A 144,179-nucleotide genomic window follows, 5' to 3' on the forward strand; every position below is an offset into this window, starting at 1 on the left:
ATAATGAGCGATACGCGGATCGCGTATACGTGGTTTTAGAAATGTCTCTTGCACTAAGAATAGGTCTAATTGATGTTCGTGAGCGAACTCCTTCACCAAGTCTAGTTGAGGCTTAAGGCCTTGGGTGTTAAAATACGCTATACGGAGCGTATGTGGTTTAACCCGTCCATTTACGTAATTAGGCATCGCGAATGTTTTTATACTTTCGCCCTATATCGGTGAGGGCACGGAATATTTTGCCGTTGTCTGCCATAACTTCCAGGAGCGACGGCGGGTCGTCCCGGACAGCCTCGAGCCTGCTGGCCAGGGCTATGATTTCATCTTTGTCGAACAGCTCTGACAGTTCGAACATGAAGGCAAAGGCGCTGCCGCCTTGGTTACCTGTTGCCGAAGACGCGGGCGCCGGTGGCCTCGGTCACGGGACCGACGCCGCCAGGCGGGACGCTAGCGGTGGCCGGAGGGGCGCGGGGGCCGCGAGAGTGGCCTCTGTGGCAGCGTTGGCAGCCGGAGGAGACCTCGCTCAGGCGTTTACCTTCGGAGGCGGTGCAGGTTTGAAGGTCGGAGTGAACTCCACCTTCTCTGCTCTGCCTTGCGGCTGGCGGCACCCTGGGTGACGCTTGTGTTTGGGTGCCTTGGGACACTCGCGATAGCTCGCGGGGTGCCCCTTCTCCCCGCACAAGACGCAGGCCGGGGGCTCCGCGCATTGCGCTGGTCGAGGGCACTCCGGCGTGCCGTGTTTTCCGAGGCATTTCACACACCTCGGGGTGTGTTCGCAGTTGCGTGCCGAGTGCCCGTATAACTGGCATCTGTGACACTGACCAGGCCCCCCGCGGTTGCGAGGAGCTTCGGCCCTGATGCCCTGAAGGGCGCAAACCGATTTAATATTGAAAATTTCCTTTCCCTCTTGCGTGAGGTCGAGGACGACGAGAACCATGTTAAATGGTTGTTTGTTGGTGGTTCCGCACATACGGTGCACCTCGTGTGCAGGGTAACCCTGCTCTTTGAGGTCCGACAGAATGTCGGTCTCGTCTAACTCTCTGGGGACGTTCCTAATAACGACCCTCAGACGCTTCTCCTCAGGCAGGGCGTACGTGTGGAAACCCACACTCAGCTCTCTAAGAAGAGATGTCAAGGCGCGGTGGTCCGCTACCTCTCTGGTCTCTAATTTGATGAGAGATTGGTACGCCCTCGCCTGGAAGGAGAGCGTCTTCGGGATCCTATTTTTGATAACCAGCCAGCGGCCTTGGTCTCCTATAAAAATAGGAGGCGGGCGCTTGGTCGGAGGCGGTACGCGGGCTTTAGCGGGCGCGGGCGCGGACGCGGGAGTGGAGCCAGTCGTGGCCGCGCCTTTCTTGGCGGGTGTGCCATCAAGAGAAGGCGATTCGCGACCGCGCTTCTTCTTGCGACTGACGGTGATGAAGCCGTCAGCATCCGACGCGACACTCTCCGCTCTCGACGGTAGAACGGTTTCTGGCTGGGCCGGTGAAGCACTGGAAGACTGAGGGGCTTCCGTGCGGTCAGGACTGACTGCGGGGACCTTAGGGGTCGCCTGCGCGTCAAAGTACGCCTGAAGGACAGGCGGACGGGCTGATCGGGTGATCACTTTCCTTGGTTTGACCGAAGCTACGGAGCTTGCGTCGGAGTCATTACCTAGTTCCATTTCGGATTCCCCGTCGGAACCCGAAACGTCAGACGATGAGTTATATTGGTTGGATTTCGCTTTAATAGCGGCATCCACTGTCTCGTTGATTGTTTCTTTCATTAGCGGAGCAATCTTCTCCGTGAATAACCTATCTAGTAGGGCGCTTAGAAGGCCCTCGTCGGCAACCATTGGTGAAGCCATGGTTGTAATATTTGGCTAAGTTGAGCGGGCAACAACCCCCGCTGCCCGAGTCAGGCAGAGGGGGAATATAATAATTAAGTAGACAACTATAGTTAAGTTGTACACTTGCACATTAATAAATAATATTAATAATAATAAAGTATGCAAAATTAAAAGAAATTAATAATAATAATTAAGCCTAAGACTTAGCTTTGCTGGATGTAGACTGGCTGGGCCCGAACCCCGATGCACGCTGTGCAGGCCCCCGCGGAGAAGACACACACGGCACGAACTGCAACTCAAAAACACACTCGATTAGCGTGCAGAATCGCGAAACACAGCACAGGTGCTTACTAACACGATCGTAAAACCGGGTAATTAACACAGATAATAACTAAGCTACGTTCCGCGAAGGAACGTAACAGGTGCGAGACTCAAAGAGTCCCGAACAATAGCGCGCGATAACAATAGCTAGCCCAGGTGGCCTGAGCAGATAGTGCGATAACGCAGGTAATAAAAATATTCGAAGGAGGACAGATAACGCGGCACGTGTGCTCGCGTTGCCTGCCTGAATCGAACTGTGTTTTGGTAATATGTGGTACACGATGGTTTTTTCAAAAGGGTCGAAATTTGATATCTGACGGCCATATCTTGTTGACTTCTAACACACGCCACTTCTGAATCTACTGACAATGTATCAAGGGTGTTTTGGTTAAGACCCGGTCTGATATTGTATTTAAGGCCTTTTTGTAGTAATGAAATTTCAGGGGGAGAAAGTTGTGTTGTTGATAGATTTTTGACGAGCGTATAGAATTGGTGGACCGTGTTTTGTGTATCATCGTGATAGGAGTTATTGTTTTGACTATCCCGTAATAGCTGTGTCAATTTTCTAGACTGTATTCGATATTTTTCTTGTACTAGTCTATTGGCTAATTCCCGCGCTTTATAGTCTAAAATGTCAAACTCGATATAATGTAATTTGAATGTCAATTCGGAATATAACACTCTCAAGTGAAGCTTGAGATTGTCTCTAACTGAAAACCAATATCGGCACTCTTCCTTTAACCATATTTGTTTACATTTATTTACGGCTATAGTACTTGCGCGTGAATGTGTTTTAGATCGGATGTTGATGTAATTAGGGATGACTTTTAGATGTTTACACTGTTGATTGAACCAAACGTTTTGGGCTGCCAGACGCTGAAGCTTGTTCAACTTGATGTATAATTTCGCCTATTCAGCTATACCTGCCGATTTAAGAAAATTTATTGAATTAGGCGTTACTTTGCGGAAATCCATAATTATACAAATTATTTAAGTTTTCTTTAATGTTAATTCCGCCAATATTTGTTTTTAAAACTATTCGACACGTGTTTCGCCTCTACACGAGGCATCGTCAGGACGTGTTGTCTCTCCAAAATCTGGCACGAGACTGAATCAAATGAGCCGGAAGCCGCACTTTTATACCCTCGTCCCATGAAATGAAGTGATTGGTCGGCTGTTGTGACGTATTACCCCCGGAAGAGACACGTAACAAAGGTGATGGGACTAAATTTGTTTGTTCATTCAACAATGTAAACATGTTATTTTTGTGTTTTATTATTTCTAATTGCTCTAACACATTTAAGCGAAATCCTTTTTCACATGTATGTAAAATATTAAAATTATTATTGTTTCCGAGTGAGTGACCTGTATCAATTAAATGTTTCGCGAAGTGTGATTTTTCGGGATGATTATTCGTAAATGCGGCAATATGTTCCTTTAATCTAATTTCGAAATTTCGACCTGTTTGACCTATATGTACCCCGTTACAAGTGTCACAACTTAGTTTATAAATCTATATATATTATATAATGATTTTTATTGATGAAACTCTTCAGTGGTTTAACTGAATTTGGAGTATGTGAAAAAAATAAAAAGTATAGTTTTTGTTTCCCTGGGAACACGTGGATCTACAATTTTTTAATTAAAACTTTTAGGTTAGTTTTAACTTACTGTAAGTAAAACAAAAAAATTTTAATTTTCAATCAAATATAAATCAAATATTAACTTACTATAATTGTATTAGAAGTGTGGAAACAACTTTATTCACTAGTAAATCAGTATATACCTTTACTTATGTTTAATTGTTTAAAAATCATAATAATAGTTCCACAATTCTTTGAACAACGATAATTAACATCTACGACAAGATAGTTGAATTATAAAATTAATCATTATTTATTACTTTTTTTCAGTGGGAATCAATAGATTGGAAACGATTCAGATTTTTTTTAAATAATAACGATGTTTCGATCGTTAGCTACAATGTCATACATTAATCGACTAATTAATAATAAACTACGTATAATTCTTACAATCAATCATTATTGGTGGTCCATCTTTCAAAGTTAACCTCTTGGAAACTTTTGTTTGTGTTGAATCGAACAAAAAATTAAATCGAATTTGAATTCATAAAAATCATTTTATTTAACAAGAAAATCAATGTTTCTTGTAATTTCCCGCTAAGAAAATTGAAAAATACACTCAAAATATTGTTGACTGATAATAATTTATCCAAGAATTTTATATACAAGATTTGTATTAGTTAAAATTCATAATAATTATTTTAGCCTATAAATCACAATTGTTTATAACGATATACTTGTAAAAATATATCCTATAACTTCAATTTAATGACTGTGCTTGTCATTATAATTTTCAAAAAGACCGCGCTAAAAGTCTAAACGTAAAGTTGACGCATGCGCAGTCGAAGTATTTAGAATACAAATATTCAAGTAATTAAAAATAATTAATTAATTAAAAGATAAACAATGTCTAATGGGAACAAACGTTTGTTATACATGAACAATCATAAACAGAGGTTTATTGACCCGTATTGCTAAAAAATTTTAAAAAATGGGATAGGAGGGGCTAACTTAAGGGCACATATTTAATATTTTTTTTTAAATAAATAAATCGAGAACAAACAAATGTTTATAGAGAACAATCAAGAACAAATGGCGAGCTAACGATGTAATAAAAAATAAATAAAAAAAAATTAAAATCTGGGGGGCTAACTTTCGTGAGCAACCTACTCGTTAGCAACTCGCTAGTGTAAAAGTGTTCTGTCATCTGTGCACTACGTTCAGTTGCAGTTCCCTATTTATTATTATTTATTATATATACTCTTTGGTTGCAGTTATTGTAATTTGTAACTTACACGGCCACGCACAGAGTACCATAAATTATAACACGTCACCTGAAATTTCAAAATAAGATCATTATTATTTTTATTTACCATGCTCACGCTATTTATAAATTTTTTTGAAGCAAAGAAAGAATTACTTGTATGTTTTACATTATCGCTGCTTTATGTTACCTATTATCTCGTGGAAGTCGTCAAGGTTATAAAAAATTAAATAATATTTAAAATAATATCCGTAATATAATAAAATGCAAAAAGTTTATAAACTTTATTACTATAATTCATGTCAGTTTGTACCTAAAAAAAATCTAATATAATCAAGATTGATGTTTATTTTATTTTAAAATGGAACTTGTTATGTATTGAACATTCATACGCAAACTATTATTTCAGAAACCATTGTTAGTTTGTGCAAAAGGTGAATTCCGACTATTGTTAGAAGATAAAGTACCTATATTGAGTGAGTCCTATTGGCCTACCCCCTGGTGCTTCGAGTCCAGATTACATACAGTGGTTGCTTCAGTGCTGCGTTCACAATTGTTACCAGTAGTAGAGTATGAAAGGTAGGTTTCAAATAATATCTATTTAAAAATTAGTTAACATAAGTTGTTGTATTTATCAGATACACTTTTGAATGTTAATATTTTTACATAGCTTTTAAAGAAACAATAATTAGCCATATACAATTAGTATTATATGAATTCTTATGGCACTGTTACTTTTTTACTTTTGTATATCTAACTCTCCACTAAATGACTCCACTTAATACCTGAACTAACTCTACTTTCACACCTGTGGCTAAACATTTCTGAACTGCCTCCAAACATGAAGTGTCATGTATAAACTCATCACCAGTTTGGTATTAGCTCAGAATATAGAGTACTAGTACAGAAACTTCACTTACCTCTGCCCACACTCTGTTCACAGCTGTGATGGAAGTGTAACACACTGATTAATTAGAAAACATACACTACCATCTACTCATACATACTTCTTGGGTACCTATTAGGGGTGATGGCACCCGATGATAATATTGACGGCTTTACCAGCACTCATAGTAATCCAGTCCTTTCTTCTGTGTAACCTAACCCGCTAAAGGGATTTGTGGCATCTTCTGTATCATGTAAGCACTTTCACTAGCAGATTGAATTTTGAGTGCTATATCAAAATCTTCACCATTTACTCCATTATTTCTCAGTATTTCATTTCAAGTAGTATTAGCAACTAGATTTTATAACTATTGAATCACACACTTGTTGGGTAAAATTTTCTTTGCCTAAAATTGCATTTTAAAAATATTTAAACATTAAAGAGAAATTAGAAATAAGTAGCTGTTTCGGGTACATGAAATTGCCTCTACCTTCTGACCATCTGTCTTAATATGCATAATTCAGTGAATTTTCCCAGTAATTTCCAGTTTAATTTATAACAAGTCACACTATACATTAGCCCATCTAAACACGTAATAAAAAGTTAGTTATCAATTTTCCATTAATTTTAATTAATAAAATTACCTGTTTCGGGTGTTACAGATGCTTCGTTTCGGGTGTTACGAGTACAGAATGAATATTCATATAAGGAATTTATGGGCTTTATTAATGAAATATTATGCTTTCTTTTAAAATGATAACAAAAATTAATGAATAGTAATTGTAGAATTATTATAAAACACTAATAAAGATTAACATTTAATAATGAAAACATCAATTTTTCATAGACATCAATTTCTACTGGGAATTTGTAGTTCATACGATCACTTTTAGTTTATAAATAGGAGTAGGCAACACGCGTATTATATTCTCGTATCGCAAATCATAGATATCTTCATCACGTCTGAATGTGGTTGCTTTATCTCCAACTACTTTCAAAAACGTGAAATTTTCTGGCTGAAATCTGACAAGAGAAAATGTGCCAGGTTTAATTTTCTGCAGTGATCCCGGTTCATCCTCTTCTGAATTAGTGTAAACATCACTGTACTTAAGCTGTTTTTAACTGTTTGAACAGCCTGCAGTTTACCTGAGGAACTAGGTACAGGTCCCAAGTCAGGATTGAAGTCACTTCTAACTTCTGCTTTTTAAAATGTATGTAAACACATCAAGATCCTACGGGGATATACGGGAAGTGAATGCAAAATATAACCCGTATTACGTTGACGTCTGGCAATCCACAACCTCGCGTTTTTCAAGAAACTTCATGCCTCCCACAGCCACTTTGTGGAATCAATTGCCGGCTGCTGTTTTCCGGAACCGAAACAACTTACGGTACTTTAGCTACCTTCGAGATAAGAGCATACTGCCTAAAGGGCCGGCAACGTATCATATGGGATACTAACAAAAAACTTAATTTTTTTCTTTGCCCTATGCGCTGCGCTCTAACTTTGTGCACCCTTAAACGTTGTTCCAATTTAAGATCTTATGGACATTATTCCATCTTCTTTTTCCTTCTAATAACGCCCCTTTCCGTCTCTTTGCGCAAATGTTCAGCATACTTCTCAGGACCTTTCTTCCTGTTTTCTCTCAGCTTAGCTATTCGTTCTTTGTTTGTTGATGGCATGATAATATACCGAAAGGAAATACCAACACCAATTTAACACACCATACATTAATAATTAGATGCTGCGGCGAAGAGCAAGTACGTAAAAGCAGTATAAAATTCTCTTTGAAATTGTGCAACACCCGAATCGTTTCGGGTGTTACACAATTTCAAACGGTGAAAAAACGATTAAAACACATGCTTGCGTATTCATTGTTAGATATTCGGTTAGATTAACGACATATTTAGGCGAGAAATTAAACAAAAAATTATCTCTTTTTCGTTTCGGGTGTTACACTGCTACCACAGTTTAGAAAACTCTTCTTAAAACAGTAAATACAATATTTTTATTATTTTTTAGCGCGAATCAAATAACGCTTAAAGTAACGCTCACTTATAACGGAAACCAAGATACGGTTGACAGCTTCATTCTTTTTTTTAATGTTTCCAAATATTGACATATAAATAAAATGTATGACCCGACCTCTCTAACATTATTTTACAAGTAGGTAAAATATGATAAATATTGTGAATTTTGTAAAAAAAAATCTAGACATGAAGGTTTGGAATATTTTCTATGAAAAAAGGTTAGGTTAGGTTAGTTACTTAAAGCTGACTTCTTACGCCGATTTTTTTTTTCTGAGGACTAGGAAACGTTTATTATGGAATGCCATTAGTGTCTGTTTTGATGTTCAGTTCCTTTTCTAATATTTTCTTAACGTGCGTCTTATTCTGATGGCCGAATCGTTTATGGTAAAGTTGAATTAGGGTTCAGTGTAATAATCGCACCTTTTGTTATATTTTCGCGTCTCTACCTTCTTCTCTGCTGTTAGCTTTGATTTCCTTCCTTCCTGTTTTTCATACACAATGCGTCAGCATTGCTGTCATCGTTTTCTTCTACTTTCACAAGAACCTTATCATTATAACACAACTGGACAGTCAGGTTGTCAACTGTGCGTTCTTCCGTCGTCATCAACAGCCAGCTTCATTCAAACATTATGGTATTCCGGCGGTAACGTATTAAGAATTTTGTAGATTAACAGAATATCTGGCAGATCTTTTTTTTTATGGAATAGGAGGACAAACGAGCGTAAGGATCACCGCCGCCCACAATCTCTTGAAACACCAGAGGAATCACAGGAGCGTTGCCGGCCTTTAAGAAAGATGTACGCGCTTTTTTTGAAGGTACCCATGTCGTATCGTCCCAGAAACACCGCACAAGGAAGTTCATTCCACAGCTTTGTAGTACGTGGAAGAAAGCTCCTTGAAAACCGCACTGTGGAGGACCGCCACACATCCAGATGGTGGGGATGATATCCTTACTTGTAGCGTGTCGTGCGAAGGTGGAATCGGCGGCAGGAATCAGGTTAAACAGCTCTTCGGAACACTCCCCGTGATAAATGCGGTAGAAGACACACAATGAAGCGACATCTCTACGCAACGCCAAGTGATCCAGCCGTTCTCAGAGCACTGGGTCCCCGATAATTCGAGCTGCTCTACGTTGCACGCGGTCAAATGGATCGATCTGATACTGGGGTGCGCCAGACCAGAGATGGCAGCAATACTCCATGTGTGCGCTTTGTAGAGCGCTAGAATGTGGGCTGGCTTGAAGTATTGCCGTGCTCTATTAATGACGCCCAGTTTCTTCGAAGCCAATTTGACTTTGCCCTCCAGATGCCCACGAAATTGGCAATCGCTCGAGATTTCGAGACCCAGTATTCCGATACTAGGCGAGGCTTTAAGGGAAGTGCTGTCGAAGAGCGGTGATACGACAAATGGTTTTTTTTAGTGGTAAACGCGCAAACTTGAGTCTTCTCAAGAGAAGACTCGATAGAAGACACAAGTTTCTCCCGGCACTGCTCGACGATTTCCCGAGAGAGACCTGCATGGCCCGTGTATACGGCATCACCAGTGCTGTCGTCTGCATAGCAATGTATGTTGGAGGTGTCCAACATATCACTGATGTGCAGAAGAAATTGCGTGGGAGATAGCAGACAGCCTTGGGGCACTCCAGCATTCACGGGCTTCGGGTTCGAGCAATATCCGTCGACAACGACCTGTATGCTGCGCCCAGTGAGGAAGCTGGAAGTCCACTTGCACAAGTTCTTGGGAAGCCCAAATGATGGAAGTTTTGAGAGGAGCGCCTTGTGTCATACTCGATCAGAGGCCTTCGTTATATCCAGGTTAACTGCCAGGCCTTCCCCCTTTCATTCAATAGCCGCCGCCCATCTATGTGTTAGGTGTACCAGAAGATCACTTGCCGACCGACCATTGCCAAAGCAGTACTGTCGGTCGTTGATCAACTGGTGACCCTCTAGATATACCAAGAGCTGGCGGCGGATTATGCTCTCCATGATTTTGGAGAGCAGGGAGGTAATAGCAATAGGCCTGTAGTTTGCCGGATCCGAACTGTCTCCTTTTTTTTTGGATCGGATGGACAAGGGCTGACTTCCATGAGTCAGGGACTACGCCTTTTGAATAAGAGTGCCGGAATAAACGCGTTAGCACCGGCGTCAACTTAGGGGCACACGTTCTAAGCACGATTGGAGAAATGACATCCGGCCCTCTCGACTTCCTGACGTCCAACGAAAACAGAGCTCGCCTAACAGTTTTCTGTCTGAACTGTACTTCAGACATAGAGCTCTGACACCGCGGGATGGTCGGCGGTGTTTTTCCGTTGTCGTCAAGAGTCGAGTTGGAGGCGAAAAGAGCGCACAGGAGATCGGCTTTCTCTTTTGCCGTATGGGCCAGGGTGTCATTCCTCATGTGCAACGGCGGCATGGATGGCTGGTTGAAGTTACCAAGAGCAGCTTTCGACAACGACCAGAACTTGCGTGTTCCGGTCGGGTAACTGGAAAGCTGCTCGCCGTTTTTGACGACGTGCTTTGTATTCGCACGGGCGATTTGTCGCTTAAAAAATCTGGAGGCACGGTTATATTTCCTCTTAAGAACTTTGCAGTCCGGATCCTTTGTGCCCAGCGCCGCAACCCACCCGCAAGTTTTTTGCAGTCAGATGCTGCTTTAACTGACGCATCGAACCAGGGCTGTGATCTGCCACCGATCGGTACTACAGAGCTTGGTATAAAAATATCCATGCCCTGCAGTAACCACATTGGCTACTGCAACGGCGCAGGCACTAGGATCATCCGAAGTGAAACAAACCCTGCCCCAAGGGTAGGATGCGAAAAAGGAACGCATCCTATCCCAATCTGCTGACTTGTAGTGCCAAACGCGGCGGGTCGCTGGCGGTCTGCAACGTTGGCGTCGGATGGGCACTACACTCGGGTCGTCGGGTCAGCGGCAATGGTCGGACGTTCCGAGAGGGGCGTCCACAGAGACCTGGTAACTATCGGGATGTGTAGTCAGCAGAAGATCTAATAAGGACGGCATGTGGCCATCCACATCCGGGAGCCGCGTAGGCGACTCAACCAATTCGGACAGACCATACGCCAATGCAAAATTATGCACAGATCGCCCTGCGTAGTCTGTGGTACGTGATCCAAGCCATTCGGCATTGTGCCCGTTGAAATCACCCAAGACTACGATTTCAGCGGAGGGGATCTGTGCAAGCACGTCGTCAATTGCCGCTTGAACGCAGCCCATGAGATGATCGGTTTCAGCGTTACCACTATGGGACCTGTAAACACAAGCATAGATGCGGACGCGGTCCTCTAAATCTACGCGGAGCCAGAGAGTAGACAGGTCCCTACCCTCAAAATTGCCGAGACGGCGACAGCAGATATCCTCCCTAACGTATACACAAATTTTTTGCCTCCTACCTTTTCGCAAAAAATTGTGCTAAATTTTGTACCCGGGGTACGTTAAATATGACGTATCGCTAGGTCGGGATATCCGCGTCTCCGTAAGGAAACACAAGGCCGGCTGCGCAAGGTGGTCAAGGTGGTCTCAAGGTGGTGGTGGACGGCGTTTAAATTGGAGTGAATTCACCTGATATTGCAAAAGTCCTCGTTGAGCGTGGAGCGGGGTGCCGTGGTGTTACTTCCTCATTTCTCCTTGGTCATGCGCTGTTTTGTGCTCTCACTTGAATACGAAGGGCAGCCTGAGCGAGAGTGCTCGGGGAGGGATTCTCCAGCTCTGGTAGAGCCGGTACCCTCCTGGGGTAATTTCTTTTTTAGGACCGCTCTCATATTTTGTTGGGGGGGGGGGGGGGGGGGGTGGGGGAAGGGGTGGCCTCCGGTCCTCGACACTAACCTATGCGAAACATAGCGGCACTAGGCCGCTTCTTCACGCCGGTATTCTATGGTTCTTTCTTTCCTTCCAACACATCTCTTGCCCCTGGTAGCCCCTTTAGTACCATGAAAACCCTAAACTTCCACGTATTGAATTTCATTTCTTGACATCTAATTCCCCAAATCGAACCTCTGCCATAGATTTAATTATTAGAACTATGCCAATCTACAAAGGCTCTGCTACCATTTTACTGAATAAGGATCTGAATGTGGAAGTAGTTACGAGTATAACTATAATATACAACAAATACAGGATCGAAACATAATATACGAAGACAGTTCAGACAGGTGTCACACATATTGTGTAATAGACAATTACATCGTTCGTTCACCAAGAAGGTGCGTAGGCTAAAGGTTTACGTCCTTCTTGACAATATCAATATCTAGTCTCTTGGAGCTGTAGTTGTAGTGGGGTGGACCGATAGCACAAATAGTTGGATCGTGGCAGGCAGGTGCTGCGGCTGTCGGACGGCGGGCAGGTGGCGCTGGACTGGGCGGTGGAGGCAGGCGGTGCGGGGGTCGAGGGGCGCGGCCGGCCCGTGCTGCTCGTGGTGCCGGGGCTGACGGGCGACTCGCAGGCGGACTACGTGCGCTGCCTGGTGGCGGCCGCGCGGGCCATCGGCGCGCGGGCCGTGGTCTTCAACAACCGCGGCATCGGCGGCTTGCCTCTCACGGTCACACTTTTCATTTTTTCGATTAAACAACACTTCACGCGCCATATAGTTAATAAAACCATAAAATTTTGCATATTTTATGTTACTACTATCATTAGATTATAGATTTAGTTTGCTACGCCGCTAGGGCGTCTTACAGTGGAACTTTAGTAATCTTAGCGACCACTCTATTATTTTTGCCAATCGAGCGCAGGATGAGTTCATTCCTGAGCACATAATACAAATTACAAAACTGGTAATTTATTACATACTGATTTTCTATTTTTTAAATTTTCTAAAACTACGTCATTATATTGATACTGTTATTTTGCATCTTTTATTATTCGGTTACATAGATTTTTATATTTTAAATAATTAGCTTTAGTGATAGGATCGTTAGAATATTTCTTAAATAGTCTGTAAAGTTTTTTTCTTTTTTGTATACACTTAAGGAGCCCGTCCGTAATCCAAGGTTTTTGAGTGAGGTATGCTTTTAACTGAAGTATTATTTCTAACATGTTTACCAATAATGTCATGAAATAATTGAAAGGCTTTTGATAATTCTTTTTTTATTTGAAAGCTGGTGCTTCCCGAGTGGTCCCATTGTAATTTGGTCCAGATCTGACAGTGAAATCCATGAGAAAACCATAAAAGTCTTAAATTTTGCTATACATACGTATAGCAAAGTGGATGATAAATTTACGAATAACTCAATATCGCGCCAACCGATTTCGATGATTCTTTTTTTATTGGAAAGGATATACTTCAAAGATAGTTTGCTGAGAGTTTGGTTAGGTTCGGATTACGGAATCCAAAGTAACGGATACACTGTAATCAAATTGCAAAGTACTTACGTTCCTTGCTGCATTGAAAAATTTAGTATATTTACACATATTTAGACAAATTGTTAGTTAGTGTACTTCAAATTCACTAAAAATCATAAAATAAAAAAAATCCTAACAAAACACAACCGCCTTCAAAAACACTATTCCAAAACAATAGATATAATGTGCACTAAAAAGTATAAAAATAATTGCGTATTTTTATACAATCAATTTAATTGATCTTATTCTAGTTCCGATTATTGTAATTTTTGGAGTCGGTGTCATCCAATATAGGTTTGTTACTACATACATAGTTATAGGTGAGATGTGCTTGAGTCGTGAGGAGGCGAGAGCGGGTTGCAGCGGAAGGACACCGATACCACAAATAACAATACTCGTAACTAGAATTAGAACACAACAACTTATGCACATTATTTAATAAAATTTAGCATGTTTGATACCTTATGTTGCAGGTCAACACTTTAAATACTTTTCATCCCAGAAAATTAAATAGTTCCCGTGGGATAACTAATTAGTAAAGTAACTAATATTGCTTAGTAAACAATAAGTTATGCACATAAATTAATAAAATTTAGTATTTTGATAATTATTGCCGGTCAACATCTTGGATACATTTCATCCTGGAAAACTAACGAGTGGGAAAAATAAGATATTAGTTTCTTATATTGCTTAGTACCACAACTTATGCAACTAATTTAGTAAAATTTGTCAAGTTGAAACTTTATATTGCCGGTAAAGAAATGTGTAAGTATTATAAAACTTAAAAATCCCATAAAAGTGACGGGTTCCCGCGAGAAAGTAAAAGATTACAAAAATATAACCCAGCATAGCGTCATTCATATTAAATCAATTGTGTGTGACGGACATTAGTTATGGAGCGGAGACCTGGATACTGAAAAAGGCCGACAGAGACCGAATAGACGCCTTTGAAATGTGGTGCTGGAGAAAAATTCTGCAGATTCCATGGACCGCCTTTCGCACCAACGTGTCTATTCTAATAGCACTTAACGTCAAAACTAGACTCTCCACAATATGCCTTCGTAGGATGCTGGAAGTCTTCGGTCATATTGCTCGTAAAGAGGGTCATAATCAGGAACAGCTGATGGTTGACAGGCAAGGTAGATGGCAGACGTCCCAGAGGACGCAGTCCCATGAGATGGTCGGACCAATACGATCTGCTCTGAACACCAACTTCCATGATGCCCTTCATAAGGCTAAGGATCGCAGCAGATGGAGGGGAATCGTACGGGAGAAACTGATGCAGCGGGGGAGTCACGACCCTGACGGCGATTTCCAAAGAAGTATCTACTCATATAATACGAAAATTGGATGAATGTATGGATGTCTGGATGTATGGACCTGTTAAAATCTCAGCCCTACCTTCTGGCTTTCTAAAGAAGTATCTACTAATATTATAAATACGAAAGCTTGTAACAATGTATGACGTCTGGATGTATGTTTGTTCTCTTTCACATGAAATCTACTGAATGGATTTTATTGAAACTTTAAAAAACTTAAACTTTGAAAATAATATAGCTTACATATCAGAATCATAATTACATAACAGATATGTGAAGTAGATAATCTCTGTCTATACTATATTATTTGAACAAATATTTGAATAGTTATGATGACGATAAGTAGCCGAGTGCGCGATATTGTGGTGCGGTCCGGTGGCAGGTGGTGGGACGGGCTTGCGGGCGACCGGATGGCTGCGGTTGGAGGGGTTATTAATTTTAAACGCCTGCAGTTCCTATTAATTTGCATTTTCAATGACTATCAACAAATCCTATGGTCAAACCCTAAAAGAAGCAGGCATACATTTGGGCATGCCATGTTTTTCCTAAGGCCAACTCTACGTGACTTGCTCAGGCGTTTTTAAATCGTAAAATCTGCATGTTTATGCTGACTGCAATTGATCATTTAGCATAATTTAGGAGGATATAGGAATATATTGCAGTAACTACCTTTAACTTTTGCATTACTATCAATCATCATATTATACATACATCCGACCGATTTATCCTTGTAAATTAAAGCGTTTATAATACCTATTGGTGAAAATCATCATAAAAAATCTTAGTACAAATTAACATACATTACACACTATAGTTGTTCGAACACTTATATCTGGAGAACGGCTAGACTGATTTTCATGAGTTTTAATTGTTGGATATGCCTCCCTTCCGAATCGCAGAATAATATAAAATCATTGAAAAATTTACGAAAAAAGAAAATACTTTCTTTTATTTAAAATCATTATCATAATTTTTTAGAGGATAATAATAAAATATAAATTAAGAATTTAATAAAAACATCACGTATTTAATTAGTGTTGCAACAATTTTGTAAGTGTAAGTAAATAAGTTCTTTAGAATCGTTGTTTTTTTAAACTCGATGAAACGAAAAAGCGAGACGATAGAGGCGCCGTTCCCGGCTATATCTGAGGTTTTCTAGGGTGCAGAGATCGAATTTGGGAAAATTTTTATAATCCAAGGTGGCCGCCGTGCAAAATTATGATTTCCACAATATAGATATCGTATCCGAGGTTCTCGAGGGTGCAGAGAATGAATTTGGGATCATTTTTGAAATCCAAGATGGGTGTCGTGCAAAATCCAAGTTTGAAATCTAAGATGGAATTGGCGCAATACTTCGTTTCTTCTCAGATTACGTTTCGAGATAACAACAATCGGATGCACTTATTCAGGCATTGATTTTCCAGTTCTGCAGAAGGTTTGATATTCAGAAAGGTCAAAGTTCATTCCTATTACATTACATTTTTTTTCTATAATTGATGAAAAATTTTCATTTTTCGTTTCTGGAACTCCTTCTATTTTAAATTCCATTCAATTTAACATAATATAAGATATTCACAGCACTAATGTTGCAGAATACGTCAGCCGTATGGCTACAGGTATACCGCCATGAGCATTTCGGTGACGCGAACTCACGAGATTTCAACCATCTAAAAAGTGTCTAACTATGTATATATATATGTTTATGTTTATTTTTTAATTATTATCCTCTACATAAAAGTGCCCGACGGGGCTAAAGCAGTTTTCACATATATTTTTAATAATTACTTATTTTTTTAATTTACTTTATATATATTATATTATTAATAATTACTTATTAATAATTACTTTTTAGGAGGAATATTATATTTATATTATTAATAATTACTTTTTTAGGAGTGGTATTGCCATGTTGGGTCCTCACGGACACAACCGAATTGGGCCGGCACGCCCGGGAAATACCACTCCCCCACTCGAAACCGGCGTGAAATAGCGGCTATGCCGCTGTGTTTCGTCCGGTGAGTGGGGTATCCGGAGGCCTACACCCCCCCTCCCAAATACAAATGGCAGCACAGACTAAAAAGAGACTATTCCAGGACGGTACCAGGCTATGCAGCCCTGGAAAATCCGTCCCTGGGCGTCCACAATCAGGGCCTGTACCTAACAGTGGTTGCCCAGGCTGCCCCGCGTATTCTGGAGGGGGCAAATCGGAGCTGACTCGGGGCAAACAGAGCAGGAGGCTCAAACCACCCTCCTCCACACACGCTGTGGACTTTTGCAACATCAGGGGGCTTCGCTCAAATTTAAATGCCGTCCACTTTCACCTGGAAACGGCGAAGCCGGCCCTGCTCTTTTTAACCGAGACACAGATATCCTCCCTGGCTGATTCATCTTACCTTTCCTACCCGGGGTATAATTTGGAATACTCCTTTATACCACGGGCTGGCGAGTGCGTTAACGTCAGGGAGGATGTCTGTTCTCGACGCCTGAGTTTTCTTGAAGGACAGGACCTATCCATCATCTGGCTGCGTGTAAACTGCGATGACCATCCGCGAATCTACGCGTGCCTGTATAGGTCCCATAGCGGTAACGCAGAGACTGACCGGCTCCTCGAACACATCCAAATGGCTACAGATTCCGTGTTGGAGCAGATCCCCACTGCAGAGATCGTGTTTCTTGGCGATTTTATCGCCCACCACGCCGAATGGCTAGGCTCACGTACCACTGATCATGCAGGGAGATCTGTTCACGACTTCGCCTTAGCATATGGTCTGACGCAACTGGTTATTGCGCCAACGCGCATCCCAGATGTGCAAGATCATACACCTTCACTGTTGGACCTTCTGTTGACCTCATATCCGGACGGCTACCTAGTTTCCGTTGACCCTCCTCTGGGATCGTCGGACCACTGCCTGATCCGGAGCACCGTGCCGATCACGCGCCTAACACGGCCCCGCTTCTTAGGCTGTCGCCGCGTGTGGCACTATAGGTCAGCAGAGTGGGAGGAGATGCGGTGCTTTTTTGCATCCTACCCGTGGAGGCAGATCTGTTTTTCGCTGGGAGATCCAGATGCCGCTGCTGACGCTGTTGCTGATGTGGTACTGCAAGGTATGGAACTCTTCATTCCATCCTCGTCTGTGCCTATCGGTGGCAGGTCCCAACCATGGTTTGACCGCTCCTGCAAAATGGCCTCTCGCCGAAAGCAGGAGTGCTATCAGGCTTGGGTCAATGCGGTGGTATCTAAGGATGTGAATTCCAGCGAACTTAAAAAACACTTCAATCATGCCTCCAGGTCCTTCAAAAGAGTTATTGCTGACGCGAAGTCGAAGCACATTGGCAGAATTGGCGAGAGACTTGCACGCCTTCCCTCGGGAACTCGTGCGTTCTGGTCGCTCGCCAAGGCTGTCCAAGGAAACTTCTGCCAGCCAGCCATTCCGCCACTGCACAGGGATGATGACTCGCTGGCCCATGACGCGAAAGAGAAAGCTGATCTCCTGGGCTCCCTCTTCGCGTCCAACTCGACTGTGGATGACCAAGGTGCACCACCACCGCATATTCCGCGGTGCGATTCATATATGCCGGAGGTAAAAATCCGGCATGGTGCCGTGCTTAAGGCGCTTCTCACCTTGGACATTCACAAATCGAGCGGGCCCGATGGCATTCCCCCGATAGTGCTGCGGACATGTGCTCCGGAACTGGCGCCGGTCCTTACCCGTCTTTTCCGGCTCTCCTACTCATCAGGCGTAGTCCCGAAATTATCGAAGGCGGCTTTAGTGCACCCGATCCCTAAGAAAGGTGTACGCTCAGATCCGTCCAACTAACGCCCCATTGCCATTACGTCCATTTTCTCCAAAGTAATGGAGTCTATCATCAACCGCCAGCTCTTGGGATACCTAGAGGGGCACCAGCTGATCAGCGACTGCCAGTACGGTTTCCGTCAGGGTCGCTCAGCTGGTGATCTTCTTGCGTACCTCACCCATAAATGGGCGCAAGCGGTTGAGTCGAAGGGAGAGGCGTTGGCGGTGAGTTTGGACATAGCGAAGGCCTTTGATCGGGTGTGGCATAAAGCGCTTATAGCGAAACTGCCATTCTATGGGCTTCCCAAGAAGTTGTGCAAATGGGCCACTAGCTTTTTGGCTGATCGGAGCATCAAGGTTGTTATCAACGGTGCATGCTCCGACTTAAAACCCATATACTCTGGTGTCCCGCAAGGCTGTGTGCTATCCCCTACGCTGTTTCTTCTGCATATCAATGATATGCTGCAAATCAGCAATATTCATTGCTATGCAGACGACAGCACGGGGTATGCTTCCTACACCGGCCGTGCCAACATGTCCCGGGATAGCGTCGACGAGAATCGGAACAAACTTGTGCGTTCACCACTAAAAAGTCTCCCTTTGTCGTATCCCCTCAATTCGAGATCACTCCTCTAACTGCCACAGCCTGTATTGGCATACTTGGCGTCGATATATCGAGCGACGTTCAGTTCCGTGGTCACTTGGAAGAGAAGGCCAAACTGGTTTCTAAAAAGTTTGGTGTACTCAGTAAGGCGAGACAGTACTTAACTAAAAGCCACCGCCTGCAACTTTATAAGGCGCAAATTCGGCCTCACATGGAGTACTGTTCTCACCTCTGGGCGGGTGCTCCCCAGTACCAGCTTCTTCCATTTGACCGCACACAACGAAGAGCGGCTCGAATCATCGACGATCAAGTCATCTCCGATCGGTTTGATTCTCTAGCATTGCGTAGAGATGTGGGTTCTCTCTGCATCTTCTACCGCATTTATCACGGGAAGTGCTCAGAGGAGCTGTTCCGGATGATTCCAGCGGCCGAATTCCACCATCGGACGTTACGTGCAAAGTACCAGCATCACGTAGACGTCTGGCATTCCACAACCGCGCGTTTTTTTCGAAATTTCTTGCCTCGCACAGCCACTTTGTGGAATCAACTACCGGCAGCGGTTTTCCCGAACAGATACGACTTAGGGACCTTCAAGAAAAAAGCATACTCCCTCCTTAAAGGCCGGCAACGCATTTCTTGACACACCTGTTGTTGCGGATATCCATGGGCGGTTGCCTCACCTCTCCCCATCCAGTGAGTGTCTTGCCCGTTTGACCCCCTCTCAAAAAAAAAATTGTTCAATTTCGAAAATTAAATAATCACCACACACAGGTACCGCACAACAATTCGGGTGGTCTCGGCGAGACAGTGATAAATAATGTAATCGTGTCACGCAACACTCAACAGACGCCGCGGCTGTACAGCGCCGTGAGCCACGAGGACGTGGCGGAGGCGGTGGCGGCGGCGGGCGCGCGCGGCGGGCCCGTGCTGCTGGCGGGCGTGTCGCTGGGCGGCCTGCAGGTGGCGCGGCTGCTGGCCGAGCGCGGCGCGGCGGCCGGCGTGCGCGGCGCGCTGGCCGTGTCGCCGCCGCTGGACGTGGAGCGCGGCGCGGCGTGCATCGCGCGCGCGGCCAACGCGCCGCTGTCGTGGCTGATGGCGCGGCGCCTGCGGGCCGTGGCCGCGCGGCTGCCCGCGCCGCCCGCCGCTGCCGCGCGCTGCCGCTCCGTGCGCGCCTTCGACGACGCCTTCACCGCGCCGCACTTCGGCTTCGCGTCCGCCGACCACTACTACCGCGCCGCCTCGCTGCGGGACCGCCTGGCGGCCGTGCGCGTGCCGCTGCTGTGCCTGTGCGCCGCCGACGACCCGTTCCAGCCGCTGGCGGCGCTGCCGCTGGCGCAGGCGGCGAGCAGCGCGCGCGTGGCGCTGGCGGTGGCGGCGCGCGGCGGCCACATCGGGTTCCTGGAGGGCTGGTGGCCGCGCCGCGACCCGGCCGCGCAGTACATCGCCCGCCTGGCCGCGCAGTACTTCTCCGCGCTGCTGGCCGAGCCCTCGCCGCTCGAACCCGTCGACCGCTAGCGCGGCCGGTGCTCGACCGCCCTCCGACTCCGATCCGAGTGCCTTATTTAATACTGAGTATCCGGCCGATCCGACCGATATAATCGTAAAGGTTGTGATGTATCGGTCGTTTAAATAAAATATTTTTTAAAGTAACAAAACGCATATATGTAGTTGTAACTGAATTTTTCAATAGAGACCACAGTCCCTCCGGAAACGTGATCCTTTCCGGAGGGACTGTGGTTAATAAATAATAATAAAAAAAAAAATATTTTTACGCTAAAACCGATGTTCAAAATATAGCAACATTGAATCGCGTTTAAATAATTTAAAAAGTATTTTATTTAAATTAACATGTAGCACGCTTTAATCATCAAAATACTTCGTATCCCCGTTCGGTCCGACCTTCCTCGGTAATTAGTGCGGGGTTACTGAGCCGACAATCAAAGACATTTAAAGAGATAGACCGACAACAGCTCGGCCTCTGAACCTTCAGCGGCCAAGTGTTCTTATGATGTGTTCTAATAAAATGAACTACAAACAGAACGTGCAGCGAGAGACGAGAAGCGACAAAAATGGCGAATTGTTCCGTTTTGTCGTGTAACAATGTAACAGTAAGTAGTTAACCCTTCGTGCTCCGGGCGCTCTAAACGCTGAATATCCCTTGAATACCGAATGATATTGGCGGGCGAATTATTGCGTGCAAAAGTGTATCTATGCGTATTATTTTACGTGTAGCCAAAGAATACTTACATTTAGGATGATTTCAATGAATTTATTTGAAAGCTATTGAAACGATCTATTAATAAGTTTAATTTTTATGCATAGATGTTTAGTATTTAGACTTTATATTTATATACTGAACGATAGAAATTTAAAGTAGTTCCTATTAAATAATAGATATTTTATAAAAACAAATACCATAACATAACCAAGTAGGAAATTCACGACATAAATCCGATGATTTTTAATTTATTTATTTATTCAAAGTCAAAAAAATCTTTATTCACTGTAAAACTTTATAAGTTATTTAGTGCAAGTCAGGATGAAGTACAAAAGTTACAATAGCATTCAAATGAGTATAACAATATTCATTAACAAAATTTAGAACATTAATTCCAAGTTAAAGATACTTGGAATTCATTCAAAAAATCTTTCACATTATAATAGGCCATCACTATTCTTTTTACATTGGCTAATATTTTTATGAGCGTATAGGAGGTTCTCGTATATGTACTGGCAGTGTACTGTCATAATATTTATTTCACTAAACTTTTCTCTCAGTGAATCCCTTGAACGCATTTTATAGACTGCTCGAATTGCTATTTTCTGCAGCACAAATATGTTGTCAATATCTGCAGCCGTACCCCACAATTTAATTCCTTAAGACATGACACTATGAAAGTAGCTGAAATATACTGCCTAATTTTTTTTATCGCAAATACTGCAGAGCTAAGTCGATTACATAAGTTTTTTATATGAGCACCCCATTGTAGCTTAAAGTCTAATGTAATGCCTAGGAATGTTGTCGTTTCTACTACATCAAGTTTGTCATTATTAATTTTTATAGGATTTTGGTTGGTGCTTTATATTTGGAAGTGTAAACCTTACACATTTTGTTTTCGTTTCGTTTAAAAGTAAGTTATTAACATTAAACCAATTGACTACTTCAGCAATGTCGTCGTCAACCTGACAGAATTTTTTTGGCTGGCCTTTTATTTTAAATAACAAAGATGTATCGTCAGCAAACATATTAAACAATAGATATGGTAAATCATTGACGTAAACCAGGAACAAAAAAGGACCCAAGATTGAGCCCTGCGGTACACCCATTGATATGATAGAGCCAGTTGATTTTTTTCGATAAACGTCTACTCTTTGAATCCTATTACACGGGTACGATTTTATTAAATCTAGAGAAACATCTCTAACCCATAGTGGTGAAGAATAGAAGTTTAAGTAAGGTTTCATGATGGACGCAGTCGAATGCCTTGGATAAATTACAAAACTCCTAACGCATCACATGAATTCTCCCAAGCATCCAAAATATTAGATAATCTATGTCTTCTGTTCAAAATACTTCTTTCGAAATGGCAATGCAATCAGCTTCTCAGTAATAATATTGAAAACTACTTGCGCCGACAGAAACCCTTGGCCTTGTTCTTCCTTCCAGTGCGTGATCGCGTGTGTTCGATATAAAATGTAACTATACTATATTGGGACTTAATAAATGATACATATTGTCCTATAATTTTTCAAGTAAATACACATATTTTAACATATTCCAAACTAAATAAACGATAAAAACAGAAAAATTAAGCGACACTTCAAAGTCTTTATTCGATTTGAATGGACCCTTTTTCAAGTCTAATTATTATCAACAAACACTATATATCATCTATTATAATTATAGAATATGTTTCATGTTCTAAAATTGTGTTATAACTATAGAAATTAGTTCGAATCTGTCTGTTCAATGCTATACCTACATTATACGCCTTCATTCTATTATTTATTTATTTATTCAAGGTCCACCAACACAGAATACACAAGACAATTCATAAGATTGTAACATAAACTTCAAAAATCGTGTTCCTGCAATTACAGGTGAACACATCATGCACATAAACATACAATTTAGTTGTTAATTATATAAAAGTAAATTGAAGTCCTATAACACTAACATGTTAAAACAATATAAAAAGATAAATTAATTCCACAAATCATTACAAGCTACAATACAGTCACTTCAATATAATCACTAAAATACAATATAGGTACAATATATTTTGTCAAAGCGTTTTTATTATAAATTAGGTCATTACATTTCTCTAATCAGAGTGTCAGGTTTCTCTTAAATTGTGCTACTGTATCTCCAAAAACAACTATAGATCGCTTGTTTGAAATTTTAGTGTTGTATTGACGCAACAGCCTATTCAGTGGGGAGTTAAATCCGAGATTAGAGTTTGCTCGATCAGGTATAAACGGTTTACATTTTGCCAGTTGAGGTGCTCTAGTTGGCATGTGAATATTTATCTTGGTCAATAGCTGCCAATAATAAGTTCAAAGGGAGATAGCTTTTTCAATAACAAAATAAGACCAGATATCGTGTGGTAACGTCATTAAGACAACCGACTGAACGGCATTTTGTGCGTGTTAATTACGGTACGCAAAGAATTAAACCAAAGATCATTGTAACATTACATATCACCGATGAGTACAATTGACTTAGTATTTAGACGTATGTTATTGTGTATAATGCTACCAAATCACGAGAGTTACTGCTTCTACAATACATAGGTACTTACTTATCGTTTAGTAATTCTAATTTATGCTCCATTACGTTCAGTGCAGAAGGTTTTGACAAACGCTTCCTAGTTTTAAATTATTCTTTGTAATAATTACGACGTATATGAAATACTCTTCGTTGGCTTGTTGTGGTCTCTATATCTTCTAGATTTTCAATGTGTGTTTTGGATATATTTTGATACAGTTATGAATTAGTACATTGAAACTTCATAGAATATATTTACTTGGTTTATTTATTAGCAAAACATCTAATTACGTAATGCTGCAACTGTTGTAGTCACAGTATATGTCAAAATAAGAATTAACGGACGGTTACACGATGCTCTTGACCTCAGTTAAAATGATCGGTTGTTTAAGGGCTGTCAGCACTGGTTTACGTGTGCTGAACATGATTTAACCAGTTGTCTAAATGATAAATAGTTGTTTTAAAGGTTGGTGCACTGCGCCCTTAATCGTATAACATACAACGCAGCGACACTCCGCTTTTGGTGGGAAGCGATGTTATTGGTTAGTTTTGATCGCGTCATGGACGCCACGCCCATATACCCCGCAAAATTGGTTGACGCGGATTTCATAATAACAGTTTGTATTGTCGGTCTAATAATTAATCCCTTTAAATGTCTTTATCGGCATTTTACTCTTTTTTTTTAAATTGATGCTGACTCGGCGTTGGTAATTTTTTAATCCCCGATTTTGGGGTACTATGAACAGTATTAGGAGAAATTATTATAAATAAGTTTTCATTGTTACAAAATCGATCGAAATATCTATTTATCCAATTGACTCGGCAGCTGCTTAGCGGTTCATACACGTGACCGCCCGCGCCGCTGTGTTCCATACATTACTCAGCTCTTTGAATCTATATGTATAATGTATCTTTGCCTTCAATGATGTATAAGTGATTAAAACAGGGTAAAGACGGAATGTCAATCCAGGTTGTTAAAATATTATATTATTATTATTCCTTTTTGGAATATGAGATGGAAACGTAATAATTTATCTTGTTTATTAGGTATATTATTATTAAGATAACATAAACTGTTTTTGCCTATAATGAAGTATATTCAGCTATTACGTTATTAAGTTCAGTTGTTACTGTCAGTTATTGTGTCTATTCTAAGGCTGGATTGCATCATATTAGTTGTAATAGTTAATGTTTAAGTCAAAATTAACGTTAACGTTAACTTTAACATAAACTGCTGAATGTTTTGCACCATCGTATTCATTGGCATAGCTGTTAAAGTTAAGATGTGAAATATCAAGTCAATATCGAATATTTATTTGAAACATTTGACATATCGCTATTTAACATTAGCAAAAGCTTTAATCGGAGATTGGACGGTTACGGTTAACAGTTAAAGTTATGACGTCATCTAAAGATTGTCAAATGGTACAACATATTTTTTGCTTAACCGGTACTTTAACATGTTTGCTTATTGCTAAAGTTAGTTGGTGCAACCCAGCCTAAAAAAGTTTCTGTTATCTGTTCGTGAACTTAAAATATTATATTGTAAGCAGAACATATTGTTGTATTATATCTACACATCATATTTTATTGTGTCCAAGCTTGATGATGTTTTATATACTTAGTTTTAATGTTAGAATTGCGTCCAAAGAGATAATAAGCAAAATATATCAATCTGTGATAAGAGGGCGGCCGCGTATACGCACATATCTTTATATTGTTGCTCTGATAAATAAAATATTGAATTGAAACAAATCTTTTTATTGGTGTGTGGGAGGCTCGGCCAGGGCGGCTCGCAGCAACAGCTCGGCTCGTCGCCGCCGCTCGTGGTCGGCGGGCGGCGGCGCGGCGCGCTGCGAGCGCACGGCCTGCGCCAGCGAGCTCAGCGCGTCCTGCCACGGGCCCCACGAGCCCCCCGAGCCCGCGCCCTCCGACTCCGACCCGTCTGCGAACACTGCCGGACATGCTCTTATAATTGGATCGTCTCATACGCTCTATCGGCAGTCGACGAGGTGCTTGCACCGCAGACTACGCAGACCATTCTTTGCATTGGCATATTATCTGTCCCAATGGTTGAGCCTTCCGTGGCTAGAGTAAGTACTGCTGACTACAACAATGTCGATCCTCGCAGCTCATCCCAACATTCAGACGCCGAACACCACTACAAGGCAGCAGATATAACCCGATACAACTTCTACTATATTTCGGTGTTTTGTGGTGCAAACGATCAAAATAAAAATAAATGAGCCAGCCCTAGAAAGAAAATGTTATTTTTTGGTACTAAAAAGATAATGATACTCGCCTTAGAGGCGCTCAAGTTTCAAATTTTTTTTATACAAATTTAACTTTACTTATTCATAACTTTTAGATGGCTACACTATTAATAAATACAAAACAAAGGAGAACAACCACTTCACTAGCTAGCGGGGTTCATCAAATGTCGTGGTTTTTATATCTCATGAAAGCTGCTTTACGTAACTTGCAGTACTTGTTGTTATAGCAAATAATTACAAAATAAGCAGTGTTTTGTAATTGTTTTTTTTAGATTAAGACCAACTAAATATCTAAAGCAAGAAAACCACAACAATCTTTAAAATAAGCAACCTCAGTTTTTTCCACCGAAGGGTGACCACGAGAGGAAATAGAAGGGTTGGCTGCTGTAATAATTTCATCGGATGGTAAAGGTTTTCCTAAATAATTTCAACAAAACTTTAAAAAAAAAAAAAAGGTTTTCAGTTCGTTAGAATCTTTTATCGAAAGAAATCACAAAAATAATTAAAAGACAACAAACAATCAACATATTTTCAATGCTGAGAAGCTAGCGTCTGCTTTAGAAAAGGCCGGGGGTGTAAAAAAGTAATTTTTACCTTAGAGTAGTTAGTTAAGTCTGCTCCACAAGCACCTAGTAAAAAACCTACTCGCTACCCCTCGCAGGGGCCAGCCAAATTTGACGTACCCTCGCAGGGTGCCCCACAAACAGGTAGAGTACCATACCACAATCAGCCCTCGCAGGGCTGTTCACACAACCGACCGACCCAGGTCTATAACCATAATCGTCCCCCGCAGGGAATGGCTAATAATTATAATAATAGCGCACGTGGGTCCATTCACCATGCGCGTGGGCTTTTTCGTTCACGAGGTGCTAACCAACGAGAAAACAGAGCTGAGCCGTTAAGAACTACCCGAAGACGCCCAGCAGCCAACGATTACCGTGCAGGTGGTAGAAAGGGAAGATTCTGACTGCTTCAAAGCCGGCCAACTGGCAAATTATGACAAACGTTGGATGAAACTTGGGGCGCCAACTGTGCTTTTTCATATAATAAAGGGGTATCGCATACCGTTTCACAAAAAACCCCTTGTTATGCCAATTGTACAAAATCAATACCAAACAAAGGAATCCAAGGTCATGTCAAGTGTCATTTCACAAATGATAACGCAGGGTGTTTTAGAGGTTGCTCCACACTCTCCAAGTTTTCTATCAACAATGTTTTTAGTACCCAAAGGCGACGGCAGCAGTAGGCTTATCTTCAACTTCAAAAACCTAAACGAGTTTGTTCTCACAAGAACCATTCAAACTTATAAACATTTTTCGGGTCCCAGACTTTCTCCAACCAGGAGATTGGCTTCAGAAATTTGAATTGAAAGGCCGACATCTGCTGATTTTCCAGGCACACAGACGGTTGTTAAGACTAATCTACCAGGGGAGGCTGCTACAAATGACCTGCCTCCCGTTTGGCCTCAGCACAGCGCCAAAGGTATTCGCGACTTTGACCAACTGGGTTGCACAAACACTCAGAGGGGAAGGCATTCGAATACTAGTCTATCTGGACGACTTTTTGATCGCTCACCAAAATTATCAGACTCTTCAAGCCCATACCCAAAAAGTACTAGACCGTCTACACTATTTAGGATTACTTATAAATCGCAAAAAATCGATTACCTTACCGTGCAAAAGCTTAGTATTTTTGGGAATTCTATGGAACACGTTCCGCTTCCACCCGAAAAACGTCTCAATTTAAAAGTGAAAACACTAGGATTTTTACGAGAGGGCTTGACAATTTTAAGAGATTTACAAAGTCGCGTGGGGATTTTGAATTTTGCGAGCTTTCTAAACAATATTCTAAGAGAAGACTCTTCCAAAGCCTATGTTCTACCGATACATGTAACGGAGGACTTAAATTGGTGGCTCCTGAACTATCATCGGACTTCCCCGATTCACTTTCCAGGCCCCTCGCATTTTCTGACGACAGACGCATCAGACTTAGCGAGGGGAGCTCATCTCGACAGTTCCACATTGTCGGGACTATGGACAAAACAAGAAAAGGGCCTACACAACCAAAAACGATACTGAAAGTTCTAGAAAAGATAGGTGCTACCCTGATCAAGTCGACAGTTCTCATACAGTGCGACAACAAAACAGTGGTAGCTTACCTTCGGAACGAGGGAGGCACCAAGTCAGGCCCTTTAATGTAGTAAAGGCCCTCGTCGGGGGCCCCCTTGATCCGGGGGACCTGTATAATAGATACGGCGATAGCTACGCCCCTGGGCTCAGTCACTTCTTCATAGCTTATTCCCCACCAAGCAATCACTGAAGTCTGATAGTGCCCACGTTGCACTCTTCGACTAATTGAGAAGCTTCCTTAGAGCTTTCAGCATAAAATCGGTAATTTTGTTTGTTAAAATGTTGGTCAATTGTAAAAAAATTCTCATCCGTAAACAAAAATTTTCTATGACCTCCCTTTACGTACTGGTTCAGTAGTTGTTTCGATTTTACCACCCTATTCTTTTTAAAATTATAAGTTAAGAAATGACCAATACGTCTCTTATAGACAGCAAGTCCTAAGTCATCTTTTAAAATACGCGACATGCTCTAACAATTTAGTCAAAGAATTCGTTATTCAACAACTGCCTGGCCGATGCTACGCTTGTGCAGAATAGGTCTAAGCCTACTCGCTTATCCATTTTATAAAAAAATACTGCTCACTTTTGTGCCCCACAAATTTGCCTGTATTTGGATTTAACTGGTGTATGTATAAGAGAGAGATAATATATGAAATTGTTTGCAAAGATAGAATTTAAATCAATATATAAAACAATAACAGTTTAGAATCATATAAAACTACTAGATCACGCACGACAATATTTTTTGTATTTGACTTTTTAATTTATAAGCTGATGATATAATTTTACATTTACGTGTGAAAGTAACCACATAACGCTAGGCAGAAAGTTTTCAAGTTGAGCTAGGTTAGCTTGAAGGTTCTCAACATCATTAAGAGTCTCAATGGTATTAAATATCTTCATATCATCAGCAAAACAGAGCAAGCGAGTGTTAAGAAACCAGGTGTAAATATCATTTATAAACATGTTGAATAATAAAGGACCGAGGAATGATCCCTGTGGAACCCCATTGGTAATGGTTATCCAGCTCGAGATATAATTACTGATCACCACAGTTTGTGACTTTCGGTCAATATAAGATGCAAACCACCGATGCGAATCCCTAACAATGCCAAAAAGTTGAATTTTCGAAAAAATAGTCTCATGTTCTACCTGGCTGCGATTTACCGAGCATGATTAGGAAAATTTATTGAAGTAGGCGTTACTTTGCGGAAATCCATAATTATATAATCCAATACATATTGGCGGAATTAACACTAAAGAAAACTCAAAACATTTGGAGCAAGATTAGGCTGGGTACAGTAGATTGCTCAGTTGGTTACGTCATCTTAGCAGAAAGACGTATTATACATATCGTTTGGACAAAAAAGATTACAAAAGTAGTTAAAAGTGAATATTTTGTGCTAAAAATCGACACAGTTAAAGTTTAGTGCCTAATACCTGCACTAGTGTTAGCAAAACAATCGGTTCGTTCACTCCAGAAGTACGAGAGCTAAACTTCCAGACCATTTTACAGAAGTGTTGTAATAAAAACAGAAAAAATCTTTGTCACATCCTCTAGCAGTCGTCGAGTTCTTTCTTCTGACGCAAAAATGATCGAAATCGGACTGTGGATGCCGAAGATAACAGAAGATAAAGTATTACTCGCACGAAATTAAAGAACACGAGGTGGAAAACCTGTCAGCTGTCACCAATATTACACCGGACAGCATCTTGGATTTAGTTGACATAAAATTACCATAGAGTATTCAACCAAGTAAGACGACTGACCTTTTTCTAATTCATTATACTATTTATCTATAATATTATATTTAAAGTGCCATAAAGTTTTAGTGGCTTAAAAAAGCACTCATTAACGCTTAAGAGTTTATTATTGCTTGTGCTCAACAGCAACATGCCATATATCTGTGTTGCTTGCAATTCTACCCTTGAGTCTAGGGAATTAATAAAAGGCTCGCTTTGCAACGTAAACGAAGAACTGCGTACTGACGTGAGGAATCTTAAAGGCAGGCTGTACCTTTTCAAAAGAGAGTCTAGAGCGTGTAATCTGGAGATACACTGCGTACCTGAACATAGGAGTGAAAACTTGTTAAATATGGTCGAGCAGATCGGCAAAACAGCGGGGAACCCAATCAAAGAAGGTCACATTTTGAAATGTACGCGGATAGCAAAGCTCAATAAAGATTCCCCTCGTCCTAGAACTATTTTGGTGAAATTTTTCAGTCCAATCATTAGAGACCAGTTTTACGCTAGCATAACAAAGTTTAACAAAAATAAAACTAAGGATGATAGACCTAATACATCGCACCTTGGACTCGCAGGCGAAAAGCAGGGAGTTTTTATCATGGAACATCTAAGCCCTGAGGCAAAAGCTTTGCATGCTCAGGCCAGAAAGTCTAAAAAGGAAAACAGTGGCAATTTGTATGGTCGCGGAATGGAAATATCTTCATGAGGAAAAATATATCAAGTGATGTTGTATATATAAAAAACTCAGACATTTTTCGTAAATTAGTATAGTTTAGTCATATTCGGTGATATTATATATATTTTTTTATTGCTTGTTTACTGGTATTTAACTTTTAAAATGTCGTCGTTACGAATTTATTACCAAAATGTACGAGGTATAAAGACAAAATATGATGATGTTCATTTTTCAATCTTAAACTCAGATTATGATGTAATAGCTTTTACAGAGACCTGGTTAAATTCTAATATATACGATAATGAAATTATTGACGAAAGGTATCATCTATTCCGCCGGGATCGAGAAACGACTGAGTCCAACTATAAACATGACGGAGGTGGTGTTATGATTGCTGTGCGGAAAAAATATAAATGTTATAGAATGTTTGAGTGGGAAGGTACTTCTGAATGTCTTTGGATTAATATAGTATATAAATCTGGATCTGTAACTCAAACCCTATCAGTATGTACCATGTATTTGCCGTCTCCAATCAGATTTGATGTACTAGAGAGTTTCAATGATCAAGCATCTGCTGCAATGCTAGAACAAGAGCATACTTTAACTCTTGGCGACAGGTATATTACCTGCGCTAAACTGGCAACCATCCCAGGGCAATTTATTGCCTGAGAACTATAACTCTCCTATAGGTACATGTCTCATAGATTTCATGTCCGAGAGCAACTTGTTGCAACACAACGGTGTTCGTAACTCCTTTAATAAAACCTTAGACCTAGTTCTTAGCAATGTCGGTAATACGCAAGTTATCAATTGTTCGGTTGTTTAAGTAAGTTGGACAGATACCATCCCCCATTAGAAATCTCCGTAGACTTGGGTGTCGAGGAGTTGGTCACCTCAAAGAGGTGCAAGAGATGGTGTCATGTTTCTATTCTGTAATTAAGGATATTATTAAAACACGTACACCATTAAAACCTATCAATATCTATAATCAATATCCACATTGGTACACTAGAAAGGTAATCAAACGAGTCAAGGAAAAAGAGAAATACAGAATTCGATTTAAAAAATTTGGTAATCCGCTTGATGAAATCGAGTTCAAGTTGCTGAGATTTAGGTGTGAAATACTTATAAATTCTTGCTATAAAAGTTATACCGACAGAGTAGAAGCTAGTATAAAGTCAAACACTAAATATTTCTGGACCTACCTGAAGCAACGACGTAATAATAAGTGTGAATTTCCTGCATCTATGGTTTACAATAATCAAACTTTTACGGATGGTGTTAGTATATGCGATCAATTTGTGACTCATTTCTCCAGTGTATATGACATGTCTATTTCAGATGTTTCATCCTCTTCTGACCAGATATCAGACAGCATGCATAATTTTAACAACGTTGCTGTTGTGGATAATTTAACTTTCTCTGTTGAAGATGTTAAAAAAAACCTCTTAAATATTGACATAAATAAAGGTGCCGGAGCAGATCAAGTTCCACCAATTTTTATCAAAAACTGTGCTAAGAGTCTAGCGTTTCCCCTTACTATCATATTTAATAGATCGCTATTTGAGGGGGTTTTCCCTACGATATGGAAAATTGGTCTTATCGTACCTGTTTTTAAAGATGGTGATAGAAGGGATGTCACAAAATATCGACCAATTTCTAAGCTATACTGGCTAAAATATTCGAGTCACTTGTTTGCCCTCATATTAACTGGCATATGAAGTCTATTTTAACCATGAGGCAGCATGGCTTCTATAAAAAAAGATCCACTTCGTCGAATCTAGTCACTTATGTTGAAAATTTATAATCTCAAGTTGATAGAAATATACAAGTAGATGGGCTGTATACGGATTTCTCTAAAGCGTTCGACCTAGTCGACCATAACATTCTTATTGACAAGCTAAAGTATTACGGTTTCGTCGGAAATATTGTTAACTGGTTTGCCTCTTACCTAAGAGACAGACATATGACAGTAGTTTTGGGTGGTTTCGAATCTTCTATTTCTTACACGGCGCGCTCTGGAGTGCCCCAGGGATCCATTCTTGGTCCGGTGCTTTTTGACATATTTATCAATGACATTTGTAAACTGCTTTGTCAACTCAGAAATTTTGCTTTACGCCGATGACTTGAAAGCGTTTAGTGCGATAAACTCTGTAGAGGACTCCTGCTTGTTGCAGGATGATCTTAATTGTTTAAGTCGCTGGTGTATTGCTAATAAAATGGTAATGAATCATAATAAATGCTATCGTATTTCGTTTCATAGAAAAGTTCATCCGATTCAAATCGTATATAGTATAAATGGCCATGATGTTCAAAATGTAAATTAAATTAGAGACTTAGGTATCGTTATGGATCATAAACTATGCTTTATTGCTCATATCGATAACATATGCAAGAAACCATCAAAGATCACTGGGTTCATTAAGCGTAGCTCCAAAGGCTTTCGGAATTCAAACACTAAATTATTGATGTTTAACGCTCTTACCAGGAGTATTCTTGAGTATGCTTCAGTTGCCTGGAATCCTCACTATAATACACATTCTATAAGAATTGAACGAATCCAAAAGCGCTTTCTGCACTATGTAAGTTTTGGCGATAAGTTATGTAATATAAATTCTAGGTACTATTCCAGACTCCGACACTATAACTTATTGACTCTCTCAGACCGTAGAAAACTATTAGACCTATGTTTTTTACATAGACTTCTCAATCAAGGCTTAGATGCGTCTGACTTACTTTATAAAATATCTGTAAGGATTCCACGACCGTATAGTCATGTTATAAACTATATGCCTTTCAAAGCTGGCGTCTCAAAAACTAACCTAGGGCTCTCAGCACCTATCAATAGGATGTTAACTTTATATAATAGCATAAATAAAGTTCTCGACATTGATATAGTAGGTGATAGTTTTCCTAAATTTAAAAAAAAGATAACGGACCACTTTCATTCACAATATAGTGACGAAATGGTTTAGTATAATATTTTATTAGTATAGTGATTTTATTTTTAAGTTAGCCTTTTTTTTTTATTGGCCAATACAGAACAAATACATATATTTTTATAAAATAAGTACCACGAAAACCTCACCGGTTTATCTGGGTACCTAGCCATTCAATTCTTTTTTTCCAAATTCTATTCTTTTTTCAGGAAGTATCTTTTAAAGCGAGTTTTGATTTTCGTGGTATTTATGTACATTTCTTGCAGCTCTTTGGGCAGTTCGTTAATGTATTCTGGTATTACGTAATTGACCGTTCTCTTACCATATTTATTCTTAATTTTTGGTAAAATGTATTTGTGGTTTATATCAAGTTGTCGTAAACCAAAGGGTCTATTTTTTTCGATTAACAGGGTGGGATTATTAATTTCGGTTAAAATAGAAAATTTAGCTTTATCATAAACATTCATGACACAACAATGTCCAAACAGCTGATCATAATTATCCTTATTTTTATTTAGTACTTGTTTTGGTACAGTTTATAAATATCTTTCAGATTTGTTTTGCAGGACCTGCCATAACTACTAATACCATAAGCGATGACAGAGTCAGCTAGGGCCATGTACAGGAGTCGTAATGTCTCATATGGTAATTTGAATTTGAGTATGCTTAGTTTGCTCAAGATTGATCTTAGTTTTGAGCAAACATGCGCTATATGTGGACCCCAAGTAAATCTGTCATCGATTATTAGGCCTACGTACATTTGAGATTGCACTTGTTCAATTTTGTCACATATTCAATTTGAACTGCAGGAGGAGTGTAAGCAAGAGTGGTTGTGGGCCACGATAGTTGGTGTGATGTCTGCCTTGTTGTGCGACGAGTGGATGTGTATAAACTTGGTTTTTTGAGTGTTTATTGTCAAACCTAAATCGTCTGCCCATTTACATAGTTGATTAAAATTATGTTCAATTGTTCAAAAGCTCTAATTGTGTATTATCTGTTCATTGTACTAGATTTTGAAAATTGTATTATTAGATTTTTTTGATTTTATTTTTATCTTAGCTCTAATTTGTGTTATTTGTTCATTGTACTAGAACCAGCTAGTTGACTGTTACAGCTTGTTGGATCTTATAATATCTTGTACCTCTTCTTTTTCGTTTCTTCTGCTTCTAACTAGTATCTCTTTCGCAAGCTGTGGCAATCTCTAAGTGGGTCTACAATTTAACAATTAATATGTAAGTACCTCATTTTGTTTAGGTTAATTATGATTAATTGTAACCCGTTGATTGTCCTTAATAAATAAATAAATAAATAAAAAAAAAATTGCCTTGAGTCGTAAACCTGGGTATGTGTTATCTTTTCATAAAATTTGGCTATTAAGCATAGCTTAGATATGGGTCTGTAGTTTAATACATCAGTTTTTTGTGTACTGGTCCAATTCTGATTTCCAAATTTGAGGAAATGTATATTCAGTAAGAGATTTTCTATAGAGAAGTGCGATGGGAATTGCAATCGTTATAGCACAATTTAAAATAAATCTGGGTATAATATGGTCAATCCGGCTGTTTTACCGGTGCAAGTTTTGATAGTAATTTAGCAACTAAATTTTTGTCTATGTGGGTATAAGAAACAACACCTGAGTGAGAGGTATAAATTAACGTCTTAATTAATTAAATTAAGTCTTTTACGAGATGATGAGTCAATGTCACTAGGGGTGAGGAATGTTGAGTGAAAATAATTGGAAAATACACTTGCAAATATAGTCACCTGTGTCAACAACACTTCCAAGATAATGCGCTCAGCTGGGAATGCTGTGAGATTTGGTTCGCGATTTTATGTAAGACCAAAAATACTTAGAATCTGTTTCGATAGACCTTTCGACACTTGCTATATAATTCTCAAAACAACGTTTATTGGGTAGTTAGGTTAATTGATCAGATTTATTATTGTACGTTTTGTATTTTTGATATTTATGTATTTCTTTTAGCGATTTAATCACTGCAAGAGAATCACGGCAAGAGAATCACTGACGGACGGAAAGCCATAAAACAACAAATGACCGAATACAAACAAACGATAAATTTTATCAGTAAGCAATATGATGACCTTAAGTCTATATTTGATGAAAAATCCGATCTTATTACCAAGTTGAACGGTGACAACGAGACATTACAACTCACATTAAAGGATTTGTCTGAGAAAATAATATCGAAATTGATGGTATACCAGAACACAGATCGGAAAATTTTGTGACAACGTTGGTTCAGGTCTCTAATGCCGTGAACAACCAAATTAATGAAGAAGATATTCTTCACGTTACACGAGTGGCTAAACTCTCAAATGATAGTTCAAGACCCCGCGCACTTCGGAATTGGTGCTAAGAAAGCTCCTGTGTCTTAGTTGCCGAGCATCTTACACCTGCATAAGAAGCTTCATGCTGCTACTCGAAAAAATGTAAGGAAACAAAATATAAATTTGTCTGGGGACGAAACGGTCGCATTTTCGTACGCAAAGATGAATCAACTCCAGCAATTATAATAAGAGACATTGGAAGTCTTAAAATGTTAGCATAAGGACATCTTACTTCATTACCACGAATGTTTTAGAACTATATATATCTATTAAATTCGATTGTCTTAAAATATATTACCAAAATATAAGAGGCATACGAACCAATACGAATAACATTCCTGCATATTTTAGTACTCTTTAGGCTAAAAAACCTGCAACACCAACCGGGTGCAGCGGAAGACCTGCGGCGAATTGTTAAGGTTAAGTAAACTGCGAAATAAATTATTTGTGTTTCTTTGTTAGTTTGTCGACGCCCCTCTCGGAACGTCCGACCATTGCCTGGTCAGTAGTGTAGCGCCTATCCGACGCCAACGTCGCAGACCACCAGCCACCCGCCGCGTATGGCACTACAAGTCAGCAGATTGGGATAGGATGCGTTCCTTTTTTGCATCCTACCCTTGGGGCAGAGTTTGTTTCCCTTCGGATGATCCTAGTGCCTGCGCCGTTGCAGTAGCCGATGTGATACTACAGGGTATGGATATTTTTATACCTAACTCTGTAGTACCCATCGGTGGCAGATCACAGACCTGGTTCGATGCGTCAGTTAAAGCAGCATCTGACTGCAAAAATCAGGCGTATCGAGCTTGGGTTGCGGTGCTGGGCACAAAGGATCCGAACTGCATAGTTCTAAAGAGGAAATACAACCGTGCTTCCAGATTTTTTAAGCGGCAAATCGCCCGTGCAGAGTCAAAACACGTCGTCAAAATCGGCGAGCAGCTTTCCAGTTACCCGACCGGAACACGCAAGTTCTGGTCTTTGTGGAAAGCTGCTCTTGGTAACTTCAGCCAGCCGTCCATGCCGCCGTTGCACATGAGGAATGACACCCTGGCCCATGCGACAAAAGAGAAAGCCGATCTCTTGTGCACTCTTTTCGCCTCCAACTCGACTCTTGACGACAACGGAAAAACACCGCCGACCATCCCGCGGTGTCAGAGCTCTATGCCTGAAGTACAGTTCAGACAGAAAACTGTTAGGCGAGCTCTGTTTTTGTTGGACGTCAGGAAGTCGAGAGGGCCGGATGGCATTTCTCCAATCGTGCTTAGAACGTGTGCCCCTGAGTTGACGCTGGTGCTAACGCGTTTATTCCGGCACTCTTATTCTAAAGGCGTAGTCCCTGACTCATGGAAGTCAGCCTTTGTCCATCCGATCCAAAAAAAAGGAGACAGTTCGGATCCGGCAAAATAAGCCCATTGCTATTACCTCCCTGCTCTCCAAAATCATGAAGAGCATAATTAGCCGTCAGCTCTTGGTATACCTAGAGGGTCACCAGTTGATCAACGACCGACAATACGGGTTTCGCCATGGTCAGTCGGCAGGTGATCTTCTGGTATACCTAACACATAGATGGGCTGCGGCTATTGAAAGCAAGGGGGAAGGCCTGGCAGTTAGCCTGGATATAGCGAAGGCCTTTGATCGTGTATGGCACAAGGCGCTCCTCTCCAAACTTCCACCATTTGGGCTTCCCGAGAGCTTGTGCAAGTGGACCTCCAGTTTCCTCACTGGGCGCAGCATACAGGTCGTTGTCGACGGATATTGCTCGAACCCGAAGCCCGTGAATGCTGGAGTGCCCCAAGGCTGTGTGCTGTCTCCCACGCTGTCTCTTCTGCATATCAATGATATGTTGGACACCTCCAACATTCATTGCTATGCGGATGAAAGCACTGGTGTTGCCGTATACACGGGCCATGCAGGTCTCTCTCAGGAAATCGTCGACCAGTGCCGGGAGAAACTTGTGTCTTCTATCGAGTCCTCTCTTGAGAAGGTCGCGAAATGGGGTAAATTGAACCTTGTCCAATTTAACCCCCAAAAGACTCAAGTTTGTCATCTCTGGTCTGGCGCACCCCAGTATCAGCTCGATCCATTGGACCGCGTGCAACGCAGAGCAGCTCGAATTGTCGGGGTCCCAGTGCTCTGTGAACGGCTGGATCACTTGGCGTTGCGTAGAGACGTCGCTTCATTGTGTGTCTTCTATGCGCATTTATCACGGGGAGTGTTCCGAAGAGCTGTTTAACCTGATTCCTGCCGCTGAATTCCACCTTCGCACGACACGCCACAAGTTACGATATCATCCCCACCATCTGGATGTGTGGCGGTCCTCCACAGTGCGGTTTTCAAGGAGCTTTCTTCCTCGGACTACGAAGCTGTGGAATGAGCTTCCTTGTGCGGTGTTTCCGGGACGATACGACATGGGTACCTTCAAGAAAAGCGCGTACACCTTCCTTAAAGGCCGGGAATGCTCCTGTGATTCCTCTGGTGTTGCAAGAGATTGTGGGCGGCGGTGATCACTTAACAACAGGTGACCCGTACGCTCGTTTGTCCTCCTATTCCATACAAAAAAAAATAGTACCTGCAAGCGGCGCGGAGCACGCGGAGGGCTCGTCCCGGCGCACAAGGCCGCGCCACGTGTGCGCGTGAAGAGCGTCCCGCACTCGCGGCAGGCCGCGCGGCTCGTCGTCGTCGTCGGCGGCGGGCGTGCCCAGCGCCACGGGCTCGTAGCGGCGCCGCGCGGCCCACTCCACCACGCCGCCGCCCGCCGCCTCCGTCACCACGAGCCGCACGGCCGCGCCCGCGACCGCCGCCCGGCGACGCTCCGCTTCTTCTTCATTCTGTTCGAACATGGCCATTGTTTTATAGTACCTAAATAGTAATGGATCTTAACATTAGGTGCTGGCTCGGGGAGATGAACACAATCTGCAATTTACTAGTGAATGGTCTTATATTCACGGCAATGTTTAATTTACAAAGTGACAAATATTAGCTCGCCACATGCGACGTGTAATCCAGTAAAATGCTATTTACCTAAAAACCACTAGACATGGGCGCGGCGCCGGAACTTAAGAGTTTTTTTTTAAGAAAACCTGATTTATTTATTTATATATTTAGAAACAAACAGTCACATACATATTCAAGTTTACAAATAGATGTAAGTACTAAATTAGGCCTACTTATTATTATTATTAGGCCTAATTTATGACAATTAAGACTAAAGTACAGCAGAGAAAAATAAATTATACAAAATAAAAATAAAAAGAGGTACTAGTAAAAAAAATGTTAATAATTAACTAAGATTTACTAAATAACTTATTTACTAAATAATAAAAATGTTAATGTTAAGTAGTTATAATCGTTCAAATCTCACTTTTTCTTAGCACAGTCAGAACATTCTTTTTAAAAATGGACAAGGTTTCTTTAAAAATATATAAATCAGCAAGTTTTCCATTAATAAGTCGACATGTCCGCCTTATATAACTATTTCCAGCATAGCATGTCCTACTTTTATTGACTACGAACAAGGGTTGACTTCGACAAGAACGTATGTTTCTTTTGGGGGCTTGAAAACTAAGTGCATGTAGTAATAAAGGAGCATCAATGTTGTTATTAACGATTTTATTAAAGTAGCATTGCATCAACATTACATGATTCAGCGTAGCTGGAGTACCTAGAATTACTATTATATTATTCTAGTGACTTTACAAATTTATTTTGGAGTCTTTGGAAGCATACTCGATGTGACTCCGAACGAAATTATTATATAAGATTTTATACGTGGAAGGCCTTTTAAATGGTTTTCCAACTCGTAAAATAAAACTGTTCGTATGCTTTGCTTAAAATTTTATCTATGTGAGGCAAAAAATTTCGCTTTGAATCCATGATAAATCCTAAGTCACGCATTTGAGTAATTCACTAGAATTAACTTAATTAAAAAAATGACTGCAAATTTTTTATTACAAAATTTGTAATTGAATATTACTGGTAATCGCTTTCTACTAAAAGTGATGACCAAACACTTATCGGAGTTCAAAAAAAGATGGTTGCTATAACAAAAAGATTCAAAGCTACTCAAATCAACTTGAATAGAATTACAGTCTTCTCCATTTCTAATAACTGTAAAAAAAATTGTGTCGTCAGCATATAAAAGTAAGTTAGAATTTTTTATATAGTGACTAATCGTTAATATATAATATAAATAATAATGGTCCCAAATGGGACCCTTGTGGAACTCCAGAAGGAATAGTTTTGTAACGCGATGTATAACCACCTAAGACAACAGCTGTAGAACGATTCTCTTTGTAGGATTATTATTAATGAATAATTTCATGAATAAAATGGTGATTGGTAAGTTTGTAGCATAGTTTCTTATCAATACTGGATGAATACCATGCGGGCCAGCACCCTTGGTTACATTTACAGATTTAAGATATTTGAAGACAATTTCGTTGGATATATGAATAGAACTTATATTAAAAATTGTATAGTTAGCCAAAGGAATTTCAGACAAGTTAAATGAATTTATGTTTTCGAAGACCGAATGAAATTGTTCGTTAAAGAAGTCGCTTATTTGTTCACCATTTGAACTTAATCTGCCGTTATAGTACATAAGGGGGGTAAAGCAGTTTTTGATATTGTTGATTTAATATAGGACCAAAAGGACTTAGGTTGTTTGTGAATTTTGTCTTCAATATTATTAATGTAAGAATCATAACACTTTTTTCTAGTTGTATTGCTCTTTTACATATTGACTTACTACTTTATTGACTTAAAGCATTCAAAATCTAATGGATTTTATACGTTTTCCACAGTTTATGATACTTTTGCTTAGTATTTAGCAATCGTCTGAGAGGTTGAGTATAAATTCAAATTCAAATATTTTTATTCAAAATAGGATTTATAATCACTTATTGAACGTCAAAATCTACCACCCATTCAAAAGAGATTGCCTCAGACCTGAGAAGAATGGGCGCAAGAAACTCAGCGGGCTTTTTTTTTATATAAAATATGGATGACAATGTAATATCGTACAATAAACATTAATAATTAAAGAGCCTGAGGGTGTTCGCTTTAATCCCAGTCCGTGGTGTCATTAAGAAAATCGTTTATGCTATAATAACCTTTCTCCACAAACGTTTTTTAACAATTCTTTTAAATTTCGTAACACATTTGTTTTGTACATTTTCTGGGATCATTGTAATTTAACATTGTGATATTGTAGAAGCATATACATCGCCCAACAAAAGACTTACTAACTCGACCCAACCGAGTAGTAGGCATAACAAGTTTATGTTTGTTCCTCGTGTTAACATTATGAATGTCACAGTTTCTAGAAAATTCCTCAATGTGCTTATGAACATACAAAACATTATCAAAAATGTATTGAGAAGCAACAGTCAAAATTTTATTTCTTTAAATTTTTCTCTTAATGATTCTTTAGGACCTAGGTTATAAATCGCGCGAATAGCCCTCTTCTGCAGCACAAAGATAGTATTAATATCGGCCGCACTGCCCCATAACAATATACCATAGGACATAATACTATGAAAATAACTAAAGTATACTATTCTCGCCGTATCTATGTCAGTTAACCGTCTGATTTTCTTAACCGCATATGCTGCAGAACTAAGCCTATTCGCCAATCCTTCAATATGGGGGCCCCACTGCAATTTGGAATCAAGAGTAATGCCAAGAAATATAGCAGATTCCACTGGTTTTATCACCTCTCCGTTTAATAAAATATTAGCATCTACATTTTTGACATTTGGTGCGGTGAATTTAATATATTTGGTTTTATGATTATTTAACAATAAGTTATTGGCGCTAAACCAGTACACGATGTCAGATAGAGCATTGTTTACTTCGTCATATAAAACTTGGCTTCGTTTCACTTTGAATATAAGTGAAGTGTCATCCGCAAACAATACCACCTTGTGTTTTTTTTCTACAAGGTTAGGTAGATCATTTATATAAATTAGGAAGAGGAAGGGTCCAAGAATAGACCCTTGTGGTACCCCCATACCGAGAGGAGTCCCAGGAGATCTCCTGTCATTCACCTCAACCCTCTGAATCCTATTATTTAAATATGAGATCAGAAGATCGAGTGCAGATCCTCTTATACCACAGTGGCATAGTTTCCTGACCAGCGTTGAATGTTGAACACAATCAAAAGCCTTAGATAAATCACAGAAGATACCAAGTGCATTCTGTGATTCCTCCCAGGCCTCAAAAATATTCCTGATGAGTTCAACACCTGCATCCGTAGTCGAGTGTCCCCTAGTAAAGCGAAATTGTTTTATATGAAGTAACTTATAAGTGTTAAAGTGAGTAAGCATTTGGCTTAAAATAATTTTTTCAAAAATTTTACTAAGGGTCGGCAACACCGAAACAGGGCGATAGTTATTCGGGTCAGAAGTGAGTCCCGACTTAAATATTGGTGTAATTTTACTATACTTCAGAAGGTCAGGAAACACGCCATGTTCAATACAGCTATTAAAAACTAGTGCTAGATATGGTGCTATGACGTCAATAACAGAACTTATTATTTTTACAGATATGCCCCATATATCAGCAGTTTTTTTCATTACTAAGGATCTAAAAGTTTTAATTATTTCTGCTGGGCTAACAACACTGAATTTGAAATTTTGTTTACATTCCTTAACATTTTCCAAAAGAAGTGACTCGGCAACACTGGTGGAGGAGACAAGGGTGCTTGAGATGGAAACTGGAATGTCAGAAAAAAAATTCTCAAAAGCAGAAGCTACTTCCTGCTCAGAGTGGATTTTTGTATTGTTTATTATTAGATTATATTCAAACTTGCAGTCTTTCGCTCTTCCAGATTCCCAGTTAATAACTTTCCAAGTCATTTTTATTTTATTTGAAGCATTTTTAATTATTTCTCTAATATGCATTGACTTAGCAATAGTACATACTTTCTTAAATAATTTTGAATAATTTTTCACATATACAAGGAAAGATGCATCATGATTACATGATGATCTCTCACTATATAGTAGTTCATATATAGTGAGAGATCAACATGTAATCATGATGCATATACCACGGAGGCTTATGGTGCGATGAACGTAGTGGACGTTGTGGAACAAATTTATTTATTAAATTATTTAAAATTTTATAAAATTCCAGAATACACTCTTCTAAACTCAGAGGAGTAAAAATGACACCAATCTATGGCACAAAGCTCATTATTTATTTCCTGGAAGTTTGCATTATAAAAACAGTATACCTTACAAGGGGCTGGTTTCAGAGTGTGCATGTATGTCAGCCGTAACTCGAATTGAAGAGCTTTGTGGTGAGGGTCTTCACTTGTTAAGGGAAAATCACTGGATGATACTATATGCAACATTCACTGCATAGGATAAAAACTAGTATACGTTTATTAGCATTAAAAATATTGTTACACTGATACATACAGGAGAAAGACCTGAATTCGCGCAATATTTGAACTAAATAGCTGTTGTTAGCATAAGTTGGTGGGATCATATTATGACAGTAAGATTCAGGCCACTGCGCTTCTGAAATATTAAAATCTCAATCTCTCTTTAATCTACATTAAGTACCTAAAATGTTCAATACAGCAACAGGTCAATGTATATGAATAATCATAGTTTTATTGAATTATCTTATAATTACTATGAACGAATATTATTCTATTCACACTAACTGGGTTAAGGCGAGATGTTTTCGCTGTAATAGTTAAGCCGTAACGGAGAGCACTCTTTCAATATGTGTACTAATGGCCAGCACACAAAGTAATGCAGAGATTATTCCGGTTTAAATTATAAGAAGTACAAATATGTTTCCCTGCTGGTACCCTGGATGCATAATAAAAGTTATTTATGAAAAATTAAAGTATCATAGGAAATGGAAAATTTATAACAGAATTTCTGATGATGACACGTTTAGTCTGTTGCGTGATCGTGAGAAAAGGTTACAAACAAAATAAAAAATTGTAGCAAATTCTTTTAGTCATTTGTTGGATCGCAAAACTCTTCCTTTAATATCCCTGAGATAATAAATCTAAGCGAAATAACGGCTTGTGACGGAAATTATATTTGTTCTCTTTTTAGTAAATATTTTAAATCCGTTTATGAGTCACGTTTCTTAAGCAACAATAATAATTATTTAATTGCTTCGAGTAAGAATAGCTCTGTTAGCATAGGATCGGTTTCACTTTCTCCAATTATTATTGTAAATAAATACCTCAGTAAACTTGGTATAAATAAGGGATATGGGCCAGATGGCTTGCCTCCTATTTTTTTGAAGATGTGTCGTACCTCTCTATCTCTTCCTATTTATTTATTATTCCACAAATCTATTTGTAGTCGCGTTATGCCTCAACTGTGGAAACAAAGTTATGTGGTAGCAGTTTTTAAATCAGGTGATAAGCACAATGTAAAAAATTACAGACCTATACCCAAATTATTATGGACTAGAGAAATTACACGTTGGAAGGGGCCAACATCAGGAAAACGAAATGTAGGAAGACCAATAAAACGGTGGGCTGATGACATAGCACAATCAGCAGGAAAAGATTGGATGCAGAAAGCACTTGACAGAAAGTTGTGGATGAAGTTGGAGGAGGCCTTTACCCAATCTGGGATCCATATCTAAAAATTTAACTAAATAACAATTATACAAAAAAACCTAGATTAAGCAAATAATACTAACAAAAAAAAAACTAACAATATTGTATATGTACACTTTTTTTTAGAGATATGGAATAAATGGCTTTATTATTTATTATTATTATTATTACCCAAATTATGTACTATTGCTAAACTTTTTGAAAAAAATATATTCGACTGTGTTTTTCCTATTTTACGACCTATTATTATTCCTCAACAGCATAGTTTCATTAGCAATAAATCTGTAGAGTCAAACTTATGTGAGTTTGTTTATCAGGTAACTACCGAAATGGATCAAGGCTTCAAGGATGTTGTGTATACCCACTAATCAAAAGCTTTTGATAAAATCTGTCATCTAATCTTAAGTCGTAAAATTGAAGAATCAGTATACATGGCGACCTCTTCCGTTTTCTTCTCTTCATACCTTAGGGATCGAAGCCAGGCTTTAACAATTAAAGGTTACTCTTCTACGTTCGTACCTGTTACTTCTGGTGTTCCTCAAGGATCTCATCTTGGACCCCTCCTATTTAATCTATTAATTATCATTAATGGCATTATTGCAATATTTAAACATTCTTCAATTCTTCTCTTTGCTGATTATATGAAGATATATAAAATAGGTTATTTCACCAAAATGGCGGCGATGTGGTTCGCCACCCATCACGTCTCGTTTCTCGCGGGGGCGAAAAGCGGCCCATGGAGAGCCGCTTTGCTACGTTGAATGTAAGAGGAGGAGTGGATGATAAGGTAGATGAAGTATGTCAGATGATGGATGAACGATCCATAGATATTCTGTGCGTGAATGAAACGAAGAGGAAAGGATGTGATACCACGGTTCATGGTCCCTACACGGCATACTGGTCCGGAGTCCCCCAAACCAGTCGAGGCTGTCAGGGAGTTGGTGTGATTCTTTCCGCTCGAATAGTAGAAGGTGTGATAGAGCATGAATGTGTTAGCCCAAGACTCCTCTGGATTAGGTTAAAAGTCGGACTCACTCGCTTGTTTATCCTTGGGGTCTATGCACCGACGGATCTGTGCGGAGGTGGGTCATTAAAAGCCAAAAAAGAGAGAGAGGAATTTTGGGACAGTATGAGAGAGGTCTTGAATAAATGCGGAGAAAATGAACGGATCGTTATGTTAGGGGATTTTAATGGGTGGGTTGGAGTAAAGCGTGATGGGTATGAAGGAGTTCTGGGTACGTTTGGGGACGAGAGAGTGAATGAAAATGGGAAAAGCCTGCTTGAAGTATGCTTGGAATGGAATATTTGCGTGGCCAACACAATGTTTAACCACAAAAAGATCCATTTGTATACAAGAGATGAGGGTGAGTCTAGAAGTATGATTGATTTTGTAATTGTAGATGAAAGACTGAGAAAGAAAGTACTAGATGCTCGGGCATACCGCGGTGTAGGCCTCGACACAGACCACTTCCTGGTCATAGCCCGAATGCGCGGCTTTTTTAAACGTTGGCGACACCGACGAGCTGAGCCTACGAGTGTTTTGGACAGAGTAAAAGTGGAAAATCTACAAGAAAAAGAAAGGAAAGACGAGTATGTAGAGAAACTGAAAGAAAGTTTTAAAGGCATAGAATAGATAGGTGTGATTGAAGATTTGTGGGAGACATTTAAGAAAGGGGTCGTGAATGTTGGTGTTGAGGTATGCGGGGTAGCTAAAAGAAGGAAAGGAAGAAAGAACTATAATTTGTGGATGGATAAAGAGGTACAAATGGCGGTGCAAGAAAAGAAGAAAGCTTGGTTGGATTGGTTAGCAACAAAAGCTAACCAAAAAGTACAAAAGGCAACGGATGACGAGATAAAGGAAGCAAGAACGAAGTATAAAAGATTGAAATCAGCAGCGAAAGCAGTTGTGTCTAGAAAGAAAGAAGAACGAAAGGATGATTTTGATAGGAGGCTCACTGAAGATTTCCAGTCAAACATTAAGTTCTTCTGGAAATCCATCAAAACAGCCAGAGGAAAAACGTCTACCTCGGAGCTCAGTATAATCAGGAGTCAAGATGGGAACATTATAAGAGGAGAAGAATGTGTGCTAAAGAGATGGAAAGAGTATTTTGAAAGTTTGTTTGAAAGAGAGGAAGTGCATGAACAACATCCGGCAGCTTCTATTGAAACTAATATAAATGTTGATGAAAGTGAGATAAGCATGGATGAAATAGTGAAAGCATTGAAAAGTATGAGATTAGGTAAAGCTGCAGGGTATCACAGGATTACCGTCGAGATGCTGAGGGCTGGTCAGGGCATAGTGGCTAGCCAGCTGTACCGCCTCTTCAATTTGTGCTGGCGAAATGGGCAAGTACCAGGAGACTGGTGCAAAGCTGTAATCGTGCCATTGTATAAGGGAAATGGGTCACGACAAGACTGCAGAAATTACCGCGGTATAAGCCTTCTCAGCGTCGTCGGTAAATTGTATGCAAAAGTGTTGATTGAAAGAGTTGTGAATGAAACAGACGAAAAAGTATGGGATGCACAAGCGGGATTTAGAAAGGGAATGGGATGTACGCATCAGGTCTTTTCCTTGCGGTGCATAGCCGAAAAGTTTTTGGCTAAAAACAAAAAGGTCTATTGCGCGTTCGTGGATCTAGAAAAGGCCTATGATAGAGTGGCGAGGAATGAATTGTGGTCAGCATTGTCCACGAGCGGTGTGAGCAGTGTCCTCATACGAGCATTGCAATCTCTTTATAGAGATTCTAGTGCTTGTGTAAAGATAAACGGGGCATACACTGAATGGTTTAATATCGAAAAAGGTGTTAGACAGGGATGTGTAGCGTCACCGTGGCTGTTTAATCTGTTCGTTAACAATTGCTTGACAGGTTTAAAAGAGAATGACAGTGGTTTGAGAATGAATGAGTTACTCGTCAAATGTTTTCTCTATGCTGATGACCAAGTATTACTTGCATCTTCAGCCGAGGAGTTGCAAGAGATGGTAACTGCTATGAATGGAGCTTTTGGTAGAAAGGGAATGAAGATGAATGTAAAGAAGACGAAAGTGATGGTGCTTGAAAGAGATAAGGTAGTGACAGACTGCAATATCGTGATTGGAGATGAAAAAATTGAACAGGTGAATGAGTTTGTGTATCTGGGTTCTAAATTTACAAGAGATGGAAAGTATGAGAGTGATATTGAAAGAAGAGTGAATGCAGGAAACATGGTGAATGGAGCTTTGCACTCCTGTATGAACAGTCAGAAGGTGTCTAATAAGGCTCGCTTGGCTGTGCATGAGGGGGTGTTGGTTCCAACACTCATGTACGGAAGTGAAAGTTGGGTATGGCAGAAGAAACATGAAAGCAGAATAAATGCAGTTTAGATGAGAGCGTTGAGAAGTATGATAGGAGTTACACTGAGTGACAGGATAAGAAATAGTGAGATAAGAAAACGTTGTGGTCTGAAAGAAGATGCTGTGACAAAAATTGAGAAAGGTATGCTGAGATGGTTTGGACATGTCGAGAGAATGAATGAAGAACGATTGACGAAGAAAGTGTATAAGGCCAGTGTGAATGAAAGTGTTGGAAGGGGTAGACCTAGGCGGACGTTTCAAGATCAAATCAGGGACGTCTTGAAAAAAGGCCAGGTCAAGAGTACCCTAAACCGGAGAGCATGTATGAAAGGAATAATGAAAGTGGACGAAGCGAAAGAAGTATGTAAGGATCGTAGCAAGTGGAAAGAAGTGGTCTCTGCCTACCCCTACGGGAAAGAGGCGTGATTTTATGTATGTATGTATGTATATAAAACAATAAGTAAACTTTCTGATTGTAGCTTATTAGGATTTGAATGAATTGTAATTGCAAAGATAATCTCTTACAACTTAATATTAAAAAATGTAACGTAATATCTTTTTCTCGAAAAAAAAATACTATTAAATTCGAGTACACTTTAAAAGAGAATCTCATTGAACGGGTTTTATGGTTGAGAGATTTGGGCGTTCACCTTGACTCCTCGCTAACCTTTACTCATCATTATAGATATGTGACTGCAAAAGTCTATCGCATCGGTTTTTTGCGGTTTTTTTGTAAATATCTCATTTCCTATGGGTTTTTGCTATTTGTATTTACTGTCAATATTGTAGAATACAAATTTCTCTACAAATATTGTTTGAAAAAATTTTTTATACGGTGAACCGTTTTCGAGACAAGAGGGCGGAGAGCGCGCATCACTTCAGGTCAACCGGTGCCTCCGGTCGCGCCATATGATGTTGATGATCTATTGATAAATCAATGATTATAAATATTTGTCAATTTTTATTAACTACTAGCTGACCCGACAGACCTTGTACTGTATATAATAAATAAAATAATGTGTTTATATGAATTTGTCAATAATATATCATAACATCAAAAATTACTTCGTAAAATATGCACCCTGTTGTCGAAATGAAATTGTTTCACAGCAGAACTGTCAAACCGTGCGTCAATAAATTCTCTCATAGAAATTATGTATGGACACATCAAAGGAAAAATAAATTTGTTGTTTTTATTTAATTTAGCAGCATTTTCCTATTTATTCACCTTCTAAACATTCCCTGGACTTCGACAAATAATTCAAGACCAAAATTAGCCAACCGGTCCAGTCGTTCTGGAGTTTTAGCGAGACTAACGAACAGCAATTCATTTTTATATATATGGATTATATTATATATATTCATTTTCTTTATGCATTAAATCTATATCTATTCAATAATACTGATAGCCGTCAAAAATAACATCAACATTTCAAACGTGTATATTATCAAGTTCAAACTTGGTTAGGGCATGACTTGGAACTCCAGGTATGGGGTTGGGCAATGCGAAACGATTTTCTGGAGCCTATCATGACAATTTTACCACCTGCTCCAGAAGATTTGCTAAATAAAATTTTCTGCAACTGCAAGAGTGGTTGTGGTTCGCGATGCAGGAAAGCGGGCTTGAAATGCTCTTTAGCTTGTGACCAATGTAATGGGCAAGCTTGTCTCAATGCTCTACCATATCAGAGCGCCATTAACGAAGATGGAACCTTTGACCCCGAAATCATGGAAGAACTTGAGACAAATGTCGTTGAAAACGATAATGAAGGCCAGTTTGAAATTAACCAGCAGCCGGAACACGACGATGAAGAGGAAGAAGATGATTAAAATTATAAATTGTAGTTTTTTTTTTTTTTATGGAATAGGAGGACAAACGAGCGTACGGGTCACCTGGTGTTAAGTGATCACCGCCGCCCACACTCTCCTGCAACACCAGAGGAATCACAAGAGCGTTGCCGGCCTTAAAGGAAGGTGTACGCGTTTTTCTTGAAGGTACCCATGTCGTATCGTCCCGGAAACACCGCACAAGGAAGCTCATTCCACAGCTTCGTGGTACGAGGAAGAAAGCTCCTTGAAAACCGCACTGTGGAGGACCGCCACACATCCAGATGGTGGGGATGATATCGTAACTTGTGGCGTGTCGTGCGAAGGTGTTTTTGTACCCTTTATTCGATTTTTTTACTTTTAATAAAAATAAATGTATTGAATGATATTTTTTTGTAAAAAGATTAATTCATAATTTATTTGTTTTTTTTCATCATGTAAGAAGTTATTAATATTAATTAGGTTAAAATTCAAATATAATTTCTATACTTTCATTAACAATTCTGCAATTACATGGGCAGGTGAGTGTTATTAAATAAATTAATCTATAATATAAAAATGAATCGCAAAATGTGTTGGTAAACGCAGAACTCAACAACGCCTGGACCAATTTGGCTAATTCTTTTTTTTAAATGTTCGTTGAAGTTCAAAGATGGTTTTTACGTCGAAAAAAATTCGAATAATTGCCGGAAGAACCCTAAAAACCGCCCTTTTCCCATACAAACGTTTTCTAACTAAAACGAGCTTTATTGCTTTTGTATAAAGTTCATTTTGAATTACAAGCAGTCACTGTTGTTTAAACAACGTAGGTATGTTCCTAACGTCAAAGAGTCAATTTGCACTTTAGTACCTCTGTACAAAGTTCAAATTCAATCATATCTATTAAAACAGTGTGCATTGGAGCACAGATAAACAAAAAAGAAAACGAAATCAAATAGTTCAATTTGGTCGGTTTCGCGATATTATTTCATTTGTTCTACTTTAAAATGCATCAGTTTTCAAGTCATTACATCAGTCAAACAAAAACAGCGTTACCAAAAGTGTTTTATTATTTTAATTTTTTCATATCCCTATTTTAAATACGGCTTGAAGGATTTGACTCCAAGTCATATCAAATTATAATGCGACATTCCACAACAATGAAAATTTAATTTTATTTGACACAAATAAATTCATAAATTATTAACTAAAAATAACCAATGGTAACCTATACCTACCATTTAGAGTTAAGCGACAGCTGGCTACTTTAGTAGCTTATAGTCTTAGTCGACAAACTACTTCCTCTGTAGTATTATTTAATAAACATGCCTCTATTGGGCAAAAAATAAAAATAATCGACATACAAGCCTCTATTGGGGAATGTATTAGTACTAATGTACAAAAATATAACAATGAAGATTTTTCTTCAATTAATTTAAATTAAGTTATTTGACAACGGAGGACAACTATTGCAATATCATACAAAATAGGCAACATTCACCAAATATAAATGTTACTGCTATAGATAATCATAATTTAAAGCTCATAAATATTGTTCACCAGAATATACAAGGTATCTCAAGTAATAAATTGAACTGTTTTTGAGCTGCTGTAATATAGATATATTATGTATTACAGAACATTGGCGTAAGAGTCATCAGCTCCAGTTTAGTTTTAGAGAACATAAAGTAGTCAGTTCGTTTTGTAGAAGTAGGGCAATACATGGAGGTTCCCTAATTATTATTAATAATAGATTAAAATGTAAAAATAGAAGAGACATTGATAATCTCTCTATAGAACAGCTAATTGAGATAGCTTGTATAGAACTAGAGCAATTTATTATTGTAAGTGTATACCGCCCCCCCACTGCATCATATGAACAATTCCAACATAGAATGTAGGAGGTACTATCAAAATTTAGCAAAACCAGCAAGTCAATTATACTGTGTGGAGATTTTAATATAAACTTGCTTGAACCTTCGGCCAATTGTACTAGCCTTAAAAATTTATTTCAAAGTTTTAATTTGTTCAATGTATTTTGGGAACCTACTAGAATCACTTCTACAACAGCAACCTGTTTAGATAATATTTTTACAGATGTTACTATTACTAGTAAACTCATAATTAATAATCTTCAGTCCGACCATAGTGGGCAACTTATAAAAGTAAATACAAGATTGGACAATGTCAGACCAAAAAGGTGACGATTATACCAGTTACGGGTAGCCGTCTTGAGAGGTTTAGAAATAATTTGGTAAATACGATACCATTTTTACACTGTGGTGCTGCTAATTTTCACTATAACTTAGTCTTCAATTCCTTCTGTGAGGATTTTTACTCCAGTAACGGTAACAGTAAACAACAAACATTGTTTTAATGACTGGGCAACAATGGGTATCCACAAAAGTCGTAAACGCTTATATGACCTTTATTATGAGAAACATTACATTAATAGTGAAGAATTTAAAATATATGTAAAAAAATACTCCAAGCTCTTTAAAGTGGTTTGTCATGAAGCGAAAACACGTTTCATTGCAGATAAAATTAAAAACAGTAATAATAATGTAAAAGCGACTTGGAGTGTAATTAACAATGAAACTGGTAGATCGAATTGCCGTAACACCTCTATCTGTTTAAATATTAATAATAATAAAAGCAGGATATGATATGCTTAAATTAGACGTACCAGTATCTTCCACTGATTTGAAATTTAAGTATGTTACAGGTAGCGATATAATAAAAATCTTCAAATTAATGAACCTAAAAAATACAAAAGACCTATGGGGCCATTCGACTAATATTGTAAAATACATACTTGACAATATAGCACCTGAATTAGCAATAATATTTAATGAGGGTGTGTTCCCTGACCTCATGAAATACAGCAAAGTTATACCTTTGTTTAAATCGGGCAGTTCTTTTGACCCTGCTAATTTCAGACCTATTTCAGTGCTGCCTGTTTTTAGTAAAATTTTTGAAAAACTTTTGCTTCAACAGCTACAAATGCATTTTTGTAAATTAATGAACAAAAATCAGTTTGGTTTCACTTGGGGCTTATCAACAATTAATGCGGGTACTAGACTCATTGAGCACATCTTTGACGCCTGGGAAGAGTCACAGGATGCATTGGGCATTTTTTGTGATTTGTCAAAAGCATTTGACTGCGTCCACCATGAAACTTTACTCCTACAACTAAAACATTATGGTGTGAAAAATAGAGCCCTAAATCTGTTAAAATCATATTTAAGCGAAAGAGTTCAGATAGTCGATGTAAATGGCAAACGGTCTTCGGGTAAACCTGTGAGAATAGGTGTTTCACAGGGTTCTATTCTCGGTCCTTTCTTGTTTCTTATATATATTAACGATCTACCGTTTGTGGTAGATGATAGCCATGAGATTGTATTGTTTGCTGATGATACTTCACTTATTTTTAAAGTGAAGCGACGTGCGGATATTGATGACGATAAGCAATGCACTCTGAAAGAAAAAGAATTCTAAAGGAATCAATTTTGAGAAAATTAATGCCTTTTCTGCCTTTTATTAAAAAAAAAGTTGAAACAACAACAAAACGTCAATTTCCATGGGTTTTTTTCTTGGATTTTCGGTTACTTCCTACTCTAATGAGCTAATGAGTTTGCTTTTATCAACTGATATTCATAACAAATTCGTACCTATATAGTGTTTTTTGCAGTGTTTATTTACTTATGATCGCTAATTATTGCATGTGACAAAATAATCTATAATATAGATATGCCTCCTATTAGACGAAGCAATTTAGGTAGAAGAACCCGAAATGCTACAAACCAAGCTAATTACCGATCTAATCATGCTGCACAAGAACGTAAAAGAAATGAACGTGAAAGAATTCGGATATCACAAACGCGTGAAGCGCAAGCGCGACATTCAACTAATAATCGCGTAAGTTTGAATCGAGCTGCTTTCAGGTACGATGTGTCAATTGACTACAGTAACGACCGATGTGTTGTTATTGGTTCGATGAACTCGGTTTGCTCACATTGCTTACAATGCCTTAGCATTGAAATATAAAAACGAAGCTAATGGATTGTGTTGCGCAAATGGTAAACTGAAATTGATACCATTGGAACCACCACCAGAGCCATTGTACTCATTGGTTTCAGGAATAGGAACAGATTCCATACACTTTTTGACAAATATCCAACAATAAAACAATTGCTTTTAAATGACTTCATTTGGGTCAACAAATGTAGTACGGGAAAATTTTATGCCAACTTTCAAGGTATGTGTTATAGCAGTTAATCATAATTAATTTAACGAACAATATGTTCTGTCACCTAAGTTAAGATGTGTCACTAATCATAATCATCACGTCTTAGTCATCATATTACTTGGTGATTCATTTTTAGCAACACTTTTATAATTTTGAAACACAATATAATTATTTGATGATAGATATTAGTTACAACTAATTAGGAGACAGATATATTTTTTAAGAAAAAATATATATTTAAGTTTGATCATTGACAATCCATAAATTTATAACCCACATTGATTATTTATTTTATTTTATAGTGTTTGGTGCAAAAATAATATATATTTTTTTTAATTTACAGATACAAGGCGAAATATATCATAGAGCCGGTTCACTGTTACCAGTGTCAGATGGCAACTACAAATTCCTGCAAATTTATTTTATGGGCAATTCAGCACAAGAAATTAATATGCGTTGTGCACATAACAATTTAGTAAAGAGGTCTATTGTAGAACAATTACAAACTTTATTTCATGAACACAATCAATTGGTTATATTGTTTAAAACTGCCCTGGATCTGATGCCATCAGATAATCACAAAATTGTAATCAGAGCTGACAAAACACCTGCGGGTCAACATGCAAGACGTTTTAATGCACCAACTATTGATGAAGTTGCTATCGTTGTAGTTGGAGAAAACTTGGAATCCCGTGATATTGTTTTACATCGTCGGAATGATCAATTACAACGTATAAAGGAAACACACCGCTCATATGATGCACTGCAATATCCCATTATATTTTGGCAAGGTGAAGATGGCTATGATTTCTCAATAAAAATGATAAATCCCATTACAGGTAATTAAAATATTAGTTTAGCTATGGCGATAATATCTTATTAACTATATTATGTATTTTAATTTTATATTTCAACAATGTTATTAAAACAAAATCTATTAACAGGTTCTGAAACGAACAAAAAAGTCAGTTCAATGAACTATTCATACCGCCTAATGGTCACGGGAAAACGAAGACAATCACATATTGAAATGTCGGCGATTATATCACAAATATATTGTTGACATGTATGTCAAAATTGAAACGGAGAGATTAACATTCATCAGGTTGAATCAGACCAAACTCCGATCTCAAGAGTATATTCACCTTCGAGATGCGATTAATACTGATGGAAATGCACAGAATGTTGGTCGGATGACTATTCTTCCAGCAACATACATCGGAAGCCCTCGACATATGCATGAATATGCTCAAGATGCCATGTCGTATGTTCGTCATTATGGTACAGCAGATTTGTTCATCACATTTACATGCAATCCACAATGGATAGAAATCAAGGAGTTATTCCCTGGGCAATCACCCTTTGATCGTCATGATATAACAGCAAGAGTCTTTAGACAAAAATTGAAATCCTTAATGAATTTCATCGTAAAACATTATGTGTTTGGTGAGACACGCTGCTGGATGTATTCTGTGGAGTGGCAGAAACGAGGATTGCCACATGCACACATTTTGATTTGGTTGGTTGAAAAGATAAGGCCAAATGAAGTTGACCAAATGTTGGCCAAATTGCAGTGATATCAGCAGAAATCCCTAATGTACAAATAGATCCTGAATTGCATGAGGTAGTTATCAAAAATATGATACATGGTCCCTGTGGAACTCTTAATCCAAATTCACCATGTATGATAGATGGTAAATGTTCAAAACGATATCCACGGACATTAATATCGGAAACAATTACTGGTAATGACGGTTATCCACTGTATCGTCGACGATCGACAGCAGACAATGGAAGATCAACAATTGTCAAATTAAATCAAGATATTGAAATAGATAATCGTTGGATTGTCCCATATTCACCGATTTTATCAAAGACCTTCAAAGCACACATAAACGTAGAATCTTGCCATTCAGTGAAATCTATTAAATACATTTGCAAATATGTAACCAAAGGGGATTACATATGGCTGTGATTGGAATTGGTGGAGAGAATTCCAATGATGAAGTTACACAATACCAAATGGGCCGCTATGTTAGTAGTAATGAAGCAGTATGGCGAATATTTTCTTTTCCAATAGGAAAATGAATACATGAGAGACACCCTTCTGTTGTTCACTTAGCTGTGCATTTAGAAAATGGACAAAGAGTGTATTTTACAGCACAGAACGCAGTACAAAGAGCTGCTCAGCCACCATCTACTACATTAACCAGTTTTTTTGAGACATGCCAAAACGATGATTTTGCACAAACATTGCTATATTCTGAAATGCCAAAATATTATACTTTGAATCAATCCTCAAGGAGATTTATAAGACGGAAACAAGGGAAACAAGTTCAAGGATACCCAGATGTGTATTCCACCGATGCCATTGGTCGAATTTATTCAGTACATCCAAGCAATGATGAATGTTTTTATTTACGACTGCTATTAGTCAATGTACGTGGCTCAACATCATTCCAACATTTACGAACTGTTCAACTCACCATAATTGTGTGGATCTTACAGGGAAGCCTGTCAACGTTTGCAATTGCTAGAAAATGACGCTCATTGGGATCAAACTCTCAATGATGCTGTAATATCATCACACGCTCATCAAATACGAACATTGTTTTCTATAATCATATCTACATGCTTCCCATCAAACCCAATTGATTTGTGGATCAAGTACAAAGATAATATGTGTGATGATATTTTGTATCAAATACGAAATAGAGTGGGAAATCCAAATATACAAATCAGTGAAGAAATTTACAACGAAGCATTGATTTCAATTGAGGACATGTGCTTGATGATGTCAAACAAACTATTAATTCAATTAGGCCTGGCCGCGCCCAATCGTCCAATGCATGATGCTTTTAACCAAGAGTTGAATCGAGAAAAAATTTATGATCTCAACAATTTAAAAGAATTAATTCAAACGAATCTTCCACTGTTGAATGAACAACAGAAGTATGTATTTGAAAATCTTATGAAAGTAATAAATGATGAAACTGGAGGCATTTACTTCTTAGATGCACCTGGTGGTACAGGAAAAACTTTTTTGATTTCATTAATATTAGCAACGATTCGCTCACAAAATAAAATTGCACTTGCATTCGCTTCGTCGGGAATAGCAGCAACTTTGCTTGAAGGTGATCGAACAGGCCATTCAGCATTAAAATTGCCATTGAATATGCAAAGCAATGAAACTCCGACCTGCAACATTTCTAAGAACTCTGCAATGGCAAAGGTCTTGCAGCAATGTAAATTAATTATTTGGGATGAATGCACGATGGCACATAAAAAATCTTTGGAGGCTTTAGACAGAACATTAAAAGATATACGGAGCAATCATAACTAATTTGGTGGTGCAATGATTTTATTGGTAGGAGATTTTCGTCAAAAATTGCCAGTGATTCCACGATCAACACCAGCTGATGAACTCAATGCATGTCTAAAGTCCTTCAATTTGTGGAAACATGTCAAAGTACTTCATTTAAGCAAGAATATGCGTGTCGAGTTACAAAATAACCAATCGGGAAACATATTCTCGAAACAACTCATTGACATTGGTAATGGCAAATTTCCTATAGACATGTTGACTGGCTGCATTAACATTCATCAAAGCCAGTTAACTCGATCAAAAGATGAAATTATTCAGAAGGTGTTTCCACATGTTTCTCAAAATTACAGAAACCATGATTGGTTGAGCGAACGAGCTATATTGGCTGCAAAAAACATAGATGTAAATGAATTAAATTTAAAAATACAAGAACAAATTACAGGCGAATCGAGGATATATAAATCAGTTGATTCGTCTACTAATCAAGATGATGTAGTGAACTATCCACCAGAACTTTTAAACTCGCTAGATTTGCCAGGATTGCCACCTCACAATCTTCAATTAAAGGTTGGATCGGTAGTTATAATGTTGGGAAATATCAACCAACCGCGTCTTTGCAACGGCACACGGTTAGCGATAAAAACATTACTAAACAACGTGATAGAAGCAACTATACTGAAAGGAAAGTATAAAGGAGAAGACGTACTCATACCGCGCATCCCAATGATTCCGAATGATGTGCCGTTTGACTTTAAGCGACTACAGTTTCCAGTTCGGCTTGCTTTTGCTATGACCATAAACAAGTCCCAGGGGCAATCATTGAGTGTTTGTGGTATTCAAAAAAAAATCAAAACGTTTATTGAACTCACAACATTGATTTACAATGGCTTAAGTTCAGTCATACACTAAATTTCATAATAATAAATAAATAATATCAAACAGATAAAATTAAAATCAAACAAATCAAATAAGTAATATAAATAACACCAAACAATTAAAATCACATAAAACAAATCACACTTAAGTAGATCAATTCAATTCCAGGCTGCTTTATCATTTAAATAATCTTGGATATTGTAAAGTCTTTGCTGCTTAATTTACTAGACTTTAGACTTAGACTTTGAATTTATTTATAGACATATTTGCTATATGTTCGGGGAGTTTATTATAGAAGCGAACACACTGACACCTAAAAGAATTACTGACTTTATGGAGTCTTGTGGCAGGCATGACAAGTCTACCCCTACTAAAATATACTATTCTGGCCGTATCTATGTCAGTCAATTCTCTTATCTTCTTAACCGCATATGCTGCAGAGCGTAATCTGTTTGCTAAGGCAGATATATGGTCACCCCACTGAAGCTTCTCATCTAGAGCTATACCCAAGAACACTGTCTTATTTACAAGATCCAACATTTCTCCATTTAATTTAATATGTGTGTTAATCTTTTTTACATTTGGTAACATGAATTTTAAGCATTTCGTTTTCTTACCATTCAAAAGAAGATTGTTTACTTTGAACCACTGTTCTACCTTAGAAATAGCATTATTTACATGTTCAATAGTAGTTGCATGTCGATTAGCTTTAAATAATAGTGATGTATCATCCGCAAACAATACTATATCATGTGTGTTCTTTATAAGATAGGGTAGGTCATTGATATAAACTAAAAACAGAAATGGTCGGAGAATTGAACCCTGCGGGACACCCATTCCTAACACAGAGCCTGAAGACCTTACACTATTAACTTCAACATACTGTATCCTGTTATTCAAATATGAGATTAATAAATTTAATGCACTTCCTCTTATGCCATAGTGTTGCAATTTCCTGATTAGAATTTCATGTTGGACGCAATCAAACGCTTTGGAAAGGTCGCAAAAGATTCCTAAAGAATCTTGTGAATCCTCCCAAGCACTAAAAATATGTTCCATTAATGCAACACCTGCGTCAACAGTTGAACGTCGCCGAGTGAATCCAAATTGTTTATCATGTATAATTTTATTTATGTTAAAATGAGCGCGTAGTTGACACAGTATTAGTTTTTCAAATATTTTACTCAGGGTAGGCAAAATTGAAATAGGCCTATAATTATATATATATATATAACCCAGAGGGATCTGATGAGCAACCCGACTTGAATAAAGGTATTGTTTTGCTATGCTTCATGAGGTCTGGAAATGTGCCACAGTCTATACATTTGTTAAATATTAGGGCTAGATCAGGCGCTATTATATCAATCAGAGAGCCTATTACTTTAACAGATATACCCCAGAGGTCAGCTGTCTTTTTAACATTAATCTCTTTAAATGACTTTATAATATCCGAGATATTAACATACTTAAATTGGAAATTATTTGAACATTTAGTAACATTTGCAGAAAGTTATGATATTGCCCTGGTTGGACATAAGTTTAAATGTTTAGTGGTAGATATGGGAACATTGGTAAAGAAATTTTCAAAAGCTCTAGCAACATCTAAGTTTGATTTTACAATTACATTATTAATATTTAGATTAAACTCAGAGTTCAGTATTAATCTGGAAAACCCATGTTTCTCACATGGTCAATTGTATGTTGCCTGTTCCCGTGTTGGAAAACCATCAGATTTGTTTGTCTATGCGCCAGATAATCAAACAAAAAACATCGTAAATCACTACAATTAAAATAAAACTGATTTTTGTAAATAATTATGATTCATATGATAAACAATAAAGAGATTACTTATTTTTAAATGCTTATATATGTTTTATTTAATTATATTTCTTATTCACAACGCCCTATCACCAGGGTGACGATTCTGTTCAGGAGATTTTTTTGCCCCGACTATAAAATATGTAGGAACAAAAAAATGACACATTACAAATCATTTTGACAGGCTATATTTGGCAGTACGAAGTCTGCCGGGTCAGCTATACTAAATAAAAAGTGGATAGGTTAGGCAACAATGATAATATAATAATTAATAAAAATTTATCGATAGTTCATCAACTATATATATGGCGCGTTTTCGACCGGAGGCACCGGTTGACCTGAAGTGATGCTGTGACCGCGCTCTCTCCCCCCTCTTTCTCGAAAACGGTTTGTTCGAAGTAAATCCATCGGCAGCAGATTTCCCGTCTTGAGTCAAATTAAGCCGCAGGCAGAATTTGTAGCAATTAATTTAAGAAAAAATTTATATTTCTCTGTTACAATGACTGAATTAAGCGATTGTTTACATCAAGAAGGGATTTACTTATGCCAATTGTTAAAGCCTGTAATAAATACTGAAAATGATAAAAGTTTTTGTGAAATAAACCCTGAAACTCAAATGTGCAGATTTAATAGAAATACTTGCTCCAACAGGTGGATTAAATCGCATTCGGAAACCCAATACATACATTTCTGTTGTGATGTTTATACAATTAGAATCATTTGTGATGAACATGTTACCCTACATCAATTACATCGTGCCGGTATAATCTTTATGAGTGACATATAATAGTATATAATAAGAAAAAAGAAGTAAAATAGTGTATAATAACAGGTAAAGATTTTACATTGCACTCACTACGACACCACTCCAACAAAATCAGTGTTGCATCACATTTATATACTCCTCCAGAAATCGACCCAATAAAGCATATCATAAGCCTTAATAAATCAAAGGAAAGATTATTTTATGATGACCTTAATGAGACCGATACATCATTAGTGGCACTTCAAAAGGAAATAAAAATCTTAAAAAGTAGTAAAGTGGAAGTGAATGATATATCTTTGCATGACATTCACCCCTACACTATAAGTTATGTGATGATAATAGGTGCTGCCGCGGCCGCGGGACGGCTCGCGCTCGTCCCTCGGCACAGCTGCAGGTGTCTAGTGAACCAGTGATAAGTGATATCGAAAAAACGCGAAAGCAGAGTACAGCTGACCGTCAGCTGAGTGTCACTGAATTACCTAATATAAGTGATAGTGATCGTTTGCCAAACTTCGTGAATAGATGGCCGAGGGTCAATCGAAGTAGCGTTCTGTACGAGGACACTTTAGTGTGACAATTGTATTTTTAAATTTATTGCAGTTTTAGTATAATTAGTTTTATTTAAGTATGTTTTGTACATTCGTTTCTTCTTACATTATTACTATTATTGTTGTTTAGCATAAGCAATAGTTTTATAATTTAGAGATATTTTCATATAACCTGCTATTGTTACTTTTTCTTTTGTGCTCGGGAGTATGTTTGAAGTAAATCCATCGAACAGCATTATATTACAAATATTGCTTAGTAGATAATATTAATTACTTATAACCATGTGTTGCCTTTAGTAAGGCAGTACGTGAGTAACCAATGATCGGTCCGGTCCTAGTTACCATTAACTATTTGTCTATAACCATTACAGGACTGGTCCGAATAACCATTTTAACCAATAGAAATCCGCGTACTCACAAATAGAACCATTAATTAAAGTTATTTACCAAGTGTCATAGATTAATTTAGTATCTTAGTAAATAAATACTTTTACCATAAAACCAATATACATATAAATCAACCCCTAAGTGCACCCCTATTCACGGTTCACCATATAAAAAAAAATTTAAACAAAATTTGTAGAGAATTTTGTATTCTTCAATATTGATAATAAATACAAATAGCAAAAAACCCATAGGAAATGAGATATTTACAAAAAAAAGCGCAAAAAAACGATTTTTGTGACCTGTGACCTTGACAAATGATTTCCCGCCAATTGTTTTTATTATTACTAAGAGGGTTGTTTCAAAAAATATAACATTCGAAATTCAAATAGTAGCTAGAAGTGCAAAACTTTTAGTGTGCGCCATAAGATCTTTTGTGAAGAAAATAGATAAATTATTATTATTACTAAAGAATAAATAAAATAATAAAATATGCAGTGCCCCATTGCAGTTATAATTGTAAATAAAAGAAAATCAACAAAAAAAAACAACCGACTTCAAAAACACTATTCCAAAACAAAAGATATGCTATGCACTAAAATTATAAAATTAATTGCGTATTTTTAAACAATCTAATTAATTAATCTAATTCTAGTTACGATTATTATTATTTTTGGAATCGGTATCCTTCCGCCGCGACCCGCTCTCGCCTCCACACGACTCAAGCACATCTCACCTCTAACTATGTATGTAGTTACAAACCTATCTTCGATGACACCGACTCCAAGCATTAAAATAATCGTAAATAGAATTAGATTAATTAATTAGATTGTATAAAAAACGCAATTATTATTATAATTTTTAGTGCATATCGCATCATATTGTTTTAGAGGTCCGTTGGATTTTATTGTTAAAAAAAAAAAATTATTATGATTTTTAGTGAATTTGAAGTACACTAACTATCAATTTGTCTAAATATGTGTAAATATACTAAATTTTTCAGGCGGCAATGAACGTAAGTGCTTTGCAATTTTATTACAGACAGTTAGAAATTTTGCCACAGATTGCACCCTTACTGTAAGTTGTTAAGGAGTCCCATTGATCATCATATTTGACTACGACAATTACTTGACCATAACTATGTTATGGTAGATGACTTAAACATTCCGTATAGCATAAAAAAGATTCGGCCGAGTATCGTTAATTTGCTCCTAAGAATTGAAGAATTCCGTTACTTTGCCATGGATTCCGTAATCAGAACCTAACCAAACCAAACTCTCAACAAATTATCTTTGAATTATATCCTTTTCGATAAAAAAAGAATCATCGAAATCGGTTGGCGCGATATTGAGTTATTCGTAAATTTATCATCCACTTTGCTATACGTATGTATAGCAAATGAGAACGGCATCTGGTGTACCGCCCTATTAAAAGAATGTTTTGGGTTTATATTTTCCCAACTGTAGTATTTAGCAACTGGCTCTTTTTTCAGTTTTTCAAATGTATTTTTTAAAGAAGGGAGAAGAAAATAATTAAATAAAACTCAATTTACAAAAAGAAACGGAACGCCATTATTTAAATTATTTTACAACCTTTTTCGGGGATGCCCATAGATTGTTTTAAATCTTGCAAGCCAGCTACTACTTACTAGCTGTTTTATGTCGTGTACTGTGTGTTTTTTGAAACATTGGCTTATTTATTACTACATCTTTTCCCAACGACGTTGAGTTGAGTTTGTGCTCCTTCGTTCAAAAACTGTACAGTTTGCGAAAGAACGCTGTGTTGTGTTAATACGTCTTATTTTGTGCTGTGATTGTGGAGTCGAATCTGAACTATTGCAGCAAAAATGCCGATCGTGCGTGTGGCAGAGAGCAAGTGGCAGCAAAAAATTCAATTGTTGCAGATGGTACTCTTGGGGACCCTGATCTTCCGTCAGAGCAAAAACCAGCCATTACAATCGCAGACGCAACACACTTATACACTCAGAAGAGTTCCAATTATTTGCTTCAAACTATGGCGGACTTGATTCTTTTTGCTTGTGACACCTATCAAATAAAGCAGGCGCGTTCATATGTCGGTGAACATTTCAGGTTTCACGGTATTTACACATTAGAAGTGAGCCGTGACCAAATACCTGGATTGCAGGGAATAAATCCTATGCTGCTTCGGGCAAATATAAAGTCTCGCCACTCTTCAGGAAAAACATACTTTGTTTTTATTGTAACTGAAGTAGGTAATCGTGGCAGAGAAGCAATAATAAGTTATTATTGCAACTGCATTGTAGGGCTGAGAACTGTGGGGTGTTGTGTTGCTCCCATGTGATGAGTGCTGGGCTATGCTCGCCATGAGGGAGTGACGCGACCAGCTAAGTTCTTGGATGACGTAATTTTAAGTGTAGTTGATTGAAAAGGGGCCGCTATCCATACGTTTCTATACTACAAGTAGATAAGATATGTCTCAATAAAGACCATTTAATGAAAAGTTGTTTTTGTTATTCAAAATATGCAAGTAGTATATTATGTAGTAGTAGTAGACTACCTGGTGGGCGTACTAAAGTATCCTAGAACATGAGAAAATTGTGGTTTTACACGAAGAAGACCACTGTTGCTAGTTGAGCAGTAGGTAGCATTTAACAGACTTCAAAAAAGGTTTTTTTTATGGAATAGAAGGACAAACGAGCGTACGGGTCACCTGGTGTTAAGTGATCATCGCCGCCCACATTCTCTTGCAACACCAGAGGAGTCACAAGACCGTTGCCGGCCATTAAGGAAGGTGTACGCGCATTTTTTGAAGGTACCCATGTCGTATTGTCCCGGAAACACCGCACAAGGAAGCTTCTCAATTCGACGCGTATATATATATTTTGGTTCAATTATGTTCCTTGCTTTTTTATCTGACCGTTTATTTATGCATATACATATGTATGTGTGTATATTAGAATGATTTTGTTTTAATTATTTGTGTAGGTATTGATCTCTAAAAATCAAGCAAACGGGGTAAACATAACCCCAAAACTTCTTAAAAAACAAACTTAACTTATGACTCCCAACTTTATAAAAAAAAGAAAACTAATACCACATATTCTTATACAATGATCTATTAAATGTAAATATTTCATGTTTCAACACGACTTTTTTTTGGTGTACGAGACTTCCACTGAAATCTGCCATTCCTTTAAGACTTTTATGGTATTCTCATGGATGCCACTGTCAGATCTGGACTAAATTACAATGGGACCACACGGAAAGCACCAGCTTTCAAATAAAAAAAGAATTATCATAATCAGTTCACCCAGTCGAAAGTTTTGGAGCAAAAATACATTATATCTTTTGTTTTGGAATTGGTGTTTTTGAAGTCGGTTGTTTTTTTTATTATAATTTTTTTTGCATGAATAAATAATAAGAGATCGGGACAACATATTACAGGCTACTTTTTTCACGCTAGATGCAGGGATAGTATTTTAGTTGCTGTATAGCATGTATGTGGACAATGTGGCTGGCAGCAGCTATACTCTATAAATTTTTATTCTTAGACTAAGCTTTAATACTCAATAAGTGTGTAGATTGCGGTATATTTCCAAACTTAATGAAACTAAGATCTAGCTGACCCCACCAATTTTAGACCCATATTGGTACTACCAACCATTAGCAAGATTTTTGAAAAAATTTTGTTAATGCAACTGATTAAGCATTTTTACAATAATAGTCTCATGCGTAATAAACAATATGGTTTTACACAAGGTTGTTTAACCACAAATGTTAGTTTATAGGTAATAAGTTATCCAAGGCATTGAACTGCGTCCATCATGAAATTATACTTAAAAAAAATTACCACTATGGGGTTAGAGATGTTTCTCTAGATTAAATAAAATCGTATTTGTGTTGTAGGGTTCAAAGAGTAGACATTAATGTAAGGGTGTACCACAGGGCTCAGTCTTGGGTCCATTTTTGTCCCTTTACGTCAATGGTTTACCATATCTTATTCAAAATCAACATGATATTAACTGTTTGTTGACGACACATCTTTGTTATTTAAAATAAAATGCAAGAAAAAAAATTCTGTCAGGTTGACGACAGCATTGTTTAAGTAGTGAATTGGTTTAATATTAATAACTTACTTTTAAAGGAAAGGAAAACTAAATATATAAAAATTAATAATGACAAACTTGATGTAGTAGAAACAACAACATTCCTAGACATTACATTATACTGCTACGATGTGGCGCTCAAATGAGAAACTTATGGAATCCACTAAGCTCTGCAGTATTTGCGATAAAAAAATTAGGCAACTGACAGATGTTGAAATGGCTAGACTTGTATATTTCAGCTACTTTCATCAATCTTTCACATATTAGAATGACCTGTCCTACACCTCAGCCACAAGCCATTTGAGGATTTTTGAATTATTGAATCAAATTGAGCTATTAAATTGATGAAAACCATCTTCATACCTGTTACTGTACTACAACTCTTTCCCACTCAAACAAAAAAACAGCCAAGTATAATATAAAAAAAAATCTACAGAAATAAAATGATAGAGGTTTTCATTTGTGCCTATCATGGTAAAGCTATTGGATAAAATTAAATTATGTCTTTTAAATTTTATTCCTCAGACACTTGGCCCCTTCTATCTTGAAAATAAAAATTGTGATATCTTATTTAATATAAGGATAATAAAGTTTTAAGAAACTAACATTTTTATAAGTACTACATGCTTAGTTGTGTGTATGCAGACAAAGTCGCGGGAATCAGCTAGTACAAAAATAAAAACATTTAAAAATTACCTCTTCAGCATTTAGATAAATAATATGAGCTTCTATAAGTGGTAACACATCTTCAGGTAGAATATCATCATCACCTAATGGAAACAGTTGCACATCCACTTGGTAATATTTGTTTACTATATGCCAAATATTCCCCCTCTGTGTATTGTCTTCACTTATTTGATGATCAATAATTTCTATAAACATTAAATAGTTAATATTATTAAATTACATGAAAATAAGATGATCAATCTGTGAAAAACTCAAATTAATTTACTGGATTAGTACATAGATTTTACAATTTTAAAATAGTAAATATAATAGCCGGTAACAATTAAATAATAACACACCAGAGATAAGTTTTCTTGCGGTTAAAATATCAGTGGCACTGACCAATACGACAGAAGTATCTTTATGCATAATAGGAATTTTTACTTATTTTCTCTATATTATGATTACCTGAGTAAAAATACTTTAAATTAATTAAAACATCTAAAAGAACCTGCAACTATCATTCATTGTTATTTGCAAAGAGAATTTAAAGTTTAAACACTACTTTTTTTTTCCAATGGGAAACGTCTTGGCCTTGGTTTGTGCCATGGCGTCAGCCATGTAAAAAGGTTAGGAAGTGTGTTATTGGATTGAGAATTCGAACGGAATTTTGAAATGGATTAGGTAAATGTAGTATATGACTAAATGGTTATAATTTTATATTGTTACGAAAAATAAAACTAGCTAAAATTCTATATACTTCAATATTTACATTATATAAAAGGACAGAAATTGAAGTAGGAAACGAAATTTTAATGGACAAAAGCGAGGAAATAAAAGCGGAACAATCATGTCGAGGACAGGCAAAAAATATATGATTAAAATCCCCAACGTCATTGCCACACTCACATAGGCAATCGCTAGGCAAAAGGTTAAGCCTTGCCAAATGCAAGGGAAATCGTAGTCTTGGGCGATTTCAACTGGCACAATGCCGAATGGCTTGGATCACATACCACAGACTACGCAGGGCGATCTGTGTACAATTTTGCATTGGCGTATGGTCTGTCCCAATTGGTTGAGTCGCCTACGCGGCTCCCGGATGTGGAAAGCCACATGCCGTCCTTATTAGATCTTCTGCTGACTACACATCCCGATAGTTACCAGGTCTCTGTCGACGCCCCTCTCGGAACGTCCGACCATTGCCTGGTCAGGAGTGTAGTGCCCATCTGACACCAACGTCGCAGACCACCAGCGACCCGCCGCGTTTGGCACTACAAGTCAGCAGATTGGGATAGGATGCGTTCCTTTTTTGCATCCTACCCTTTGGTTTGTTTCCCTTCGGATGATCCTAGTGCCTGCGCCGTTGCAGTAGCCGATGTGATACTGTAGGGCATGGATATTTTTATACCAAGCTCTGTAGCACCGATCGGTGGCAGATCACAGCCCTGGTTCGATGCGTCAGTTAAAGCAGCATCTGACTGCAAAAAATAGGGTCATCGAACTTGGGTTGCGACGCTGGCACAATGGATTCAAACTGCAAAGTTCTTAAGAGGAAATATAACCGTGCCTCCAGATTTTTTAAGCGGCAAATCGTCCGTACGAAGTCAAAGCACGTCGTCAAAATCAGCGAGCAGCTTTCCAGTTACCCGACCGGAACACGCAAGTTCTGGTCGTTATCGAAAGCTGCTTTTGGTAACTTCATCCAGCCGTCCATGCCGCCGTTGCACTTGAGGAATGACACCCTGGCCCATACGGCAAAAGAGAAAGCTGATCTCCTGTGCGCTCTTTTCGGCTCCAACTCGACTCTTGACGACAACGGAAAAACACCGCCGACCATCCCGCGGTGTCAGAGCTCTATGCCTGAAGGACAGTTCAGACAGAAAACTGTAAGGCGAGCTCTGTTTTCGTTGGACGTCAGGAAGTCGAGCGGGCCGGAAGGCATATCTCCAATCGTCCAAACTACAGGCCCATTACTATTACCTCTCTGCTCTCCAAAATCATGGAGAGCATAATTAGCCGCCAGCTTTTAGTATACCTAGAGGGTCACCAGTTGATCAACGACCGACAGTACGGCTTTCGCCATGGTTGGTCGGCAAGTGATCTTCTGGTTTACCTAACACACAGATTGGCGGCAGCTATTGAATGCAAGTGGGGAAGCCTGGCAGTTAGCCTGGATATAGCGAAGGCATTTGATCGTGTATGGCACAAGGCGCTCCTCTCAAAACTTCCATCATTTGGGTTACCCGAGAGCTTGTGCAAGTGGACCTCCAGCTTTCTCACTGGGTGCAGCATACAGGTCGTTGTCGACGGATATTGCTCGAACTCGAAGCTTTTGAATGCTGGGGTGCCCCAAAGCTGTGTGCTATCTCCCACGCTATTTCTTCTGCATATCAATGATATGTTGGACACCTCCAACATACATTGCAATGCAGACGACAGCATTATAATAATAATAATAATAATAATAATAATAATAATAATAATAATAATAATAATAATAATAATAATAATAATAATAATAATAATAATAATAATAATAATAATAATAATAATAATAATAATAATAATAATAATAATAATAATAATAATAATAATAATAATAATAATAATAATAATAATAATAATAATAATAATAATAATAATAATAATAATAATAATAATAATAATAATAATAATAATAATAATAATAATAATAATAATAATAATAATAATAATAATAATAATAATAATAATAATAATAATAATAATAATAATAATAATAATAATAATAATGATAATAATAATAATAATAATAATAATAATAATGATAATAATAATAATAATAATAATAATAATAATAATAATAATAATAATAATAATAATAATAATAATAATAATAAATTTCTCTTAAAATCATAGTTTACAGCAGCTAGTGGCCGGAGTCACCTTTTAAGCAAATAATGCCTGTACCAGGTGTCTCCGCTCTTCCAATTCAGCAATGTGTTATATTTAACAAAAGTTTTATTGACATGGTGGTGAAATAATAATAAAGTTATGAAATGAATATAAATTTAAAAAGGTTATGAAATGAATATAAATTAACAATTTAAATATTTGGAAAGTTACTTTTGAACACCTTAACAATTACAGCGACAAAGATTTACAATTACGATTTTTAATTCTTATCGAACATGTAAGTCACTTTTTATTATTATAAACATAAATGATAAATATGTGTAACTATGTGTGAGTGTGTGTGTGCGTGCGATACTGTGTGTTTTTGTGAGTGTTGTGTGCGTGTATATATGTTAAGTGCGTGTGGAATATTTTCTGTCTGATCTATGTAAACATTGGATAAGTTATTATACTCTGTACATTATTTAAGTTGTTTAAGTAAAATCTCCGTTGCCTCATAGTCGAGAGACTTTAACCACTTCTCTACGATTTTTTTACAATCGTTATATTGTTTTGAGTGGATATGTAGTTTTTTATTTATTTTATTGTAAATTTGAGCTGAGAGACTATTGTATTGTGCGCTAGCAAACTTTGTTTTTGTTCGAGGGACTTTAGTTACGTTAGGTTGCCTCCTACTTTGTTTATTATTTACGAGATATGGTACTTCTTTATGTTTTTTGATTAAAACATGATTCAGAAACAGTTTCCTCACAGAGAGTAAACCGCACTCAAGGTAAAGTTGTTCTGTAGAATATCTGTAACGTTTGAAATACATGGCCTTAATCAATGCTCGTTGCGAGCGCTCAATGTCTAAAAACTTTATTTTTGCAGCACCTCCCCACACTGGAATGCAGTAGGTTAGGATGGATTCAACTAGTGCAGTATATATTCTCTTTAGCAGAGTGTTAGAGGAATCACTATCGTTCTCAGATTTGTCATTCTTTGGGACCACGTACCTCAGCGAGCGAAAAACCCATATTAATTTTCTGACTCTTTCAGCCAGTTGCTCAAGGTGAGGGTACCAGGAGAGCCTCTGATCAAGTATGACTCCTAGATATTTGAAATTATCTACTTTATTGATTTGGGGACAGTTACAGTTATTATGTTTGCTAAGTTTACAGTTATGAACTTTCAGATTAAAGTTGCCATCGGGCTGATTATTATTATAAATACTGAAGCATATATAATTTGTTTTAGAAGTATTTAATGATAGTAAATTAGACTTCAGCCAAGCAGATATTTGAGCCATTCCTTTTTCAGCGCTATTTTTTACATCTGCCCAGGTACTTACAGAAAAGACAACGGCTGTATCATCAGCGTACGAAAAAATTTTAGCATTATCGATTGTAAGATTGCACAGTTCGTTTATATATATTAGGAATAAAGTAGGGCCTAATATGCTGCCCTGAGGTACACCATATGTTACCTCTGTAGCTTCGCTGGAATACTGTTCTAATTTTACTTTTTGTTTTCTTTGAGAAAGATAATCTTTAAAAAGAGTTAAAGGCATACCTCTGATTCCAATATTTTCCAGCTTGTTCACAAGAATAGGGACAGAAACCGTGTCAAAGGCTTTTTTTAAGTCTAGAAATACTGTTATACACTTTGAATTTTGATCAAGATGTTCGGTTACTAATGAAGATAGCGCAGTTACAGCGTCTTCTGTGGATATACCTTTTCTGAATCCAAATTGCGAGGGAGATATTATATTAAATCTGTTAAGAAAGTTAAGAAGGCGAGAATTTATTAGCTTTTCTAAAATTTTAGAAATGCAAGGCAAGATAGATATAGGTCTGTAATTATTAACGTCATTTCTGTCCCCATTCTTGTATACTGGGGTAATAATTGACTGTTTTAAGGAGGAAGGGAAGATTCCCTTACTAAAGCAAAGATTTGCAAGATGGGTTATAATTGGTACAATATCATTCTTTACATACTTTAAATACTTAGTTGGGATCCCATCCCACCCAGGAGCACTGTTCGTTTTAAGACTCTTTAACACAATATCTACTTCGTTAAGGTCTGTTTCAAGAAGTACGAAAGAGTTTAATTGAGTGACTGTATTATTAATTAGATTATTGAAAATGTGCAATGGCGTAGGATCTATATGTTCTGCAAGTTGCTTACCAATGTCTGCAAAGAACTTGTTTACGAAATTTGCTGATTCATAAGGTGAAGATTTGGTGTTTAGTAACTCTGTGCTCTTAGATTTAGTTTTACTTGAGTATGTGATGTTTTTTATATTTCTCCAGAGTAATTTATTGTTAGCGACAGATTTTGCAATGAGATCTCTTTCGTATTGCCTTTTTAGTTTTTTTATTAAGTTATTTACATAGTTTCTGTATCTACTATATGTTATTTTTAATATTTCGTTATGAGGATCATGTTTTGACTGCCTTTGTAATTTAGTTCTGCTATTTATACATCTAAGAATACCGGGAGTAATCCACGGCTTAATAATTCGTTTGCTCTTTGGTATTTTTACTGTTACAATATTATTTTTTATAGAATCTGATAATTTTTGCAGTAGCTGCTCACTCAACACATTCGGATCAGTGCAGTTAAATAATTCAAGTAATCCTAAGTCTTGTAAATAATTTCGAGCCTTTTCATAGTCTATTGTACTTTTTATCTTATTGGCTCTCATAAAATGTTTAATTTTAGACAGGCATAAAAATGTAGTGTAGTGGTCCGTTGTAGTTGTATGTAATATGGCGATAAAAGCCGAGACTTTTTGTTTATTTATTTTCAACATAATATGATCCAAGCATGAATTTTCCCTAGTTCCCAGCGTGTGACCTGGAAGTATCCCATAATCTGAGAGTGTGTTGAGATAATTTACTCTATTCCTGTATTCTTGAGAGAGATCGTTTTTTGGTATAAGATTTATATTCAAGTCTCCGGTAATAACTATGTTGTTTTTTGTTTTAATTTTACTAAGCTGACAGCATAACGAATTTAAAAACGGTTCAATGTTCGATATTGATGGGGAACGATAGATACATAGTAATGAGTTATTTAAAATATCAATTTGTATACAAGACGCATGTGTCAATCTAATCTCCTTTACTTTAGCTTTTATGGATGACTTTATAAAGACGGTAACCCCATCATTTTGATTCAGTTGTTGAGTAGTGAAGTAAGAGTCGTAATTAGGAAGTTGAGGTATGGGCTTGTTAGTACTCAGTCTGCATTCTGTTAAAACAAGTATATCTGGATGAAAATTGAAGTGAGACACAGTTAATAAGAAGTCGTCAAAGTTAGAGTAGATACTTCGTATATTTTGAGAAACAATAGTCAGATCACTCTGCTTCACATTTATGTAGTTACTAAGTTTAATGGGATCACACTCAACAGACCGCGCTAGTTCTAAAGTGTCTATTTCTTTTATAGTTTTTAAGGACTCAACCATTATTAAAGGTCATATAAATAATACGTCCTAGAAGCGCGTCTCTATTTTCAAGGGTTTCATGCATATAAAATGTACATGTATATAGAAAAATAATATTCATTTTAGAACCTTCCATAAATTCCATAGCAAAGTTGCAGTAGTGCGAGAAAGCTATGTGAGTGCCTCCAGACAGTACCGATTTACATTGTTGAGTAAAAATAATAAGGCATTTAACTATACAATATGCTAAATAAAAAGCCCGTGTGTAAAGACTATCAGTATTTAGTGTAATATAGTATTGAGTGTTAGTTAAGTTGTGTGTAAGTATTAAGGGTGTGTATGTAATGTGGATTGAAAGTAACAAAAGTAACGTATTATAATTTAAGTAAAGTCGAAATAGGTAGCTTAAAAATATTTTAGTAAACTCTATATATAGTCATGTATTACGTAATTGTTGTACTTGAGACTCACTGTTCACTGTAATAATCTGCGAATTATCATCCCGGCGAAGGAATACTTTTCCGAAGTTTGTCCAGCAATATTTATATTTATGTGACAATTTTAAATCTCTAGCTAGAAAATACAGCCTGGCTCCTTTCGGTGTGAGGTTTTCCGATATGAAAATCGGTATATCTGTGTTTGTTTGAAGACCTAGATGTTTTGCACATAGTTTATTGCTTTTGTTTCTGTTGTTATATAATTTAGCCGATTTAATGAGTTCAGTTTTTGTAAAAGTATTAGTAAATTCAACAATCATAGTACTGTTATTTGCCTTTTTATTTTTAATATTTATAATATCCTTTATTTCGGCTTGTGTAATACTCATATCTAAATTATTAGCCAAATTTTTTACCATCTTTATGAGATGCTGTTTATTTTCAGCCCCTTTGAGAGGCACGTTTTTTATTTCAATATTATTCTTCCTTTCAGTTCTTTGACTCTCTTCAAGCTTGTTTTCTAGAAGAGTGATGTATTCCATGTCCCTTTTGACTTGAGTTTCGAGAGACGCTTTCTTTTTTTGGAAGTCTGAATTTTGGTCGCTTAGGAATGTAATACTTTTTTGAATACCTTCGTTTACTTGTTGTATATCCTTCAATGCAGTTAAAATGGATTTTATTTGTTCATTATTATTTTTTTGTGAGTCGAGAAACAGCTCTTTCATTTCTTTCATCTCATTTTTAATATCCTTCCTTAGATCTAATAGCTCGACATTTAACTCTTCATTTTGATAGTTTTCTCGCTTTCTCTTACTCCAGTTACCCCTGGCACTGACATATGAGAGTGAGGTGGTATCGCTAGCTGCGGAAGCTTGATTCAATTCCGGCACAGAGCTATACCTTTCAGGCGATCTATGTAGTGGCATGTTTAACTTTTTGTTATAATATAATGATAAGTAATTAAGCAATGAAATATGATTTTCCGAATAAGTAACATATAAATTATTATTATTTTCTTCTTAAAATTATTTAAGCACTATTTTACTCAAATTGGATACGGAATAACTAAGTGATTATTGATAATACAAATTATAATAATATAAACTAACAGAATATCTTCCCAGGAAATGAATCTTTTATCAATATTTTACGATTACGTCTATTTGCCACAGAATATTTATTAATAAGCTCGAAGTACCTGTATAGATTATGAATGATCCTAACGATGGCACATCGGTACAAAGTTATTTATAGTTTACACTTTTAAAAGTACCCTCCACTGAATACGGCTCACTAGAGTTTTTGTACACAAAACTGAGAAAGTATTTTACAGTAACGTATTATGCACTGTGACTATTGTAACAAAATAACTTCCAAGTGTTGAATTTGAATGTATCTCTTTACAAAGTTCAAGTCTTCTTCTTTAATCACACAACATACCTGTAGGCTTAATAGTGAGGTATTATTTTGATTGTGCTTTGTGCTAGATCCACTGGAAAATCTGGGTCAACATCAATGAATGTTGAAACAAGGACACCAATCAACGTTTTGAAAACTGAGGTAACATTAATTTAACAATAGTTATAATTTTAAATTTAAATTTTAGCGGAGGCTCACTTTCACATCAATAATGGCGGTAGGGAAGAGATTGGTGATGCCGTATGCACGGGCCATGCAGGTCTCTCTCGGGAAATCGTCGAGCAGTGCCTTGAGAAACATTTGTCTTCTATCGAGTCCTCTCTCGAGAAGGTCGCGGAATGGGGTAAATTGAACCTTGTCCAATTTAACTCCCAGAAGTTGGGCGTCATCAATAGAGCATGGCAATACTTCAAGCCGGCCCACATTCTAGCGCTCTACAAAGTGCAGGTCCGGCCACACATGGAGTATTGCTGTCATCTCTGGTCTGGCGCACCCCAGTATCAGCTCGATCCTTTTGACCGCGTGCAACGCAGAGCAGCTCGGATTGTCGGGGACCCAGTGCTCTGTGAATGGCTGGATCACTTGGCGTTGCGTATTGCCTAAGATACCTGAGTGCCCCGGAATCCAAGCAAACGAAACTGTGTAATTTTTGATGCAACATTGATACAATAAATCACGACATGCAATAATGACAGAATGATTATTTCTGTTACTGCTAAAAGGAAATCTTTATATGGCTTGGAGGGCACTTTTAGCGTCAGTTAAAATTTGTGAGTTTTTTAACTTCATGATTAAAATGTACTCCAGAGACTTCAGCAGACCAAAACATTCTCCAGTAAATACTGAAGTCTCTGGAGGCATTTTATTTTCTGTACAATGCCAAACTGTAAATGTTAAACGCCAACTCCCACACACTCCTCAGGACCGGGTTTGCAAGTATCACTAAAAATTAAATGGCAATGTTTCCATCGGCTTTCACTGTCAATAATATCAATAAATTTGGCATTGGCAGAAGGATATTGTTTACATACACCTAAATCAAACAAAATGAATGGATTTAAAGTAAAGGCATCATAGTTAACACAAAATATCTATGTGTTGGAGCTTGAAGAGCTAAGTATTTTTGGAGACTAACAATAAGGCATGGCGGCGATTTATGAGTCCAGTACGAATAATCCATACATTCCAACAGAGATCGTAACTTAGAGTAAAGAGGATGATTATAGACTTGAAATGCTCTAAACAGTCACAAAGAAATTGTCGTCTGAGGTGCAGGGGGGCTTCAGAACATTCGACCTGCAAAGCGTTAATAGGGCTCGAATGTATAGCCCCCGTAATTATTCTCTGAGCCTTAGACTGGATAATGTCTAACTTATGAAGATCTGAGTCTAAAATTACCCCAAGAAATGTTGTTTCACTTTTAACAGGAACTCTAATGTTATTAAAAGTACTTGACCGTAATTCGAAGCTTATATTTGAGATAGACACTTCAGTTTCCCGTAGATTTTACCAATTTTTCATACTCTTTGTACCTGTGGATGACGTATTTCCTGTGTCTCACCGGCAGTGGCGCCACCTAAACCTTTATAAAGGGGTTGCAGCGCCATTTTGGCTCTCCGGGACGACCCGCCGTCGCTCCTGCAAGTTATGGCAGACAACGCCAAAATATTCCGTGCCCTCACCGATATAGGGCGAAAGTATAAAAACATTCGCGATGCCTAATTACGTAAGCGGACAGGTTAAACCATATACGCTCCGTATAGCGTATTTTAACGCCCAAGGCCTTAAGCCACAACTAGACTTGGTGAAGGAGTTCGCTCACGAACATCAATTAGACCTATTCTTAGTGCAAGAGACATTTCTAAAACCACGTATACGCGATCCGCGTATCGCTAACTATAACTTAGTCAGGAATGATCGCACAACCCGTATGGGCGGTATCCTCATTTATTTTAAAAGGTCTCTACACTGCATACCTTTAGATCCTCCAGTCCTCACTAACATCGAGGCCTCTGCCATCCGAGTCAGTATGGCGAATCACCAGCCGATCACTGTTATTTCAGCTTATCTTCCGCCTAACAAACAAGTATTAGACACAGATATAGAAGCATTATTCGGCCACGGGGCCGCAGTCATAGTGGGCGGCGATCTTAACGCCAAACACTCCAGCTGGAACAGTAGAGCCACAAATAGAAACGGAATCTTATTAGATTCGCTGACAGACACGCTGAACTTTTCAGTAATAGTACCCGACGAACCAACACGTTATCCGGAAAACGTCGCGCACCGACCCGACATTCTAGACGTTGCGTTACTTAAAAACATAACACTCAATGTAAATTCAATCGAGGTTTTTCACGAATTAGAGTCAGACCACCGGCCCGTCGTCCTAAATCTAGGCCCACCGGTTAACTTTCAACCACCGACGAAAACAGTGATCGACTGGCAACGGCTGGAAAAGGATCTCGAGTCTATCAAGTCCAACGACCTTGACCTTATACCGGACGTCATCGACTCGGTCGACACGGCTCACAGTGCTATCTCTCATGTGACATCACATATACAGAATAAGATCAAGGCCTGCTCCAGGCAGGTTCCGACGATGCAACCGTATCGCCTAAGCCTGCCTCCAGAGGTCAGGAACCTACTCACACAGAAGCACAGAGCCACTAGACTTTACGATAGGTATCCGTCGGTCGAGAATAGGCGCCACCTCCGCTACCTACAGCGGGTGGTACGGGAACGTATCGCGGAACTCCGCGGCGAACGTTGGGACCGCTTGCCCGGCAACCTTAAGCCATCACATGTGGCTTCCTGGAAGCTGCCTCGCGCGTTCAAACAGGAGCCGCCCACTGTCATGCCTCCTTTGGACAGACCGGGACTGCAGCCGGCGCTCGATGACGATGAGAAGGCTGAATGCCTCGCCGATAGTCTCGAGATTCAGTGCTCTCCAAATGCAGCAGCCGACCCGACACACGTTGACGAAGTTGATCGTGAAGTTGATCGTCGCTCCGCTCTGAGCCCTTCAGGCGATGTAATAAAACCCACCTCTTACGAAGATGTGAAGCTTTAAGGAGCTTCACTCCAAGAAGGCCCCGGGGCCCGACACTATAAACAATAGGGTTCTTAAAATCCTACCCTCGACTCTTATTACTTTATTGGTTACCATTTTTAATATTCTATTGTCTAATAGCGCGTTCCCCGAACAATGGAAGGATTCCATTGTTATCGGTATCCCAAAACCCAATAAACCTAAAGCTAATCCGAGTAGCTATAGGCCTATTAGCTTAATTAACTCGATCGGGAAACTTTACGAAAGATTAATTCTCGCGCGTCTTAATCATTACATCGCGGAGCTCAACCTGATACCCGACATACAGTTCGGATTCAGAACCGCTCACTCGTGTCCCCAGCAGGCTCACCGACTCACCGAGTACATTCTCGTACGGCGTCAACTTCACGCTACCACGGCAGCCGTGTTTTTCGATGTCGCGAAGGCATTCGACAAGGTATGGCACAACTGCTTAGTATTCAAGCTGTATCAATTGGGAGTGCCAGACAGGCTCGTGCGCATCATACGAGCCTACCTTACTGATCGCTCCTTCCGATATCGAGTAGAGGGCACCCTATCCTCACCCCGACCCATCAGGTCTGGCGTGCCACAGGGTTCAGTCCTCTCTCCAACTCTTTTCTCGCTCTTCACGAGCGACATTCCCAAGTTTCCGAGTGTCCAGCTCGCTCAGTACGCTGACGATACGGCACTCTACTTTGGCTCCGCTCTATTGAACCGCTCAACCTTGAGTAAGAACATTAAAGTGCTTCAAGCCGCCGTCGATGAACTAGGCAACTGGTTCAGAAAATGGCGGATTGAAGTGAACCCCACCAAGAGTGCAGCGGTACTCTTCAGTAACGCAAATAGCATCCGCGCTAAAAAACAACCGACCGACGTTATTAAACTGTATGAAACACCCATACCATGGGTGAAGGATTACAAATACTTAGGAGTCACGTTCAACAGCAATATGAACTTCAAGAAACATATTGATACGGTATGCAATAGAGCCCGATTTGTCCTCAGTCGCCTTTATCCACTTGTGTGTGGGCGAAGCAAACTTCCGCTCAAACACAAAGTGACGCTGTACAAAACCATCGTACGGCCCATACTGTCATACGCAAGCGTCGTTTTCGCGCACACCCGACCGAGTTACTTACGTCGTTTGCAAGTAGTTCAAAATAAATTCACGCGCATGGCAACCGGAGCCCCGTGGTTCATCCGAAACGTTGACCTTCACCGCGACCTAGAGCTTCCGACGATAGCTCAACACTTAAAAGAGATCTCGCGACGCTTCTTTGACAAGGCGCCTAACCATCCCAACATCTTGGTTAGGAAGGCATGCGGGTACACCCCCCTTCACCATAGTCTCAACTCTCAACCCAATAAGACGTCCCAGACACGTAACGGTAGACCCCGACGACGACATCACCATCGCGAACGCGACACCCATACAAACACCGACACACACACACACACACCGCAAACCACTGGCACTCGTCACTCTGACGATGGCCAGCGGCCCGCACCCTAGGTACACCACTCATTGTTTTGATACCCGACGAGACGTTAGTCCTCGTCCTGTAATCGTTTCACTACACTCACTCACACACGGACTGACTGACGGACTGACATACACCACTTACACAATCACAAACACACTCCACAAACAGACACAAACATACATGCACACTACATTTACACTACTTACATACATACAAACAAACATACATACAATCATAAACACATACATACACACTTACATACATTACACAAAACATCACCACACTCGCCGGCGAGTGTGTTCTTATCACCTTTTCATCTTTCATCTTCATTTTCATTCTCCTTCCCACAAGCACACAGCCGGTCTGAGGTTCGAGTCTCCTTAGGAGACGCCCCGCGACTGTTGTTGCGTAGTCTTTGCGGCCTCCACGGCCCACGTCCTATTTCGCTGTGAAAGCCAGAGCTGCTAACAGCACAGAGGAGGTTTTAGTCGGTATGGGGTGTCCGCTTACGCGGACACTCGAGTCCGATATATTACGCCTCGTTCCGGGGCGTAAATACGTAACATTTTGGCTCATTGGCGTTTTAGTTCCCGTAGTGTTAAAATTGGTGTGCATACGCAAAACAAGAAAATATAAAGAATATTTAATTTTAAAGTGATTACTAAGTTAATTTTGGATTTATATTGCTACCGTTGTGAACGACTGTGGACCTGATTGCAAATAACATAAGTTGCTCTGAGCACGTAAACGTCTGAGCCTTAAACATTATTTAGTAGATTTCTTGGAAAGATAAAAGTATATTAGAAGTCATTAAAACTCATTATATCCATAACCTATATTGTCGATAAAAGAATAGCTTATTATTCTTACCTGTTAAGGTTCTAGGAGGCATGAATAGGTTATAAAGTGATATAATAATTATTAAAACTTCGATATAAGACTTTAAGATAATTTAAGAGAAGGTTTGTAAAAAAGTTTTTTACTTAGTTAACTTGAAATTTATTATTAATATATAATATATATTTATATGTAGTGTTGGATATAGATACTCAATAAATATAAAGGAAATCAATTATATTTAACGGTTTTTTCCGTTCGATAAAAATATGTAGTAAATATTTATATCAGTTAAGCTTTTATCTGAAATATTTTTAGAATGAGTGAAATCAATAAGTCTCCTGAAGAGGAGCCAGTGGCTGGGCCGAGTGGCGTGGGTCGCAAGCGATCCCGCAGCATCAGTACGAGCTCTTCTAGCAGCTCCAGTTCTGATTCATCATCTCGGCATTCCAGCAAGCGATCGCGTCATCATCGCCGAAAGAAAAGGTGTGATCATAAGATGTTCCGACAACTAACGAAGGAGATTAGTGAGTTGCGAAATTTTATTACCTACCCTCCCAATTACAACATGTTTGAGGATGATGTATCTATTTGCTCAAAGGTCAGCGGGGACCTATATGATGAAGTTGAGGATCAAAATCCACAACCATCTCCTAAAAAGTTAACATCTGAGTTTTCGACATCGAAACAAAATTGAAAGAACCGACCGTTCCTAATACCCCTGAGACTTTTCGTAAAATGTTAACAAATGTTCAACGTTTTAACAGCCCAGATTGGGCCGAGGTCAGGTATTCTGACACTCAGAAAGGTTACAATCACTTTTCTGGCTTTGTGGATCTTGAAGTGAATGGTGAAATTAAACCTTATGACAGCTTGACACATCTAGCCAAGGCTGACAAGGCATACGCAGCTATAACGTTTGGCATTCTTAAACAAAAAGAGTCCTTACAAAAATGTATACGTAGTTTATTATCGTGGGCTAAATCAGAAACTGGGGTTGTGGATAATTTAAGTAATAAAATTGAGGAACTCTTTTTAAAAGGTGAATTTCATAAAATTTCAACTGACCTGTTACAAATGGTTTGCGGTCATAGATCTGAAATTATAGAAGTGCGAAGAGATGCGATTCTCAAACAAGTAAAAGACCCCGCAACTAAAATGTGTTTAAATAAAATACCTCCCTATATCCCTCAAACACTCACGTTTTTGAGGCGAATGCTTTCTCTTCAGCTCTGGAGAAAGCAGGTGGTATTCGTAAATCTTTTTGGCCCCCTAAGCATGAAACTTCTTATAGAAGTCCTCATAAACCCATTAAGCAACCATTGCGTGGTAATTGCAATGCAAGGTTCATGGCACTATCGAGTAGTGCCGAAGGTCCCCACTACGCCTCAGCACAATTTAGACCTATTTATAGCAACATGCCACCCTCGAAGGGAGGCTATAGTAATATGAACCAACGTGCTAACCAATTTAATTCAATAGATCAAAATACACGAGGCTCATTTCAAAATCGGGGCTCGAGGCTTCGTAGTTCAAAGAGAGGGGGAAGAGGAAAAGAGCCCATGTCTTATGCCCATAGAGGGGAATTTAAGCGATATCCACAATGACTCGAGGTCATTCAGAGCCGGGCGACTGATTCACTACTACGAGAGCTGGAGGGAAATGGGAGCACCGGAAACCCTTTTGAAATTAATAAAAGGTTACCGCATACCATTCATTCGAAAGCCTCCACTGTCTATTCCAAACGAAAACAGTCCGTTTCGCACGATAGTTTCTCCAGAAATGACTGAAATCCCCCCTTTTTCTGGTACCAAAAAGCGATGGATCGGCCCGTCCCATCTTCAATCTGAAGTCCCTCAACAAATTTGTAAAAATCGAACAATTTCACCTAATAAACATGCACAGGATCCCCGACTTTCTTCAGCCGCAAGACTGGATGTGCAAAATCGATCTGAGCCAGGCATATTTTCATTTGAAGGTTTCAAAAGTACACAGATGTTTTCTTCGATTGAGTTACGACAACGAACTCTTAGAAATGACCTGCCTGCCTTTCGGTCTAAGTACAGCCCCCAAAACCTTCTCCATACTGACCAATTGGATTGCTCAAAAGCTTCGTCAAAGCCACAATATAAGAATTCTCGTATATCTAGACGACTTCTTGATCGTCCATCAGGATCCTGTCATACTTCAGAGTCACGTTCAAATGACGTTGGATTTAATTCGAGATCTCGGGTGGTGCGTGAACTTAGAAAAGTCTGTAACGATCCCGCAAAAGGCTCTCACATATCTAGGCGTTCATTGGAGACCCTGGGACAACCTGAAGTCTCTACCAGTACAGAAAAGCAGCCTAGTGTTGAAAAAGGTTTGTCAGGTCGCAAATTTAGGAAAAGCGAATTTAAAAGAAGTTCAAAGTCTCGTAGGACTACTCAACTTCGCCAGCTTCATTGTGCCTCGAGGCAGATTAAAACATCGTCATCTTCTGAGATTCATGAATTCCCTACTGAAACATCCGATAAAAAAGTCTGTTATACCCTATTTTATCCTCCTCCAGTTCACTTTCTTGCAACGGACGCTTCAGACCTAGCCTGGGGCGCCCAGCTCAACAATGTCGCTCTGAGCGGACTTTGATCGACAGAGGAGAAAAATCTGCATTGCAATCAGAAGGAGATGCTGGCCATCTTGCACGTAATTCGAAGATGTGCCCAGATGTTGAGTCGCAGCTCAATACTGATTCAATCCGACAACAAAACTGTAGTGGCTCATCTCCGAAAAGAAGGGGGAACAGAATCGGTGGCACTGATGTTTGTGTTCCGGAAGCCGTATCCACAATTTAACGCTTTTGAGAGTAGATTCAGAATTTGGTTCTAAAACCGATAAAAGTGATTACAGACAATCAGGGTGGAAGTTATTAAGTAATAATGACAATATTCAATTTAATCCAGTGTTTTGGATAGACCACTTAATGAAATTATTAAAAATTAGACGAGAAACCTCTAAGACAGGTAATTTATTTACAACTATCAGAGGTCCAGCCAAACCTGCCTCGCGGGCAGTAATAGCAGGTTGGATAAGGCATTATATAAAGAAGCGAATATCCAATGTACACCCGGTCGTGTACGATCGGCAGTAGCGTCGCACAACTATTTAAATTTACCTTTAGAGGATATTTTGGCAAGGGGTAATTGGCGTTCCGCCACTACTTTTCAAAAGTTTTATAGGCGACAAGTAAGATCCAGTGATAAGTCGATTAATCTAACAGAACTGTTTGATCCTATTAATCAAAATTATGACAATTTATATATGATTAGTGGTTGATATGATTATTTGTTAAGGAAATTAAGTCTCTTCAGAAGTATAGAGTTGATTATCTTAAAATGGTTAATATGAATCATGATTAATACTCAACTTTAAACAGTTTTATTAACGCAAGCCAATTGATCAATATTCATATATTTAAATGACCATGTACAGACTTAACTATACTAAGACAATAATATTGTTAAAATAATATATATTTAAGTTAAATCACATTGGCGTATTATTTTTAAAAAAGTATTTTCTATGTCTCACCAGGCGGAAACAGACACATCTCAAATATAAGCTTCGAATTACGGTCAAGTACTTTTAATAACAGCGTTTTCCCTGAAAGAAAACGCATATTAAAATACTTACCTAATTCGAAGCTTACTTTTCAACTCTGCCTGGTGAATAAAAGCCAATGAGCCAAAATGGCGCTGCAACCCCTTTATAAAGGTTTAGGTGGCGCCACTGCCGGTGAGACACAGGAAATACGTCATCAACAGGTACAAAGAGTATGAAAAATTGGTAAAATCTACGGGAAACTGAAGTGCCTATCTCAAATATAAGCTTCGAATTAGGTAAGTATTTTAATATGCGTTTTCTTTCAGGGAAAACTCTGTTATTATAAAATACAGACACTGATGAAGGAAGCTTCATACGTGAAAATAAAACTATAATACTTTTAGGAACAGAAAGGCTTAAAGAGTTATTGTCAAGCCAGACTTTTAGCAACTTAAGGGAATATGTCATAGTATCAGACATGTTGTTAACAGAACTACCAGAGACATAGAGGAGTAAATTGTCTGCATATTGGAGTGTGTTAACTTTAAGGAAGGCTTCCAGATCATGAGAATATATATAGTAAAGTAAAGGACTTAAAACTGAGCCCTGAGGTAAACCTTTCCAGGCAATATGGGAGTGGTAGGAGTAGTAGTAGTAGGAGTCTTCTGATAATACTTTAAGCATTCTGCCAGAGAGAAGATTGATTGTAAAGCTTATAAAAAATTGTGGGATATCTAAATTAATCATTTTTTGTTTCAGAATTGAAAGGTTGACATTATCATAGGCTGCAGACACATCTAAGAATGCTGCTAACACAGACTTATTGTAAGAAAATGCCAATCTTAAGTCTGTCATAAAAATGCTGAGACTATCCATTGTTCTCATGCCTTTCCTAAATCCAAACTGGTTTGGAGATAGTAACCCCTTACTCTCAATAAACCATTCTAGTCTATTTTTCACTTAATAATCAGAAATTTTGGAAATAACTGAAGCTAATGGAATTGGTCTGTATGATGATGGATCATTTATCGGTTTGTTGGGCTTGTGTATTGGGATAACTTCATGGATTTTCCGTGAAGGAGGAATTTTACCTGATGTTAAGATTGAATTAAATAAACTGAGACAATAAGAAAGGCAGCACCATCCATCACAACCTGGGGCTGAGTCCCTAAGTTTTGAAAGAACCCCTTTGAGTTCTGAAAGGCTAAAGGAAATGAATGAATCGCTACTATCATGCTGGGGGAGGAGATAAGGCTGTGAGTTAGAAGAAATATTATCTATAGATGGGACATATGGTGGAGCTAATTTGTCAAGAAACAAATCAACTGTACTGCTATCCATAAGAGAAGACCTTGGAGGTTAAAAAGAGGATCTGAATTTACAAATATTTTGCCAAACTTCAGATAGAGAAATGTCTGGTGAAATTGAGGCACAAAAAGATTTCCAGCCATTGAATCTTTTTTGTTTTAATAATTTACATGTTTTCGTTATAAGATTGCAAAGAATATTAAAATATTGTGATGTAGAATTTTCTCTGTAATTTTTCCTCTCAGCTATCGCAGCAGAACACTCACTGTCCCACCAAGGAGGTGATGGAATATACCCATTGCCATTATTATTTTTTATAGGAAAAACTTACTCAGCAGCCTGTAATAGGGCCTGTGTAAAAGCTGCAGCACAAAGATGATTATTGATATCATTTAGTGGAGGTAAGGTTGATAATTTTTGTTGAACTGTATCTCTCTATAATGAATGACTAGTTGGCATCCTTAAGTTTATATTTAAGCCGGGGAGGAGCCTTTGACATTTTTTAGCCAATTTTTTGAGGAAATGATACAATTAGCGGAAAGCGATCGCTTCCATATGAAGATAATAAAGGCCACCAGTTTAATTTAGGAGCAAGGGAGGGACTACACAGCGTAAGGTCTGGTGCACTAATACCCTCATGGGGCTGTGTCCTTCTAATAGGACAACCAGAGTTTAGAAGGCATAACTTATTATCATCTAAGATGTCTAAGATTCTAGCCCCATAATGATCAGACTTCGAACTTCCCCACATAGAATCATTGAAATCTCCCATGACCAAAATAGGGCGCAGGAGGGAAGATAGAATGCTACAAATATCATCAAAGACTTCAGTGGAAGGGTGAGGTATATACATATTTACAAAACAAATATTATTTACACTAGCAGCAATAATGGAAAATTTAACACTGTGATTAGGGATGAATGAATTCTAAAATTGAATCCTGAACGAAGCCAAGTCTCTTGAGACAAACCATTTGCGGTCTGCAAATGGTTTGTAACAATTCAATAAATAAATTGGGTCACTTTTTTAATATTAATACTCCGGCAATTCCATTGAATCACTAGAGACTGGTTTCGTGGATGGTCCTGACTGTCCATGATTTAAAAAACTTTTCAAAGAAGTGGCATCGTTGGACGGTATTTTAATTATGTTAGATTGTGAAAGGTACTGAATAAGAGAAATGATGAGATCTTTTGTTATTATTTCTGACAAATCATTGTACTTCTTGAGACTACCTGTAGAAAAGGAAGGAATGTTGCTGTATTCTTGGATAAGCTCTGCATGAGCTTGTTGATCATATCCATTACTAGCATTTCTGGGACGGGCTTTGGGTTTCAAGAATACTGTTTTCCTATATGACTGTGCGAGACTCTTAGAAGGGCTTGTTAAATTATAGGGGCTGGAATAATTATTAGTTGGACCAGTAGGGGCCAATGAAGCAGAAGCAAAAACATCAGCATAAGATTTCGAAACTGCTGGAGGGATTTTACTGGCTTCTGAATAAGATATAGAGTTTCTAGCCATTGTTCCTTTTATAGCTTTTTGCCTAGCGTACTCCGGGCACTTTTTGTCCATTGTGAAATGGGAACTAGAACATAAGATACACACAGCATCATTTCTTTCAGTTTAACAGCTTATACCTGAATAGTTGTCACCACATTTGTAACACCTTGGAGTGCCTCTGCATTGAATTTTGGTGTGACCAAAACGGCAGCAATTAAAGCATTGCAGTGTGGGGTAAATATAAAGCTTTACAGATAGAGAGTTAAAAAAAACATAAAATGACTCTGAGAGGTAACACCTTCCCATCAAAGGTTAAAACTACGGTCTCAGTTGGAATGAACTTGGGTGTCTCTCCATCATATAGGTACTTTTCTGTTCAATCTCCGAACTTTCAAAATGCTTCCACAGTTATACAACACCACTATTCCCATGCGGGTAATAGTGAAGGCTGGAATAAATGCTTTGTATTTATTAACATCGGTTGTATAATTTTTTGAATATGGACAATATAAGGCGCAGGGTATGACGCCTGGTAAAGCGATCTAGCAGCGCGAGGGTTACTTGTCATATTATTAGCGTAAACAGTCTCACTATGGCGGATTTCAGTTTTTTTATCATTAGGGGAAAGCTGGCAATCTGATAGACCCGTATGTCTGTGATTCTTTCTCTTCCTTTGGTTTCTATCTGAGATTCTCTTTCTTTTAATTGATTTTGTTTTTAAGCTATTGCATAGCTTCTATCGCGGGCCTTGAGCGTGGAGACCGAATCCAGAAATTCGGTAACGAAAATATCCTAACAAACCCCATACTAGATGTATATAGATATTTCGCCACGGTCAGGTTCGAGCCTGGGGTACGTCTTGATTTTTTTTCATTTCTTTAATTTTTTTTATCACGTTTTTTTAATTTTTATTATTATACCAAGTATTTTTATTTAGTGTCACTTGTCCCGTTGTCTGTCTGTAATCAAATCTTGCAAGTTAAATTTTACTCACTTCCCGTTTGCTTTTTTTAAAACTAATTTTATCAAAAATAACCTCAATTTTATTACTTACTTTTTTATTTTCATAGTTGTTTTTGAAATATTAATAGTATAAAAATGTGTCAGTCGACAGTTGTGGTCCACTCAATGGGAAACGAGTGCCATCTTGTGTTAAAATATAAAACTACGATAAATAAATATATCAGTTTCTTTTCACTTTTTTGGATCACTTAGTGTATCCAAAAATTAATCCGAGCAAGTGTAGTACACTGAAGAAGGGTCAGAAATACTGGTGAATGGCAGGTTTCAGTGGAAGTCTCGTACACCAAAAAAAAGTCGTGTTGAAACATGAAATATTTACATTTAATAGATCATTGTATAAGAATATGTGGTATTAGTTTTCTTTTTTTATAAAGTTGGGAGTCATAAGTTAGGTTTGTTTTTTAAGAAGTTTTGGGGTCATGTTACGACTCCGTTTGCTTGACTTTTAGAGATCAATACCTACACAAATAATTAAAACAAAATCATTCTAATATACACACATACATATGTATATGTATAAATAAACGGTCAGATAAAAAAGCAAGAAACATAATTGAACCAAAATATATATATACGCGTCGAATTGAGATGCTTCCTTGTGCGGTGTTTCCGGGACGATACGACATGGGTACCTTCAAAAAACGCGCGTACACCTTCCTTAATGGCCGGCAACACTCTTGTGATTCCTCTGGTGTTGCAAGAGAATGTGGGCGGCGATGATCACTTAACACCAGGTGACCCGTACGCTTGTTTGTCCTCCTATTCCATAAAAAAAACCTTTTTTTGAAGTCTGTTAAATGCTACCTACTGCTCAACTAGCAACAGTGGTCTTCTTCGTGTAAAACCACAATTTTCTCATGTTCTAGGATACTTTAGTACGCCCACCAGGTAGTCTACTACTACTACATAATATACTACTTGCATATTTTGAATAACAAAAACAACTTTTCATTAAATGGTCTTTATTGAGACATATCTTATCTACGTGTAGTATAGAAACGTATGGATAGCGGCCCCTTTTCAATCAACTACACTTAAAATTACGTCATCCAAGAACTTAGCTGGTCGCGTCACTCCCTCATGGCGAGCATAGCCCAGCACTCATCACATGGGAGCAACACCCCACAGTTCTCAGCCCTACAATGCAGTTGCAATAATAACTTATTATTGCTTCTCTGCCACGATTACCTACTTTAGTTACAATAAAAACAACATACAAAAACAAAGTATGTTTTTCCTGAAGAGTGGCGAGACTTTATATTTGCCCGAAGCAGCATAGGATTTATTCCCTGCAATCCAGGTATTTGGTCACGGCTCACTTCTAATGTGTAAATACCGTGAAACCTGAAATGTTCACCGACATATGAACGCGCCTGCTTTATTTGATAGGTGTCACAAGCAAAAAGAATCAAGTCCGCCATAGTTTGAAGCAAATAATTGGAACTCTTCTGAGTGTATAAGTGTGTTGCGTCTGCGATTGTAATGGCTGGTTTTTGCTCTGACGGAAGATCAGGGTCCCCAAGAGTACCATCTGCAACAATTGAATTTTTTGCTGCCACTTGCTCTCTGCCACACGCACGATCGGCATTTTTGCTGCAATAGTTCAGATTCGACTCCACAATCACAGCACAAAATATGACGTATTAACACAACACAGCGTCCTTTCGCAAACTGTACAGTTTTTGAACGAAGGAGCACAAACTCAACTCAACGTCGTTGGGAAAAGATGTAGTAATAAATAAGCCAATGTTTCAAAAAACACACAGTACACGACATAAAACAGCTAGTAAATAGAGTTTCACGTTTTTGCAAATGTGAAAATCATTTACCCTGATTTTCACTTTGACATGACAGTTGTTCTTTTTTTGGCTTGCAAGATTTAAAACAATCTATGGGCATCCCCGACAAAGGTTGTAAAATAATTTAAATAATGTCGTTCCGATTCTCTTTGTAAATTGAGTTTTATTTAATTATTTTCTTCCCCCTTCTTTAAAAAAATATTTGAAAAACTGAAAAAAGAGCCAGTTGCGAAATACTAAAGTTGGGAAAATATAAACCCAAAACATTCTTTTAATAGGGCGGTACACCAGATGCCGTTCTCATTTCCACTTATTTTGGCTGGCGATTTCAACATCAACTTCGCTGATAAAAAATCAGAGCGGTTGACAACTTTTCTTTCGAAAATATTGAATTTGAAAATGAATGAATGATCCACATGAATCCACAATAAAATATGGGAACACCATTGACGCGGTATTTTCCAGATATTTAGAAGATATTATCAAGTCTGAAACTTATGCTTCTTATTTCAGTTACCATAAACCTATAGTTTCAATGATAAATATTCCTGAATAACCTATATATTGTAAGATAATAAAAATATTTAGAACAATATTAACTTCTGTTTTATTTAATAAAAGAAAAAAATTGTTTTCTTATCGGTCACCACGCTCAAAAAGTATAACTTCAATTAATATCAAAGAAAAAAAAACGAAGGAAAAAAATACTGCATAAATAAAATAAATAAACAAATTATAATTGCATAAGTTGATAAAAAATGCAATAGCTTTACCGCGGCAGTCCCCGAGTGCCACACGTCTTTTTTATATGTTATTTAAACTTTCCGTTTCTATTCCCGACGCATCGATTGTGACTACATGCGACACCTGGAGGGCTGTCCCTCCAGGGTCTTCGGGCTCCAACATGGACGCCAAGAGAAAAATATTATTTACATATAATACAATGAAATGACTTACCAGGCGAAGAAAACAAACTAAAAATCAACAATATCTACTAATATATACACTTTATAACTTAACTGATCCTGTAATATCTAATTATTTTAACTTTCAAAAGATTGGCCAAAATAAGGACACCCGCCTACTTCAACACTTCCCGCGTTTTTTTTGAATAACACTACGTTTAGTTATTTGTTTATTTTTTTTTATTATTATTATTTCTTTCATGCGAACAGGCTATAACCAGAGGCATTACTGCCTTGTCTTTAGTATTTTCATTTCTTTGGTATTTATTATTTTCACTATTTTGTTTTACAAAGAGTCCAATCAAGTTTTCTCATTTCATCCTGCATCATTTCCATTTTTCTTTTCTAATTATGTATAACCCATAGCGAATATTTATAGTAGTTTCTTTCATCAAATCCAATCCAGTCTTAAAGTCATAAGTTATTTTACCATTTCCGATAATGTATAAGTCTCTAAAGAATATTTTCCATATTTTCCTTTTAGTTAGTCCAAATCCAGTATTATAGTATCTAATCATTTCCCCCTTTTCTAAAACTCAAATCCAGTGTAATTGTCATAACAATTTTGAATAATACCTACCTATTTACATTATCTGTTCAAATTCAAATTCAAAAACACTTTATTCATGTAGGTCACAAAAATGACACTTATGAATGTCAAAAAATATATATAAATATTGTTTCTTATTGAATTTACCGCTACTTCGTAAAGGGTTGAGCTAATGAGAAGAAGTAGCAAGAAACTCATTGCCACTCTTTTAAGTCAAGATTTACATTTTAGTTGTTTTACAAATCATTTCAATTACAATATATGCAAAGTGACGCAACAAAAATACTCAAAAGTCAAAAACTGAAAGGCTTACATGAGTAAGTCAAAAAAAGAAAAAAAAAGTAAATTAATACTTATAAACACAAGAGTTATTGAGTATAGTAGATGCATCAATCCACACATACCGTGAATAAATAGAGGCATTATGTGAGCATTTCATAAAATAAGATATATAATAACTTTAACTTTAAAGGAAATAATAATAATAAAAAAAACACATCAAGCAGACCTCCCGGTAACAAGATCATCCAGCCCCCACGAGTAGCACCCGTTCACGAGCATGACGCATGGACCAGCCATCGCCTCCCTCGACCATATTTTAGGGAAGGGAACCACCACAAGCAGAGGCATTTAAGCGAGCATGACGATACTTGCCACGAGAAATCTACCGAATAACAAAACAATTCAAGTTCATCTATATATTATGCAATACTTACTAAATGCCTCTACTTACAATTTTGTTTCAAATTACATAACTCATGATAATGATTATTAAAATTGATTAAACAACAGAAACAATATTAATATTTAAATTATATAACTATAATGACATTTATCAAACTAAGACAGACATGTAACAGCCCAGCAGCTCAGTCCCAAGGGTTCTTTAGATCCAGATATTCAGATATTTTATAGTACCCTTTTGTATACAACTTTTTCTTTAGCACTGATTTATATTCATTTAAAGGTAAGTTCTGAATGTCAATAGGGACCTTATTATAAAAACGTATACACAGACCTCTGAATGAAGTTGTCACTTTTTGGAGTCGACTTACATGAACAGCAAGCCCATCCCTATTTCTAGTATTGACATTATGAGTGTCACTAATTTTTTTAAACGAATTTATACTTTTTTTTACATAAACAAGGTTTTCATATATGTATTGCGATGTCAAAGTCAAAACTTTTATTTCCTTAAATTTTTCCCTTAGTGACACTCTTGGTCCTTATTTATAGATGGCACGAATAGCTCGCTTCTGCAGTGTGAAAATGGTGTTAACATCGGCAGCATGTCCCCAAAGTAAAATACCGTATGTCATCAGACTATGAAAATAGCTGAAGTAGACCAACCTCGCGGTATTTTCATCCGTAAGTTGCCGAATTTTTTTAACTGCGTATGCTGCAGAACTAAGCTTTTTCGCCAAATTCATAATATGAGGACCCCACTGAAGTTTGGTATCTAAGGTAATCCCTAAAAATACGGTTGTATCTACAGGTTTCAACTCATCGTCTTTTACTACAATATTTGTGTCAACCTGTCTAACATTAGGCAGGGAAAATTCAATACATTTGGTTTTTTTTTTTCATTAAGAAGGAGATTATTCGTAGTGAACCATTCCACTACTTTGGAGATAGCATTGTTCACGTCATCAAAAGCAGTATGCTGTCTATGTAGTTTAAAAAGTAAAGAAGTATCATCTGCAAACAATACTATCTCATGTTTATTTTGTACAAAGTATGGTAAATCATTTATATATACAAGGAATAGGAATGGCCCAAGAATTGAACCCTGTGGAACACCCATGGTAATGGGAGATCCAGCTGACCTCTTACTGGTCACTTCAACCATCTGAAACCTGTTGCCCAAATAAGACTTCAGAAGGCCAAGTGCTTCTCCCTTGATACCATAATGATGTAGTTTCCTGATTAAGATTTCATGATGAACATAGTCAAATGCCTTGGATAAATCACAGAAAATGCCAACGGCATCCTGACAATTTTCCCAGGCTTCAAAAATTTGCTGAATAAGCTCAACACCAGCATCTGTTGTTGAGCGACCCCTTGAAAAACCAAATTGTTTAGTGCTCATTAAATTGTTACCATAAAAATGATTAAGCAATTGTTGTAAAATAAGCTTTTCAAATATTTTACTTAACGTCGGTAGAATAGATATTGGTCTAAAATTTGTGGGGTCAGAAGAACTACCGGCTTTGAATAATGGAATGACTTTACTCTGTTTCATCAAATCAGGAAACACACCATTGTCAACACATAAGTTAAATATGACAACCAAGTATGGAGCAATACAATCAGCTATGGAGTGAATTATTTTAACGGATAAGCCATCAAGATCAGCAACCTTTTTCAATTCTACTGATTTAAAGGCTTTCATTACATCATTGTAAGTAACATGAGTGAATTTGAACTCTATTTTACATTCATTTACATTAGACATAATTATAGATTCAGCAAGAGTGGCAGATGACTTTAGGGCCTTGGTAGTGGAAACTGGAATATCAGCAAAAAATCTTTCAAAAGCATCCGCAACATCTTGGTCTGTATCCAAGATTTTATCATTTATTTTAAAAAAAAAATTAATTTGCGAGGTTTGTTTCTTCCAGTCTCACTGTTTATTACTTGCCATGTTGATTTTATTTTATCTGAACTATTTTTAATTTTATTACTTATATACATTGATTTTGCTAAGGTACATGAGCTTTTAAATATCTTTGAATAATTTTTTACATAGTTAGCAAATCTTTCTGAGTGATTATACAATTTTTCCTCATAAAGTGAGTACAATTTCCTCCTGCTAATATGAATTCCCACCGTTGCCCAATCACTGAAAGACAATGAATTATTTTTCTGTATATACTTTGGCTTAAATATAACATTATATTCACCTTTGATAACATTAATAACAGAATCATATAGTTCATTTGGGTCCTCATAATAATTTAAATTAGGTAACGTCATTAAAGTATTTGATCTAAAATTATTTAGGCGACTAGTGTTCACAGGTACATATTTAACACTGTACTTAGGTTTACTATAATTAAAATTAAAGGTGGTTAGTAGGCCACAGTGGTCTGATTCTAATTTATTTATAATTGACTTTGACTGTGGAACAATATTGGTAAATATATTATCAAGACAGGTTGATGTAGTCACTGTAATTCTAGTTGGCTCTAAAAATAAATTTACTAGATTATAGCAACGAAATAGGGATTTTAGCTTAGTGCTCAGGCCGGATTCAACTAATAAATTGACATTAAAATCTCCACAAACAAGAATATTTTTATTATTTTTATTACTAATTTTAAATAAAACTTCATCCGTTCAGTTCGTGAATTGCGCTATTACAAGTTGTATATGTACAAGTTATAACGTATTTACAGAATTATATACAAATTTACAACGTATGTATCTACAAATTACAACGTATTTACAGTACTACATACAAATTTATACAAGGACATAAAAGTTGATGTGTCCTTTAATATATTCTGAGAGCGGGATTATATTGGGTGCACCATACATATCCAGTAGCTCATCCATCAGCACAAGGCGCTGTATGTCAAAGGACGAACAATCAAAAAAGATGTTATCCAGAGACTGATCTTGTTGCTTATATATATATTTATCCCCATGGCGATGGCGAAGCGCACTTAAGAATTTATATATACAAAAAACTAATATTTATAAATCAGGATAAACAATTTAAAAGAATGAAAAATATATGCACAATTAATTATAATTTAAACAATTTTTTTTTGTATAAGCGCGCCTTTTTTTTTTAATTTCACTCCTTTTTGGAGACTTTGGCTCGCACATTCCATGCATCCGCCAGCTTCAAGTTTTCTTTCATCGATTCACATTGCAAATTTTCTTGTATGTTCTACTTCAAAGTGTTTTTACTTATTTTAAGGTAGGGAAACGAATCACGTTACAAAAATGTACAACACGAGAATTTTGATATTTGATATGGTTAAGATAAATGTTAAGGTAAATAAATATATACAAAAAAAAGATGAATTCATTATTTACAATTTAATATTATTGCTATAAATATATCTAGAAAGTATACTATACAATATAGGATCAACAGAACTCAGAAGGGTTTTTATAGAAGTGGGGAAAGGGACACGGATGGATATCAAACTATCTAAAAAGGAAGTTCGGTCATATTTAGGACAGGAAAAGAATAAGTGATCCAGATCCCCAAAGTTATGTCCGCATTCACATTGTGGACTATCTATAATATGAAACCTCGCAAGGTGGGCCGGACAAGTGGTGTGTCCAAGGCGCATTCTTATCAATATGGTGGTAATGATTTTATCAAGTTTAATGACAGAGAACCATGACTTGTTAGGAATTATTTGTTGAATTTCGCAATAATTTTTTCCTTTAAATTGGCCACTTTCTGCCCAGACTTTACCCCAGGAGGCCCTGAGATAAAGACCAGAAAGAACAGCTAAATCCTGAGTATATATTTTAAAGGGGAATTTTTCACCACACACCACAGCTTCATTTGCAAGTATGTCGGCTGTTTCGTTGCCTATTATGCCACAAAGGCTAGGTATCCAGACAAAAGTGACTGAAAGACCTTTTGTTGAACACTCGTAAGGATTACTTCTAATGTCTGCTATAATAGAAAAAAATGATTTTGATTTGAAGGGAAATCGCAAAAGAGCCTGTAAAGCACTCTTGGAATCACATAAAATTAAACTATTATTAAGTTTACAAAGTAAAACATATTCTAATGCTTTGGCGATGCCAAGACATTCAGCAGTAAAAACTGACGTGTTAGATGGGCATTTTATTTTTTGGACAATATTATATTGGGCATGATAAACTCCTACTCCTACAAAATCTTCTGACTTGTGTTTTGACGCATCGGTATAAATATGATGCCATCCTGGCCAGTTTTCTTTAACAACAGAATTAAAATAATTATTGGCATTATATTTTTCAATATTTGCAAGATAATGAACAGTCGGAATGGTAGATAAGCCTTCATATTTACATTTAAATAAATCAAGCTTTGGAGGATTTTTGCGATTACAGGTGATAATGCTATTGGGCGATATGATGATGCTAGACTCGGTGACTTGTCTGGCGCCAAGAAGGCGGAACATTGCCCGATAGAATTATTTTAATAATTAAATCCAAGTAATACTGAAGAGAAGCTTGACTAAGGTTTGCTAAAAAAGAATATGGAATACCATCTTTACCTGGGGCAGAGTCTTTGATCGAAATAAAGCACTTTGTAGTTCTTGCATAGTGAAGGAAGAATTAATGATACGTTGGTTTTGGAAGATGTACGAAGTAATATTACTACAAAAAAGGTTGTGTTCCGGAACTGAAGGGGGAGCTAGACGATCCAGAAATGTTTCGCTTAAATTTGGAGCTAATGATATAATACGATTATCACTGATACCATTTCTAAATCGTCTTATATTTTTTTCCAAACAATAGATGGATTAACATGAGGAGAAATGGATAGGCAAATTTTTTTCCATCCCTGCATTTTTTTTTCTTTTAGTAGTTTGGGTGCACTTGATATAGCATCAGACACGGCGCTAAAGTTTTCGTCTGACATGTCTCTATTGTACCGTTTCTCAGCCTCTTTTCTTAATTTAACTATTTCAGTACATTATTTATCCCATCAAGGTGGAGAAGGGACTAGGTGACTTTTTCAAAGGGAATGTTTCATCTGCAGCTTGTAGTAGTGCACTTGTAAATGCACTGCTACAATTATTAACTCCATGCGATAAATTGGGTAAATTCGAAATATTAAGGTCTACGGCTCTTTTAAATTTATCCCATAATTTTTCATTTTTGAGTTTATATTTCAAACGTGGCTTTCTGTAAGAATTCTGTAAGTAACGCGAATCATTAGTCGGATATGAAACAACAATTGGGAAATGATCACTTCCATGTGAGCTTGATAAAGTATGCCATGTCATACATGAAGCTAAACTTGGCGAAGAAAGAGAAATATCTATTGCACTAATATTTTCGTTTGGTTCTGTGCGTCTGGTAGGAGCACCAGAATTAAGTATACAAATATTATGAGAATCAAGTATGTCTAACAACATTTCACCACAATATGTAGAGATAGAACATTCCCAAGAAATATGATGGGAGTTGAAATCTCCTAAAATTATAAAAGGACGAGGAAGACGTGTGATAATACTGTTAAATTAGTGAAGAGCTGAAGAAGAAGCAGAAGGAATATATATAGAAACTACACAAATATTATTAATTTATGCTGATACCACGGAAAAATTACTATAGGTAGGAAGTGAGAGAGGATAGAAAGAGATAGTGTTTCTGATAAGTAAAGCGGCACCACCATACCCATCAGACCTATCATCTCTTAAGCAAGAAAATCCGTGGATTTTAAAAGGGGAGCCTGGCTTAAGCCAAGTCTCAGAGAGTGCAAATAAACAAGCCTTATACTTGTTTATTAAGTATATTATTTCAGATTTTTAGAAACTGCACTTCTACAGTTCCTTTGTAGAATTTTTTGAAGTACTGCCATTTTTAAGGGTTTCTGGATTGTTGAACATATCGATTATAGATGCAACGTTGTACGGTATTTTAATATTAGACTGGGTTAATGTCTGAATGAGAATTTGAATGATATCTGATGTAGTCAATTTGGAAGTATTTTCCAATGCACAGCCATCTTGGACTGCAGGAGTGTGAAATTCTTTGATTATATTTTGATAAGCCTCTTGATCATAACCATTATTTGATTTAGGGGGTGTACGACGATTTCTAAAGATTGTTTTCCTATATGAACTATTTGGCTGTGACTGATGAGATGAATGAGGGCGAGTAGACAAATGGACTGGAGTATTATAAGAAACTGATGTTCTTCCTGCTATATAAGCATAGGATTTATTAATAGGAGGAATCAATTTTGCTGCTTCCCCATATGAGATGCATTTTTGTGCCATAGAAATTTCTGAACATTCTGTTCCTATCTATTTTATTCAATGAACCATTAATAATATTTTGAATATTATTTTTTTAAGGAACCTGCCAAATGACACAGGGTGTAGAGTGGTACTGTCATTTGGTGAATTTATTTCTCTTTGTATGTGCACAATAAATGGAGCTATGTCATTTTCGTTGTACTTTATCCTTCCAATAGAAGTGTAAACTTTGGGATCTGAACCAATAGAGGGTTTTGTTGGAACTATTGAATTATTTTCACTAGTGATATTAGATGTTTCTAAAGGTTTATTAGTAACTTCTATTGAAGTACCACTAATTCACTTCTTCCACAACGACATCCAGTCTTACCGCCCACCGCCTGAGCGTGCTTCCTCTTTTTCATATTACAGGTTTTGCAAATTTTATGTAAATGACATCTTTTGCGACTTGTACGCTTGGAAACAGAACTATCCGTGTCCATTTCCGACTTATTAGTTGTCGATATAGTAATAAAATTAGCCGCCGGGGGAACTATCTCAGCCCCCGGGGCAGTCAAGTCAGGCGGCTTGGTCATATTATGATATTATACATAAAAACTTACCTGGACTCTAGCTAAACACTTAATTATTAGATTAACACTAAATATAAATATAATTTATACTAATAAACTATAATAATACTGACTAAATCAAAAATTAAAATGCAGTGAAAGAAAAAACGACCAATCGATTCAACGTTTCCCGCGCTTTTTTTTTCTAAGCGCGCCTTCCTTCGTTCACTCGTTCCCGCCAAAAATGTTTGAAATTTGAATTTTTGGTTGACATTTGACAATAATTATTTTTTTCGTCCATTAAGGGCAAGCTATAGTCTATTATCGATACCGCTTAGTCTTTCGTTTAAATTATTGTACTTTTTACAATATTCTGAATTTCCAATAGTCTGAACTTAACCACACAATTTTACCACATTTTGAGTAAGTAATAACTTAACCAGTTCCATAGTGAGTAGAACTGAACTATACACTAATTTGACAAATAAAATAGTTACTCACACTTTTTGTGCTATCGAGTCTGCGGCACACAAAAAGTCTGCATTGCGCGCAAAATGTCTTCAGCAGATATTATACAGACTCAACGCACACGACCCACACTTCCGGTCATATTGTCGGTGGAACTGTAGGGATGTAAAAAAAGAAGATAAAATAGAGAATTTTTGATTCATCCTATGTATATTAAACATTCAGTTCTAAAACTATCCAAATATCCTAATAAATTTTTCAAATTTTATAAAATTGTCTGTTACATTTATCGAGTTGTTACTCAAAATGGACCGACACGTTATGTAAATATTGCCTGTCTCTATATCTCTCATGGACCTTCTTATAAAGACACTATGATTTCGTTTACTGAAATTACTGGTAAAATAATTATAGAAAGACCACACGATTTGTTTTTAGTAGCCGGCGATTTTAATTTATCTAAAGGCACGATTTACAAAGGATCGAATTTGGGCCTCCTATTATTTATTTTGTATATTAACAATATTTCTGAGATTCTAAAGAAATCTAACTCAATATTATATGCAGATGATACCAAAATATACAAAGTAATACGTAAGATAGATGATTGCATTGCACTACAGGTTGATATAAACACTTCCGAAATTAATTGCACAAACATTAATTTATTTTTAAATACAGAAAAATGTCATATTATTACTTCTACAAGAAAGCGCAATCCAATATTTAACAATTATAATCTTCCTGGTAAAGGACTCGCAAGAGTCACTGATGTTAGGGATCTAGGCGTAATTTTAGACTCGAAACTCACCTACGTTAATCATATTGATAAAATCGTAAATAAGGTTATAAACAACTTGGTTTCATTTTACACGCTGGAAAACCATTTAAGGATCCTTTAACTTATAAAATATTATTTAATAGTTTTTTTTACAAAGCTAAATTCACGTTGATCGTATACAAAGAATTAAAAAAAAAAATATTAAGGCTAGCTTAGTGGCTAACGTGGCTTACTAGAATTTAGAACTGGACATGATGAATGCATTAACAAAATTATATTATTATCATTAGACATACATAAAATAGAATCTCTATCATCTCCGTCGTGACAAATTCGATATAACCATCTATATATATAAAAATGAATTGCTGTTCGTTAGTCTCGCTAAAACTCGAGAACGGCTGGAACGATTTGGTTAATTTTGCTCTTGAATTATTTGTGGAAGTCCAGGGAAGGTTTAAAAGGTGAATAAATATGAAAGTGTTCGGAATTAAATAAAAACAACAATTTTGTTTTCATTGATGTGTCCCCCGTCGTCCGATATTTGTTTGGTTTTTTTTTTTAATTTATTTAATTATGTATGCACAGTTGGTACTTAAATTTTAATCCCGCCAAACTGTTGCAACAGTTTGTTGGCGAGTTTACGCTCTTAAACTATATTATAATATCGTGCATCTATAATAAATTAAACTATACCAAATTTGTAAGTTATCTACACTATAACTTATACACACATAATACATTACTTAGTTATTAATTCATAATGTTCCTAATAAACATAGTAAAATCTTACCTGTATACATATAACAACTAAACTATACTATACTATGTACTACTAATATAAATAAAATATATAAATACTAATTAATATTAAGGCTTACGTGGAGACGTTAAGGAAGTGTCCTTTTAATTTTTTCTTTAGTACTCCTTTACAGTCTTCTTTGTCCTCTCTTAACCATTCGATACTGTTATAAAGTTTAGGTACAACATATTCCCTTAACCTTTCCCCGTAATAATTACATATTTTGGGTATTCTATATTTATTCCAAATATTGTGTCTTAAATTGTCTCTATACATGTGCGTATTGTTCGGTCTGACAGGTAATTACGGAACCAGTTATTAGTCGGGCCCTCAATACCACACTCTTTCATTGCCTTTAATAGGACGTCTTTTTCTAGGGTGTCAAAGGCTTTCTTGTAATCAATAAAAGTGCCAAAATTTGTTTCCCGCTGTTGAGATTTAAATTAATTTCATCTGAGAACTCAGTGAGGGCTGTTACAGTGCTCCGTCCTTTCCTGAACCCGTGCTGTGCATTACTCAATATATTATGTTTCTCCAAGAATCGTGATACTTGTCCTACTACTAATTTTTCTACTATTTTATTTATTACTGATAGTATGGCGATTGGCCTATAATTGGTGTATTCAATGTGGCTGCCACCTTTATGTATCGGGCGTATAATTGCTTTTTTTAGCTCTTTTGGATATACACCCTGTTGAACACACAAATTCACAAAATGAGCTAAAATCGATGCCAACCGGTTTGCTATAAACTTAATGTCTTGAACCCTTATTCTATCCTACACGGGAGCTTTGTCGCTGCTTAGATTCATAATATTTTTTTTACCTCCGTTTCTCGTATTTTTTGGAATCTAAAGCAAACATTAGATTGATTGACGTAAGTTTTTCTTTCTAAGAATTAAACTGAACAGTTGTGCTTAATTTGAATTATTTCTTGAGTGAATGTTTTTGAGAAATTATTACATATACTATACATATTATTATTTATTTGTCCTAAGTATTTCTTAATCACACTTTCTACACTTGGCTTTATCCTACCTAACCAGCTATTAACAGTAACCCATACTCTTCTACAATCGCCCTTACAAATTTTAATTTCTTGCCTTCTATAGTTATTTTTTGCTGTATTTATTAGTTTGTCAACTTTATTTCTAAACTTTGTATATTCTATACGTTTATTTACATTATACGGTGAAGATCTCCATAATCTGAACAAGTTATCACGCCTATTAATTAAGTTATATAATTTTTTATCAACCCATGGTTGAGTTATTCTAATATTTTTGACACTTTTTTGTATTGTACTTTGCCTATAGGTACTTTCGAAGACATTATATAGTTTACTATATAATAACAATGGGTATTGAATATCTAAAAAAGAAGTCCAATCGTAAGTATTTAATTTTTCATGAACTAGTGTTTCACATAGCACAGACTTTTTACAGTACCTGTCCTTCTTGCACTCATTTATCTCACAATCTAGGTCGACAGAAACACCTATCATATGGTGATCCGCGATACCGCTCTCAATTAAGAACGATATGGCCGGTGTACTCTCGTACCTCTGCCGCTGACCCGTTCGTATCCAAGCGTGATCAATGCATGACTGGTTGGTTCGCCCGTCCAAAATCGCTTCGCGAGTCACCTCTTTGCTAGGTGTAGCACATTGTAGGCCGTGTTCACACATGATATTTTTATAACTATTTACAGTTGTATTTAATTTGGCTTCTGTTATATCTATATTCACATCTCGGAAATTTGGAATGCCTTTCAGTAAAACACTTATTTGCTCTAAGAAGTGCAGCTTATTCTTATTAGGCAGCCTATACAACGCAATAATATGTATAAAAGTATTTTTTATATTGAGCGTTCCGAAAATTGTTTCAGCAGCCGTGGTATTTACGTCTTTCATAATAAAACTAAATTTCTCTTTTACATACAGCAATAGTCCCCCGCCTTTACTTATTAGTCGTGTTCTGGCATAGGCCGTGAATCCCTTTATTTTAAATATGGATATCTCATCTTCTTTAATATTTATTTCTGATAATATTAATACATCTACTTGATATTTAATTTTTTCAAGCATCACTAACAGCTCATTGAAGTGTTTTCGTATTGATCTTATATTTAGGTGTATTATATGTAGTTTTTTTTTTGCAATTACTCTTGTTTTTATGCCAGGACTCGATGTTGTTATATCTCGTGTATTCTATATCTGATGAGAAATCTACAGGATCGTTGAATTTTATATATTATTAATTTATCGCGTGTGTACGGTGCCTTAGTTGCATATCGTGATTCATAATACTATTTTATCGATGTCTTTTTCGTGTTTAATGTTATAAATCTTTTTCTCATCTTCTTTCTGGGCTTATGTTTGAGTTTTGGATCCAGATGTACTTACGAATCCCTCTCAACTGTGTTTTTGCTGTTCAAAATAGCTGTCGTTTGAAACGTGGCAAGTCCGCATTAATGTAGATTGACTTGTCACTGTTGCTGTTTTTATATATCTCCTTGTTTGTTATAACTGTTTTCCTTGACTTGATCCATTGGTCTCGTGCAGATTTAGTTTTTAATTTTACGATTATGGGTTGCGGTTTCTTATCATTAGGTTTTTCCCGCCCGACCCTAAAATCATCTTCAATGTTGTTGGGGTCCAGCCTTAATTTCTGGGCAATTTTTTAACTACCTCTGTTGTGATCTCATTCTTTTGCTTTGCCAATCCAACAATTTTTACGTTACTTGCTTTCAGACCCTGTTCCATATCCAATACTCTCTCCTATAATGCCTTGTTGCATTTATCTAAATATACGTTTCTCTGCAGTGACTTTATTTTCTTTTCAGATTCTGCCTTGAATTTAACCATTTCCTGGTACTGATCCGCATAGAATTCCACTGCTTCGCTTAAATCTTCTAACTTCTTTTCCATCTTATATATGATTTCTAATTTTTTAGCAGTATGTCTGGTGAGGCCTCATTTACGCTTGTTTCTGTCTCTGTTCCTTCCTGTTTTCCCTTGCAGTCACTACAAATTCCCGTCTGCAAGAAGCTCTTGCTACGAACACATTTTTTGTGGTACACCGTATCACATTGAGCACCTTTACATTTCACTATTTCGTCTTTGTTTAAAGATACGAATAGTTTGCACTTGTTACACTGCACCATTTTCAATTGCTTCGTAAGCGGCTCACGTGTTCAAACGAGTAGGTATAATTAACGCACTGTTTACGCACGTCCGATCGCCGAGCGCACGCGTTCGAAACTGATTGGACTTGTATGGACATATTTTCTATGAGAGAATTTATTGACGCACGGTTTGACAGTTCTGCTGTAAAACAATTTCATTACAACAACAGGGAGCATATTTTACGAAATAATTCTTGATGTTATGGTATATTATTGACAAATTCATGAAAAACATTATTTTATTTATTACTAGCTGATACCCAGCGACGTCGCTCGCGTACGTAATTTTTTTGAAAATGTTATACAGCCTATAACACTGGGGGATAATGTAGCTTCCCAACAGTGAAAGAATTATTCAAATCGGTTCAGTAGTTGCGGAGCCTATTCAATGCAAATAAACAAACAATCAAATCTTTCCTCTTCCTCAGAACAACGTCTGTCGGGTCAACTAGTCCTATTAATATTATAAATGTGAAAGTTTGTATGTCTGGATGTATGTTTGAACTTCTTTAACGCAAAAACTACTGAATGGATTATGATGAAACTTTACAATAATATAGCTTACCCACCAGAATAACACATAGGCTATTATTTATAAAACTATCGCGTGAATTATACTTTATATGGCAAAACAACGTTTGCCGGGTCAGCTAGTATTATATAAAATTATAAGTTATGTCATTGACGCCCCTGCGTTATAACAGAAGATCACATTTAGGATACCTCGTATACGTGACCGTAACTGAAAAAAAACCTTTATTTTCAATTCCGGTCAGTAGAACTTGTTTTACCTACAAATCACAATAGTTTCATAAGACGTGCCTTTCGACTTTATAATAACTCCTTTAATCATATTGATATATTTTATAACTCCATAAATAAATAAGAAACATACTTTCCTATAAGATATTTAGTATATATACATTTTTTATATATATATATATAAATGAATTGCTTGTTCGTTAGTCTCGCTAAAACTCGATAACGGCTGGACCGATTTGGCTAATTTTGGTCTTGAATTATTTGTGGAAGTCCAGAGATGGTTTAAAAGGTGAATAAATATGAAAATGCTTGGAATTAAATAAAAACAACATTTTTGTATTTCCTTTGATGTGTCACCTTTGATGTGTTCAGAAATCAGTTAGTTATATATAGTCTTATAGAGAAAAAACATAAGGTAGTATTGTTTGCGGATGACACTTCACTGATTTTCAAAGTGAAAAGAAACCAAGCTATGTATGACGAAGTGAACGATATTTTATCTGACATCGTGTACTGGTTTAGCGCTAATAACCTATTGTAAAATAGCAAGAAAACTAAATACATTAAATTTACCGTACCAAATGTCAAAAATGTAAATGCAAATGTTTTGTTAAACGGAGAGGTGATAGAACCGGTGGAATCTGCTATATTTCTTGGCATAACTCTAGATTCAAAATTTTAATGGGGCCCCCATATTGAAGGATTGGCGAACAGACTTAGTTCTGCAGCATACGCGGTTAAAAAGATTAGACAATTAACTGACATAGATACGGCGCGACTAGTATATTTTAGTTATTTCCATAGTATTATGTCCTATGGTATATTGCCATGGGGCAACGCTATTAATACAATATTTGTGCTGCAGAAGAGGGCTATTCGCGCTATTTATAACCTAGATCCTAGAGAATCATTGAGAGCAAAATTCAAAGAAATTAACATCTTGACTGTTGCTTCTCAATATATTCTTGATAATGTAATGTATGTTCATAGGCACATAAGCGAATTTGCCAGAAACTGTCATAACCATAATGTTAACACCAGGAACAGACATAAACTGATGGTGCCTACTACTCGGCTAAGTCGAGTTAGTAAGTCTTTTGTGGGGCGATGTATATGCTTTTACAACAAGATCCCAGAAAATGTTCAAAACAAAAGTATTACGTTATTCAAAAGAATTGTTAAAAAACGTTTGTGTGGTAAAGGTTACTATAACATAAATTACTTTCTTAATGATACCACAGATTGGGAATGGAGCGACCGCCCTCAGGCTATTAAATAATAAGTTTAATTGTACAATATTACTGACACGGTAGTGGGTCAGGGATTGGAAATAATACTCCGCTTATAGGAACGAGTCTTTATTTGCGTTCACTTTTTTTCGAACTTGCACTACGCCGGTCTGCCGCCGTTCCTCTTGTGGGGGCCGGTACCTTCAACGCGTCACACCGCACCAAACACTAAGTCTCTTCTATCTTCTTCTTCTTGTATCACTTACACTTTTCACTATTTCTTCTTTTTTTCTTCTTCTTCTTCTTTATACTTTCGAGTCAGAACTAGAACTGCCGTAGGCCACGCTTAGTACGGCTTATATACCCCCGGATCTGTTCTATTTTTAAAATGATTCTCCCATTCCATCTTTGAATTTAAATTGTACTAGAAAATTCTTTTAACTATTTTTATCTTGCTTACACATTTTCCATCCCTTTTTTCTGTTCGATTTGATCCTGAACTTACTAAAAATTTCCATTAACTTTACAAAACCCAAAAAATTCCATACACTGGTAGGTGTATCGAACCCGGGTCTACAGCTTCTAAATTAAACACTTTTACGCCAAAGCAACGAGTATTGCTGACGGAGGTGTTGAAATTATCAATGTCTTGAAGTTTGACACTCTCGTTATTTACGTTGCAGCGTTGCTACGCAACACTGCCCCCCCCCCCTAACACAAGATCGTCCCGATCATCGTTGCTTCCGTAGTACTTAGTCACCCGATCAACATGTACGATTTTCGGGGGACTTCGAGGGGTACGCTGGATCCTGAGAGTCACATCATTTATCCTTGTGATTACTTTGTATGGTCCCTCCCAATTTGTTTGGAGTTTTGGAGACTTCCCCTTTCGCCTTACGGGATTGTGTAACCAAATCAGGGTTCCCTCTTGAAAACTAGGATTAGCTCTTCGATCGTAGCGGGTCTTCATCCGTTCACTTGCCTTAAGCCCAGTTGTTCTAATGTCCTCGTAGATGTCAACCATCTTGTTCCGTAACTCATCCACATTGCAAACTTCTTGAAATAATTGTGACTCGAAGTTCCGCCCTTGATCACTGTGCATCTCCAAAGGCACACCGAATCTGTTCTATGCGCTATTGTTCGGGACTCTTTGAGTCTCGCATCTGCTACGTTCCTTCGCAGAACGAAGCTTAGTTTTTATCAGTGCTAATTACCCGGTTTACGATGGTGTTAGTTAGCACCTGTGCTGTGTTTCGCGATTCTGCACGCTAATCGTGTGTGTTTCTGAGTTGTAGTTTGTGCCGTGCGTGTCTTCTCCGCGGGGGCCTGCACAGCGTGCATCGGGGTTCCGGCCCAGCCAGTCTACATCGAGTAAAGCTAAGTCTTAGGCCTAATTACTATTATTAATTTCTTTTAATTTTGCTATATTATATTATTATTAATATTATTTTATTAATGTACAAGTGTCCAACTAAACTATAGTTGTCCACTTAATCATTATATTCCCCCTCTGCCTGACTCGGGCAGCGGGGGTTGTTACCTTTAAATTAACATAAACCAACATTATATGAACCATGGCTTCACCAATGGTTCTTGACGAGTGTTCCCTCAAGGCCCTCATGGCTCAACTGGCACCGCTCATAGCGGATCAGATAAAGAAGGTGGCAGCCGCCACCAAAACCAAAAATTACGCCTCGGCATCCGATAAGTCGTCGGATGACGAATCGGAAATGGAAGTCGGAAGCATTTCTGACGCGAGCTCCGCGGCCTCGGTTAAACCGAGGAAAATGATTTTAAGGTCAGCTCGTCCACCTGTTCTACAGGCATATTTTAACGCCCAGGCGACCCCTAAGGTCCCAGTAGGTACTCTCGACCGCACGGAAGCCCCTCAGGCCTCCAGTGCTTCACCGGCCCAGCCGGATACTGCTCTTCCGTCGAGAGCAGAGAGTGTCGCATCGGACACGGATGGCTTCACCACCGTGAGCCGTAAAAAGAAGCGGACAAAGGAAGCGTCTAGCGCTCCTTCCTCCCCGCCGCCCGCTAAACGCGCTCCGCGCGACCATCCACAAGCCGTGCGGCCCCCGCCTCTTTTCATAAGCGACAGGGCCCAGTGGCTTGCAGTACGCAGAGCGATACCATCATCGCTTCAATACACGGCCAAGGCCTATACCAGCTCTATTAAGATAGAGCTGAAGACAATTGCGGACCACCGCTCTTTAACATCTATACTCAGGGAGCTACGTGTTGGCTTCCACACGTACGCCCTCCCTGAGGACAAAAAACTGCGGGTCGTTCTTAGGAACATCCTAAAGGAACTCGACATTAAAGAGATCCACGGTGACCTCAAAGAGCAGGGCTACCCTGTGAATGAAGTCCATCGCATGCACAAACGAATTGATAGGTCGCCGCTGAACCTGGTCCTGGTCGTTCTCGACCTCACTTAGGAGAGTAAGGCGATATTCGATCTGAAGGCCGTGTGCTCTCTACACGGCATCAAAGTGGAGGCTCCGCACAAAAGCGGCGGTCCAGGGCAGTGCCATCGCTGCCAGTTATACGGCCACTCTGCCCGCAACTGCGAGGAGAAACCTCGCTGCGTCAAGTGTCTTGGCAACCATGGAACTCCTGAGTGCACCCGCCCTACAGTGTGCGCGGAGCCTCCGGCATGAGTGCTCTGTGGTGCCGAAGGACACCCTGCAAACTACCGCGGGTGTCCCAAGGCACCCAAACCGAAGCGCAAGGGTCCGCCTAGGCTGCGTCAGGCCCAAGGGCCGAACAAGAAGCCAGAGGCCTTCATTCCGGCCCCACCGCCCAAGACGAAAGCCTGGGAAAAGTCTCCTATCAAGGAGACAGCGCCAGCGCCTACCACGGCCCCCGCGCCACTCCGGCCACCGCTAGCGTCCCGCCCGGCGGCGTCGGTCCCGCGACCGAGGCCACCGGCGCCCGCGTCCGCGTCAACAGGCAACCAAGGCGGCAGCGCCTTTGCCTTCATGTCTTAGCTGTCAGAGCTGTTGGACATAGATGAAATCACAGCCCTGGCCAGCAGGCTCGAGGCTATCCGGGACGACCCGCCGTCGCTCCTGCAAGTTATGGCAGACAACGCCAAAATATTCCGAGCCCTCTCCGATATAGGGGGAAAGTATAAAAACATTCGCGATGCCTAATTACGTAAGCGGACGGGTTAAACCACATACGCTCCGTATAGCGTATTTTAACGCCCAAGGCCTTAAGCCTCAACTAGACTTGGTGAAGGAGTTCGCTCACGAACATCAATTAGACCTATTCTTAGTGCAAGAGACATTTCTAAAACCACGTATACGCGATCCGCGTATCGCTAATTACAACTTAGTCAGAAATGATCGCACCACCCGTATGGGCGGTACCCTCATTTATTTTAAAAGGTCTCTACACTGTATACCTATAGATCCTCCGGTGCTCACTAACATCGAGGCCTCTGCCATCCGAGTCAGTATTGCGAATCACCAGCCGATCACTGTTATTTCAGCTTATCTTCCGCCCAACAAACAAGTATTAGACACAGATATAGAAGCATTCCTCGGCCACGGGTCCGCAGTCATAGTCATAGTGGGCGGCGATCTTAACGCCAAACACTCAGCTGGAACAGTAGAGCCACAAATAGAAACGGAATCTTATTAGATTCGCTGACAGACAAGCTGAACTTTTCAGTAATAGCACCCGACGAACCAACACGTTATCCGGAAAACGTCGCGCACCGACCCGACATTCTAGACGTTGCGTTACTTAAGAACGTAACGCTCAATGTAAATTCAATCGAGGTTTTTCACGAATTAGAGTCAGACCACCGGCCCGTCGTCCTAAATCTAGGCCCACCGGTTAACTTTCAACCACCGACGAAAACAGTGATCGACTGGCCACGGCTGGAAAAGGATCTCGAGTCTATCAAGTCCGACGACCTTGACCTTGTACCGGACGTCATCGACTCAGTCGACACGGCTCACAGTGCTATCTCTCATGTGACGTCACATATACAGAATAGGATCAAGGCCTGCTCCAGGCAGGTTCCGACGATGCAACCGCATCGCCTAAACCTGCCTCCAGAGGTCAGGAACTTACTCACACAGAAGCACAGAGCCACTAGACTTTACGATAGGTATCCGTCGGTCGAGAATAGGCGCCACCTCCGCTACCTACAGCGGGTGGTACGGGAACGTATCGCGGAACTCCGCGGCGAACGTTGGGACCGCTTGCTCGGCAACCTTAAGCCATCACATGTGGCTTTCTGGAAGCTGCCTCGCGCGTTCAAACAGGAGCCGCCCACTGTCATGCCTCCTTTGGACAGACCGAGACTGCAGCCGGCGCTCGATGACGTTGAGAAGGCTGAATGCCTCGCCGATAGTCTCGAGAGTCAGTGCTCCAAATGCAGCAGCCGACCCGACACACGTTGACGAAGTTGATCGTGAAGTTGAACGTCGCTCCGCTCTGAGCCCTTCAGGCGATGTAATAAAACCCACCTCTTACGAAGAGGTGAAGCTAATCATTAAGGAGCTTCACTCCAAGAAGGCCCCGGGGCCCGACACTATAAACAATAGGGTTCTTAAAATCCTACCCTCGACTCTTATTACTTTATTGGTTACCATTTTTAATATTCTATTGTCTAATAGCGCGTTCCCCGAATAATGGAAGGATTCCATTGTTATCGGTATCCCAAAACCCAATAAACCTAAAGCTAATCCGAGTAGCTATATGCCTATTAGCTTAATTAACTCGATCGGGAAACTTTACGAAAGATTAATTCTCGCGCGTCTTAATCATTACATCGCGGATCTCAATCTGATACCCGACATACAGTTCGGATTCAGAACCGCTCACTCGTGTCCCCAGCAGGCTCACCGACTCACCGAGTACATTCTCGTACTGCGTCAACTTCACGCTACCACGGCAGCCGTGTTTTTCGATGTCGCGAAGGCATTCGACAAGGTATGGCACAACGGCTTAGTATCCAAGCTGTATCAACTGGGAGTGCCAGACAGGCTCGTGCGCATCAAACGAGCCAACCTTACTGATCGCTCCTTCCGATACCGAGTAGAGGGCACCCTATCCTCACCCAGACCCATCACGTCTGGCGTGCCACAGGGTTCAGTCCTCTCTCCCACTCTTTTCTCGCTCTTCACGAGCGACATTCCCAAGTTTCCGAGTGTCCAGCTCGCTCAGTACGCTGACGATACGGCACTCTACTTTGGCTCCGCTCAATTGAACCGCTCAACCTTGAGCAGGAACATTAAAGTGCTTCAAGCCGCCGTCGATGAACTAGGCAACTGGTTCAGAAAATGGCGGATTGAAGTGAACCCCACCAAGAGTGCAGCGGTACTCTTCGGTAACGCGAATAGCATCCGCGCTAAAAAACGACCGACCGACGTCATTAAATTGTATGAAACACCCATACCGTGGGTGAAGGATTACAAATACTTAGGAGTCACGTTCAACAGCAATATGAACTTCAAGTAACATATTGATACGGTATGCAATAGAGCCCGATTTGTCCTCAGTCGCCTTTATCCACTTGTGTGTGGGCGAAGCAAACTTCCGCTCAAACACAAAGTGACGCTGTACAAAACCATCGTGCGGCCCATACTGTCGTTTTCGCGCACACCCGACCGAGTTACTTACGTCGTTTGCAAGTAGTTCAAAATAAATTCACGCGCATGGCAACCGGAGCCCCGTGGTTCATCCGAAACGTTGACCTTCACCGTGACCTAGAGCTTCCGACTATAGCTCAACACTCTAAAGAGATCTCGCGACGCTTCTTTGACAAGGCGCCTAACCATCCCAACATCTTGGTTAGGAAGGCATGCGGGTACACCCCCCTTCACCATAGTCTCAACCCAATAAGACGTCCCAGACACGTAACGGTAGACCCGGATGACGACATCACCATCGCGAACGCGACACCCACACAAACACCGAAACAGACACGCACACACCGCCTTCGCAGGCGTAGGCGCGGTCAACCACCGCAAACCACTGGCACTCGTCGCTCTGACGATGGCCAGCGGCCCGCACCCTAGATACACCACACATTGTTTTGATACCCGACGAGACGTTAGTCCTCGTCCTGTAATCGCTTCACTACACTCACTCACACACGGACTGACTGACGGACTGACATACACCACTTACACAATCACAAACACACTCCACAATCAGACACAAACATAAACATACATGCACACAAACATTTACACTACGTACATACATACTAACACACTCGCCGGCGAGTGTGTTCTTATCACCTTTTCATCTTTCATCTTCATTTTCATTCTCTCTCCTTCCCACAAGCACACAGCCGGTCTGAGGTTCGAGTCTCCTTAGGAGACGCCCCGCGACTGTTGTTGCGTAGTCTTTGCGGCCTCCACGGCCCACGTCCTACTTCGCTGTGAAAGCCAGGGCTGCTAACAGCGCAGAGGAGCTTTTAGTCGATATGGGGTGTCCGCTTACGCGGACACTCGAGTCCGACATATAACGCTCCGTTCCGGGGCGTAAATACGTAACCGTATTTCCTCCTCTCAAAAAAAAACACCATTATGTAACGGTTTCCAGCTTTGGTGACTGGAAACGGTCCGGCTATATCCAGAGCTACTCTCTCCCACGGAGCCCCAACATTATACAACTTCATAGCTCCTCTGTTCTGGGTCTGAGGTCCTTTAACAGATGCACAACTCTTGCATTTACGACACCAGTCTTCCACATTATCACGGCAATGCAACCAGTAAAATCGTTCTTTAATTTTTGTGAGAGTTCTTTTTATTCCCAAATGTCCACCTGAAGAACTATCGTGATAAGCTCTCAGGATCTAATTCACCTTCTCCCTGGGAACGACCAGTTGCAGATGGCAATCCTTCCCCTTCGGGGTTTCACATTTCCGGCAGAGCAACCCGTCATGCATCACCAAACTGTCCCACTGTGCCCAGAGACTCTTGGTAACCATGCTGTCTCTAGCTACATCAGACCATTTTGGTTTAAATGATCCACTTGCTAGCCAATGTAAAAGTGGTTGAAGATCCTTATTATTTTCCTGAGCTCTCCTCATTGCATTGTTGCTCCAGTTCTCATCGATCGAATCTTTTCTGATCAGCCGGATTATTGGATTTTCTCTCTCCTCCTGACGAATGCAATGTTTGCATTCCGTCGGACAAGGTCTTCTAGATAAAGCATCTACGTTTCCATGAGTTTTTCCTCCTCGATATTCGATTTCAAAGTCATACTCTTGAAGTTGCTCAATCCATCTGGCCACTTGTCCTTCCGGATTCTTGAATTCTAGTAACCACTTCAAGGCGGCATGATCAGTCCTTACGAGGAATTTGCGACCCAACAAGTACTTTTTAAAATGTTGTAATGTCTTCACCACGGCAAGTAACTCCCTACGAGTTACACAGTAGTTTCTCTCCGGCTTCGATAAAGATTTGCTTAAGTATGCAATAACTTGTCTTGTCTTGATTTCCCCTCTTCTGAGATAACACTCCACCAATCCTGGAATTGCTAGCATCAGTATCTACTATAAATCTTCCTTCCGTGTCAGGATATCCGAGGATAGGTGATTCACATAGTCGTTTCTTCAACTCTAAGAAAGCTTGTTCGCAGTCTTCATCCCAGGAAAAGGCTCTTTTCTCCTCCGTCAGTCGATGTAAGGGCTTAGCAACATCGGAAAACCCTTTCACAAAGCGTCGATAATAAGAGCATAGTCCAAGGAATGCTCTCATATGTGTCTTTTCTGTCGGCGTCGGCCAGTCCTTGACAGCACTTATCTTGGCAGGATCCGACGCAACGCCTTGCTCCGAGATAACGTGCCCCAAGTAATTCACCGGACGTTGAAAGAAGGAACATTTCTTTGGACTCAACTTCAAGTTGGCACCCTGCAGTTTTGCGAAGACTTTTTCGAGCTTCTTAAGATGATCTTCAAAACTTCGTCCCATAATGATTATATCATCCAAGTAAACACGGCAGGTTTCTCCCAACATACCTGCCAGCACATACTCCATCAACCTTTCGAAAGTAGCTGGGGCGTTGAATAATCCGAAGGGCATTGTTTTGAACTGCCATAACCCTTTTTCGGTTGAAAAAGCCGTCTTCTCCTTGTCTTTAGGGTCCAGATCAACTTGCCAGTAGCCACTTTTCAAATCCAAAGTAGAGAACCACGTCATGCCACAAAGTGAATCTAAGGTGTCATCGATTCTTGGCAATGGATAACTGTCCTTCTTAGTAACATCATTCAGACGCCGATAGTCCACACAAATTCTAGTTGATCCATTCTTCTTCTTCACCAGAACCACTGGAGAACACCATGGACTCGACGACGGTTCTATCACACCATTGTCTTTCATATCCCGAATCATGTCTTCCACTTCTTGTTCGCGTGCAAACGGAATATGTCTTGGTCTCTGCCGTATCGGAATGGTGTCTCCTGTGTCGATCTTGTGTTTCACCAAACCAGTTCTTCCGATGTCTCCGTCCTTCTTCGAGAACATCCCGGCGTAGCGTAACAGGAAATTTCTCGCTTTTATTAATTGAAGCTTGGTAAGATTGTCCTTACAGCCATCCAGAAGTTTCTGTATGTTCACATCCTGGCTTGCAGCTACGGTCTTCCTCCCTTCTTCACACTTTCTTAACCAAGCTATTTCCTCACAAGCTCCGATCACTGTCCCCTTCTTAACGATTTGCTTCTCTTCATGAGGATTAAACACGGGAACCATCGCAATTTGGGAGTTTCCCACAACAGTCCTGGCTGGGATCCATGTCGTGTCAGATGTCTGTATTTCAATTATAGCGCAATTACAGGATCTTCCTCTGTCGTCCCTTGGCAGGACTACCGGGACTACGGTCTGCGACCTCGGATTTAGGGGAGTGTCCCTCAAGCATAGCATTTTTCCAAAAATTCCGCCTTTTATTGGAATTTCTTCATCTCCATGCTTCAATACACCACGTTTCATGTTAATGGTACACTGATGATTTCGAAGAAAATCCAACCCAATGATGCAGTCATCTGTGATATCCGATTACCACTTTTTGCCAGTACAATGTATCCCCGATTTTCATGGCTACGATCTTCTCTCCCTGGACTGGTATGCGCTGGCCGGTAGCTGTTGTGAGTGTTAGGCTTACATTTTCTCGTATATGTCGTCTTCCGATGCTCTCTAGTCTTCTTTGGCTAACGACTGTACGTGAGGCTCCCGTATCCAAAGTGAAACGGCAAGATTTTCCATTCATCATTCCTTCTATAACTAAAGTGTATCCGTAACATGTCGGCTTAACGAAGATCCTTGGGGCTTTGCTTCTACCGGCCAGCGCCCACCCCACTGCCCTGGCCTTTTCTAGTTTTCCTGCTGCTCCAGCGGTGATGTTGAGACCGCCGCATCCTTCCTCGCACCTTGCGTTATGCTCTCACGCCTGGGGCAAGTGCTCCTAATGTGTCCTCGCTCCCCACACCCATAGCATACTGGGTTATATGCTTGCCTTCGGCTGGAATCTGCTGGTACAATTTTGCGGAGTCTTAACGTCCGAGAATCGTGGCGAACCGCTTCCTCTTCCAACGCATGTGCCACCGCTTCCTTCAAGCTAGTATGATGACTCAATCGTACGGCTGCTCTTACTTCGGCGTCCCGTATTCCATCGATGAACACTTGGAGCAACATTTCTTCTATTGCAGCTGGCGACGACTGATATGCTTTACGTACTAGCTTTTCAGCTCCCACGGACCACTACTGCAGAGTTTCGTTGGCCCTTTGACCGCGGTCCTTAAGTTGCGCCCGATACACATACTCAAGGTGTTTATCGCCATAACGTGCCTCCAACGCGTCAAGAAGGTCTGTGTAGGTCACTTCCTGCTTCCCAGCGCCGAGTGCTTCCAATCCGGAGAGTGAATCGTCACGGAGAGCTAGTGTGAGGGCAGAGTGCGCTTCTTGGTCACTCCAACCGCAGGCTCTTCTGACCGTTTCCAGTTGTAGCTTGAAGGCAGGCCAAATTTCTGGTCGATGTGGTTCCGCAGGTGACTCCTGTGTTGGTTGAAGGACACACAACCCTCCCACTGAGCTGATGAATGGTTAATTCCATCTCTCCCATCTTACGTTGAAAGTTTTCTTCAACTTTGTCCATCTTCTTTTCCACACTTTCAATCCGGGCGGAGTTTTTCTGCACAACGGATAAAATGTCTTTGGAAAGGCCTTCATGCAGGCCTCGCAGCTGATCCTCCTGTCGGCGTGCTTTTTCCTCCTGTTGGCGCGCTTGCTCCTCTTTCAAGCCCAGTAGCTGTTCTTCCTGTCGGCGCGCTTGCTGTTCCTGACGGCGCGCTTGTTCCTCCTGTCGGCGCGCTTGTTCCTCCTGTCAGCGCGCTTGCTTCTCCTGTCGGCGCGCTTGCTCTTGCATCATGGCGGCCTTCTGCTGCATGAGCGCGCTGATGTCTACGGCAGGAGCCTGCAGTGCTGACACGGTCGCACTGAGTCCAGAGCCGGATGTTTCTTGTGACTCGTCCTCGGCCGCGGCAGCTGCTCCCGCTCACGTGGTCACTCCCTTCTCGTTCCTGGGCACTAATGGCATCTTTCCAATCCCACTTCTGACACCAATTGACACGGTAGTGGGTCAGGGATTGGAAATAATACTCCGCTTATAGGAACGAGTCTTTATTTGCGTTCACTTTTTTTCGAACTTGCACTACGCCGGTCTGCCGCCGTTCCTCTTGTGGGCGGCGGTACCTTCAACGCGTCACACCGCACCAAACACTAAGTCTCTTCTATCTTCTTCTTCTTGTAACACTTCCACTTTTCACTATTTCTTCTTCTTCTACTTTACACTTTCGAGTCAGAACTAGAACTGCCGTAGGCCTTTTTTTTTTTTTTTTTTTTGCGCCCAAGCAAGGGAATGGGCTACCCTCCGGGATAACGACGGGAGGGAGGTGGTGAATGCTCATGCATACCAACGCAGCCTAAGTCTGCGTTGGTTATGTGGGACTCACGTGAAACCTAGGTGCCTACCCACTAAACACCACCTGCAGTTGGCTTTGGGCAGGTGCCCTCTAAGCCTACATCGAAGGCGACCTTCTCATGGGGAGAGAGAGGCGCAAGCGGCACTCCCTATGGAGTTTCCGCTGGGATTACCGTAGGCCACGCTTAGTACGGCTTATATACCCCCGGATCTATTCTATTTTTAAAATGATTCTCCCATTCCATCTTTAAATTTAAATTGTACTAGAAAATTCTTTTAACTATTTTTATCCTGCTTACACATTTTCCATCCCTTTTTTTCTGTTCGATTTGATCCTGAACTTACTAACATACTTAATTATAACTTAAATTTCCATTTACTTTACAAAACCCAAAAAATTCCATACACTGGTAGGTGTATCGAATTCGGGTCTACAGCTTCTAAAGTAAACACTTTTACGCCAAAGCATTGCTGACGGAGCTGTTGAAATTATCAATGTCTTGAAGTTTGACACTCTCGTCATTTACGTTGCAGCGTTGCTACTGTTAGACGGAATATTAAAAACGGACTTTTAAAAAAGAAATTTATTTAGAACTAGAAAATATAATTGAAATGTATGAGTGGCTCAGGATTCGGAAGGAGACTGACTGCCTTTATATTTTATTAAGTGACGCCTTGGTCTTAAAGTGCTGACGCTAATGTTATGTCTGCATTAAAGCATATATATGTGCATATATAACAACCCCCCCTTTAAGAGGAAACTTATCGGAAATAATAAAGATAAGTTTTCAGAATATTTTAACCAACTCTAAGTTGCGGTGGAGGTGGTGATGATTGAAACTCAATATCTATTTCTTCAGAATCCTTAGCCTTTACAAAATATTTTGAAAGTAGGATACATAATTTCTTACATTTAAAAACTACGATAAAACATACAACTAGAAATAGTGAAATTATACTTATAACAGAATTATTTGAATTATCACTAAAGGTATCAACAGGATTTGCATAGATATAGATCATCACTGATATCTTTTATGTTAAATTTAAGATCTTTTAATTGATGTAGATTAATATTAGTAATTTCAGAAAAGTTAATTTTGGAAATATTGAAACGGCTAAGATTACAATATTTATCAGATATTATATTATAAGTAGGTTTTATGAGTGGAATATTAATTTCTGGATTGGATACCTTATTAAATTTAATATTCTTAAAATAAGCTGTATATATACCATATTATATGGAATGGTAAGTTTTCCTGTTCCTGAAATGGTTGTTTCAAATAATACATCTTGATTACATTCTATTGTTATTTTATTTAAATTCGATTCTACAAATATCCAATCAGCATTATTGAGTTTATGCCAAATATCTATATCACCATGTATAAATTTAGTTTGGCAGGTATTTGGAATACTGGATACATCTTTTTTCATAATTTCTATTTCACAAGACGGATTACCAGGAACAGAGAATATGTTAGTTATTTGACATATGTGTACTTTGGGAGAAATAACTTTACATTCATTAAAATCCTTTAAATATGTAGACTTATCAGTATTTATTGCCAGATATCGTTCTGTAGGTATAATGCAAACATGCAAATCTTATTCATAATAAGATGAATTAACAGCATGCTGTAAAGGAACAGTATCATAGACATTATCTTTATTATAAATCCTTCATACATTACTTAGTTCACTTAATTCTACTTAATATTATTATACTATAATAACAATACAAGTAATGGAACATACACGACATTTTTCTGGACAAACAACACCAAATACATCAAAATAATTTTCAAATATTCACAATACTTTTGAAAATAATCGCACCACTAATCCCGTAGGATAAGTAGTGTTTCTAATAGTTAATTAAAATATTTTATATTATTTTAGTTGTCACTAGCATTAAACTAGGCCGGGCCTGTATTTTAATACTAGTTACTTCCAGATACATTGTTTTTTACAGATAACTTCAATACATAAAAGCGTATATAAGAATTTAACTTATGGAAAAAAAAAACTTTAACAGTTCTACGAGAAAATAAATAACATTTGTCTATCATACATATTACTGGTTAGTACTTGAGCGGTCAGTAATAAAATTGAGGGTATTCTTAAAAACATTTGGGTTGACTACAAAGACTGTTGACTTGGGCTATTTTCATATAATAATATAGTAAGGTATTATTGATTGGGTTTATTTTGAACTTTTAAAGTAATAATGTATAATAAAGTATTAAAGATAATAAATTTTAAAGATAAATATATAAGGGTACATGAATACATATAGATAAATAGAAATATTAATTTATTGTAGATGTGAAATATAAGCTATTATTATGCATACTTTAATTTTATAAGATAATGGTATAAAATAAACAATGAAATTTAAAGTTTTTTTTTTTCTGTATGTTGTGCGTATATCGGTAAGGTAAGTAAGGCTGGATAATTAATATTTTAACGTATAGCTATAAACAAATTTTCAATTTCATCATACTTTTTATTTTTTAACCAAACAGTTAGCTTTTTTTAGAGTTAAATTTGTTTTGAGAGTATATATTAATAATTTTGTTTAATTTATTATAGAGCATGGGACCAAGATAGCATTGAAATTTACGTATAAAAAAAGTTTTAAAAGTGTTTGTAGGACAGACTTTATCTTTACGTCGTTTTGTTACTGCTTCTGGAACAAATATAAGTTTTGAGTGCTGTGCCATTATAGTGTCCCTAATAAACAATTGTCTTACAGACAAGACATCGCATTTAGTGTATAGTTCACTAGTAGGATACGGAAAGGGTTTGCAAATAATAACCTTTAATAGAGCACGATGGGCCCGTTCAAGCTTCAAAAGACATGATTTTCGAGCGCCACCCCACGATTTAATACAATAAGTTAATAAGGATTGTGCTAATGCAAAGTAAACATTTCTCAAAAGAGTGAAATCAGCAATCTGACGTAAGATTTTAAATACGAAAATAAGTTTTCTAGTCCTTTCTGACAGTAGATCAATTTGCGGTTTCCATGATAGAGTCTCATCTATTAGAACTCCTAGGTATTTAATTATTTTCATTTTATTAAGGTAAATACAAGAGCATCCTTTATTTTGAGTCAAGATTTTCTTACAATTATGAACTTGTACGGAAAAATTTTCGTCTGAGGGAATTTGTCTTGTAGTAATGCCAAAGGTGATATATTTTGTTTTAAGAATGTTTAGAGTTAACAAATTCTGTTGAAGCCATTGAAAAGTTTTTCGAAGTCCTATTTCAACCTTGGTTTTGACATCTGCCCATGAATCGGCATGAAAAATTAAGGCCGTATCATCGGCATACATAAATGTTTTGCAGTTAATTGGATTAAGATGACAAAGGTCGTTCACATAAATCAGAAACAAAGCAGGACCGAGCACACTGCCCTGAGGTACACCGTGAGTTACTGGATGAAAAGAGCATACATAATCACCTATTTTTACACTTTGCTTTCTGTTTGTAAGGTAATCCTTAAAAAGTGAATGCACCTTCACATTATAATCTAAGGCATTAACTAATGGAATCTTAACAATAAAAATCAGTTTACCATTATAATAATATGAAATTAAATCTGCTACATTAATCAAAACATGAATATTACTTAAATCTAAATTAATAGGTAAGTCCCTATACTTAGGTATTTTTTTATAGACATTTAAATGTCTATAAAAAAATCGTTATATAATTGCTTGGGTGTTAAGACAGATGGATGTAAAGTATTGCTTTTTATGAATAAAATAGAATTCAATAAGTCTTCAATTTTAAACGCAAGAGTAAACAAATGTGATTGAAGACAATTTAAAATGTTTATTAGTTTTACTTTAAGTTCTAAAGTTTTATCTATAGTAATTAAATTCGATTATTTCTCACATTTGTAGATACATTATTAATGGCATCATTGAGTTTAAATTGATTCTCCAATATTTCATTGATAGATTGATTAATATTAGAAATAGCAGATTTCAAAACTAGAATAGTTTTCTTAATCGAATTCTCTAACCGTTTATCGTTATCATTCAATGTTTCTATTGCTCTATTGTAATTTATCGCATCGTCTTCATCAAGGGTGCCGAATATATGCTTAAAGACTACACCGACGCCAGAGAACCATGTAGATCTTTTGGGTCTCTCGCTAGAGATGATATGAGATATGGAATTATAGTCACGAAGTATATCATTATAGAGTGAATCCAAGGGTTGCATTATATTTTGACAGACGGAAATATCTATCTCTATACTTTCCTGACACTGTAATTTAACAATGTTTAAAACATCCTGGGTGTACTTAATATTTTGATCAAAAGAAGTAACATCTATCGGAATAACTATATGAAGATAATCGTCTATGAGCTTCAGAGTGCCCACTGGGTCGAAGAGCAAGCCAGGACCTTCCTTGATGTATTTAATATACTCATTCTCGCTAGCGGCTATGGCGCAGTTTGTATTAACCATTCTGTAATGACAAAACTAAACTAAACTATCATGCTTATGTAAATAAACCTATAATTTTGTATATGATAAAAATATAATATAGTAAAATATAGCTGTATAAAATGAAATAAGTATTAATAAACTTAACTTAATAATTAATAAAAGAAGAATAAGTTACGTATCCGCGTTGTATGCAGGTTTTACTTCATCATAATGATGTTTTACATATCTTCGGTTTATAAGAAGAGATAAGGTGTTATTGCCATGGATTTTGACGATCTTATATGGACCTTTCCATATAGGAGATAGCGCCTTCCGAAGTCTTACATGATTTTTAATATACACATATTCACCGACTTTATATTGTACTGGACGAGTATGTTTATCTAATAATGTTTTGACTTTTCTTTTGAAGAGTTTATATTTTGTATGGCCTTTTCTCTAGACAGTTTAAGGCGATGGTGAAGCATCTTAATATATTCTGGATATGTGACGTCAGATCGTAAATCAAAAACGGAATCGGGAATGTAGGGCTTGTGCCCGAAAATATGTTCAAAAGGTGTAAATTGGGTAGTTGTATAGACGGTACTATTATATGTGAGCATGGCAGTAAATACATATTTATGCCAATTTGTTTGGTTTTCGTTAATATAAGATTTTAAATATTCTTTTAAAGTGGAATGACTTCTCTCCAAAGCACCTTGGGTCTGAGGGTGATAGGGTGATGACCAAATCTGCTTGATTTTTAAAAATTCACAAGTTTTCTTAAAAAGTTCGGCTGTAAAGTTTGTTCCTTGATCTGTTAAAATTGACTTAGGTATTCCAAATAAAGATATGAAATGAACGAGGCATTCACATGATTCTTCAGCTGTAGCATTAGATATTGGGTAAGCTATAGAAAATTTTGTCAAGTAATCTTGTAAAGTAAGTATATATTTTAATTTATAAATTCCAGCTTCAGGCAAAGGTCCCACTATATCGAGACTTATTCTATCGAAAGGTCTAGAAGATGTTGTTGTGATTTGCATAGGTGATTTATTAATTTTTCTTAAGGCTTTATTGGTTTGGCAAAACTTGCAATTTTTTACATAGTTTTCTATGTCTGATCTCATATTTTTCCAAAAATAACGATCTTTTACGCGATTAAACATTCTGTTTGACCCTAAATGGCCCGCTATTGGTATATCGTGATTCTCCTTCAAGATTGTTGTAATTTCTGTAGGCGCGGGATATATTATACTATTGTGATGGACATTGACCGTTATATTTGTACCATCAAAAAGATACATGAGCATACTATATATTTTTACAAATTAATGTTGTTCAAATGAATTCCTAAAGTCGGAAATAGCTATCTCATTGATTGTGCCGGTAAGTAGAATACTGTCTCTAGCAGATTTTAATGCTTTAAATATATCAGGGTAGGTACAAGTATCAAAGAAATAAACTTTAGTAAATAGGAAATAGTAAATTTTACCATTGATTTCAGATATTTTAAACGAATGCAGTTCACGTTCTCCTTCTACAACATTGACATTCTCTGAGGCAGAGATTAAGTCAGAAAGGTAAGGATTCGACTCATCAAAATCTATTGATACTGGAAGAAGAATTACATTTGCAGAACTCTTAAGAAGGCTCTCGTTGTGCTCTTTTATATATGTATTAAAAATCTTGTTTTTATCTTTAATACATTTTAAATAATTGGAATAATCTTCACCTAATATTTGTTTGATTTTCAGCTATCTGGCTAGTGACGCTAGTTGATGGACTAGCGGATACAGGTAAGTTTTCAGGATTTTGGTTACTGGTAGAAGGTTGTGTTTACTGGTATAAGTTTCATGAGGTGAATCGTCAGACGTAAATAATGGAATCGCAGAGGGCGATAAATTTAAAGGACTCAAATTAGCTGGGTCTAAATCTGTTGACAATAGATCTTCAAGGTTTTGATCTGGCAAACTAGGGATAGATAGATGGGGTTAATTTGGTCTTTGATCTCTGACTTCATCTTCAGCATTATCAGTTGGATCTTTAGAAATTAATGGATTTATTGGGTATCGTGACAAAGCATCTGCGTTAGTGTTTATTTTACCCTTTTTATATTCAATCTCGTAGTCAAATTCTTCAAGTTTGAGCCTCCATCTAACGAGCTTGGAGCCCGGGTCTTTTACAATTTTTACAATTAAAGAGCCACTTGAGTGGACGGTGATCTGTTTTAATTTTGAATCGTCTACCATAAAGGTAGGGACGGAAAACTTAAGTACCATAAATGATCGCTAGACGTTCTTTTTCAGTGACGCTGTAATTGCATTCAGCCTTATTTAATGTTCTTGAAGAAAATCCAATGGGGCGATCTTTGCCAATGGATCCTTGTGAAAGTATAGCAGATATCGCAAAATTTGAAGCGTCACATGTAAGTAAAAAGGGTTTAGTGAAATCAGGATAAGCTAGAACAGGTGCGGAAATAAGAGAATTTTTTAATTTTTTAAAAGATAATTCCTGTTCATTATTCCATAGGAATGGGACGTCCTTTTTAAGGAGATTGGTTAAAGGTTTAGCTAGTTTTGACATATCAGGAATGAACCTGCGATAATAGGAGACTAATCCAAGGAAGGATTTTATGTCCTTAGGGCACTGGGGTGTAGGAAAGTCTGCCACAGCTTTGATTTTCTCTGGGTTCGGTTTTACCCCGTCATCAGTAATGATATGTCCAAGGTAGGAAACTTCTTTGCGGAGAAATTCGCACTTGTCAGGTTGCAACTTTAACCTGTAGGTGCGGAGCCTGTCAAATACATTAGAGAGGTTGTTTATGTGCTGATCAAGATCGAAGGAGTAGATTACAATGTCATCCAAGCAGACAAAGCATTGTATACCTTGTAACCCAGATAGGGCAGAATTCATAAGTCTTTGAAATGTTGCAGGTGCATTTTTTAGTCCAAAGGGCATTCTAGTGAATTCAAAATGACCTTGTGGAACTGAGAAGGCTGATTTGGGTGCATCCTGGGGCGACATTTTAATTTGGTGGAAGCCCAACGCGAGATCAAGAGTACTGAAATATTTACATTTGCCCAACTGGTCCAATATATCGGATATGTTTGGGATAGGATAAGAATCACCGATTGTGATATCATTTAGTTTGCGGTAGTCGATTACTACCCGCCACTTGTTTATACCGGATGCATCCATCTTTTTTGGGACGACCCAGATTGGAGATGACCAAGGGGATGTTGAAGGCTTAATAATTCCTTCTTCTAGCATTTTGTTAATTTGTGATTGAACCTCACCTTTGTGAATGTCAGGGAATCGATAGGATTTTGTATGTATAGGGATTGAGGAGGATGTTTTAATTTCATGCTGAATACCTTCTGTAAAAGTTAACTTACCACTAGGCAAATGAAATATATCAGAGAATATGGAACATAAATTAAACAGAGCGTCTCTTTCTTCGCAATTTAAATGGGATACTCTCAAAAGATCTAAAACTTTATCAGTTATATCTGAAATATTTTGATCATTAATATTCGAATAAAATATAGAGTTATTTTCATTGTGCTCTAAAGGATTAATTATTAATTTGAGGTCTGAATTTATCTCTATTTGATTTTCGGATGTATTTACCACGGATATATTAATTCTAGAATTAGGTTTTACTTTAACAATACAGTTAGCGATTAATAGAGAATCCATAATATATTGATCTAGAATGAGACCTTCTTTGATTTCGGGATTATGTACTGAGCATTCTATTACCGTTTCGGTTCTAGGCGCAATTGTATAAACGGGGTTATTAAATTTTAAATTGAATTTTACGTCATCAATACAAAGTTCCTTCAAAGTATAATCTATTTTACTTTTATGTAAAGAAAAGAAATCATTTCCGATAATACCGTCGTATGGAAAGTCGAAATTAGGTATGAGGTGGAAATCATGTTCTATTGAATTTATTTCGATAGATATACAACCTAACGAATTGATTGGATTATCGGTATTTCCTAAGCCACTGAATGTTATAATGTTTTTAATCACCTCGGGCATATTTTCTATTATATGCATTTTAATAAGACTGATTGTAGCTCCACTGTCGACAAGGAGTCGAAAGGGTTTTGAGGAGAGAGATCTCTCTTATACTTAAGGTAAGTAATTTTTTAATGGATTTGTGTTAACGTTGTAAGATTTTAATGCTTTTTCTTCTTTTTTAGGTATTGGATTTAGAGGATTTGACTTCAGGCTTCCGTTTTGGGGCTGGTTACCCTGTCGTTTAGCCTTGAGAGTTCGGCTTCCGTTTTGGGGCTGGTTACCCTGTTGTGTAGCCTTGAGAGTTAGGCTTCCGTTTTGGGGCTGGTTACCCTGTCGTATAGCCTTGAGAGTTAGGCTTCCGTTTTGGGGCTGGTTACCCTGTTGTGTAGCCTTGAGTGTTAGGCTTCCGTTTTGGGACTGGTTACCCTGTAGTGTAGCCTTGAGGGTTAGGCTTCCGTTTTGGGTCTGGTTACCCTATCGTGTAGCCTTGAGCGTTAGGCTTCCGTTTTGGGGCTGGTTACCCTGTCGTGTAGCCTTGAAAGTGGGAATGGTGTCGAAATAATTTTTGGATTTGAGATTTTTATTGCAGGGCTTCGCGTGACACCTTCGCGAGCCCACTACGCGTTTAAATGGGTAAGCTGTTGGTTATTATTAATATTAGAGCATAGTTGTCGTGGCTCTGAGTTATCATTATTTAAGTTTTCATTATGACAAAATTAACATTATCTGCTCTGGGTCTGGTTGGTTGTAGTTTGTTGTTATTAAATTGTCGTCTAAAACAATTTTCTATTGAATGACCTTGTTTTTTACAGTAGCGACAGAATGGGCTTCTGTTCTCAAACTGCCTTGTGGTTTGAAATTTTTGGGTATTATTATGTGTAGGACCTTTAAATGGCTGTTGGGGCTTAGGAGTTGATCAGTGTAATGATAATTGGTGAGAACTTCTTTTATGAAATAAATTTAAAATTTTCTCTTCTGAGATTGCTAGATTAATTGCTTCATTGAGATTTAGTGGATCTTTACAACGAACTAAATTTGAAATTTCGGGTTTAAGACCCAATAAAAAGGTATGGAGAGCTAGGTCTTCCATGGCTGCCATTCGACCGGTTAACTCTGATTTCTTCTTATTCGATATAGTTACTTCTGTTAAAAGTTTTGAAAGACATGTCTCTACGCGTAAAGAAAATTGTGACACTGATTCTGTATTATTTTGTTGACATTCCTGCAATTCAAGTAAAAGGTGTGCATAATGCTTTCTTTCTCCAAATTGTGTTTTGAGAAAATCGCTAAGTTGATCCCAATTGTCGAATTCCTTAATAGAGCAAGCTAATTCCGCTTTGCCCTCAAGTTGAGAAAGTATAAATTTAAATAAAATTGATTTTTGAGAATCCGGTGCTAGTCCAATAGCATTATTGCAATTATTAATAAAAGAATTTAATTTTTCGCGTGTCCAATCAAAAGGACTAATGAATTTGAATAAAGTGCTAATTTGTAACTCACTTTTTTCATGTTTAATTTGAGATTCTTTAACCGACATGTTTAATTAAATAAAATATTCACTTATAAAATTTAAAATGTAGTACGGTAGTACCGTACGTAGTACGGTGTGATAGACGGCCACTCGGATTGTTTATAAATTCGATGCGATAAGCTACTCGACAAACTGTTCTCGGAAGCTAAGATGATGTAATTAAATTAGACAATAACGCTCTTTAGTAATATATTTATGCAATAAACTTTGGATAAAGTATTGTTAGACCTCACACCTTGCACTTTCACTGTAGTTTTGGAAATATGTCTATTTAATATCTCAGTTATTATGGGTTTTGCACTTTCACATTCGAAATATTTAAAATTTGAAGACTTACAGGACCACGGCGATATTCACGGCGAATTCGAATCGAGTCATAATTGACACAATTTATGGTAAATCGTTAGGTACCAGAGGACTCGGCGTTGATGAAGAGAAGAAGATTCAGCGATGTTGGAAAGCACCACGTAGATAGTTATTTCATTCCGGTATAGCAGGTCGAAGCTTGTTAGCAGTTCACAACCATTGGATTCAGGCGGTCATTAAGATTTGTATAGTACTCTGGATTAGTACTATTTTGTTAAACACTTATTAAAACCAACCAACACAGATATTATTTTTACTTTTGCACTTTTTGGTATCACTATAACTTTTCACTTGAGGCGTTTACCGCGGATTTATTAAAATTTTAAATCCTTTGCGCTGCCACCATTTGTTAGACGGAATATTAAAAACGGACTTTTAAAAAAGAAATTTATTTAGAACTAGAAAATATAATTGAAATGTATGAGTGGCTGAGGATTCGGAAGGAGACTGACTGCCTTTATATTTTATTAAGTGACGCCTTGGTCTTAAAGTGCTGACGCTAATGTTATGTCTGCATTAAAGCATACATATGTGCATATATAACACTACGCAACATTACTTTGTTACTTTGTAATTGTTACTTTAATTGTAAAACATATTTTTGATAAAAAAAAGCCCGCTGAGTTTGTTGCGCCCATTCTTCTCAGGCCTGAGGCATTCATTTTGGAATGGGTGGTAGTTTTTTTTGACTTTCAATAAGTGATTTCAGATCCTATTTTGAATAAAAATATTTGAATTTGAATTTGAAATGAATAATTAATTAGAAATTAAATACTGATAAATAAATAATAAATAAAATTTGAAAACAAAATTTTAAGAACGATAAATCTTAAATTTTGTCATAAGAAATAAAAAAAATTATATGTAGTTACTACGTGCTTAGTCATGTGTGTACGCGGACGAAGTCACGGGTATCAGCTAGGAATTTCTAAAATTCACCTTCTGACACGTAAAATTTATGTATATAAATGCGCCATAACCTGTATATAACACAGGGAACTAAAGGTTTATATTAACTCATAGTTATTAAAATAGTTATATGAAACTGTTTGTTCCATAAATAAATAAATAAATAAAAAATTACAATGACTGTAATACACATAACAAATTAGCTTGTATGGTGTTGCATCCAATATATGAGTCATAACCTCGGATACGGTATCCATATTTTGAAATTATGATTTTGCGCGGCGGCCAAAATAATAGTTTTATAAATAATAGCTTGCGACGGCGCCTCTGTTGTCTCGCTTTTTCGTTTCATCGAGTTTCAAATCACAACGACTCTAAAGAAATTTCACTTAAAAATTCTTGCAACAAAAATTATACGTGTTTAAATCTTACAAATTATAATCTACTATTATTCACAATTTACTGATGTAGGGAAATATATATACACTTGCCACATTATATGGTTGTCTGTGTGCGTGTTGGCGAATGTATTATGTAAGTTTAAAATACGTGACGCTCACGAACACATTAATTCTAATATTACTTCTGTAAGGACGCGTTCTCAAAACAGAGAGGTATCGAATCGCACCACTACACAGACACCGCTAAAACACACGAACTTAAAGTTAATTGCGGGAATCAAATGAATTTGATACTTTAGCATGTTTGAATTTTGGATTTTTTTAATACCTATGTATTTTTGATAATTGTTTAATGTATTCGTTTAGTAGTTAACTTTAGATGGCAATTCTGTCGCATAACGTCGTGTGCAGTTTTTTTTAAATCCAAGATGGCCGCCGCGATAAATTATGATTTCAGCAATATGGTATCGTATCCGAGGTTATCGAGGGTGCAGAGAACGATTTTGGGATCATTTTAGAAATCCAAGATGGCCGCCGCACAAAATTATGATTTCATCAATATGGGTATCATATCCGAGGTTCTCGAGGGTGCAGAGAACGATATTGGGATCATTTTTGAAATCCAAGATGGCCGCCGCGCAAAAATAATTTACTTATCAGTGCTTATTAGCTTATTACTAATCAGTGGTAATAAACCTAATGATTGGTGAGCGACTCAATGTCGATTCTTTGAAAGTGATAGATGTAATTAGTAAATTACCTCTCACATTCGTTACTACGATTAAAACGACAGTTTTGTGCTGTGGTTATTATTAAGTTAACAGATGATATAAATAAAGTATATAATAAAACATCGTTGCAGATTGTATCATTTTTAAAATATTTGATGAAATCATTCAAACTCTTCTTATTAAACTTAAAGTATAGATACATTAAATTGTTTATAAGCAATTAATAAATTATTTAGAAACCTATAAAATTTTACCAGAACATCAATCCGGGTTCAGAAAGAAAAGAGGTACCATGACTGCACTCTTAGACGTAGTTGACAACATTCTAGCAGCTCAAGATGTGGGTAAAGTAACCATTTTAGTATTGCTTGATTATTCTCGTGCTTTTGACACCTTAAATTTAACTCTATTACTATCAAAATTAGCCTACTATGGACTCAGTGAAAATGCTATACAATGGTTTCATAGTTACCTCAGTCATAGAACTCAGAAAGTTGTAACCACAGAAGAAGATGGTAAAGTTCGCTATTCAGAGTGTAGTAACATGAAAAGAGGAGTTCCACAGGGTTCTATATTAGGCCCTCTTTTATTTATTTTGTATAGTGCGGACATATTGCAAAATATAAAGCACTGTAAGTATCAAATGTATGCAGATGACATTCAACTATATTTATCTTTCAATCCTCACGACATAGTTGATGCAATCAATTTAATTAATTCAGATTTAAACGAAAATGCAATTACAAATGGTCAGAGAAAAACTCATTAATTCTCAACCCAGCTAAAACAAAATATATGATTTTCGGTACACAGAATGGTTTAAATACAATTGAGCGATACAATCTTGATATAAAAATTAATAATTATAAAATTGAACGTGTGCATGAAGCAAGAAATTTAGGACTGATAATGGATGAAAGTCTGCGATTCGAGAAATATATAAACTTGACAATTTCAAATTGTTTTTATCGTCTTAAAGTGTTATATAAATTAAGACAATACTTAAATTTAGAAACACACATACGTCTGTGTGATGCTCTCGTCCTTTCTAAATTTAATTATATGGACACCGTTTATGGCCCACGACTACTTAGTAAAACTAAAAATGCCATATAGCGTGTGCAGAATGCGTGCGCTAGATTTTGTTGGAATATTCCTCCCCGTAGTCACGTTACACCATATCTCAAAGAGGCAAAAGTACTCAAAATGGACGGAAGAAGGCATTTACACCTTGCTGTGTTACGCTTTGGCATAATTGCTTGGAAAACACCAGCATACTTATATCAAAAGTTATTATGGCTTGGACAGCATAAAGCTTTGAATATGGATACGAGGTCAGCTTTTCGTATATTAGCTATTCCTAGCCACCGAACTGCTGCATTTCGGGGAAGTTTTAGATATCAAGCCACCAAGTGCTGGAATGATTTGCCACCTCCACTTCAACTTACTAATACCATTCAAAATTTCAAAATAAAAACTAAAAATTACCTACTTAATGATATTTATAAACCTGTTTAACTGCTTGTACCTCTTTTAAATTTAATATTATAATATTAACATTTATAGTAACCATAATATATATTAAAACTTATTTATTATTAATAACCTCATTTTTTATGATTTTTCCGTCGTTAAGATCTAAATGATCTTCTTTTAACGTTAAAAAAAAATTTTTTTTTTTTAATTTATATATATTTTTTTAAGAGTTAAATTAAAAAAATAGATCTATACTGCATTTATTTATTTATATTCATAATTATAATTTAAAAATTACTAGTCGCTGCTACTCCCAGACTCAATAATGTTGGGGCTACTAAAAACCAGTGCTACATTGGCACCACGCTATTCCAGCTTTTTACTGACTTAGCTCCATTTGGTGACATTCACTGCCGCACAGTACCTTTTTCGTTTTAAGCTATAAATTGTATTATTTAATTTGTTTTATTTGTTAGTTCTAAGAAATTATTACTTATTTTGGTTTGTATCATTTTAGTAATTGTGTGGTGGTGGTTTTTGTTATCAATAAATTTTTATTCTATTCTAAACAGTACTCGCAACACATGCTGCGTTACTAAATATATTCTTTACTCTTGTAGTATTGTGAATATACATTCTGCAATTGCTTTGTAAAAACCTCAGCTGGAATCCCTGAGCTGGACGATCATATGAATTGAAGTATTGTCCAATACCCTGCTGACCAATGTGTATTGCATTGCAACCCAGTGAGAGCCTGGCTAATTTTCACTATCTACATTGCTGACAATATAACAGGGCGTTACAACGTTTATCGACAATCGGTTTGCTGCGTAAACATTATTTTGAATACTGAGATCAATTTTCTTCAAATAATTCTGTTTCTCGATTGTATTCATATTACCTTAGAATAATGTATTTAAAAGTTATTGGATTACATCTTACAATAAAACATCATTTTAAGTACATATTTAATTTCAATATTAAAAGGCAATATAGTAGTAAGTTTAACTAAAACTATTACACACCCTTACAAACGATCAAACATAAACATAACTGCGGTAATCTACTGAAATATTATGATTTTTATAAATTTTATTGTATAAGAGCTTATTCAAAACGAACTTTGATTTATGAAATATTTAACTTGAGTTAAGTGATAAAGCTCTTTGTCATTTTCTTAATGTAACAAATTTTGAGATAAATAAAATACACTTTAGTTTCTCTGATTATTTCCTTTCGCGAATATATCAACAATTCGACCATCAGATTTCCTCATCGGGTCATTAATTATTTTTAGTGTTACTTTAAGATTTTTCTTCCGCCAAACATATTATAGAGTTCAGGTAGTTATATCTTGAAACTAATTGACATGGTTGAGATTGTATAAAGGTTGCATTTCATCAAAGCATCATGTGATTTAGATACAATTTGTGTCACTGACATCATTCAAAAATATAAAATTATTTACGAAAACTGATTTTCCACACCCACACACTATGCACCCTCTACTACAAAAAGGTTTCATGTAATATAATGAGACAATTTATTGTTAAACTACCATTTATTGATTATATTTAAATAGAACACTTTATAAGTAAAACAATATACAGTACCTACATCATAACTTACTCCGCAAGTTATATATCTGAATAAAAGATGTATCTACTCTCATTCATTTCAAAAAAAAATATTTCAAACTTAAAACTTATATAACATTTATTTTATTTTATGATGAGTCCAAGCTAAGGTATCAATATTATTTGCTTAAATATACCGTTTGCTATGACAAACTAGATTTATTTATTCGTTGAGTGAAAATATTATGCTTTATTGACTTAAGTCTATGCATTGAACAATATTCGTTCTTATTTTTAAATAGGCACTATTCATTTTCATATACTTACTTAGTAACACTTATAAAATTTGGAGTCGCATTTTCCTGCAACATCTTACGAATATATTTTGATCGAAGTCCTAGGAATTCACTAAATATGTTAAGTTTATTCCATCTTTAAAATAGCCTAACTTCTTATTATTGAGTTTTAGATAGCAAAATATTTTTTCTGCATTGTCAGATGTTTCAAAACGCAAATGAAAATCAGGTTTTATATCTCTTTAAAAATTTATATATTTAAGTATAAGTATCAGTGTACAATAATTTTAATATATTTCGAAACTTATTTAACATATAGTTATAGTAAAATTTATTGTATTAGAGTTTTAGAAATATCCAATATACCAAATAAATATGTTTATTGAGAAACAATTTAGTCTTTTGTAATTGAACTGCAACCAATTTTCTTTTTAAAATAGATAAACAATGGAATTCTATCTTGGCAATTAAATCAAACAGTGCAATTTTACATTTACTCTTTTTTCAATATTTTCCATTGTTATTTAAATATTTGAGGTATTCATTAATTTATAAAAATCTTTTAGAAATCAGATGTAGGTAGCTTGTTTATGCATGTTTGTATTTAAATCTATGAAATTTTGTAACCATGCGCTTTGTTTGAATTTTAAAATTCTATGATTTTTTTATAATGAGACGATTTATTGTTAAACTACAATTTATTGATTATATTTAAATATAAAAATTTATAAATAAAACAATATACAGTACCTACATCATAACTTACTCCACAAGTTATATATCTAATCTATTCTTTTCAAAAAAATAATTCAACCTTAAAACTTATATAATATTTATTTTATTTTATGATGACTCAAGGCTAAGGTATCAATATAATTTGCTTAGATATACCGTTTGGTATGACAAACTAGAGTTATTTATTCGTTGAGTGAAAATATTATGCTTTATTGACTTAAATCTATGCATTGAACAATATTCATTCCTTTTTTCAAATAGGCATATCTTATAATTTTCCATTTTCATATACTTAATTAGTAACACTTTTATTAAATTTTTATATGTATTTTCCCACAACATCTAATACATTCATTAAATACGTTAACTTTGCTTTCATCTTTACAATTATCGTACCGTACTTCTTTTTATTGACTTTTGGGTAGCAAAAAACTATTTTCTGCAGTCAGAGGTTTTGAAACGCAAATGTAAATCAGGTTTTATATCCGTGTAAAATTTTTATATATCAAACTATCAGTATCAGTGTACAATAATTTTAATTTATTTCGAAACTTATTTAACTTAAGTCATCGCATTAGAGTTTTAGAAATTTTCAATATATAAAATCCCAACTAAATAGGTTTATTGAAGAACAATTTAGTGTTTCGTAATTGAACTGCAACCAAATTTTCATTTTAAAATAGATAAACTATGGAATTCTATCTTGGCAATTAAATCTTGTACAATTTTACATTTACTCTTTTTTCAATATTGTCCATTGTTCTTTATACATAGAGTAATTCATTAATTTATAAAAATCTTTTCGAAATCAGATGTAGGTAGCTCGTTTATGAATGTTTGTATTTAAATCTATGTAATATTTTAACCATGAGCTTTGTTTGAATTTTAAAATTCTATGAATATTTTGTTTTTTCTGTCTGTGTGTGTGTGAGACATTGCTTTAAATTTCTGAAATAAATATATGTATTTATATTACGAAGGTTTGGAATAAATTTTATGCTTTTGGTATCACCAATACTTACATTTTATATTCTCGGGGCATAAGGATAGGTCAGAATGTAAATAATGCAGTTCAATTGAATATTCTTGGTCTACTTCCAAAATAAAACCAAATTCAAAATCATCCGGAACATCAAAATTTGTAGGAACATCTACGCATTTCTTCCAAGTACTACAAAGCTGTGGAATGAGCTTCTTTGTGCGGTGTTTCCGGGGCGATTCAACATGGGTACCTTCACAGAAAGCGCGTACACCTTCCTTAAAGGCCGGCAACGCTCTGGTGATTCCTCTGGTGTAGCAAGAGAATGTGGGCGGCGGTGATCACTTAACACCAGGTGACCCGTAAGTAGTAGGAATTCGCCGGTTCTGGCTCACAGTAGTGGGGATTCGCCGGTTCTGCGTCCCCGGTTCTGGCTCACTTGTTCGTGATGCCTACTAAAAAAAAAAAAGTTTGGTGTCAAACTGGGGGTTTTGATGTATTTCCGAGCGATTGCGCTGATCCGTTTTTCGATATCTCTTATAGTTACAAAGTTAGCTTTTTAATTTAAACAGATCCATACTCATTACTAATCAGTGGTAATTAACCTAATGATTGGTGAGCGACTCAATGTCGATTCTTTGAAAGTGATAGATGTAATTAGTAAATTACCTCTCACATTCGTTACTACGACTAAAACGACAGTTTTGTGCTGTGGTTATTACTAAGTTAACAGATGATATAAATAAAGTATATAATAAAACATCGTTGCAGATTGTATCATTTTTAAAATATTTGATGAAATCATTCAAACTCTTCCTATTAAACTTAAAGTATAGATACATTAAACACTACTCGCAACACATGCTACGTTATTAAATATATTCTTTACTCTTATAGTATTGTGGATATACATTCTGCAATTACTTTGTAAAAACCTCAGCTGGAATCCCTGAGCTGGACGATCATATGAATTGAAGTATTGTCCAATACCCTGCTCACCAATGTGTATTGCAACCCAGTGAGAGCCTGGCTTATTTTCACTATCTACATTGCTGACAATATAACAGGGCGTTACAACGTATATCGACAATCGATTTGCTGCGTAAACATTATTTTGAATACAGAGATCAATTTTCTTCAAATAATTCTGTATCTCGATTGTATTCATATTAACTTAGAATAATGTATTTAAAAGTTATTGGATTACATCTTACAATAAAACATCATTTTAAGTACATATTTAATTTCAATATTAAAAGGCAATATAGTAGTAAGTTTAACTAAAACTATTACACACCCTTACAAACGATCAAACATAAACATAACTGCGGTAATCTACTGAAATATTATGATTTTTATAAATTTTATTGTATAAGAGCTTATTCAAAACGAACTTTGATTTATGAAATATTTAACTTGAGTTAAGTGATAAAGCTCTTTGTCATTTTCTTAATGTAACAAATTTTGAGATAAATAAAATACACTTTAGTTTCTCTGATTATTTCCTTTCGCGAATATATCAACAATTCGACCATCAGATTTCCTCATCGGGTCATTAATTATTTTTAGTGTTACTTTAAGATTTTTCTTCCGCCAAACATATTATAGAGTTCAGGTAGTTATATCTTGAAACTAATTGACATGGTTGAGATTGTATAAAGGTTGCATTTCATCAAAGCATCATGTGATTTAGATACAATTTGTGTCACTGACATCATTCAAAAATATAAAATTATTTACGAAAACTGATTTTCCACACCCACACACTATGCACCCTCTACTACAAAAAGGTTTCATGTAATATAATGAGACAATTTATTGTTAAACTACCATTTATTGATTATATTTAAATAGAACACTTTATAAGTAAAACAATATACAGTACCTACATCATAACTTACTCCGCAAGTTATATATCTGAATAAAAGATGTATCTACTACTCTCATTCTTTTAAAAAAAAAAAAAAATCAAACTTAAAACTTTTTTTTTTTTTTTTTTCTTCTTTTGGCAATAGCGTTTACTTTTTGCCAATAACGGAAATTAAAAGATTGGGAAACTAAGTTAAAAAAGGATACGGAACACGGGAAAGGATCAGATAAGTAGAAAGAGGATTGAAACGGATATTAAAAATTTCATAAATATACATATATATACTTGCTACTTACACAACATTACAAATATTTAAACTTTAATATGATTCTGAAGAATGAAAGATGACAATATTTTATAAAATTTACATGGATACATAATTAGACAGGATATACAGGTAGGAAAAGGAACATTAAGAGATATTAGATCATTCAGGAATGAGGAGCGGTCGTATAGAGAACATGAAAAGAAAATGTGATCTAGATCACATTTATCGGATTCACATTCACACATGTCAGTAGATACAATGCCTAATCTATTAAGATGAACAGGAGTGCAAACATGACCCAAACGCATTCTTATGATAGAAGAACATACTAACTTATTGCATTTGGCACGGAAAAACCATGGTTTAAATGAAATAAGTGGCTGAAGGTTAAAATATTTCCTGCCTTTTGATTGACCAGTTTCAGTCCAAAGTCTATTCCAACAATCCTGAAGGTGAACTATAGGAAGAGCACCTAGATCCTGGCAAAAAACTTTATAAGGGAAAATGTCGCCATCGACCACGGCTTCATTAGCTAGTTGGTCTGCTTTTATATTACCAGGAATGTCGCTATGGCTGGGGATCCATACAAACAACACAGAAAGACCAAAGTGATTGCATTTATTTAATAGATTTCTTAATTCTATGACAACAGAAGAAATGTTTTTTGATTTAAATGGGAACCTATTGAGAGACTGTAAGGCACTTTTTGAATCAGAGAAAATTATTGTTTTTGGAAGTTTAAATAGAATAATATATTCAATAGCCTTAAAAATACCATAACATTCCCCAGTAAACACCGATGTTTCCGGAGGAAGTTTAATTTTCTGTGATATTTTAAATTGAGCGTGATAGACACCTACACCAACGGGATCCGAGGAGGAATGTTTAGACGCGTCTGTGTAAATATGATGGTAATCAACCCAAACAGTATTTTTAAGAAGATTAAACGAAAAATTTCTACTAATATCGTGCTTATTTAAATCTGAGTTAAAATTAATTTCTGGAAGCAACATTAATGCTTCAAAGCTAGTACTGAAAAGAGGATAATTAATGGATCGATGAATAGGAGCTTTTATGTTGATAAATTTCTTAAAACTATTGATTAGACAAGGTGGTTTTTTATTTGACCAATATGCAGATGAATCTATATAATGAGAAAGTTTCTGAAGTTTGTTATAAAGAGAGTGGTTAAGAAACTGAAAAGATCGGAATATAAATTTGTCTGCTAAATATTGACGACGTAGATGTAGTGGAGGATCACCACATTCTACTTGAAGAGCATTGATAGGACTTGACCGCATAGCACCAGAAACTACTCGTAAAGCTTTGGACTGTATGAGATCTAGTTTTTTAAATGCATTAACACTACCAGGCTCCAGCAAGAATGTACCATAATCTAATATACTTCTTATAAGAGCATTATATAACAATTTCATGCAAAAAGGGTGCGCACCCCACCAAACACCTGACAGACATCTTAAAATATTAAGAGTACGCTCACATTTAGCATTTAGGTAATCACAATGTGGGATACCAGTTAGTTTCGAATCTAAGACAATTCCCAAAAACTTAACATTATCTTTAACTGGAATCTGATAACCCTCATAAAATATAGAAATAGGAGGAGGAGTTCTTGATCTCGTGAATAAAACTATTGTACTTTTTTCAGGTGATAGATCAAGGCCGTTTAAGTCCAACCAAGTTTTTAAATTTATCAGCGGTTGTGTTATAGAAGAACTAGCTTTTTCAATAGAAATATCACGACAGTAAATTAATAGATCATCAGCATACTGAAGAACATTTATACTATTAAGTGATGATTTTAAATCGTGTGTATAAATATTATACAATATTGGGCTAAGTACTGATCCCTGGGGGAGGCCCTTTGAAACAAGTCGAGTAATTGACTTCCTGTCATCTACTTTCAGGGTTATGTATCTTTCGGAAAGCATGTTTATGATAAAATTTGTTAATAGCAGAGGTATATTAAGTTGTAAAAGCTTACTCTTTAAAATACTTATTACGACATTATCATAGGCACAATTTATATCTAAGAACGCAGCTATTACTGATTTATTATTTGAAAATGATAATTGAATTTCAGAAATGAATATACTTAAGCTATCAATAGTACTTTTCCCACGTCTGAAGCCGAATTGGGATTCACATAATAGACCGTTATGCTCAAGAAACCATTCTAAACGATTTTTTATAAGATGTTCTGTAATTTTCATCAAAACAGAAGAAAGTGCGATTGGGCGATAGGCAGAATGGTCTGAAGAACACCTATTAGGTTTCAGTAAGGGAATTATTTCTTGACGTTTCCACGTGGAGGGGATGTTACCAGATGTCACTATGGAATTTATAAGAGATAAATAATAAAATAAAGCATCATCATCTAAATGAGAGATAAAGGAATACGGAATACCATCCAGCCCAGGAGCAGAATCCTTAACATGAGACAATACACCTTTTAGTTCAGTGAGAGAAAATATACTGTATAGACCAAAACAGTTATCATTATTTATATTTATTACAGGGTAAACAATTATTAAGTCTTCAGGAACGAAAGGTGGAGCCAATTTATCTAAAAAGCTATTAACTAAATGAAAAGGGATTGATTTTGGAGATGAATCTTTGTATGCAGATCTAAACCTTCTTATATTTTGCCATACAAGAGATGGTTTGACATCAGGTGATATTGAATAGCAGAAATTTTTCCAGCCATCAAATTTCTTTTTCTTTAGAAATTTTGAAGTTTCTGACATACTCTTTGTAAGAATTTCAAAATTCTCATCAGTGGAACATTGACAGTATGTAATTTCAGCATATTTTCTTCTCTTTACTGCCTCAGTACATTCGTTATCCCACCAAGGAGGAGAAGGAATAAAACCCAAAGAGCTATTTTTACTTGGAAATATCTCATTGGCAACCTCAATAAAGATTTTTGCTAAAGAATCTGCACACTGAGATTCTGTACCTGGATTAATTTTTGGAAGTGTAATAATTTTGTTTTTTATTAGATCTTTATATAAATCCCAATCAACATCATTAAGCTTATATTTTAAACGAGGAGAATAAGTTTTATGTAATACTTTATTGTTATTATTGCAGGTTGGAAATGATAATAATAGTGGGAAGTGATCACTACCAAAAGTAGATCGTAATGGATCCCAGGACAAAGAAGAAGCAAGATTAGGTGTAGTGACTGTTAAATCTGGAGCACTTGGGCCCTCGTCAGGATGAGAACGTCGTGTAGGACGACCATCATTTAATATACACAAATTCACTGAATCAAATATATCTATTAATGTGTTACCATAACTATTAGAAGATAAGTAACCCCAGGATTCATGGCGACAGTTAAAATCACCAAGGATCATAAAAGGCTTCGGAAGAATGGAAATAATATCTTTAATTTCATTTAAGATTGCAGAAGAAGGATGAGGTATATAAATAGATACATAACAAATATTTTCAACTAAAGCAGCAATAATAGAAAAATCATTACTGTGAGAAGGAATAGAGAAGAGAGAAAAGGAAAGAGGGTGTTTCACAAGCATGGCTACTCCGCCATGCCCATCCACACGATCTTCTCTGAGACATGAATAACCACGAATCTTAAATAAAGATCCTGGTTTTAACCATGTCTCTTGAAGAGCACAGATATAAGGTTTATATTTATTTAATAAATAAATAAGATCACTTTTTTTAGGAGTGATGCTTTGACAATTCCATTGAAGAACTTTGTCCATTATTTGGTTTATAAATTTGAGTAATTGCAGAAACTAATAAGGCAGCGTTGGACGGTGAAAATTCATTCGATTGACTAAGAGATTTTATAAGAGAAATAATTAAATCAATTACTGAGGATTCCAAAGGATTTTCATTTACTTTGTTAATTAATGCACATCCATTAGAAGGTTGGGGAATATTAAAATCCCTTAAAATTTCTTGGTGAGCAGATTTGTCATATCCTTTGCTAAGTGTAGGTGGAGGCTTTGGTTTAACAAAAACAGTTTTTTTATATGAAGTATTGTTTATAGCTTTAGGTGTTGAATGTTGATGCTGGGTTGGAAAAGTATTGGGAGTGATGTTAGGTGATGAGAGTAATGTATCTGCATATGAAATTCGAGAGACAGATGGATGTATCTTTGAAGCTTCTGAATAGGAAATACAGTTTTTAGCCATTGATTCCTTTATAGCTCTTTGTCTTTCATATTCTAAACATTTTTATCAGTTGCAATATGGGAACCTTTACATAAACAACAAGATATAAAATCATCTTGAACAGAGCAGTTATCACCACTATGTCCCTGACCACATCTAAAACATCTTGGTTTAGATCTGCATTGAGATTTCACATGACCAAACCGACAACAATTGTAGCATTGAATAGTAGGATATATATACAAGTCCACAGTAAGAGAAGTGTAGCACATATATACTCGTTTAGGCAAAAACTGTCCATCAAAAGTAAATACCACAGACTCAGTACATTTAAGATGGTTTTGTCCATCAATCATCATTTTTATTCTCCTAATTTTTATGATTGGGCCACAGCCAATAGGAACAGAAACATTATCTTTTATTTCCTCTTCAGACCACTCAGCTGGTACTCCTCTGACTATTCCTATTCTATTCACAGAAAATGATGGAATAAAAGCCTTATATTTTTCATTTTCTAAATTTTTGTTTTCAACAAAGTCATTTGCATCTTGGTACTTAGAAAAAGAAATAGATAACCTATTCCGGCCTATCCTTTTTAAACTTCCATTCACAATATTTTTAATAGAATTTCTTTTGAGAAAACGACCAAATGTAACTGGATGTAAAGTAACATTATCATCGGGAGATGAATACTGTTTCTGAATGTGTACAACAAAAGGAGCAGCATCTAATGAGTTATATAACAGCCTTGCAACAGGGGGCTGTGGCTGTTGTGGAGTGTCTGTGTTATTTTTTTGTATGGTCTCTACTACTATAGAAGAATTATTGCAGGAATCGACTTTGGAAAGAATTTGTTTGTCACTAATGTCTACACATTTGCAATCACTTTCCTTAATATCCTTTTTATCACCACGGTGTTTTCGTCGTCTTTTATTACAGTGTCTGCATATTCTGGGTCGAGCTGACACTCTTTTACGGCCACTAGATGTCTGAGACACAGAACCATCTGTATCCATCGTGCTACCTTCGTCATTATTAGATATTGTCACTACATGACCTATATCAGGGGCTGTCCCCCCAGGATCATCCGGGGGGTCCATCATATCATATAAAAGTGAAGAAGAAGAAGAAGAAGACTTACCAATAGGATGAAATTTACACAAATTAACACTTTAATAAAAACTAACTACTAAAATATATACAAACTACAACTTATCTGATCAAAATATCTAAATATTTACATTAAATTTAAAAATAAAATGAAAAATTATTAAAATTACGTGCGACCGATCTTAAGTTTCCCGCCCTTTTTTCAACCAAAGCAACTTAAAACTTATATAACATTTATTTTATTTTATGATGAGTCCAAGCTAAGGTATCAATATTATTTGCTTAAATATACCGTTTGCTATGACAAACTAGATTTATTTATTCGTTGAGTGAAAATATTATGCTTTATTGACATCTATGCATTGAACAATATTCGTTCTTATTTTTAAATAGGCACTATTCATTTTCATATACTTACTTAGTAACACTTATAAAATTTGGAGTCGCATTTTCCCGCAACATCTTACGAATATATTTTGATCGAAGTCCTAGGAATTCATCAAATATGTTAAGTTTGTTCCATCTTTAAAATAGCCTAACTTCTTATTATTGAGTTTTAGATAGCAAAATATTTTTTCTGCATTGTCAGATGTTTCAAAACGCAAATGAAAATCAGGTTTTATATCTCTTTAAAAATTTATATATTAAAGTATAAGTATCAGTGTACAATAATTTTAATATATTTCGAAACTTATTTAACATATAGTTATGGTAAAATTTATTGTATTAGAGTTTTAGAAATATCCAATATACCTGCAATATACCAAATAAATATGTTTATTAAGAAACAATTTAGTCTTTTGTAATTGAACTGCAACCGATTTTCTTTTTAAAATAGATAAACTATGGAATTCTATCTTGGCAATTAAATCATACAGTGCAATTTTACATTTACTCTTTTTTCAATATTTTCCATTGTTATTTAAATATTTGAGGTATTCATTAATTTATAAAATTCTTTTAGAAATCAGATGTAGGTAGCTTGTTTATACATGTTTGTATTTAAATCTATGAAATTTTGTAACCATGCGCTTTGTTTGAATTTTAAAATTCTATGATTTTTTTATAATGAGACGATTTATTGTTAAACTACAATTTATTGATTATATTTAAATATAAAAATTTATAAATAAAACAGAATACAGTACCTACATCATAACTTACTCCACAAGTTATATATCTAATCTATTCTTTTCAAAAAAAATAATTCAACCTTATAATTTTCCATTTTCATATACTTACTTAGTAACACTTTTATTAAATTTTTATGTGTATTTTCCCACAACATCTAATACATTCATTAAATATGTTAACTTTGCTTTCATCTTTACAATTATCGTACCGTACTTCTTTTTATTGACTTTTGGGTAGCAAAAATTTTTTTTCTGCAGTCAGAGGTTTTGAAACGCAAATGTAAATCAGGTTTTATATCCGTGTAAAATTTTTATATATCAAACTATCAGTATCAGTGTACAATAATTTTAATTTATTTCGAAACTTATTTAACTTAAGTCATCGCATTAGAGTTTTAGAAATTTTCAATAGGTATATAAAATCCCAACTAAATAGGTTTATTGAAGAACAATTTAGTGTTTCGTAATTGAACTGCAACCAAATTTTCATTTTAAAATAGATAAACTATGGAATTCTATCTTGGCAATTAAATCTTGTACAATTTTACATTTACTCTTTTTTCAATATTGTCCATTGTTCTTTATACATAGAGTAATTCATTAATTTATAAAAATCTTTTCGAAATCAGATGTAGGTAGCTCGTTTATGAATGTTTGTATTTAAATCTATGTAATATTTTAACCATGAGCTTTGTTTGAATTTTAAAATTCTATGAATATTTTGTTTTTTCTGTCTGTGTGTGTGTGAGACATTGCTTTAAATTTCTGAAATAAATATATGTATTTATATTACGAAGGTTTGGAATAAATTTTATGCTTTTTGTATCACCAATACTTACATTTTATATTCTCGGGGCATGAGGATAGGTCAGAATGTAAATAATGCAGTTCAATTGAATATTCTTGGTCTACTTCCAAAATAAAACCAAATTCAAAATCATCCGGAACATCAAAATTTGTAGGAACATACGCATTTCTTCCACGTACTACAAAGCTGTGGAATGAGCTTCTTTGTGCGGTGTTTCCGGGGCGATTCAACATGGGTACCTTTACAGAAAGCGCGTACACCTTCCTTAAAGGCCGGCAACGCTCTTGTGATTCCTCTGGTGTTGCAAGAGAATGTGGGCGGCGGTGATCACTTAACACCAGGTGACCCGTAAGTAGTAGGAATTCGCCGGTTCTGGCTCACAGTAGTGGGGATTCGCCGGTTCTGCGTCCCCGGTTCTGGCTCACTTGTTCGTGATGCCTACTAAAAAAAAAAGTTTGGTGTCAAACTGGGGGTTTTGATGTATTTCCGAGCGATTGCGCTGATCCGTTTTACGATATCTCTTATAGTTACAAAGTTAGCTTTTTAAGTTAAACAGATCCATACTCATTACTAATCAGTGGTAATTAACCTAATGATTGGTGAGCGACTCAATGTCGATTCTTTGAAAGTGATAGATGTAATTAGTAAATTACCTCTCACATTCTTTACTACGATTAAAACGACAGTTTTGTGCTGTGGTTATTACTAAGTTAACAGATGATATAAATAAAGTATATAATAAAACATCGTTGCAGATTGTATCATTTTTAAAATATTTGATGAAATCATTCAAACTGTTCTTATTAATCTTAAAGTATAGATACATTAAACAGTACTCGCAACACATGCTACGTTAATAAATATATTCTTTACTCTTATAGTATTGTGGATATACATTCTGCAATTGCTTTGTAAAAACCTCAGCTGGAATCCCTGAGCTGGACGATCATATGAATTGAAGTATTGTCCAATACCCTACTCACCAATGTGTATTGCAACCCAGTGAGCCTGGGTAAGCCTGGCTTATTTTCACTATCT

General features: G+C 37.2%; 1 protein-coding gene and 2 long non-coding RNA genes across 3 annotated transcripts; 2 read left to right on the forward strand and 1 right to left on the reverse strand.

Moving 5' to 3' along the window:
* The first annotated feature begins 4,959 nt into the window (after positions 1 to 4,959).
* Positions 4,960 to 25,508, forward strand: LOC126976353 (protein ABHD1). Its single transcript, XM_050824650.1, has 4 exons — positions 4,960 to 5,208; positions 5,403 to 5,572; positions 12,240 to 12,465; positions 19,832 to 25,508. Exons 1-4 carry the CDS (start codon positions 5,104 to 5,106, stop codon positions 20,498 to 20,500), a joined length of 1,170 nt encoding a protein of 389 aa, XP_050680607.1. The 5' UTR covers positions 4,960 to 5,103; the 3' UTR covers positions 20,501 to 25,508.
* Positions 25,207 to 66,923, reverse strand: LOC126976359 (uncharacterized). The gene is made up of 4 exons (XR_007731891.1): positions 66,676 to 66,923; positions 66,347 to 66,522; positions 38,431 to 38,689; positions 25,207 to 25,707 (listed from the first exon to the last, which is right to left on the reverse strand). It is a non-coding gene; the product is annotated as an uncharacterized LOC126976359 (long non-coding RNA).
* Positions 66,924 to 84,011: 17,088 nt separating this feature from the next.
* Positions 84,012 to 85,001, forward strand: LOC126976362 (uncharacterized). The gene is made up of 2 exons (XR_007731894.1): positions 84,012 to 84,112; positions 84,233 to 85,001. It is a non-coding gene; the product is annotated as an uncharacterized LOC126976362 (long non-coding RNA).
* Positions 85,002 to 144,179: the final 59,178 nt, after the last annotated feature.

Source organism: Leptidea sinapis, chromosome 40 (genome assembly GCF_905404315.1).
Source record: "Leptidea sinapis chromosome 40, ilLepSina1.1, whole genome shotgun sequence".
NCBI classification, from domain to species: domain Eukaryota; kingdom Metazoa; phylum Arthropoda; class Insecta; order Lepidoptera; family Pieridae; genus Leptidea; species Leptidea sinapis.

Coding starts and splice junctions, on each gene's coding strand:
- LOC126976353 (XM_050824650.1), top strand. CDS start 5,104: ATGCTCACGCTATTTATAAATTTTTTTGAAGCAAAGAAAGAATTACTT. Junction 5,209..5,402: donor ATCTCGTGGAAGTCGTCAAG/GTTATAAAAAAT, acceptor CTATTATTTCAG/AAACCATTGTTAGTTTGTGC. Junction 5,573..12,239: donor CCAGTAGTAGAGTATGAAAG/GTAGGTTTCAAA, acceptor GGATCGTGGCAG/GCAGGTGCTGCGGCTGTCGG.